Source organism: Lagenorhynchus albirostris, chromosome 14 (genome assembly GCF_949774975.1).
Source record: "Lagenorhynchus albirostris chromosome 14, mLagAlb1.1, whole genome shotgun sequence".
NCBI lineage: Eukaryota > Metazoa > Chordata > Mammalia > Artiodactyla > Delphinidae > Lagenorhynchus > Lagenorhynchus albirostris.
The window spans coordinates 27,171,163-27,293,058 of record NC_083108.1 but is presented as its reverse complement, the minus strand read 5'-3'; the positions used below and the strand labels follow the sequence as shown (position 1 = coordinate 27,293,058).

General features: G+C 40.4%; 3 protein-coding genes across 3 annotated transcripts; 1 reads left to right on the top strand and 2 right to left on the bottom strand.

Annotated features, from left to right (window-relative positions):
* Positions 1-515: 515 nt before the first annotated feature.
* On the bottom strand, positions 516-80,490 carry PSTPIP2 (proline-serine-threonine phosphatase interacting protein 2). The gene is made up of 15 exons (XM_060121077.1): positions 80,389-80,490; positions 33,749-33,849; positions 28,605-28,682; positions 24,263-24,297; positions 22,739-22,845; positions 17,965-18,027; positions 11,064-11,162; positions 10,437-10,482; positions 9,553-9,632; positions 7,185-7,283; positions 6,134-6,230; positions 5,933-6,014; positions 4,662-4,696; positions 3,553-3,610; positions 516-2,131 (listed from the first exon to the last, which is right to left on the bottom strand). Exons 1-14 carry the CDS (start codon positions 80,419-80,421, stop codon positions 3,561-3,563), a joined length of 1,005 nt encoding a protein of 334 aa, XP_059977060.1. The 5' UTR covers positions 80,422-80,490; the 3' UTR covers positions 516-2,131; positions 3,553-3,560.
* An 11,582-nt stretch (positions 80,491-92,072) lies between these two features.
* On the bottom strand, positions 92,073-100,760 carry ATP5F1A (ATP synthase F1 subunit alpha). Its single transcript, XM_060120706.1, has 12 exons — positions 100,621-100,760; positions 99,037-99,115; positions 97,592-97,761; positions 95,589-95,762; positions 95,335-95,501; positions 94,981-95,129; positions 94,507-94,658; positions 94,174-94,398; positions 93,560-93,667; positions 93,307-93,451; positions 92,421-92,571; positions 92,073-92,281 (listed from the first exon to the last, which is right to left on the bottom strand). Exons 1-12 carry the CDS (start codon positions 100,678-100,680, stop codon positions 92,200-92,202), a joined length of 1,662 nt encoding a protein of 553 aa, XP_059976689.1. The 5' UTR covers positions 100,681-100,760; the 3' UTR covers positions 92,073-92,199.
* Positions 100,761-103,515: 2,755 nt separating this feature from the next.
* On the top strand, positions 103,516-119,131 carry HAUS1 (HAUS augmin like complex subunit 1). Its single transcript, XM_060170735.1, has 9 exons — positions 103,516-103,584; positions 104,373-104,547; positions 113,604-113,739; positions 115,118-115,252; positions 116,093-116,216; positions 116,612-116,677; positions 117,468-117,539; positions 117,994-118,041; positions 119,041-119,131. Exons 1-9 carry the CDS (start codon positions 103,555-103,557, stop codon positions 119,089-119,091), a joined length of 837 nt encoding a protein of 278 aa, XP_060026718.1. The 5' UTR covers positions 103,516-103,554; the 3' UTR covers positions 119,092-119,131.
* Positions 119,132-121,896: the final 2,765 nt, after the last annotated feature.

Genomic DNA, 121,896 nt, shown 5'->3' with positions numbered 1-121,896 from the left:
TCTGCAGAACAGCTCATACTTACTAAATTCATCATGTAAACTTATTTGACTGGCTTCCCTTTACACTCCTACTTCTCTCTCAACTGGTTGTTTCTCTAGCTACGTTATCTTCTTCTAGGCCACTAGTTCTTTCATATTTACTACTATGTGTCAAGTTCTGGGGATGTAGCAGGAAAAACGATAAGAGGGACCCTGCTCTCATGGAGATTACAGTCTAGGAGGGAAGCCAGACTTTGAACAATTAATTTCAAGAGTGAATCCTGTAATAACAAGGAAAATGTGAGAGTGGGAAAGGAGACAGCAGCGGGATCCCACCAAGCCTGGAGGCAGGGAACATGCTTCCCCGAGGAAGGGACCCTGCATCTGGCACCTGAAGAGTTAGTAGGAAGTGGCTTGGTGCCATTCTCCTCCTGGCTTCCCTGACCGGCAGTTTGTCCTTCTATGGTGGTCTAATGATAGCAAATGTGACAAGGGGTCAAATAGAGCTTGGAAGAGAGATACAATTAACACAAAAATGCAAAATAAATCCCAAATCACCAGGAACCTTTATTTTACTTCATATTGAACTGGAAGAGCAATAAAATAAAGATATTTTCAATTCTTAAGACATTATTTTTACATCAGTTACACTGACCAGTAAAGAGAAAATTGAAATCTCTATGGAATTGCTAACAATAAATAAAATACTTAAAAATAGAATGTTCTGAGTTCAAAGGAAAATTTCCTGAGCCTGTTCAATCTGGGGAAGTCAATGACCCTTTGCAAACTCCAGTTTTTCAAAAGGCTATCCAACTGATGCAAGCTTCTGGTTATGACAAGAAGCTGCCACCTTCAGCAGCACCTTATATGAAAAGGGGAAACAATCGATCTTCCTTCAATCACTTTGTCCATAGTTCTGGGGAAGCTATGCACAGAGCAGAAAAGGAAGGTATCTGCTCTTTGTGGTACCAGAATTTCACAACATCCCAAATAAATGCCAGTGCTATTTTAACTTGTCATTAACTAAAATGTACCATTTGCTCAGTGTGCAAATATTAGACCAATCTCCCTGCTGTTTGTGGGTGACCAAAGGAAGACCCAAATATTTGTGAAAGGGTAAGATTGACACTTTAAAAATTCCAGGATCTAGCAAGGGAAAGATTCTCTGTGAAGACCAAAGATTGAGAAGTGGCTTTGTAGGTCTAAAATTCTCTTCAGGGATAAAGTCAAAATACCATGTTTCATTGATTCTAGCATATACTTTTTCCCCCACACTTTAGCATCTCAGATTCCAATGGGCTTGGCCATTAATTGTCACAAGTGTCAACTCCCCCACTGACTTTCTTAGTGGTATATAAAGTAAGGGGATGTTTTACAACGAATGGTTTCTTAGATTAGAGTAAATATGGTGCTCTGTAGTTCAGTACACACAGTGAGCCATATAAAAATAAATCTGACATTTTAACCCTGGTAACTTTCCCAAGTGAAAAGATGCTGGCAAAAACACTTGGCGTCTTAAATTTCAACATGCGCATCACGGTCTCAGGAAGGGTTAGAAGGATGGTGATGTGGGATGAGCTTGTACTCTCCCTCTGCGTCTGTCCCTAGTCAGCTGAGAGAACTATAAGGAAATCGATTTCACACTTCTGGGACTCAATTCCTCATCTGTAAAATGAGAAAGTGTTATCAGATGGCCTCTAAATCTTCCAACCAGAAAGGAAGGTGATTTTAAATCTTACACCACTGAGTATGTGCCACGCTGCCTCCAAAAGGCAAAGGAGCTTCTTGAGTTGCTGAGTTGCTGGCTCAGACTTCTCTGCAGCCATCCCTGCCCCAACTCCCAAGAGTCAAGGCTTCAAATCCACAGACTTTCTTGAATCAAGCAGAAAACACAATTCATTCACAACTTTAGTAACTTGATTGGAAAAGGATAATTCTTCAGTGTTGGGCAATTTGCAAACTTCTTTTAAAAACTGGAGAACTCTACTAGGTTAAGTTGAACTAAATGTCTACCATAAATTTTAAAATATCAAAAAATTATAGCAAGGGTTCACTTCAAAGTCTTCATGATTGACATAATTTCTACAGATTCTGCTGCTTTAAGTGCCTCCTTCCATGCCACAGAAGCGCCAACCACAAAAAGCTTTGTTTTCTGAAAGAAAATAATAAAGAAATTTCATTTGAATTAACTATTCATATCAGCACCCTGCTCCTACATTGAGATTTTATTCAACAAGAACAATGTGCTTGGCCAAGGAAAACGAACAGTGAGAAATGGGTATTCCAACTGATGAAAAATGGAATAAAAATGTTGCTTTATGATAAATAACACGTACATTTATATTTTTATATACATATTTTTAATTCAAAAGTCATAATCTATCTTTACCTAAACATGTTAGAATTAAAAACAAGAATAGCAGCTAAAATCAACAATTGCAGAACAAATCACAAATTCCTAAAGATTCCTATTTAAATGTCAATTCCAAAGGTTCAAACTATTTTAGGTGTTGTGATGTCGCTTAACAAAGTTACTAATAAAGGTAGACTCCCTCTTTAAAATTCTCTTAAATTCAGTCAATTATACATGCTCGATTCCTACTCCTTGAGCTGGCACAGACACTAATGAGGCCCAATGAAATGACCAAACTTCAGTAAGTGTGTTGGTATTGGCATCTTACATTCAAACAGCAGATTCTTGGGCTCTGAGGAACTACAGTTGCTGGCTCAAATGCTATTATTAAGCAACTAGAATATATGCTTTACCCAAATGGGTGAGGGAAAGAAAGGAAGGGAAAGAGAAACGAAAAGAAGAGAAGAGAAGGAAGAAAGTGGGGAGGGAAGAAGGGAAAAGAGAGGAGGAACAGGTGGGGAGGAATGAGAGAGAGAGAAAGGAAGGGAGGAAGAAAGGAAGGGAGGGAAAGGGAGGGAGGGAGGGAGGGAAGGAAGAAGAGAGAGAGGAAAAAAGGAAGGTAAAAAATAAAAATAAACTCTTGGAGCTGCTGATGCCCCACCACATAGCCATCACTGCATGGTGTTCTGGAGAGCAGGTTCTACCTTTGAACACCACGTCACTTGATTTCCCACGTTCTTGCTCTACCTCCAAAATGAGCCGGGCCTCTTTCCATGAGAAAGAGAGAGGCTTATGAAATGAAGCAGACGTGATGACTGGCTGTAAAGACTACAATTTGTTTGTTGGTCAGAAAGGTATATATAGTTAGAGGATGAGGTTTTTTATGTCTTCAATATCCACTATCTTTTGCAGCAAAGCTCCTTAAATATTATAAACACACTTCTTAAGCAATTTGAAGACTTACATGTAAATGTAAATCATACTTTCTGATTATTTCTGTCTAATCAAGAAAACCATGGCTTCTGTCCTAACAGCTAATTGGCCGTAAGTCACAAAGTGGGTGGTTTTAGAGGAGTGCAGGCAAGTAATGTTTGATGTGCCCACTTCCAAGCACTGGCATTGTTTGCCTGCAGTGATGTTATAAAGAAGCTTCAAAGACTTCAAAAATACAATCACCAGTCTAAACACAACTTGATTCTGTGAAGATGAAAGGTTCTTACCATTGATGTTACTGATAGATCAAACTGTAGTTATCAGGCAAAGAATAATCAGGGTCATCTGCAAAGGGCAAAACACAGAGCAACATTAAGTTAACATTTTTTCATGATAATATATTAGCCCTTTTCAAATCAAGGCATCCCACTCAGAGTCTGGTGACTGCCATTTTGTAAGAAGAAAATATATCTGGCAACAAAACCTACAAATAATAGTCATAACTACAAGTCAGAAAACATATTGGAAATCCCTATTATGATTTCTTTGCCATTTTTCAACCATGCCCAGATAGCAGTCCCCACAGTAAAATCACCTTCAAAAATGGACAAAAGTAAGTCCCACAGTACCAAGTGGTAATTATAAGGTAATAAGAAATCAATTAACTTAAATCCTTATCTAGTTCAAAGATGTAATTTCAGCCACTAAATTGTTCAGTCACTAAATTTTTGCCAAGATGCTAAATGCAGCCCAAGATATCTCTTCCCTCTTCCTTTGAACATAGATAGGCATATCTTTCTTTTATTCAAATAATAGGTATTTGTTGAGCACCTACTATGTGCCCAATACTGTGTTATGTTTTGTGACTGATTCAGGAGAAAACAAAGTGCCTGCCCTCAAGGATCTTGTAATTATCCAGGGAATACAAATTAACAAAAAGCACTAAGTGTGTGGTTCTCCCAGAGGTATCATAGGAGTTCAGAGAGAAAAAGAGACCAGGGTGCTCAGTGAAAGATCCAATTATAGGCAGTGTACAAAATACATAATATTAGGTTACATGTTTCCAGACATCTTCTATAAATTACATTTCTGTGTAATCCAAAGGAAACTGTATCCCAGTTTTGCTGTTCTCATGGTCCAAGTTGAAATAATCTCTTAGTAAGAATGCCTTATAAGTTTCTTTTGGTACTTGAGTAGCTGAAATCTCTTAGATAAGCTATAAAATAGACCACGAATTACCAAATTCCACTCTGTGACAAACAGTATTATAGTTTCTAATAATACGTTCATTCTCTTGGAAATTTGATTCTATTTATTCCCTTCTTTCCTTTTATTTCAAAATTCTAGCTACTCAACCTTAAATAAAAGCTGACCTAAGATTTCAAACAGTCTTTACCTGGTAAACTTTTAGGAATTGGGAGAGGTCTTCTCCTGTAAGAAATGAAAACCAAAATCTTTCAGATAAGTTCTTGTTATTTTTCTAATTTTCTACTTCACTCTACAAACACTGCATGCTAATCAGATCGGGTTTCTGCTCTGGAGGGTTAAGAGAAGTTCAGAGGAAGCAAAAGCTCTGCAGCGCTGACCTCCTGGATCCAGGCTGCAGATGTTACATTATTCTGGGGAGCAGGACGCACAGAGCCCTGCCCCGCAGCCCAGAGATCTCAGTCATGTGGGCAAGAGTTCCTGATCGCCTTGATAAAAAAATGGGAAGTCAAACAGTTCCTACCTTGCTGTCAGGGTTAAAGGAACTAACTCAAAGTTACTGCTTTGAGCAGCGCTTGGCATTCTTAAACAGTGGTGATGAACTTGCACTTCCCCATCAAACACTCCCTTATCTTTTTAAAAACTGGACTGAAAATTCAACAGCTTAGACTCCGAGGTGACTGTATGTGAAACAGAAGTTTCTCTTCCCTCAGGATCCTTTATATCAAGGCAGCAAACTTTTTCTGTAAAGGGCCAGATAGCAAACGATTTAGGCTTTTCTGGCCACACAGCATTTCTATCTCATCACTACTCAGCTCCAATGAGAAAGCAGCCGTAGACAGAATGGAAACAGATGAGTGCAGTCATCTTCTAACAAAGCTCTACATATGAACCCTGATGTTTGCATTTCATGTAATTTTCACATGTCACAAAATAGTATCCTTTCAATTCTTTTCAACCATTTAAAAACATGAAAACTATTCTTAACGTGCAGGCCCTACCAAAACAGGTAGGTCAGATTTGACTCACAGGGGGCCAGAGTTTTCCAACTCTTGCTTTCTACAAGAAAGGTATAGGATTCATGCATGAGTAATAATAATTACACTCAAGCATGATACAATCCCCCTCGAACTATGACTAGTACAACCCATTTAACATTTGTCCTAAAAATGCTATTGCCAAAAACCTAGCACTCACTAAGCAAATGCAATGGTAGAGATATGTTCTGATTCTAATACGTCCATATTAGAATTGGAACACTAAAAATAAAAATGTTCTTTAGAAGTACTTTTCTTTTCTTTCCTTTTTTTTTTGGCCACACTGTGGCATGTGGGATCTTAGTTCCCTGACCAGGGATCGAACCCGCGCCCCCTGCAGTGGAAGAACAAAGTCTTAACCACTGGTCCGCCAGGGAAGTCCCCAGAAGTACTTTTCTACATGTGAAAGAAAGCTGGATATTACCTTGCCAAGTCAGACCCCGTAGCCTTTCCTGGTGGGGCAGCATTCTTCTGGGGGCAGTAGAAATTCTCGTACATGATGGGTGCTAGGGAATCATCAAGACGTAAAACATTAAGAGGCTGATGACTTCCATTCTCAATGACCTGTGACAAGGAAGACTAATAGAATTGCTTAATTAACCCCCCACCCTACAGCTCCATTCACCTGGTGGAGTCTGTCCAGTTTTGCGTTGATTCACAAAGTACTCAATGTCCTTCTCAATGCTGCACATTTCTAAACTCTTACGGACTTCTTCATACATCTAACAAAAAGAAGATAAATCAAGGTAGAGGTATATGTCCATAAAAATGGTGACACAGCTTATTAAAATAGGAGGTTTGATGAATGGCTGTTTTCCAAATTTTGCTTTGAAAAGAAAAAAGAAGACATCCCCAAGTCCTGGACTCAAATAAAGGGATTTCTCTGATGCATAGCTGCATTTAAATTTTTTTTAAAGATGACAAAAAAATATAGATTTTTTTTTTTTTGTAGCAGCACAGAAACCTTGGTGGAAAGATTTTTTTTAAAAAAACTACTGATGGGACAAAGAAAATAGATACCAAGTCCCATGACCAATTCTACACACAAATGCAAAGACAATTGGAGAAAAGTTCTTCCAGTCAATCCTACTTGTTTTCTGGGTGTTTAATTATTCTTCTAAAGTGAATGTCCCATCTAAGCGAGGGTGGCTATTTCTTAGGAAAGAAAGTGGTGATAATTTGATTCATGTCCCCCTGAGACCTGGGAACCCATGACAATTGCTGTGTACAAGTTAAATCTGGATCACTAATGGCCCTGGAACACTGCTGAAGTAAATCCTGAGCCCTGGAGTGACCGTTAGCCTGGGCATGGCTCAGTCTGCTAGTCCTTGGTGCTGTCCTGGAGTGACCTCATTTCAGACCGGAGCAGTCTCTGGGACTCACATTCATTTTGTGACATCTCTGTTTTCCATAAATTAAACTGCATTTGGGTCTCCCTTCTCTGCTCTCCTGCTCTGACCCTTTATTTCTTAGAGAGAAAGTCATAGTGGTAAAGTGAAACAAGAGTCAGGCAGGTTAGGTGTTTATCTGGGTCCATACTCACCGTGTGGCCTTGGGCCAGTCACTGTACCTACCTGGGCCTCAAATGAGGGGGGTGAACTAATAAATGTTTATGGTTCCTTCCACTCTAATGAATCTAATATGCAAAGCATCCTCCGTGGATGCCTCTGACTTACGTTATCGCTTGTGACACATTGTTGTGACAGCTGATTCATGTGTAACCACAGTGCATTCCGAAAGAAGTTTATTCGTTCACATTCTTGAGTCTCAAACACCTATAGAAACAAAACTACATGTACATATGCAGAGAAAGGGGCCATTTGTCTAGACTGGCTATGACTTAAGAAACAATTTCAACCTTGAATTATCTGTAAGCTTATTGTCCCATTTAGCGTACTCCCACCCACCACCGAGGAAGCTCATAAACTCTTACTCAGGCAAAGAATGCAAATGGATTCTAATAACATATTAACACAAATAGGACTGGATATAGTTCTGAACGTAAGAGGTGATGATGAACCTAAACGTCAATGTTCTAACCTGAATTCCAGCTCACATTTCCAACTGCCTAATGGGCATCTGTACCTGGGCAGCCTGCCAGAGCCTCCAATTCAGAGTTGCCCTCCTTCTCATCCCTTCCCAGAATGAGTGAATTCAACTGGCAAGACGGTCACAATTGTTGAAGCTAGTTGATGAGTACATGGGGGCCCTTGCACTTGTCTTTTATCCTTGTGTATGTTTGAAATTTCCTTAATAAAAAAGTTGTTTAAAAAGTCACTGCCTGAACAATAGTTTTTGGATATAAGCAAATACAACTTATGGAAAATCAAACTATTCTATAAAGTGGATGCTATAGTATTCAACAGTGGATGTTATATATTAATGTATTTTTTAAAGGTTGACTACAAAACTATTATATTTTAAAGCTTCTTACAATGTAAAACTGTATACATATACAAGAGGAGAGAGAATAGCATAATGAATCCCCATGTACCCATCACCAGCTGAAACACTTATCCACTCACAACTGACTGTTTTACCTATTTCCCTACCAATGCACCTACTCCCTGGAGTATTTTGAAGCAAATACACTATTTCATCTATAAATATTTTATTATTCATATACAGTATATAAGTACTACATACGAATATTACATTATTTTTATTATAGACTATTTCACGTAGATAGAATCATAGAGAGTGATATTAGGAAGACCCACATACCAACCACCCAGCTTTGTCAAAACTTTTGGCCATATTTGCTTCAGATTCTGTTAAAGCCTCTGTGTGCTTTCTTCAATCTCTACTATGTTCCTCCTCCCCCAGAGATAACCATTATCCTAAATTTTATCATTCTTATGCAGATTTTGACAATATATATGTATCCATAAGATGTATATGATATTGCTTTGCATGTTTTAAAACCATATAAAAATGCTCTTATTTCAGGCTTTTCCATTAGATTGTGGAATTAAGGAAGTAAAGCAGAAAAGAGTGTTTTAGGAGGGACCCACAGTTTCAGGTGCTAAAGACCGGTCAAATAAAATTAGAAACTGCAAAGGCATGCTGGACCTCACACCAAGGGGACCACTGGTTCCTCTGGGAGAACAGCTGCAGGGGAGCAGACCCCAGACACAGCCACTGGGACAGGCAGGACAATGAGGATGTGCAGGCAATTCCCCCAGGAAGCCTGGCTGTGAAGAGAAGGGAGAAGCAGCAGTGGCAGGCTTGAAAGCTGGAAGGAGCTGAGGTGTGAATGATAATAAAAGTCCACTGTGAAAGGGAGCTGTGTGCAAGGGGGTGGGGAAAGCCAGCTGGAGGATCCTGAGCCCAGTGGTGGCAGAGCAGCCCTTTACCACTATCACAGGAGAAGGGAGGGTGGTGAAGATCAGTAGTTCTCGTGCTTGAATTCACAGCAGAGTCACCTGCAGGACTTATTAACATGGAGACTGCTGCGCCCATGCCCAGGGTTTCTGATTCCAGAGGCCTGGAGTTGGTCTGAGAACCTGCATCTCTGCATCTCTAACAAGATCTGCATCTAACAAGGCAATGATGTTTGTACAGGTCCTGGGACCTCCCTTTGAGAACCACTGGTAAGGAAAATGTGTAGACAGGGTGACAGAAACTTGAGGAAGTTTCCAGGTTGTGTCTTTATTTTCTCTGGGTCATTGTGAGGCATGTGCTGAAAATGAGGGGGGCAATGGTGAAACAAAAGGTGTGAGAATAAAAAACTCTAGGTCAGCTCTCCTGCCATCTGCATTCCTCTGTCACAGAGCAAGTACAGGTGAGGCTCTCGATAGGAAATCAATGAATTAACTGTTAATTGATTCAGCTGCTTCATACCCGTGCAAATCAAACATCAGAGCAAGGCCATGAACAGAGTGGGACAGCATGGTCAGGATCGGGAAGAAGCAGAAAGACAAGGTTTGGGGGAAAGCATTCCAATTCCTTCCACTCTCCACTTAAATTCCAGATTTCTAATTTGCCCTCAAGTAATTCTACAGAAGTAGAGGAAGGAAGACCCGCCCTTCGGGTTCCAGGTACCTCGCAGGCCTTGATGTGTTCGCTCTGCCACTCTTCACGGACCTTATCCAGAGTGTTGATGTGCAGCATGTACGCCTTGTCTGCAATGGAGGGGAGGGGCCTGGGTCTGGAAACTGGATGGGAGGGGGCTCGCAGACCCATGAAAAGTAAGCAAAGGTGGGCATCACGTTCTTTATAAAGAAAAACCAAGCAATTAGCCAGAAATGCTCCAAGGAAGGAAAAGTGAAAGCTGACAAGGAACCTCAGCCAGGGTTTCCTTCCACCTCTTACCATTTTCAGGAAAATTAAACAAACAATGAGGGGTGCAGAAAAGTGAACTACCAAGTTACTTCAGTTTTGGATTCAGAAACTTAAGCAACCACGGTTGTGAGAGGCTTGTCTCCGGCAAGAAACTGTGGCTGGGAATTAGAAGCCTTTGCAAACACTTGGTTTGGATTTTAGACTTCAGTGATGACAAGGCCTCACAACTTGGTTGTTTCTTTCACAGCAGAGAAGAGTTATCAGGGCTGAAAAGGGGTTTTAAGATAGATGTTCCCAATAAATCGGAGTGAGCACCTGGTCCAAAGCAGCTGCCCCTTGACCCCCCCTCTCCCCCCCACCCCCACCATTCAGTCACCTGTCAGGCGGCAAGACCTAAGGCAGCAATGGCCAGAAACCGCTGCCTCACTTGCTTCCTCCCACTCTCCCAGGTTCCCATATACTCTCCCTTCCCCTCTCTCTTCCTTCCCTGTTTCCCCCTCCGTCCCTTCTCATACCTTGTTAATCCTACTGTATATGTATACATTCACTATTGTATGGTATATAAAACTGCCTTTCTCAGACAGATTTAGGATAACATAAGCCCCACCACAATCCTCCCCCATCCTTGGGAGCAGACCCGTCACCTGAGTCTTCTACTGCAGTCTTTGAAGTTGCCAGTTTCACAAAAAGCTGTGAGGACAAAACAGAAACAAAAACAAACAAACAAAAAAAGAGGTCAGGAATGCTGGGCTAGGCTTCTAAAGGCAAAACAGATTTTAAAGCAATGACTGAGAAGAGACAAGTTGTAGTTCAAGTCTAACCTATATTTCTCTCATGAGTTAGTCATTCAACTTGCCCTCTAATCTTAACACCAGTGGAAAATAGCCATCGAGCATCTTGCCCTACATCTTCCTAAAAACATATCCCTCCCTACCTTCTGATTGCTGACGATCTTATATCCAGATTTTATAAAATTAAATTTATAAAACACCCAAGCGGGAGGCAGCCTAGCTATAAAGAATACATGAGCTGAGTTTTGAAAAAAAGATGAAAACATCAGAACCCCCTCCCCTGTGGCTATGCTCCTCTAGCTCTTCCCCGACCCCCAAAATAGGACAAGGGTTTTTCTGGCTCCGAGGACTCTAATTGCCTGAAGGAGGGTATTGCCAGGAGCTCAGAGTGCAAGTCCATTTTTTATTAAGACTATTAATTGGCTTTAGCTTGATATATGTAAATCTTGGACTTTTCAGGCTGTCTGCTCTCCCAGGTACCTTTTCTTGTTGCTTCGGGTTCGCCACATTGGCACTCCGGTGGACAGCCTGCTCTGCTTCATCTTTGTCTCGGCATTTCTGCTCGTAGTTCTTCTTTGCCTTTGTAGTTATGAGCCAAAAGAGGATCAAAACAGATAAGCAGACGGTGACCCTAGCCCCCCACGCCCAGGAGAGAAGAGGGCTCACTGATTAGGGCTCTGATCACCACTAGACTGGGGGCACTCAGAGGACATGCTCTTTCTTGTCTATCTTTGGAAGGTCTCTCCAGCCCTTTTCCAAATCATGTATGTAGTGGCAACCTGATCAAGGAAGTAACGACTCCTATTTGGCAAAAACAAAGTACATGAGCTTTAAAAATTTACTGAAACAAAAGATGGAATTTGAAATAGGCAAAATCAAACACTTATGTAACTATAGGACGTGAATATGTAATATTCACAACACTCAGAACTTAGATGCAATCACTTGGTCCTGGTAACTATAACTATGTTTCAGTATTCTAACGTGCCTCCTCATAGCATGTGGACAGTGGGGAGGGCATCAATCCCATCATTTCTGTAGCTCAAGGGTAGTCATGTTCCTTCTTGATTTATAGAATTCTGTTGTAGCCAGTTTAAAAGTAGGCCGTGGTCTCTCCTGTGCTACCATTACTATCAGCAGTATGAAAATAGTTCACAAACTACAGTTAGTGAATCAAATAATTTTCTGTTTCAACTCTTGAAGCAAAGACTTAACTTGTTCAAACAAAGCAAAGCTGTGAATCAGTTGGCTAATAAATAAAAATGATACTCCCCCCAAAAAATGCTTGGCTAAGAATCAAGACACCTTTGCAGAGATGGTTTGTGCTCATCAAATATCTCACGTGCTTTCCTACATTTCTCAGCATCCCTTGCAGTTCAGTTGGGGTTAACCTTTCAGTAAACAACCTTATAATTCTCTCTGCTACACACACGTAGAAACAAAAGTTCATAACTTTTCTTAATTACAAGCACATAAGATATTCATGCAACAATTCTTTTCTTATGCAACAATATCTTATAGACACTTCTCTGTATCAAGCATGAAGCCTGCAGCTGAACACTTTTTTAAAAAATTTTTATTGGAGTATTGTTGATTTACAATGTTGTGTTAGTTTCTGCTGTACAGCAAAGTGAATCAGTTATAAATATACATGTATATCCACTATTTTTTAGATTCTTTTCCCATATAGGTCATTACAGAGTATTGAGTAGAGTTCCCCGTGCCATACAGTAGGTCCTTATTAGTTATCTATTTTATATATAGTAGTGTGTGTATGTCAATCCCAATCTTCCAATTTATCCCTCCCCTCCTCTCCCTGTTGGTAATCATAAGTTTGTTTTCAATATCTGTTAAGTCTGTTTCTGTTTTGTAAATAAGTTCATTTGTGCCCTTTTTTTAGATTCCACATATAAGCAATATCATATATTCGTCTTTCTGTGTCTGACTTACTTCACTCAGTATGACAATCTCTAGGTCCATCCATGTTGCTGCAAATGGCATTATTTAGTTCTTTTTTATGGCTGAGTAATATTCCATTGTATATATGTACCACATCTTTTTTATCCATTCCTCTACTGATGGACATTTGGTTGTTTCCATGTCCTGGCTATTGTAAATAGTGCTACAATGAGCATTGGGGTGCATGTATCTTTTCAAATTATGGTTTTCTCCAGATATATGCCCAGGAATGGGATTGCTGGGTGATATGGTAGTTCTATTTTTAGTTTTTTAAGGAACCTCCAAACATACATTCCCACCAACAGTGTAGGAGGATTCCTTTTTTTCTCCACATCTTCTCCAGCAATTTTTTTTTCTTTTTTTTTTTTGGTGGGGGGGTACACGGGCCTCTCACTGTCGTGGCCTCTCCCATTGTGGAGCACAGGCTCCGGACGTGCAGGCTCAGCGGCCATGGCTCACAGGCCCAGCTTCTCCGCGGCATGTGGGATCTTCCCAGACCGGAGCACGAACTCGTGTCCCCTGCATCGGCAGGCGGACCCTCAACCACTGCGCCACCAGGGAAGCCCTCTCGAGCATTTATTGTTTGTAGATTTTTTGATGATGGCCATTCTGACTGGTGTGAAGTGATACCTCATTGTAGTTTTGGTTTGCATTTCTCTAATAATTAGTGATGTTGAGCATCTTTTCATGAGCTTTCTGGCCACCTGTATGTCTTCTTCTATTTAGATCTTCTGCCCATTTTATGACTGGGTTGTTTGTTTTTTTTGTTATTGAGCTGTATGAGCTGTTTGAATATTTTGGAGATTAATCCCTTGTTGGTCACTTCATTCGCAAGTATTTTCTCCCATTCTATGGGTTATCTTTTCTTTTTGTTTCTGGTTTCCTTTGCTTTGCTGTAGCTGAACACTTTTAATGGTTGTAAATACACACACATACATATATAAATGCCATAATTTTCTTAACCAACTCTCTACTGGTGGACATTTACCTTATCTCCCATTTTGTATAACATAAAAATACTCTGATTTTTATTTTGGGTAGTGTGAATTTACAGGTCAGATTCCTAGAAGTGTAATTGTTTTCACTAATTCATACTCCTATAAACACGTACGTGAGGGTATATGGCCTCATGCTCTTACCAACACCAAAATAAGACAATGTTTTTAACCTTTTCTAATACTAGAGTTGAGAATGTTGGCATATGCCTTGTTTTATTTGTATTTATTTCATTACTAAGGTGATATGTCATTTCTACTTCATGTCTTTTACCTACATTTTTTTTGGAGCATTCTTCATTTTAATTGATTTTTAAGAGTTCAGTCTATACTAGGAACACTAACTGGTTATAAATTATATGTTACTAATATTTTTTCCCATTTGTTATCACGTATAAGATGATATTTTTTTCTTTTGCTCTAAAGAAGTCTTAAATTTTTTTATACTTTTTTTTTTGACTGCACTGGGTCTTAGTTGCCGCACACATGATTTTTTAGTTGCAGCTTGCGAACTCTTAATTGTGGCCTGAGAACTCTTAGTTGTGGCACGTGGGATCTAGTTCCCTGACCAGGGATCAAACCTGGGCCCCCCTGCACTGGGAGTGCTCAGTCTTAGCCACGGGACCACCAGGGAAGTCCCAAAAAGTCTTAAATTTTAATGTCAGTTATCAATCTTTCTCTTTCGTGCATTGTTTTTTTAATATGACATATTAAGCACTTTTTCTCTGTTGTTACATAGTCCTCATAATAATATTTTTAAAGGTTACACAATTTAACCTTTCTCCATTTTTGTCACTAAATCATGTACATTGTAGTTTTCATTATAGGTAGTGAACACGGTAGTGCATTTTGTTTTTCTTATTTTGGATGATTTCCTAAAGATAGAGTCTTAGATTCTTAGCGTAAGATTGATGGGCTATGATCATATTTATGGCTCTAAAAGCATATCGTAAAATATCGTTTTAAAAGGTTATATGGGCTCCAGAGAAAATGGAGCAGATGTACTCTACCTTATTCCTCCACACAAGTATAACTAAAACCCCTGGACATTCTACATAAAATAAACATAAGATTCTGAAAGGTGGAGAGAAGAAGGCAGATTAGCTGATGTCCTTGATCTCAGAGAGAAACCTAGAAGTGAGTGCCCTGGGTTTTCTTTGGGCCTCTTATATCACAGAATGAATGCCAAAGCAGCAGACAACCAAGAAATGCCAGTGGGCATAAACAAATTAAAAAAGCCCCAATGAAAACCTCCCCTCTCTAGCCAAAAGACCAGAAAAGGGGCAGCACAGCAGGACAGAAGCCTCCACATTGTACAGCAGCCAAACACCACATAAAGAAACCATGCCTCCCTCCCGCCCACCACACATCCAGCAAAGGCCAAGTGGGGAGTCTAGACTTCCACCCTCACCAGGCTATAATGCGGTTCCCAACTCCCCTGCTGAGGTGGTATCAGAGAAGGACCAATAGGGGACTGGGACCTTCATCCCCACCAGGAGGTAACAAAGCCCCACAAGCCCCACACACAGAGCTAGTGGAGACTCTGTGGGGAGCCTGGACTTCCACTACCCCCAGCTGGCAGTAATGAGGTACACCCCCTCCCTGCTGCAGTGGTGTCAGAGGAAGTCTAATGGGGATTCAGAACTTTAATCAACCCCCAGTAGTAACAAGGCCACACTGACCCTATGGTGTCAGTGGAGGCCAAGGTGGGGAACCTGGCCTGGAACCCCTCATAGCAGTTATGTGGTGGCACTTCACCTCAGTTGCTCGAGTGGTGTCAGAGGAAGCCAGCTAAAATAGAAGGTTTAAATAAGATCCAGAGTCTTGCAACAGAATACTTAAAATGTCCAAAATCAATTGAGTATCACTTATCATACCAAGAACCAGGAGGATCTCAAACTGCATGAATAAAGACCATCAATAGATGTCAACACCAAGAAGACAGAGATGTTACAATTATCTGACAAAGATTTTAAGGCAGCCATCATAAAAATATTCAATAAACATTTGCAAACACACTTGAAACATGAAAAAATAGATAGTCTTAGCAAAGAAAAAGAAAATCTCAGCAAAGAAACAGAAGATATAAACAAGAACCAAATGGAAATTTTAGAACTGAAAAATATACTAAATGAAAGGATGGATGTATGAATGGAAGAGATAGAAGAAAGAATTGGTGAACTGGAAGATAGTACAATAGAATTTACCTGGTCTGAAAAACAGAGAGCAAATAGGCTGAAAAAAAAATGAACAGGACCTCATGAACCTTTGGCACCATAACAAAAGATCTAACATTCATGTCCTTGGAATCCTAGGAGAGAAAGGTGGGCTGAAAAAGTACTTGAAGAAATAATGACTGATGAAAAGAATGAAATAATGCCATTTGCAGCAACATGGATGGACCTAGAGATTGTCATACTAAGTGAAGTAAGTCAGACAGAGAAAGAGAAATATTATATGATATCCCTTACATGCGGAATCTAAAAAGAAATGATACAAATGAACTTATTTACAAAACAGAAACAGACTCACAGACTTAGAGAATGAACTTATGGTTACCGGGGGGAAGGATAGTTAGGGAGTTTGGGATCAACATGAACACACTGCTATATTTAAAATGGATAACTGGGACTTCCCTGGTGGTCCAGGGGGTAAGACTCCTCGCTCCCAATGCAGGGGGCCTGGGTTCAATCCCTGGTTGGGGAACTAGATCCCACATGCATGCTGCAACTAAGAGTCCACATGCCACAACTAAAGATCCTGCATGCTGCAATGAAGATTCCACGTGCTGCAACCAAGACCTGGCGCAGCCTAAATAAATAAATTTTTTTAAGAAAATAAAATGGATAACCAACAAGGACCTACTGTATAGCACAGGGAACTCTGCTCAATGTTATGTGGCAGCCTGGATGGGAGGGGAGCTTGGGGAAGAATGGATACATGTATATGTATGGCTGAGTCCCTTTGCTGTGCACCTGAAACTATCCCAACATTGTTAATTGGCTATACTCCAATATAAAATAAAAAGTTTAAAAAAAAGAAAGAAAGAATAGCTGAAAACTTTCCAAATTTGGCAAAAGATATAAACCTACAGATTCCAGAAGCTGATCAAACCCCTAACAAGATAAAGCCAAAGAAATCCATGACAAGACACAGAGGTGAACTTCTGAGAACTAAAAAAAGAAAATATCATATCTTAAAGCAGAAATGACACCTTATCCATAAGAGAAAATCAGTTTGAATTACAGCAGCTTTCTTATCAGAAACTATGGAGGCCACGAGGAAGTGGCACAACATTTTTCAAGTACTGAAAGAAAAGAACTGTCAACACACAATCCTATACCCAGTGAAGATATCCTTTAAGAATGAAGAGGAAATCACTAAAGGAAAACTAAGAGTAGTTATCACTAGCAGACCTACCCTGAAGAATGGCTAAAGAAGTTCTCCAAGCAAAAGAAAATTATAAAAGAAGAAACCTTAGAACAGCACAAGAAAAAACACACACCAAGCAAAAAATCAGTAAATACAATAGTCTTCCTTTCTCTTCTGAGTTTTCTAAATTACTTTTGACAGTTGAAGCAAAAATTTTAACACTGTTATGGCTCTAAATGTAGGTAGAGGAAATAGGAAAATTATATTTCAATAAGGCTTTCTCTTTAATTGTGAGAGAGCTTTCCCCAGATTGCTCAAAACATAAAAGTTCTGGGAGTAATCATATATCAACCAACACCATTTCTGCATTACACTGACATCATTCCCTATTTATCAATCGCTTTTCAGATGCTCTGCATCAAAGAATAAAAAATGCAGAACAGACTGCATACGCCATCAACATTGGTGACATTTTCTTTTTTGACCAAGTTACCAGATATGATGTCATAGTCATAGAATATCATGATGATACTTCTGTACAAAGATGGAGTCACAGATGTTCCAGTAACAAAGTTTCATTTTTAAGAGATTCATGAAAAGCTAGAGTAAGGTCCCCAGCAACTTCTCTTAGTTCTATCTTGTTAAGCATTTTTAAAATAAATTACTTAAAGTAAAGGAGGCTTTTACTATTTGCAGATATCTTAAAACTCAATAAAAATAGGTAAGAAATCAAGATTCAAAACAGTCTTAACAGGGAAGAAGCTCAAACCCAACAAGATAAAAGACATCATAAAGTATACATGTCCTGGTCTGAAATATTTAAGTTGACTTGCTATACCTTCCCAGGTTGCCAGAAAGATAACATCATTGTATTTCTTCTGTCTGATTTCATCCTCAACCTTTCCAAGGCCTTAAATAGAAAGTCAAACCACCAAAGCCTGTTTTCCCTAAAACACTGCACTAATGTTATTTTCAGGAATATGTTGATACATAGCACGGGATATCAGAAAATATCACCATTACAAAAAAAAAAAAGGCAACATAGTGAGACTCACATCCATGGTTTTCTTGAATTGTAAGCTCTTTTGTTTATGGGCAGCATCCATTATAAGCTCCGTCTGTGCAGAGAGAACAGGCACTATTAATAATCAAAACCAATTGTTAACACCAGCTTATCTTGAGGGCTCAGTGTTCAACGTGGCTTATCTCAATTAGTCCTCACACAACCCAGAGGGCAGATGTGCTATTTATTATTACTCCCATTTCACAAGTAAGGAGACTGCAGCACAGAAAAGCTGAACAATTTGCCCACCTTTGAGCCTGGGTGGCCACTAGCCACTATTGAGAATCACTGATCATCTTAGAGTATCCTCATCAGTAAATCTGGAATCAAGGAACTTAGATTTTAAAACTTTGTTAAAGCACCATTTATATTTTAAAAGGGGTCTTTATTCTGTAAGCCTATGTCAGCACAGTTAAAGACTCAGAAACATTCCCTTCTGTGGCATCTGTCAATGGCACGTCCTTCACCAGCAAGGAGCCCAAGCAGTATGAAGGGAAGAAATGCTTGTGGGACAGCTAAAAGAAGCTGTTCCCCTACTCTTTACCCCATCTAATCCAGGAAAGGTAAGCTACTCTTCAAGTTCACTTGGGAGCAACTTCTTTGTTGTGGCTGTGATGTTAATACTTTTATTAGTCAAAATAATGGAGCTAATAATAAAAATGTAGCTCTCAGACATAACAGTAGCTCCCATTTATTAAGCACTATTATGTGCTAAGCAACCTTCATGCATCACAACAACTGTGAGTACTCATCCCCATTTTCTTGACAGTAAACTGAGATGGATTAGCTCAGCCAAGGTAATACTCTCAACAAGTAGCAGAGTTGGGATTTGGGCACAGCCAGACTCCTGTGCCCTTGTTCCTAATCATCATCCAAAACTATCATTATCCTTATGATAGCTCTTTAAAACCAAAAGGCCAAGAAATGCAATAATTCCAAATGAGCTACGGCATTGCTCTTATACAAAATTATATAATCCAAAATAATGTTGAAAATGATATTAAAAGATTTCTCTTTCTTCTGGAAAACTAAGATTTTGTCTGTTACCATAGCACACAAACATGGATAGATTTTCAAGATATCTGGATGGAAGGTTTGGGATGGTCTCACTTCAAATATGAACTTTGTGGAATACACGAAACTCCCTTGGGGGAGCCCCAAGGGCCCCTCAGGGAACAGAACAGCCATCTTCCAGCCCAGATGAAATTGAGGGACCAGGAGGTAGCTAATGGTCCCAAGGAGGCTCCAAGGACATGGAGAAGAGACAGGGCTCCAACGTGACCCGACAGGGAAAGACTCATGGGCAGCTCCCTGCCATCAAAGACAGGGAGCTGTGTGGCTCACGTGAGCATCTATGTGCCTCTGCCAGGAGGGGCAGGGTTTATTCATAATAATAAACCCTGATTTTCCCAGGCTCCACAGAGCAGATCAATTAGCAATGTCGGTCCATCCGTGGTCCTTTCTACTCCGAATATACACACTGCCATTCTTCCTGTTTGGGAGCTGCTATTAATTTATAGTTTATGGCCCAAGCCAGGCCTCCTTATCTCCAAGTTCTACGTAACACCTGCTTCAAGCACCTCTCGCGTGTCTACAAAGTTCTACTTCATACCATTCTTCTCTCTGCCTTCAAAGATTCCTGGCACTTGTATGTCGGCAGGATCTTAGAAAGCAGCAGTCCAGCTCTCATCTGACAGGTATGATCCCCAGGGCCCAGGAGGTGATATTGCTCAAGGCCACTCAGTGACACCCAGTCCAGCTCTGTCTGCTATACCACCTTGATTTAATTCTCCTCATGTCCATACTCACTTGTAGGGTGGCCTATTCATGGTGACCCCAGAAAGTCACGAGTTCTCTTTCAGGACTCCTTTTTTTTTTGACCGCACCATGCAGTACGTGGGATCTTAGTTTCCCAACCAGGGATCAAACCCGTGTCCCCTGCAGTGGAAGTGCAGAGTCTTAACTGCCAGGGAAGTCCCCTCTTTCAGGACTCCTTGGGGAAGTTTTTCTTCTAGGACTCATTCTTTCTGCTTAGACCAACTCCAGTAGAAATTTGATTATGTTTTGTTATCAATAACACAAAATAGTGCAAAAACACAATCCTCTATGCTATCAAGTGGGGAGAAGCAAGAGGGAGGGGAAAAGGAAGAAGAGATTTATAAATGACCCAAGTGACCCTGCAGTAAATTACTGACAGAGCTGCTGAGTGGTCTGTTTGTCTACATACATTCAGACTGTACTCTGAAAACTGGAAGTGAAAACCTGCATGACCAAAGAGGTTCCCTTTGGAGACTGCTCTCGACACAGGCAGAACATTCAGCTGTGATCGTCCCTATCTTAATATGGGCACCAAAGGAGAGGATGACTGACCACATGCTGCCTTTGTCAGGCTTAGGACGTTCTGGGCTGGGAAGGAACTCCAGCACCTAAAATGTCAAGCCTCCTGAGAGTGGCTCCGAAGATCCCTCTCTGCCTGCCAACCTCCAGGGGTGAGAGACTCCTCTCTCTCTGCCCTCACCCACACTGCCTTTCACTCTGCTGGCTTTAGCTTCAAGGTCGCTGCCTCCAGAAGGCCTCCCAGACCTATAAATTAGGTTAAGTGTCCCCACTTCATGTTCAGCTGGCACCTTCACTTCCCTACCTTTTAAGGCTCATCACACTTTGTCATGATTATTGTCACGTCAGTCTCTCTAGCCATGCTCTATGCTGTGCGGGAGAGATGGCCATGGCCGCTTTGGTTACCACCCTCAGAAAACAGTAGTTCTGTAAGTGAGTTCACCAAAACTTCTACCAGCCATTCCATCTGCACCTCCCCCGTCCCAGTTTGCTAAAAGAAACTAACTGATGGATTTCCTGGAAATGGCTTAATTTCCAAGAAGTGAGAGACCAGCGCATGCAGGGTTCGACCAGTGAAAATGAGAAGTTAACACTAACACATTTTCTCCGAAAGTTTGCTTTTTTTAAAAAAAAGGTATCAATACAGAAGTGGAACAACCCAGAGTTCATTGCGACACAAGTAATTACAAATTTATTAATGAACTTCGGACTCTGCAAAGAAAGCTCAGAAGGTGTTTTCCTGCTCTTGAGAGCACACAATATAGGGAATTTGGGTGACAGTGGCGGAAGGAGCCCAGGCGCCTCTGTTGCTTAAGAGAATTCAGAACAGTTCTTCTAGCTGTGAGAACTTGGTCTTTGTAACCTGCTAGGAAGGGAAGTTTCAGAAGCCTTGCAAAATTAACAAAACTCTCCTGAAATAACTAAGGCAACCGAGGGCACTTAAGAATGTGAGGAAATGACCCTCTTCTCCTCTTAGGGGAAATCATGTGTGCAGAGACTCTGGTTGTCTAAGGCATTTTGCTTCTGAAAAATTGTAAATCCTTTGGAGAGGCAGGCAGGGCTGGCAATGTCAGCCAAAAAGAGTTTGACCGTCCAGTAGATGGGTGTAATATACATATTATTTTTGCTCTGAAAAGTACTTTAGGTCAGATGCACCCCCTCAAACCTCATACATGAAGCTTGAGTTTGTGTGAAAACACCTGACATGATGTTCCTTAACTGTTGGTTTCTACCCTTCCTTCCTATAAGAGGTATAGCAGTTAAGAGCGGCTCATGAAATGACAATATATGTAAGGCAGTCAGGCTCTTAAGATAGTGCCACCCACTCTGAATGCCAAGTGGCCACCAAGGAAGCTGGAATTAGACTCTGATTTAGAACCACAGGCAAAGTTGCTGAGATTGAGGTAGGGGTAGAGCCAGCTGTTTACTGAATACACACTGCAGACTTCCAGACACTAAAGGGCCAAGATGAAGAAAGATGTCCAAAAAGTCCATGCAGAGCTGTATGGAGAGACCTGGGTGGGAACGTTTGGATGCCAAATAGGGAAGAGCTTATCCCCCACGTGAAGTTCATTCCAACCCTGGAGACCAGTCCAGAAGTTGGCAGTCCAGAGGTTAAGACTCTGTGCTTCTGGTGTGGCCAACAAATTTAAATAATTAATTAATTAAATGTAAAAGTTCTGGAAGGGCCCTATCTGGCTGCCAGGCCAACCTGAATGTACAAGTCTTTAAGGAACAAAACAGAAGGAAGTCAGAACCGTGGTCTAGTCTAAGGAACACTTTAATATAAATCTGGACTTCTTTTCTTGATGCCTATAACTTCCCAAATGTTTACCAGTTTTATTAACTCTTGTTCACTCCCATCTCCTTCCATATAATTGGCCAGAATAAACCCTATAAATGAAAAAGAGCCTGTAAACATCTGCTTTGAGGCCAAAAAGACTTGAATTTCCCAGGGCCTCAGTTTCCCTATTTGTAAAATAGGGTGGTTGGACGACATTATGGTCTCCAGGGAGAACATGGGTCCCCTCCACTTCTTATCCTCCCCTTACTGCCTTGTCCAGGAGGAGGAGTGTGGTCTGAGAACCTACCACCTTGGTAGCACATGCTAGACCCTTATGAAGACAGAGGGGTTCCCCTTTCCAGTCATAGTTTAAACAGTGGCAGCAGATATAAAAAGAAGAGGAAAGCAGGCTGGATCCCTGACTCTTACAGCAATTAAAAAAGAACTGCCCTAACGTGCAAATGGGCACAGAGGCATCACCATCTAGACTGAGTGCCCGTATGGTTCCCAGTAAATAATCTCATAGGTTAAAAGAAGAGTGTGGGTGCTTGAGGGTAGGAAATGGGTCAAGGAGTTTAATGAACAAACAAGCCTGGAATTTTCTGCTGGAAGAACGGCAACATCTTAACACATACGAAAACCCAACCTTTTTTCGCTGTAACTTTTGCTTTTCCCTGAATTCTTCCATCTTCCTGGCCTCTTCTCTTAGAGTCTGTGCAAGCTGAATGTGACTTTGTGCCACACTGTCTATTTCTGCAAAAAGAATTAAAAAAAAAAAAAGATCTACACATGTCTGAATTCAAACCAAAGAAACTATACAAAAAGTTTAAATACATACAAAATGCTAGCGCAAGTGGTAAAGTTAACCTGCTTCACTTGGTCACCAACATTTATTGAGCCCCTCCATGTGCCCAGCATTGCCCTGGCCACCAAGACCGAGCTGGCAAACCTTTAGCTTAGCTTCCTACCACTAACTGCTACTAACCTAGTGCATGCCCAGGGCCAGGGAGAAGCTCATGGAGCTTGCATGCTAGCACACATTACTAAACCCATTACAATTTCAAATTCGATCCTATTTCTCATTACATGACTCTAAGGTTCTTTCCATCTCTAAAATCTCATGAGCCCGTAAGAAATTTATCTCTGGATAGAAAGATTATTGGTGTTTTTCCCTTTATTTTCTTTGTAATAAGCATGGCTTACTTTTTTAATAGAAAAACCGAAATGCTTACCTTTCTTGTTCTAAGAAAACAAACTGAAGATGGCATTAAAGCTAGAAAGACTGACAGATCTGACCTAAGAAAAAATTTTAAACTTGCGTGTGTGTCAAATAACCTTGAACAAGGTTAGAAGGTACATGACAAACTGGAAAAAACATTTGCAATTTATGTAACAAAGGGCTTTCACAAATCAAAATAAATATATATACTCCAGTATTTTTTAAATGGTTAAAAAACATGAAATTTTTAAAAAGATTGGCCAAATAGCCAGTAAACATTTGAAAATGTATTCAGCCTTAAAACTACTGAAAAAACACAAAACTTTAATACCCTGAAAACTATCACTTTTTACCTTTCAGTTTGGCAAAATTTTTAAAGTGTAAAAATTCTTGGTATTGGCAAGCATGGGGAAAAACAGCATTGTTGGTGGGGAAAAAATCAGTAACACCTTTCTGGAGGAAATGTGGTATTTTGTAGAATAAAAATATTTTAAATGTAAGAGTGAGACAGATCTGCATAAACTGAAACGGAAAGATGTCTAGAACCACTCAACTAGCTACAGAAACATGTTAAGCACATACTGTGCCACATTAAAGTCCTTAGCTTGGAAGCATGAAGAACAGAAGGACTTGAAGTCTTAAATTCGGAGTAACAGGCCCAGGGAATACTAGAACTGGACAGGACCCCTGGAAGATCAGTGCCAGGGCCTCACCCTGAGTTTGCAGTGTGAGAACCATTGCCCTAAGTAAGACAAATGTACATCATAACGTGCAAGTGTGGACCGTTCTCCAGCTCATTTCAACTCTGAGGGGCTATTCCTCACCTTAGGAGTTGCTCTGATTTTTTTTTTTTCACCCAGTATGAGATTGCTGTTCAAATTAAAACCCACCTTTGACGACAGACACAGAGCTTGCCAAAGACAGCAAATACATTTTTAAAGAATCACTTACGTAGCTTGAAGACGTCAAGGGCCCGCTTCAGGGTGCTTAAAAAAAAAGCACATATATAATTTCGGTTCTGGAAATTGGCTGTATAACCTTATTATAATGCCATTGTGTGTTTCTCCCAGCCCACATCTTAACTGATAGCCTATGGTCTGATCTTTGCCTGGGAGCTTGAGAAGACACCAAAAGATCAAGACTTCTTCAGTCCAGTTTCCTCTCTCTTACCCTTTCAGTCCCAGGCACAAGCATCATAAATGCTTCACTGTCTACCTGGGTGGAGCCAGATGCCAAAATTCTTTATGCTTCATTTCTCCCAACAATAATATGGGAGTTATGGTCCCTTTCTCATAAGAATACCAGTCATTCTTTAAAGTATGGTAATTAGAAATATGAATACATAAAGGAAGGATTCAAACTGTGGCTCCTGATCACCTCCTTTTTCATCCATTCTTCAATCAACACATACTTACTGCACATAAACTATGGGCCAAGGCATTGCATTAGATGTTGGTGATTCAACAGTACAAGACAGATATTGTCCCAGACTTAAGAGTCTTAACAGAGGAGACAGACATTAAACACATTGATTTAGTGTTCCACCGCTGATGAACAAACTACCACAAATTTAGCAGCTTAAAACAAGACACATTTCTTACCTCACAGTTTCTGTGGAGAAGACCAAACTCATTTTTCATACCTTCTCTCCATCTCCCCGCTCCTTTCCCTCATAACCCATGGCTCCTCCTCCCTTATAGCTCGCCCTTGCCCATGGTTTTAGTTCACCCCCATCCTACACTTCCTTAATAAGCCTCCTTTCAGGGCTTCCTTGGTGGTGCAGTGGTTGAGAGTCCGCCTGCCAATGCAGGGGACACAGGTTCGTGCCCCGGTCCAGGAAGATCCCACATGCCGCGGAGTGGCTGGGCCCGTAAGCCATGGCCGCTGAGCCTGCGCGTCTGGAGCCTGTGCTCCGCAAGGGGATAGGCCACAACAGTGAGAGGCTCACGTATCACAAAAAAAAATAAAATTAAAAAAAAATAAGCCTCCTTTTAAGGTGAAGTGGCCCTGGGGATTTTCTTGCTCACTGCCACCTTCATGGAGGCATATCTCACTGGGCTCACTCCAGCCACTCAAGAAGGAATGGGACTTAGTGAAGTCATGGTCCCCCAGCCCCTAGCCACAACAGCATGGGATCATGGATCATATTCTATATGCATATATGTAGGTGGAAAGTTCTGCTATTTTGCAAACTAATAACCCTTGTATCTTCCAGCTGGCCCCTTCTTTTAGCTACACCTCATTTTTCTCACTCTGTTTATTTGTCCCAAAACAAAGCGTTCTTATTTCTCCCTGCCTTTTCTCACATAAACATTCCCAGTTATTATAAACACACTAAGCAGAAAAACATAACTGCACAGTCTCCATACACTTTATCCATCTTATGATACAATTTTTCAAGGAATGCAATGCACTAGAAAAGTGTCCATATCCAAACAAATGCACAAGTGGCCCAGAAGGATGAATGAGCCCCACTGGAGAGCAGACTTATGACTGGAATTAGTGAGGGAGAAAGATGGCTATGGCTGCAGATACAACTAGAAGTCTTCCCCATAGTGAGTTGTGGAGTTGGAAAGTGACTTAGAGATAAAGTCTGTTCAGGGTCTAAAATTTTTCTCCTACCCTAAGTGACTGCCTAAAACGCCACTAAAATAGAAGCCCCAAACTCCCTTTAGTTTGTCATCAGCTTTGTTGTCCCACACCATCACTTTATTGCTGTTTCCCATGTCCAAAACTGACGACCATCTGAGGATAGAATCTGAACCTTGGGGATGGTGTTCTCTCAACGTCCATGCCCTCTTCTCCCTGGTGTTCTCCTTAACTGTGGGAAAAGAAAATATTCTGCCACCTTTTAATAAGCACTTTGGCCTTAAACCCTAACAGGGCCCATCAGAAAGCTGAAGTCTCTCAAAGTGGTCGATGCGGTGAAAAAATCCTATTTAGTCCCTGGACAAACAAAGTCGTGCACTCTCATCTAGGGCACCTTCCTAAAGGTCATCCTGGAGGTGACAAAAACAGAAGTACCTGAATGGCCTTTCACTTCCACCTTGGAAACACAGTCCCCAGGTCTCATATCCTGTTGCACCTTCCTCTCTGAGGAATTCTTAGAAGGAAAACTGACAGGCTTTCGTCACAGAAGAGAATGGCGCTATAGTCTCTTAATGAATTTACCAAGTTTAAGTCAAATGTGCAAGAAATATCGCTTTGGATCAGACTCATTCTGCCAAATATATTTTTCAAGAAGTACTATGTGAGAGAATATGGCTATTTTCCAACACATCACCTAAAATTTTTTTGGATATCTTCCCAAATGGCTTATGCTTCTTTATGAATAAACAAGTTTTTGGATCAAGTGACCCACTAATCTTCCTTGAAAGTATCTAAACCCTCCTTGAATAACAGTGAAACCTACCTAATACTATGCAATTCTGACCTCAAACATAGAAATGTTTTACATATTCAAAAAAGAAACTAAACCAAGCAGGAAAAGAAAATAATCCTTAAAATTTAAAACAAACAAACTTAACTATATATAAAACTGTTTACATAATCACACAGAAAATAGTATTTTATATGACCTTAGAACACAGTGTTCTTAGTGGGATATAAGGTCAAGAAGAACTGCAAAAAGAACTGCAAAGAAATGTTAAGTTTCATTCAGAAGTTTTATTGTTAGTAGCAGTTTAATATTATTATTTTGAAACATTTTACTAAATATTGTCATATAAAGCAAATAATTCTGCTAATATTGTCAGGAACCAAGATTTTTCAGTGCAAGAGGAAATAAATATAAAATGAAAGAAGTTAAGTGAACTGTAAAGTTAATTAGAATTGGAAATATCAATATGAACTCAGGCTTTTAAAATCTGTCCCCTGAAACAGCCTAGAAACAGTGACACCTCTGTGACAATGACCAACTCTAGAACTCAGAGTTTCATCTCTAAATATGATTAATCATGAAAGGAAAACCTGCAGAAATATGTGGAAAAATAGCTGACTCCAGGTTTAAATTCACCAAAAAACTACATTAAGAAAATATGACAAGTATGAATAATTGTTAAATCTGGGTGATGGATTCACAGCCATTCATTACGTTTGTCTTTTTACTTTTCAGTGTGTTTTAAATGTTTTCATTTAAAACATCAAAAATATATAGAATATAATCAACAAACAAATTCTCCTTGTACTAATGTCCTATGTCTGAGGGTAACAAGTTTTTAAGGTTTATGTAACTGTTAATATTTTAAATATCTCCCAATGTTTTCCTCCTCCTCAATAATCCAGTACTTTGTAGTCTGGGATAAGTGAGTGAGTGTGTGTGTGTGTGTGTGTGTGTGTGTGTGTGTGTGTGTGTGTGTGTGTGTGTGTGTGTGTGTGTGTGTGTGTGTGTGTGTGTGTGTGTGTGTGTGTGTGTGTGTGTGTGGACACAGACCTCAGGGTGTCTCTGCAGCTGTCTACAGCACAGCCAAAGCAGTGTGCATGTCAGCATGAGGTGTGATTACATCTGCAGAGATCTTCAAAGGTCTGCCTAAACAATTTCCCCCTAGTCTCCCTCCATATGCTATGTTAGAGAAGGAATTTAGAAATTTCCATGTGAGTAGGACTGGCTACATAATTTATGAGGCCCACTGCAAAATGAAAATGTAGGACCCCTTGTTTATAAATCACTAAGAATTTCAAACAGTGACAGCAAAGAGCATTAAACCAATTATGAAGCCTATCTATGTGTGAGATCCTATACGACTGCCCATGAAGCCAGCCCTGTATACGAGGGAGTGCGTTCCTAAAGTAGGCACCATGTCTGGCCACCTCTGTATCCTCAGAGTATTCAATGAATGATGGAAGAATAAATAATTGTGGTAAAGAAATCTCACACTGGTGGTGAGAACTATGAAATAGTGCAAAGAGAGTCTCTTGTAGCTATCACAAACTATGGGTGTGTTTTATACACACACACACATACATATATATATACATATAAATAAAACAAGAATACCCTCTCTATTAAACTTCTAGCATAAAATTATGTATAATTCTACCTATAAAAAGTATACATAGGAAAGGTCTTCAAGGAAAATTTAGAAAATATTAATGGGTTATGGCTTCATAATTCATTTCAGCTTTCTTTCTATTTTTCTATATTTTTTTCACAACTGGAAATAAAAAAAAAAAATTAAAATTTTTTTTTCACCCAACACACTTCACCCTACTGGCCAGCTCTGCCTGCTGAAGTGATGGGGGCTCCTGAGTGGTATCAGCCACCCTAGAAACCAGAAAGAAATGTGGCACCTACTTGGTCTCAGACTGTCCACATGGCTTCTTCCTAGAGAGGCCGAGCAGATCTTTGCCGTATTTCTCTTCAATTGATGCCCTAAAAGGAACATAAAAGAGGGTTATGAGTCCTTCTCAGGGCTGATTCTTATTTCAGACACATGGCACTTCCCTTGAAGGCAAAACTGTACCCTTGACAGTAGAAGCTCAGATATGACACAATTCTCTAAAATGTGAAACTCCCCTCTACAGAACCAGGAGGAACTGTAAAAGAACAGTGGCCTTCATCTCTAAGGTGTTCTTCTCCAGCAAAAAGTCTCTAGCTTGAATATTAAAGCCAGACCAAGCATGGCCCCTTGACCAATACTGGCTGGCACATTACAGAATAATTTTCAAAACTATGATCCATAATTTATATAAATAATCTATATAAATCTATATAGATATAAAATATACCTTTTTTTAAGTGGAGTAAAAGATATTTCCACGAAATGCTGCAATCCTAAGGCCCACCCCTCCCATCTTCTCTAAGAGCATCCTTTAACCAACCTATAGAGTTCCTCATTCATAGTCAATTCAAATACACAGCTAAACCATACCAAAGAGAGGGGAATTTCAGAATATAAACCCTGAAGCTGGCATGTCTCACAAGAACATCTGCTTGTTACTCGGTGTGGCACAGGTCTGTGTAAAGCACAAAACATCCCTCACTTCCCCCCTTCCCCTAGCCTCATGGCCCTCTGTCACCATCTCCACTTTGTGTCCCAGCCCCAGCCTTATCTAAACCCTTTAAGCTCATCTACCCCACTTTCTTCAAATTAAAAAAAAAAAGTATATTATGAATACATTCTCACTGCAAAAGACTCACACAACACAAAGTCATATGGAATAAAACACAAAAAGTCCCCCTTCACGCTATCCCCCAATCCCACTCCTCTCCCCAGAGGGAGCCACTGCTAAGCTTGGTATGTACCTTTCCAGTCCTTTTTCTGCATTTACATAACTATATCTCACAAATACACAACTTTTTATGGTTACATAATTGAGATCATTCTATTATTTGCTGTTCTGTTTTTCACCTAGTAATAAATACACCATTTAGATCTTTCCTTATCAGTACATGCTAACCACCATGTTCATAATATGGAGTTTTCCACAGTTCAGGGTCACCCTATTTGTTTTTTCATTACTGCCAAAAAAAAGCTAAATGAACATCCTCAGACAGATATTCATGGGCATCTCTGAGAATGTTTCTCTAGGCTAGGACTTCTGAGAAAGTGGATTTACTAGATCAGAGGAATATGTGTTTTAAATTTTGGAAAACAGTGCCAAATCGCCCTCCAAAAAAGCCTTCTCAATTTATATTCCCACCAAAAGTGTGTAAGAGTCCCATTCCCAGAAACCCTCCCCCACACTGGATATTATAATTCCTTTTTAATTATTACCAGTCTTTAGTGACAGAGGTTAAAAAAAACTCTCATTTTAATTTGCTTTTCCTTGAGTTCTAGCGTGATTATGCATTTTATATATTTATTGGACATTTGTATATATTCTTCTATGAGTTACCTACTCATATCATCCCAATTTTTTTTTTTTTTTTTTTTTTTTTTTCTGTATGCGGGCCTCTCACTGTTGTGGCCTCTCCCGTTGTGGAGCACAGGCTCTGGACGCGCAGGCTCAGTGGCCATGGCTCACGGGCCCAGCCGCTCTGCAGCATGTGGGATCCTCCTGGACAGGGGCACGAACCCGCGTCCCCTGCATCGGCAGGTGGACTCTCAACCACTGCGCCACCAGGGAAGCCCTATCGCAATTTTTTAACTGAGTGTTTTGCCTTTTTCCTATTATTTTGTAGAAGTTCTTTATTATGAATATCAATACTTATTCTTACATGTTATAAAGTTTCTCCCACTCTCATCTGTCCTTTCTAAATAATGACCTTATCCATTTTATTAAAATGATACATGCTCATTATTCAAAAATAAGGAAAAAGAAAAATACATAGAAGAAAGCAACAAACTGTCCAAAATTCCACCAACTAAAAATAATTAGTATTAACACCGGGTGATGATTGTAATGGACATTTCTTTATGCAGATATGCAGGCAGGAAGGATGGACAGACAGGCATGAGTAATTTTAAAAGAATGAGACTATATTCTACATGCTATTTAAAAATAAAGTATTAAGCCTGATTTTATTTAAATTTCACAGAAGAAAAGAAAACTGAAAGGAAGCTGAAGGAATTGCTGAATTTCAAATAACTGTTTCTTTGCCACAGGAAAAATTAATTCCTAAAATATCCTTCTAAAGCTAAAAAGGAGTTTATGAAAATAATTAAGGGGATTGAGACATTAAAATATTTTAATGACCTATTTCAGTTTTTGACAGTTTCAGATGTTTGAGAGCCCGCCCGTGAAAGGATGAGATGATTAGCACTATCGTACCTCCACCTCCTCCTTGATAATGTTTACATTATTTTTACTTCATTTGTGTCTATAACACACGCTGTTCTCCAATCATAATTCCCCCAGTTGTGTAGTCTTAACTATTTATTAAAATGGATGTGATGCTCACCACCAGTCCTATTACCATAGCTTTTCCATCCCTAAGATTTGTATTTTGGTTCATTTCTTCACTTTGTGATCTTTTGGCTGAATTTCATCACTTTGTGACCTTTTGCCAAAATGGCTCAGAAGGAAGGGCATCAGTATTTCCTGAGTTCTTTCATATTTGAAACCATTTACCTGTGGCCTTCACATTTGAAATTATTATTTTTTACTTTTTATTGAAGTATAGTTGATTTACCAGGTTGTGTTACTTTCAGGCGTACAGCAAAGTGATTCAGTTATACATATACATATATCTATATATGTTATTTTTCAGTTTCTTTTCCATTACAGGTTATTACAAGATATCGAATATAGTTCCCAGTGCTATACAGTAGGTACTTGTTGTTTATCTATTTTATATATAGTAGTGTGTATCTGTTAACCTCACACACCTAATTTATCCTCCCCCCACCTTTCTCCTTTGGTAACCATAAGTTTGTTTTCTATGTCTGTGAGTCTGTTTCTGTTTTGTAAATAAGTTTATTTTTATCTTTTCTAGATTCCACCTGTAAGTGTTATCATAGGATATTTGTCTTTCTCTGTCTTACTTCACTTAGTGTGATAATCTCTAGGTTGATCCATGTTGCCGCAAATGGCATTATTTTATTCTTTTCTACGACTGAGTAGTGTTCCATTGTATATATGTACCACAGGTTCTTTATCCATTCATCTGTTGATGGACATTTAGGTTGCTTCCATGTCTTGGCTCTTGTAAATAGTGCTGCAATGAACCCTGGGGTGCATGTATCTTTTCAAATTAGAGTCTTCGTCTCTTCCAGATATATGCTCCAGAATGGGACTGCTGGATCATACGGTAACTCAATTTTTAGTTTTTTGAGGAACCCCTATACTGTTCTCCACAGTGGCTGCACCAATTTACATCCTTACCAACAGTGTAGGAGGGTTCCCTTTTCTCCACACCCTCTCCAACATTTATTATTTGTAGACTTTTTGATGATGGTGTGGCCTTTATATCTGAATGACAACCTCGCTGGTGTAATGAATGTTCTTAAACTTTCCCTCAGAACTCTGCTGAACTTGTTCCATTGGCTTCCATCATTGAAGAGAAACCCAAGGCCATCCAGATTCCCTGCTGCTCATTCCTATTTCAAAAACTGGTTCATTTCTTTCCTAGATACTTGAAGTATTCTTTCTTTAACTAAATAACTTAACCAGGATGAATGTTAATGTTGACTCTTAAATAATCATAATCAATATTGATTACTGTGTATCAATGTTTCCTGGTTTATAGTGTGTGCCCTTGAGATCTATTTAGTTCTTCTACATTCCATGAAATTTTTCCTGGATTCTCTCTCTGAATACTTTTATTATTCCCTTTTGGTAAATTTTCTACTTGGGATCAGTTACCCAGATTTTGGAGTGGCTTTGTCTATCTGTTCTTGAGTTTGGGGCCCTGGTTTTTTTGCTCTTTTTGACTTCATATCTTCCTTCCTCCCTCTCTCCCTTCTTCTCTCCCTCCTTTTTTTTGGCCGAGGTAATTTGCACGGCTGTTGCGTCATTTGGGTTTACCTTGCTCCTGGTACTGTGGGCAACCCTATCTACTTGCTCTGAAACCATGCGCGCGAATTCTCTTTTCTGCCCTTCTGATCTTATACATTACCTTCCCCTCACTACCACAGCTTGAGCAAGAATCCTGTGTTTTCTTGGGCCTCTACTCTTGGATTCTAGTTCTAAATTTTTTGCCCACTCCTGATAATGTAGAGTGAAACACACCTGAAACTGACTCTAGTTGTAAAAAAGGATGCATTTTGGGCTTCCCTGGTGGCGCAGTGGTTGAGAGTCCGCCTGCCGATGCAGGGGACACGGGTTCGTGTCCCGGTCTGGGAGGATCCCACGTGCCGCGGAGCGGCAGGGACCGTGAGCCATGGCTGCTGAGCCTGCACGTCCGGAGCCTGTGCTCCGCAACGGGAGAGGCCACAACAGTGAGAGGCCTGCGTACTGCAAAAAAAAGAAAAGGAAAGGAAGGGAAGAGAAGGGGAGCGGAGGGAATCCTCTAAAGCATGCCAGATCCCCCAGGCCACCAAGCCCACCACCCTGCGGAGCACCACTACTGGCCCCTGCACCTTTCCCACCACCGCAGCTCAGTGGTCTCTGAGCCAGGCTCTGCCTCCCTGTCACTGCACAGGCCCTGCTCACCGCCCTCCCATAGACACCTGGGTGTTCCTCCACAGACCAAAGCCATCTCTTCCTCGAGTTAAGGGACACTTCAAGATCTCCTCCTCCATGACGCTGGCCCTCCGTTTTTGCCAGTCGTCCCAAGCTCTCCTCTCCCGTGAGGTCTCTCAGTATCATACGTATCACAAAACTTAGTATTTTATTATATTTTGTTTGCCGTTTCATTCATAAATCTTATCTCTTGAACAGCTTCCTAAAAGCTTTAGGACAAAGATATCATTTACTTCTTGGGGATCGATCGTTCCATAACTTTACAGCAGAGGGTTTTGTGGACCATTAAAAACAAACAAAACCAGTAAACTGTCCTTGTCTGTGTGGGAGTGTTTTGTCCACCCTCTGTCTTCAGAGAGAAACAACATGTACCTTTCTTTTAAAAAGTCTTCAAACTCTTTGCAGTTCTTGCGGCCATTGTTCAGATGCTGGATGATGGTCTCATAGCCAATGCTGCTGAGGATGTCTGAACTCTGGTGAGAAAAACAACACTGTGTGAGACGGGGAGTGTGGTGACGGCAGCCCCGAGGCCTGAAGCGTGGACAGGGCAGGGCACAGGGAAGCTGGCCATGGGGAGTTGCTGAAACACTTACCTCCAAGGCACATGTGACCAAAAAGGACAAAATAGAAGAAGTTCAGAGTGCATGTAGCTATGGAAAAGTTTTTAAAATTATGAAACCATAGGGCCACGAAACAGGAAGGAAGTGACAGAGGACTGAGAGGCACATGGACGAGGGAGCTGGCTGGGCTTGGGGCCCCTCCCTGGGTCCCCACATGCCCTGATCAGGCCAGGCAGGGAGCAGGAACTGAGCCCCCTTCCAGCCTTCTGCTGAGTGACCCTCTATCCCACGGGGGGAAACTCAGTTACACCACAGGTCCATTTTAACCAGGGATACACAGTGTTCACTGTGTCCTCACACCTGTCACAGAGCTTGACCCTGACATCTCTTCCCAAAGCCAAGAAGCCTGGTGTGAGGGTTGAGGGCACTGTTGAGCCACGCCCCAGCATTGCGAGAGGGAGGCCGGCTTCCCACTGTAGCAGGAAGCTAAGCCCAGCAGCCAGCAGGCCCCGATGGGCTGGCCCCAGTTTGGGGGAAAGGAATTTTTTAAAATTTTAAGCAGCCATTTATTCCTATTTTATTCTACTACGTGCTCTGGAGTTGGAGGAAGCTGCCTGAGTCTCCCAAAGCAGTAGTCCCGGATGCAGTATATTTTAAAAATCAAAGTCCCCTCAGCTCCCCAAACCAACAAATCAGGAGCTTTAAAGAATATCCCTAAAGTGTCCCCTAATGCGGCTGGTTTCCTGGTTTCTACCCTCCAAATGCATATAATAGGTGGTCTGATCCAGACTCCAGTCCCTTAGGGAGGTTGGTTAGGCTGCCACTGGGTGTGCCCTGGAGAGCTTTGAACTGACCCAGCCCCAGCCTAGCCTCCCTACACTCCATCTGCTGAAGAAGGTTCTTCTGTGCCATTGGGTGGGGGTGGGACCCCCTGAAGATACCTCTCTGCCCAGCCCTGGACACTAGAGAAGCAGAATTTCTCTCTTCCATTTGCTGCCACTCCTCATGGCCTGGCTGAGCAGACAGGGGTCCCAGAGAGACCCAGCAGGACCAAGGCCTGAGGCTGATTTCAACCTCAGAAACTTAACTAGCCATAACTCACACTGCATTTTAAAAAGTGGATTATTATAAGTATAATAAATTTTACACATGGGCATACAAATAAATCTTAGTTAGAAATACATTTAATTCTACGGGTTCTGGCTACTGTTTGAGGATAGATTTCGGCCTTGGGAAGCCTAGAGAAATAGCCTGCACCAAAGCTTCATTTCTCCACCCACCCCCTCCACACACGTCCTTCTGTCTCAGCGGGGTAGGCTTCTAACTGCCCCCCTGAAATGCAGTGCTCAGTGGCAACTCTAAGACGATGCCTACATTATCCCCTCCTGAATCTAAATTCAGTCCCTCCACCCCCGAGGTTTCTGGAAGCCTTTCCTGAGTAGCCCTAATGCTCCCTCTTCTGGACTCTCAGACTGCCCAGCTTCTGAATTTGCTGTTTGCTACCCACCTTGTGAGTAGCCTTGTTGGCCCAACACTACTGCAAGTGCCTGCAGCTTCTCCCAAGTCTCAGACCAGTCCTGCACACACACACACACACACACACATCCAAAACATTTAGTTTAAGATTATGCAAACCAAAGGTCTACAGTAAAATTCTGTGGGATGTAAATGTCTATTGTGTTCCCAGCCAGATGCATTAGAAGAGAACGATGAAAACAAAGGCTCCTGAGTGAATGAATGGGTACAAAGGGTCAATGTCAATATTGGTTTGTGGACGGAAGTGCTTTGATCTTCCCAGAGAAGTACACTTAGGTTCTCTGTTTTTTGATATGCATTTGGAAAAGGTGGTTTCCTTTTTCTTAATTAAGGGTGTGGACACTCTTTGAACTGGGCAGGGAGGGTGGAGCTAGAACAAGATTTCCTGGAAACAAACCAAGTCACCAGGCCTCCTCCTGGCCACCAGCCTTGAAAAACCACAACTGCTGCTTCAGAGGAGTGACTGGACTCCAGAAGCAACCAAGAAAGAAAATCTCCAAGAGAAAACAAAGAGTGCCTAAGTCCAAGTACCAAGAGGCAGGGGATTTGGCCTGGAAACTCCTTCCCATGCTACTCAGAAAGCACTGCTGAGAAGCTCTGACTGGCAGATGCAGAATAAGAGGGCCAAGCAGGAAAGAAAACTGCGTGAGCACCAAGGTGGCACAGCAGGTTTGCCACCAAAAATGAGTATGCCAGGGCTTCCCTGGTGGCGCAGTGGTGGAGAGTCCGCCTGCCGATGTAGGGGACACGGGTTCGTGCCCCGGTCCGGGAGGATCCCACATGCCGCGGGGCGGCTGGGCCCGTGAGCCATAGCCGCTGAGCCTGCGTGTCCGGAGCCTGTGCTCCGCAACGGGAGAGGCCACAACAGTGAGAGGCCTGCGTACCGCAAAAAAAAAAAAAGAAGAGTATGCCAAACACATAACTCCATATCCTGCTTCACAGTAGCCCTGACTTCTGTCCCCTAGTTTTCCCATGGTGGTCTCTCCCCATCCTCCAAATGGGCAGTGTACATTTATACCTCAGGACCATTGCACATGATTTTCCCACAGTGGGAATGGCATTTCCTCCATCTTCACTTAAATCCCACCTCTGTTTCAGGGCCACTTCAAATCCCAAGTCCTCTCTGAAATCCTCCTCAAATAATTTGTCCTACAGTCTCCTCTTCCTCTTCAGAGTACCTGGAGTGTTTAATGACATCTCCTCTCATTTGGCTTTTATTATATATTATTTTGTGTCGTTAGTTAATATCTTTTAAAAATTAGTTAAAGCGTATCTGGATTTTACCCAACCTTTATCATCCACAATAGCTCCTACATTAATGGTGCTTAAGAAATGTCTGTTAATTGTATGCCAACTACAGACAAGGTACTAAAAAGTTTACAGAGTCAGCATACGATGGAGTTCCTGTAATCAAAGAGACTATCATTCATTTTGGGAGTCAGTAAAAGACACACACATAAAACAAATGTGTATGCATAAAAAAAAATGAGAGACTAAAACAGAGTATAAAAGTATACAGAGAAAATATATAATGAATGAGGTGGAAAAGAGGAAAATAGGCTAGAGTCATCAGAAAAGAGAAGACGTAAGATTTAAATTGAATCTTTTAAAGTGACTGGAATTCACACGAGAAATCAGAAGACATTTCAAACCAACTGACAGTGAAGAAAACAACACATCAAAATTTATGAGATGCAGAAAAACAGTGCTTTTTCTACAGGGAATTTTCCTCTAGGGAAAATCTTTGTATAGGGAAACTTGTAGCTCCAAATGCTAATATTAGACAAGAAAAAAAGTTTTTTAAAATTAACGACCTAAGCTTTCACTTTATGGAACTACAAAAAGAAGAACAAATTTAAATTTGCAGTAACTAGAAGAAAGGAAATAAAAACAGTAGAACACAATGAAATACAATAGAAATGGCCAAACAGGGACTTCCCTGGTGGTCCAGTGGCTAAGGCTTCATGCTTCCAATGCAGGGGGCCTGGGTTCGATCCCTGGTCAGGGAACTAGATCCCACATGACACAACCAAGAGCTCGCATGACACAGCTAAAGATTCCGCATGCCACAACTAAAGATTCCACATACCACAACTAAAGATCTCACATGCTGCAACAAAGATCCCACGTGCCACAACCAAGACCCAGCGCAGCCAAATAAATAAAAATAAATTAATTTTTTTAAAAAAGATAAATGGACAAACAATAAAGAAAATTAATGAAACCAAAAGTTAGTCCCTTGAAAAGCTTAATAAAATCGGAAAACCTATAGCTGGGTTGATCAAAAAACAAGAGAGACAGAAAGAAAAAACACAAATTATCAATGTCCTCAATCTGACAAAGGACATCTACAGAAACCTAGAGCTAACAACTTAATGGTGAAAAGACTGAATACTTTCCTCCTAACAAGGAGGAAATAAAGCAAGAAAAAGATAAAGAACATACTTGTTGGAGAGGAAATAGTAAAACTGCCTTTATTTTCAGACAACATGATTGTGTTCACAGAAATTTACTCCCCAAAATGACTAGAACTAATAAATGTAACAGCATTGCAGGGCACAAAGTCAATACACAGAAATCAATTATATTTCTATATACCAGTAGCAAAATCATTTAAATGGCATTAAGGATATAAAATATTCAGGAATATTAAATATTCAGGATATAAATATTTATTCAGGAATAAAATATTCAGGAATAAATGCTTAAATAAATTCAGGAATAAATGCTTAAAAGGTTATACAATACAAGATTTCTTCACTGAAAATTACAATGTTTTGCTGAAAGAAATGAAAATAAAGGTAGACCATGTTTGTCGATTGAAAGAGTAAATATTGTTAAAACATCAATTTTCTCCAAATTGATCTACAGATTCAACACAATCCCATGAAAATCCCAAAAGTCTTTTCTGTAGAAATTTGCCAGTTAGCCTAAAATTTATATGGAATTAAAGGACCTAGAACAAACAGTTTTTTTACATACCACCTGACTTCAAAACTTGCAGGGAAGTTATAGTAATCAAAACAGTACAGTACTGATCTGAGGACAGACAAGTAGATCAATGGAACAGAATACAACCTAGGAATAGACTCACATGTCAATTGACTTTCCAAAAGGTGTCAAAGCCACTCAGTGGGAGAAATGACAGTCTTTTCCACAAGTGGTCCTGGGACAACTGCATAAAGCTGGGGAGAGAAGAGTCTTTGCTCACTGCCCCCACTGCTCCCACTGCACACAATGCACACACAATTAATGTGCGATGGGTCACAGACTCAGATGCAAAACCAAAATATAAAGTTTTGGTTTATTAGTATAGGCAAATACCTTTGAGGCCTTGAGGCAGGAAAAGATTTCCTAGAGAGGACACAAAAAATACGAACTGCTAAAGAAAAAACTGAAAAACTGGACTTCATCAAAATTAAAAACCTCTGCTCATCAAAGGAGATTATTAAGAAAATTAAATGGCAAGCCACATGCTGGGAGAAGATATTCACAATACATATGTCTGTCAAAGGACTTGTAACCAGAACATATAAATAACTTCAAATTAATAAAAATATAAGCAACCCAATAAAAACTGGGCATAATACTTGAACTTCATAAACACTTCATAAAAGATATTCCTTTGGCCAAAAAACTCATGAAAAGTTGCTTAACATGACAGGGAAATTCAAATTAAAGTCACAATGATATCTACTTCATGCCCACTAGAACAGCTGAAATTAAAAAGTCAACATTGAATGTAGGCAAGGATGTTGAACTATCAGAACTCTTATTCTGGGAGTGTGAAAATGGTACAATCATTTTGAAAAAAATGGGAATTTCTCAAAAAGCTAAACATGCACATATCATATGACCCAAAGTTCTACTCCAAAGCATTTACCCAAGTGAAAGAAAAACATATGTCCACAAAAAGACCTCTACAAGAAGGTTCATAGGACTTTTATTCACAATAGCCCCAAACCGGAAACAACCCAATGCCTAACAGTCGATGGATGATAAACAATGTGTGGTATATTCATACAATGGAATACTACACAGCAATAAAAAGGAAAGAACTACTGACACTGAAACAACATGGATGAATCTCAAAAACATTATGCTAATGAAAGATGCTAGATGCAAAAAGTATTTACTGCATGAGCCCGTTTATATGAAGTTCTAGGACAGGAAAGCAGTTCTAGGACTTACTTCTGTGGTAAAAGAAGTAAGAACAGTGACTGCCTGAGTCAGGGGAGAAATTGAGGGTGGACTGGGAAGAGCCATGAGGGAACTTCCTGGAATGATGGAAACACATCCAATCAAGATCTTTCCATAGAGGTGTGAGTTGTACAGGAATATGCAGTTTTCAATACTTGATCTGTGTGCTTCATCTTATGTAAATTACACCTCAAAAAATTAAAAGCCCAAAAAAAATTGATTAGGAGTCAGAAGAATAATGGGAGGGAGGCAGTCACTAGAAGGAACAGAGGTAGATAAGCCTTGAAAATTGATCCGGTCTTGGAGTCCCGGGTGAGGCAGGGAGATGAAAAAGAAGGAGGGGCAGATCCAACCACCCAGCAACCTCCCAAAGACCCAGAATGCAAGGTTTAATAATGCTCAAATTATAAAGAGGTAAATAGCATTCAAGTTTTTTGTTTGTTTGATTGGTTGGGTTTTTTTTGCATTCAAGTTTTAATCAGTGGATTAGTATTTTAATCATAAAGCCACTTAAGGGACTTCCCTGGTGGTCCAGTGGTTAAGAATCCGCCTTTCAATGCAAGGGACGCAGGTTCAATCCCTGGTCCGGGAACTAAGATCCCACATGCCGTGGGGCAACTAAGCCCATGTGCCGCAACTACTGAGCCCGCGCACCACAACTACTGAGCCCACGCACTCTGGAGCCCGCATGCCCGCAGCTAGAGAGAAGCCTGCATGCTGCAACGAAGATCCTGGGTGCCGCAACTAAGACCCAATGCAGCCAAATAAATAAATTAATTGAAAAAAAAAATAAAGCCACTTAAATTTCTTTAAGACAAAAATTTTGCCAGGTCCAGCAATGAGCACATGTGTGCCGCGTCCAGGAGATGTGTGATCCAAAGAATAATAAAAACAGTCTTGCTGTGATGCCAGCGGCCAGTCCAGACCAGGTGGTGGTGTGGGTTCAGAGAAGGAAATCTCCGTGGGCTGCCTGGTGGAGGATAACTCCACTGCCGCCAGCTCCCCCAACCCACCCCTAACACTCAGGTCTGGTCTCCCTCAATCCAGGCACATGTACTCCTCCTTCCTGCCCAGCCCTGAGGCTCATGTTGCAGGGGCCTCTGAGAACTTGTTTCCAGAGACCTTTTCTACCATGTGGCCACTAGGCAGAAGGGGAAGGCAGAGGGGAAGCAAAAGATACCTGCAGCCTCCAAAGCCACCATCAGAATTATGGTGCTACCACCAGAGCGTCCCCACATCCAGTTCTGTGCTGCACCTCACGTCCATCCTATCATGGCATCTGCTACACGGTTTCAGTTTCTCTAGATGTGGGCTCCAAGGACCACCGGTGCCAGAATCACCCAAGCAGCTCGGTAAACGGGCAGTCCCCCAGTTCTCACCCCAGACCTGCTGATTCTGAACCTTGGGTGGGGGAGTCGCCACTTCTTACACTCTTCCAAGGACTGTAATGCCGTTTGAGAACTGCTGCCATAGAAATTACAAAAGACGATAGAACAATCATGGCTCCTGCCTTGAGGAAAGCAGGATACTTGCATGTGAAACTAGAGAACACAGCAGAATGGGGCAGGAAAGAATGACTGTTAGTAAATGCAAAGGAGAAGAGGCCAGGGAAGACTCTCCATGGTTTGCATTTTATTTTATAACCTCCAATTTTGAGTAAAAAATGCAAATTGGCATTGGTGCCCTTTGGAAGCCGAGAGAGCCCCATTAGAATGGGGAGAAGGCACTGACTTTGCATTACACACAAAGGTTGAGTTTGTTTGAAGACTGGCCATGGGATGTGTTAATGTACTATACTTTGCATTAAAGGACCACAGTATGCTCCATATAAACACAGTGAGACAGGAGCTATTTCCACGTTTACAGCTGGAGAAAATAAGACACAAGGAAAAGGAGTTCTCCTTATCACTTCCTCCAACCACAATGAAAGATCTGAACTCTCAACCAACAATATTATTCAAATCTCCATTATTTATTAAAAGCTATATGGCAACAGAAGACTTGGGATAAAGACCAAGGACTTCATTTTACCTCCCTCTGTTCTCAACCTTGATCTTTCTTTCCTATCTCTTTTACTAGAAGAGGTAAAACTAAATGGATCAAACTCACCTTATCTGCAAATATGGACTGATTATTGTTAATTAATATTAATAATTTGGGCCAATATACAGTGAATGTTTGCTGTGTTCCAAATAGCATACCAAGTATTTTGCATGGGACATTTTGTTTAATTCTTGTAACAATCCTATGACATAAGTATAATTATTATCTTCATTTTACAGGACAAGAAACTGTGGCTCTGTACTCTGAAACCACTCAACCACACAGCTTCTCTTGTTTGAGGATAAGAACCAAATCTAACTTTTTGCCAGTCAGCCTACTTCCCTACAGTTCTAAATGGGACATACGCAGGCTTTAACGCCACACTTGGGTTTGAGCCCTGGTTCTACCACACACAAGCTATGTGACTTGGAGCTAAGTAGCTCAATCCCTCCTTACTAGACTATAAAATGGGGATATTGGAAGGACCAAATGAGATAATGTACTTTGAGTTTATCAAGTGCTTCACAAACTAAAGGAATTAAGGCAGACACATCAAGATTATTCAAGACCAGGCCACATAAACAAAAAAGCATATGTGTTTGAACAATACAATTTTTTTTTTCACTGAAAGCAGACAACAGTGAAATAAATGTAGCTGTTAGCTATTCAAAAGTAAGTATGTCGCCATCTGAGGAAGCAGCTGGAAAGGTGTCAGGGATACCTCAGCAAAGGATATGGAAACTGCCATTTTCAGGCATGAAAAACCTAAAGTCAAAGTCATTACAGTGGTTGTGCCCTTAAGCCTTCTCTTAAGCAATAATAATGGATTGTGAAGGCGAGAATAAGACCCCACCCAGTTCCCACGCCAGCCTTGTTCTACGAGCCCACAGCCCCAGCTCTGTCTAGACTGGATCCACACTTGACATTTTCACATGTCTAAGTGTCCCTGCTGTCAAGTCAGCAGGTCAATTACAAAGGCAACTCTACTCAACTGAAAATACTTTAAGTGAAAGATAAACCGGAGAAAGTGTGCAATGCAAAAACTCCACATAAGGAAAAAAAATGACTAGAAGGATGTGCACCCAAATGTTGAAAGCAATTCTCTTCTTAGCATGCTTCCATATTTTCTACATTTTCTATAATATCCTTACATTGCTTTTATAACCTGAAGTCTTTCTCCCTACGTCCATCCCTTAAAGATGGCAAATTGAAGTCTTGTTTCTCTCTCATCTGTTCCCAGGCCCCACTAAAATAACAAATGATCCACAGCAACAGCAGAAAATAGGAAAGGGCCCAATGAGGAAGGTGCACATTTGTAGGAATTTCTGTAATATAAAAAACAGATAGGACTAGATGGGCAGGGGTCAGAAGCCAGTATTCCAAACTACACAAAACAGAAGAAAGTCCACAAACATTCCCAGCAAAGCCCTAGAAAATCCCAAGCTCAAATCAGCAGGGGCTGAAACTGGAGCAGCCATGGAAATACCGGGAGGGTGTCTGTAGGACACCGGGAACCCAGCCAGTGCCCTGCCCCAGAGCAGCTAACTCTGAATTTTGTACCAGAGCCACAGCTGGTGAGGACTCCACCCTGCAGCAGGCTGCTCGCAAGGGCACAAAGACCAGAACGGCAATGGGGCACTGTCCCTAGGCACCATCAAAGCTTGCACACTAAAAATTGAAGGAAAAAAAGGTTCTGCACCATTATCAAGTCCTGTAGATACCCTTCACTTCCAGGGTAACACCTTTCCCACTTTCTTACTCCAGACAGAGGCAAAAATATCAGAAATTGTCATTATTTTTAGATTATATAATTATCTACTTGGAAACCAGAGATTGTCAAGTGAAAAGCTAGGAACTGAATTAAATATTTTTTTAAAAATCAACAGTTTTCTTATATATCAATAATAACCACTTAAAATGTAGTTTAAAATACAAAATCCTATTCATGATGCCAATAAAACCTATAAAATACCTAGGAATAAGCCTTTTTGAAGGAAAACTATAAAACATTACTAAAAAAATACAAAGATCTCAAAACATTTAGAAATATATCCTAGTCCAAGATGGGAAAGTCCAATATTGGAAAGATTCAATTCTCCCCACATAACCTATCAAGTTAAAATAATTTCAATCAAGGAACTTCCCTGGTGGCGCAGTGGTTAAGAATCCGCCTGCCAATGCAGAGGACACAGGTTTGAGCCCTGGTCCAGGAAGATCCCACATGTCACGGAGCAACTAAGCCCGTGCGCCACAACTACTGAGCCCACGTGCCACGACTACTGAAGCCCGCGCCCCTAGAGCCTGTGCTCCTCAACAGGAGAAGCCACCACAGTGAGAAGACTGTACACCACAATGAAGTGTAGCCCCCACTCACTGCATCTAGAGAAAGCCCACACACAGCAACGAAGACCCAATGCAGTCGAAAATAAATAAATACATTTCTAAATAATGATAATTTCAGTCAAAATCTTAATGGAATTTCTTTTTAAATTTAAGTTCATTCTAAAACCAACCTAATATGACCCAGCAATCCCACTACTGGGCATATACCCTGAGAAAACCATAATTCAAAGAGTCAAGTACCACAATGTTCATTGCAGCTCTATTTACAATAGCCAGGACATGGAAGCAACCTAAGTGTCCATCAACAGATGAATGGATAAAGAAGATGTGGCACATATATACAATGGAATATTACTCAGCCATAAAAAGAAATGAAATTGAGTTATTTGTAGTGAGGTGGATGGACCTAGAGTCTGTCATACAGAGTGAAGTAAGTCAGAAAGAGAAAAACAAATAACATATGCTAACACATATATGTGGAATCTAAAAGTAAAAAAAAAAAAAGGTTCTGAAGAACCTAGGGGCAGGACAGGTATAAATACTCAGATGTAGAGAATGGACTTGAGGACACAGGGAGGGGAAAGGGTAAGCTGGGACGAAGTGAGAGAGTGGCATGGACATATATACACTACCAAATGCAAAATAGCTAGTAGTGGGAAGCAGCCACATAGTACAGGGAGATCAGCTTGGTGCTTTGTGACCACCTAGAGGGGTGGGATAGGGAGGGTGGGAGGGAGACGCAAGAGGGAGGAGATATGGGGATATACGTATACATATAGCTGACTTACTCTGTCATACAGCAGAAACTAACACAACATTGTAAAACAATTATACTCCAATAAAGATGTTAAAAAAATAAATAAAGCAAAGAAGAATTTTCTGGGGAAAAAATTTAAAAACCACCTAAAAAGAATAAGTGAATGAAAATAGACCCTAAAATGTTGAAAAGATGAATAAGTGAAGACTTAGCCTACCATGCAAAAATGAGTATAAGTAATCAAAAATTTTCAAAGTACTATGTTATGACATTGAGAACTGATAATCAGGTAAATAAAATACAAACAACAGTCCAGGAATGGCCTTATGTATGTATGGGAATTTAATATATGATAAAGGAAGCATTTACAACCAGAAAGAAAATGATGCCTTGTTCAATAAATATTATTGTAACAATGACTGTTCATTTTGCCAAAAACTAAATATAGAGCCCTTTCTAACACAGCACTCTAAAATAAATATCTGATGAATTAAAGATCTAGACATGGAAATCACAAACATGTAAAAAGAAAATACAGAATGTATATATTTTTAAAATATTGAGGTAAGAGATTTTTTTCTAAGTATGACTCCAAACTTAGAAGAAAAGACTAACAGATTAGCCTATTCTGAAAATAGGGTTTACCAAAATTGACACCATTTGAGATAGAAAGCTGAGAAAGGCCAATTTCCTTAGAAGAAACAGAGAAAGTAATCAAGGAGCAGAAAAAAGCAACAGAACTGGATGTTTTTACAGGAGAATGGAACTCTACCGAAACTTCAGGAAAAAAAACATATTCCTAAGGTCCATAAATTGATCGGGAATGAAAGACAATGTATTAGTTCACTTTATAAAGCAAGTATAAAACAATACTTAAGCTCGATAGAGTATAAAAAAGAAACTTACTAATATCATTTATGAATATTAATCAAAAAGTACTAAATAAAATATTAGCAAAAATAATCCATTACCACGTTAAGAAGAGACTATACCATGACTGAGTGGGACTTATTCCAAGAATGAAAAGTTGGTTGAATATGAGGAAATTTATTAACCTAATAAGTCATTTTAATAAATCAAAAAGAAAAATCATCTGGATAGCTACATGTAAAAGAATAAAATTAGAACATTCTCTAACACCAGATACAAAAATAAACTTAAGATGGATTGAAGACCTAAATGTAAGACTGGAAACTATAAAACTCTTAGAGGAGGGTGGGAGGGAGGGAGACACAAGAGGAAGAGATATGGGGATATATGTATATGTATAGCTGATTCACTTTGTTATAAAGCAGAACTAACACACCACTGGAAAGCAATCATACTCCAATAAAGATGTTAAAAAAAAAGAAAATAAGAAAAAAAGAAATACAAGGAAGACAGCAAATGCCAACTCCACAATTCTTCCTTAGGAATTTGTCATCTTGTCTGTCATCTTAAAGGGTGCCCTATTATACTGTTCACACGCTGTATATTTGTTAGTCCTACTTTACAGAACATCACAATGGTTCTTTTGTTCTTTTATTATCTTATATATATATTTGGCATTAAATTTGATATCATGAAAAATATAAAAATAAACAAATGGGACCTAACTTTCCTTTGCATGGCAAAGGAAACCATCAACAAAACCAAAAGACAACCTACTGAATGGGAGAAATATTTGTAAATGATATGACCAATAAGGGGTCAATATCCAACATATATGAACAGTTCATACAACTCAACATCAAAAAAAAAAAACCCGATTAAAAAATGGGCAGAAGAACTGAATAGACATTTTTCCAAAGAGGAAATGCAGATGGCCTACATGAAAAGATGCTCAACATTGCTAATCATCAGGGAAATGCAAATCAAAACCACAATGAGATATCACCTCACACCTGTCAGAATGGCCATCATCAAAAAGAACACAAATAACAAATGTTGGCAAGGATGTGGAGAAAAGGGAACACTTGTACACTGTTGGTGGGAACACAAATTGGTGCAGCTACTGTGGAAAACAGTATGGAGATTTCTCAAGAAACCAAAAATTGACCCAGCAATTCCACTCCTAGATATATATATGAAAAAAAACCAAAAACACTAAGTCGAAAAGATACACGCACCCCACTGTTTCTAGCAGCATTATTTACAATTGCCAAGATATGGATGCAATCTAAGTGTCCATCAACAGATGAATGGATAAAGATGATGTGATACACACACACACACACACACACACACACACACACACACACCCCAAAATATTACTCAGCCATAAAAAAGAATGAAAATTTTCCATGTGCAGCAATGTGGATGGACTTGGAGGGCATTATGCTAAGTGAAATAAGTCAGAGAAAGACAAATACTGTATGATATCACTTATACACTTATATGTGGAATCTAAAAAATACAGTAAACTAGTTAATATAACAAAAAAGCAGACTCACAGATACAGAGAACAAACTAGTAGTTACCAGTGCAGAGCAGGAACAGGAGAGTGGCAATATGGAGATGGGGGTTGGGAGGTACAAATTATTAGGTATAGAATGGGTTGCAGGGATGTGCTGTGCAGCCCGGGGAATATAGCCAATATATATATTTTTTCTTTTGCAGTACGTGGGTCTCTCACTGTTGTGGCCTCTCCCCTTGCGGGGCCCAGGCTCCGGACACGCAGGCTCAGCGGCCATGGCTCACGGGCCCAGCCGCTCCATGGCATGTGGGATCTTCCCAGACCGGGGCACAAACCTGTGTCCCCTGCATCGGCAGGCGGACTCTCAACCACTGCGCCACCAGGGAAGCCCTACAGCCAATATTTTGCAATGGCTATAGATGCAATGTAACCTTTGGGAATTGTGGATAACTATGTTGTGCATCTGTAAATTGTATGGCATTATGCAACATCTATACTTCAATAAAAAATAACATTAAAAAAAAGAAAATCATGACTTTCTCCATAGATGTAGACTGAATAATGGACCCCAAAGATACCTAGGTCTTAATCCCTGGACTCCATGAATTTTATCTTTTATGGAAAAAGAGTCTTTGCAGATATGATTAAGTTAAGGATATTGAAATAGGGAGATTATCCTGGATTAGCTGGGTGGGCCCTAAATGCAATCACAAATGTTCTTCTAAGAGACAAGCAGAGGGAGATTTGACACAGAGAAGGAAAAAGCACGTGACCATGGAGGCAAGATTGAGTAATGTGACCACAAGCCAAGAAACCCCAACAGCCACCAGAAGCTGGAAAAGATGAGGAATTGATTCTCTCCTAGAACTTCCAGAGGGAGTGTGGCCCTGCTGACACTTTGATTCCATCTCAGTGAAACTGATTTGGGACTTCTGAACTCCAGGACTGTAAGAGAATACACTTCTGTTGTTTTAAGCCACCAAGTTTGTGGTGATTTGTTACAGCAGTCGCAGGAAAGTAATGTAAGGCCAGAAAAGATTTTGACAGCATTCAACACCCATTTCTGATTTTAAAAGAAAGTCGAGAAAATAGGAATTGATGGTACTCTCTTAAGATGAATATACTGAATATATATATTCATGCCCATATCTCCACTACTTTATACTGGAGGTATTAACCAATACAGTTTGAGAAGATAAATCAATTAGAAGCATAAGAGTAGGAAAAGAAATAAAACCATCTTTACTTGCAGATAATATAATACAAATAGAAAGATTCTGTCATTAAAATGTCAGTTCTTAGTTAATTTTAAAACGCAATGCTGGGGAATTTCCTGGTGGTCCAGCGGTTAGCACTCGGCACTTTCATTGCAGGGGCCCTGGTCCGGGAACTAAGAACCCTCGAGCCACGCATTGCAGCCAAAGAAACACAACATAATATTATCCCAATAAAAATACCAACAAGTAATTTTTTTTTTTTTTTTTTTTTTGCAGTACATGGGCCTCTCACTGTTGTGGCCTCTCCCGTTGCAGAACACAGGCTCCGGACGCACAGGCTCAGCGGCCATGGCTCACAGGCCTAGCCTCTCCACGGCATGTGGGATCTTCCCAGACCGGGGCACAAACCAGTGTCCCCTGCATCGGCAGGCAGACTCTCAACCACTGCGCCACCAGAGAAGCCCCAACAAGTAATTTTTTACATAGTAAACAAAGTTCACATGGAAAACATAAAAATACAAAAATAGCAAGGAAAAAACTGACAAAAGTTATGAGGGAAGCCAGCCCTACCAGACATTTAAACATATTATAAATGCTATATAATTAAAACAGTGTGGTATTGGTGCATAAATAGCCACACAGACCAGTGGAATGGAATATAAAATCCAGAAATAGACCCAAGTACACAGAGAAATTTAATATATGCTAAAGGTAGCTTCTCACATCACTGGGGCAAAAATGGAATTTTTCATAAGTGGTTCTGGGACAACTGTTAGCCACTTAGAAAATGATAAAAATAGATCCAAACCCCAAACTATATACAAGAAATTCAAAATAGATCAGAGATCTTAATGGAAAAACATGAAACCACACAAGTACTAGAAGTAAACATTCAAAAAGGTTTTCTAATCATAACAAAATCCAACTGCAATAAAAGTTTCATAAATTTTATCACCTACGGAATTCCCTGGCAGTCCAGTGGTTAGGACTACACACGTCCACTGCAGGGGGCATGGGTTTGATCTCTGGACGGGAAACAAAGATCCCGCATGCTGCAGCATGGACAAAAAAAAAAAAAAACTTGATCACCTAAAAAGAAAAACTTTTCATAGTAAAAATAACAATTAAGACACACCTCTTAGATAGCCTCATCCACCAGAGGGCAGACAGCAGAAGCAAGAAGAACTACAATCCTGCAGCCTGTGGAACTAAAACCACATACACAGAAAGATAAACAAGATGAAAAGGCAGAGGGCTATGTACCAGATGAAGGAACAAGATAAAACCCCAGATACACAACTAAATGAAGCAGAGATAGGCAACCTTCCAGAAAAAGAATTCAGAATAATGATAGTGAAGATGATCCAGGATCTCAGAAAAAGAATGGAGGCAAAGATCGAGAGGATGCAAGAAATGTTTAACAAAGTCCTAGAAGAATGAAAGAACAAACAAACAGAGATGAACAATACAATATCTGAAATGAAACTACACTACAAGGAATCAATAGCAATATAACTGAGGCAGAAGAATGGATAAGTGACCTGGAAGACAGAATGGTGGAATTCACTGCCATGGAACAGAAAAAAAAAAAAAAATGAAAAGAAATGAAGACAGGGCTTCCCTGGTGGCGCAGTCGTTGAGAGTCTGCCTGCCAATGCAGGGGACGTGGGTTCGTGCCCCGGTCCGGGAAGATGCCACATGCTACGGAGCAGCTGGGCCTGCGAGCCATGACCACCGAGCCTGCGTGTCCAGAGCCTGTGGTCTGCAACGGGAGAGGCCACAACAGTGAAAGGCCCGTGCAAAAAAAAAAAAAAAGAAATGAAGACAGCCTGAGAGACCTCTGGGACAACATTAAACGCAACAACATTCGCATTATAGAGGTCCCAGAAGGAGAAGAGAGAGAGAAAGGACTAGAGAAAATATTTGAAGAGATTATAGTCGAAAACTTCCCTAACATGGGAAACGAAATAGCCACCCAAGTCCAGGAAGCACAGCAAGTCCCATACAGGATAAACCCAAGGAGAAACACGCTGAGACACATATTAATCAAATTGGCAAAAATGAAAGACAAAGAAAAATTATTGAAAGCAGCAATGGAAAAATGACAAATAACATACAAGGGAACTCCCATAAGGTTAACAGCTGATTTCTCAGCAGAAACTCTACAAGCCAGAAGGGAGTGGAATGATATACTTAAAGTGATGAAAGGGAAGAACCTACAACCAAGATTACTCTACCCGGCAAGGATCTCATTCACATTTGATAGAGAAATCAAAAGCTTTACAGACAAAAGCAAAAGCTAAGAAAATTCAGCACCACCAAACCAGCTCTACAACAAATGCTAAAGGAACTTCTCTAAGTGGGAAACACAAGAGAAGAAAAGGACCTACAAAAACAAACCCAAAACAATTAAGAAAATGGTCATAGGAACATATACATCAATAATTACCTTAAATGTGAATGGATTAAATGCTCCAACCAAAAGACATAGGCTTGCTGAATGGATACAGAAACAAGACCCATATATATGCTGTCTACAAGGACCCACTTCAGACCTAGGGACACATACAGACTGAAAGTGAGGGGATGGAAAAAGATATTCCATGCAAATGGAAATCAAAAGAAAGCTGGAGTAGCAATACTCATATCAGATAAAATAGACTTTAAAATAAAGAACGTTACAAGAGGCAAGGAAGGACACTACATAATGATCAAGGGATCAATCCAAGAAGAAGATATAACAATTATAAATATATATGCACCCAACATAGGAACACCTCAATACATAAGGCAACTGCTAACAGCTATACAAGAGGAAATTGACAGTAACACAATAATAGTGGGGGATTTTAACACCTCACTTACACCAATGGACAGATCAACCAAAATGAAAATATATAAGGAAACAGAAGCTTTAAATGACACAACAGACCAGATAGATTTAATTGATATTTATAGGACATTCCATCCAAAAACAGATTACACTTTCTTCTCAAGTGCACATGGAACATTCTCCAGGATAGATCATATCTTGGGTCACAAATCAAGCCTCAGTAAATTTAAGAAAATTGAAATCATATCAAGCATCTTTTCTGACCACAACACTATGAGATTAGAAATGAATTACAAGGAAAAAAACATAAAAAACACAAACACATGGAGGCTAAACAATACGTTACTAAATAACCAAGAGACCAATGAAGAAATCAAAGAGGAAATCAAAAATTACCTAGAGACAAATGACAATGAAAACACGATGATCCAAAACCTATGGGATGCAGCAAAAGCAGCTCTAAGAGGGAAGTTTATAGCTATACAAGTCTACGTCAAGAAACAAGAAAAATCTCAAATAAACAATCTAACCTTACACTTAAAGGGACTAGAGAAAGAAGAACAAACGAAACCCAAAGTTCGTAGAAGAAAAGAACTCATAGAGATCAGGCAGAAATAAATGAAATAGAAACAAAGAAAACAATACCAAAGATCAATAAAACTAAAAGCTGGTTCTTTGAGAAGATAAACAAAATTGATAAACCATTAGCCAGACTCATCAAGAAAAAGAGGGAGAGGACTCAAATCAATAAAATTAGAAATGAAAAAGGAGAAGTTACAACAGACACTACAGAAATACAAAGCATACTAAGAGATGACTACAAGCAACTCTATGGCAATAAATTGGACAACCTAGAAGAAATGGACAAATTCTTAAGAAAGGTATAACCTTCCAAGACTGAACCAGGAAGAAATAGAAAATATGAACAGACCAATCACAGAAGAGGAAATTGAAACTGTGATTAAAAATCTTCCAACAAACAAAAGTCCATGACCACATGGCTTCACAGGTGAATTCTATCAAACATTTAGAGAAGAGCTAACACCCATCCTCTCAAACTCTTCCAAAAAATTGCAGAGGAAGGAACACTCCCAAACTCATTCTATGAGGCCACCATCACCCTGATACCAAAACCAGACAAAGATACTACAAAAAAAGAAAATTACAGACCAATATCACTGATGAATATAGATGCAAAAATCCTCAACAAAATACTAGCAAACAGAATCCAACAACACATTAAAAGGATCATACACCATGATCAAGTGGGGTTTATCCCAGGGATTCTTCAATATGTGCAAATCAATCAATGTGATACCCCATATTAACAAATTGAAGAATAAAATCCATATGATCATCTCAATAGATGCAGAAAAAGCTGTTGACAAAATTCAACACCCATCTATGATAAAAGCTCTACAGAAAGTGGGCATAGAGGGAACCTACCTCAACATAATAAAGGCCATATATGACAAACCCACAGCCAACATCATTCTCAATGGTGAAAAACTGAAAGCATTTCCTCTAAGATCAGGAACAAGACAAGGATGTCCACTCTCACCACTAGTATTCAACATAGTTTTGGAAGTCCTAGCCACGGCAATCAGAGAAGAAAAAGACATAAAAGGAATACAAATTGGAAAAGAAGAAGTAAAACTGTCACTGTTTGCAGATGACATGATACTATACATAGAGAATCCTAAAAATGCCACCAGGAAACTACTAGAGCTAATCAATGATTTGGTAAAGTTGCAGGATACAAAATTAATGCACAGAAATCTCTTGCATTCCTATACACTAATGATGAAAAATCTGACAGAGAAATTAAGGAAACACTCCCATTTACCATTGCAACAAAAAGAATAAAATACCTAGGAATAAACCTACCTAGGGAAACAAAAGGCCTGTATGCAGAAAACTATAAGACACTGATGAACGAAATTAAAGATGATACCAACAGATGGAGAGATATACCATGTTCTTGGATTGGAAGAATCAATATTGTGATAATGACTATACTATCCAAAGCAATCTACAGATTCAATGCAATCCGTATCAAATTACCAATGGCATTTTTTACGGAAGTAGAACAAAAATCTTAAAATTTGTATGGAGACACAAAAGACCCCAAATAGCCAAAGCAGTCTTGAGGGAAAAAAATGGGGCTGGAGGAATCAGACTCCCTGACTTCAGACTATACTACAAAGCTACAGTAATCAAGACAATATGGTACTGGCACAAAAACAGAAACACAGATCAATGGAACAAGATAGAAAGCCCAGAGATAAATCCACACACCTATATGGTCAACTAATCTACGACAAAGGAGGCAAAGATATACAATGGAGAAAAGACAGTCTCTTCAATAAGTGGTGCTGGGAAAACTGGACAGCTACATGGAAAAGAATGAAATTAGAACACCCCCTAACACCATACACAAAAATAAACTCAAAATGGATTCAATACCTAAATATAAGACCAGACACTATAAAGCTCTTAGAGGAAAACATAGGAAGAACACTCTTTGACATAATCACAGCAAGATCTTTTTTGATCCACCTCCTAGAGTAATGGAAATAAAAACAAAAATAAACAAATGGGACCTAATGAAACTTAAAAGCTTTTGCACAGCAAAGGAAACCATAAACAAGATGAAAAGACAACCCTCAGAATGGGAGAAAATAGTTGCAAACGAATCAACGGACAATGGATTAATCTCCAAAATATATAAACAGCTCATGCAGCTCAATATTAAAGAAACAAACAACCCAATGCAAAAATGGGCAGAAGACCTAAATAGGCATTTCTCCAAAGAAGACATACAGATGGCCAAGAAGCACATGAAAAGCTGCTCAACATCACTAATTACTAGAGAAATGTAAATCAAAACTACAATGAGGTATCACCTCACACCAGTTAGAATGGGCATCATCAGAAAATCTACAAACAACAAATGCTGGAGAGGGTGTGGAGAAAAGGGAACCCTCTTGCACTGTTAGTGGGAATATAAGTTGATACAGCCACTATGGAGAACAGTATGGAGGTTCCTTAAAAAACTAAAAACAGAATTACCATATGATCCAGCAATCCCACTACTAGGCAAATACCCAGAGAAAACCATAATTCAAAAGGACGCATATACCCCAATGTTCATTGCAGCACTATTTACAATAGCCAGGTCATGGAAGCAACCTAAATGTCCATCGACAGATGAATGGATAAAGAAGTTGTGGTACATATATACAATGGAATATTACTCAGCCATAAAAAAGAACGAAATTGGGTCATTTGTTGAGCCGTGGATGGATCTAGAGACTGTCATACAGAGTGAAGTAAGTCAGAAAGAGAAAAACAAATATCGTATATTAACGCATGTTTGTGGAACCTAGAAAAATGGTACAGATGAACCAGTTTGCAGGGCACAAGGTGAGACACAGATGTAGAGAACAAACATATGGACACCAAGGGGGGCAAGCCGCGGGGGGATGGGGATGGTGGTGTGTTGAATGGGTGATTTGGATTGACATGGATACACTGATGTGTATAAAATTGATGACTAATAAGAACCTGCTCTATAAAAAAATAAATAAAATAAAATTCAAAAATTAAAAAGAAAAAAAAAGTAAGTTGAACTATATGCAGCATGATCCTATAAAAAAAGAATAAAATTAACAACATAAACATAATTGAAAAAGTTAGAGAATATAAAATGTAGCAGAACAACAGTTAAAGTACTAATATATAAATAATTCTTTGAAACTGATTGAAAAGAACCCAAAAATGGGCAAGAAATATGAACAGATGATTTACTTTGGGTGTATGTGTACCTTAAATATATAGAAAAATATACAAGCTCACCCATAAAAAAGAGAAGTGTAAATGAAAACAACTGAAATACCATTTCTCATCCATCAGAATGACAAAATTAACAAGTGTGACAACACATTGTGTTGACAAGACTGTGGGAAACAGCCACTCTCATATATTGCTGGTGAGAATGAAAATTGGTTCAAACTTTAGGAGAGGAAGTTCAACAATATCTAACCAAACCACGTATGTATTTATCTTTTTTTTAAGATTTTTTTTTGATGTGGACAATTTTTAAAGTCTTTCTTGAATTTGTTACAGTATTGCCTCTGTTCTGTGTCTCAGTTTTTTGGCCTCGGCGCACGTGGGATCCTAGCTCTCGACTAGGGATGGAGCCCACACCCCCTGCATTGGAAGGCAAGGTCTTAACCACTGGATCACCAGGGAAGTCCCTGTGTTTACCTTTTGATCCAGCTATCCCACTTCTAGGAATGTACCCCTAAAGATACACCTCCAGCAAAACCAAAATACATATGCACAGGTTATTCACTGCAGTACTGTTTGTAACTGGGAAATTTTGGAAACAACCTAAGTGCTCATATATAGGAGAGTGCTTGATAAAATATGGTACATCCACACAATGAAGTTTTATGCACCTATGAAAAAGAATGAGGAATATCTCTAAGAACAGATATAGCATGATTTCCAGTCTATATTTTAAAGTGAAAAAAGCAAAGGGCAAGTTTTTATACCATAGAAATTGGCAAAGGTTGCAAATCCCAGTTTTTATCCACTGGAGACCCAGTTGTTAACCATTTAGCAGCACACCACCTGAAGGGATTGGGAAATATAGCAAGCAGGGTAAGGCTAGAATAATCTTGTGACATTGGAATGGAATTGGAGGTATCATTATGCATACATACATATATTTCCTTACTCTGTCTGCTGAGAGAGCCTAGAAATATGACATGTAGGGTCAATGAGCATAACTAGAGCACAAATCCTGGTTTCTAAATACTATTCTCTATGAAAAGGAACCTGGGCTCTTTGGAGAAATGGAAGATTCCAGGACTGGGGCAAAAAAATGTCACACTAAGCCTGTAACATCTTGTGCCAGAAAGCATGGAAGTGCTCAAAGAATGATGGGGATATTTCAAAAGGACACAGGATCCAGGATAAGAGGATCCAGTTTAAAGGGGATCCCCACTGTCCAAATCTAGGACAATCTGAGCATCAAGATAAATTATTGTATAATAGTAACATAATCCATTGAACAAAATAAGAATCCATAAATCCATACTAACAGAGAAAGAGAGAGACAGAGAGGGACAGAGAGAGACAGAAAGAGAGAGAGATGCTCTTCCTTCCAGTAGAATGCCAACTTTATTATGTAGATGGAATTAGAAAATCACCACACAAGGACTTGTACATGAATGTTCACAGTAGCTTTATTTGTAATAGCCAAAAACTGGAAATAACCCAAAAGTCCCTTAAAGGTCAATGAATATACACACTGTGATATGTCCATAAAATGGAATACTACTCAGTAATAAAAAAAACAGACTATTTACACACGGCAACATGGACGAATCTCAAAATAATTATGATAAACGAAGGCAAAAAAAGAGTACTTGTTGTGTTCCAATTACATAAATAACAGAAAATACAACTAACCTACAGTGACAGAAAGCAGATCAGTGGTTGCCTGGAAGAGGACTGATGAGGTAGGAGGGATTTCAAAGGGGCAAAGGAAAGTTTGGGGGTGATGGATATGTTTACTATCCACTATCTTAACTGTGGTGACAGTTTCATGGGTGGAACACACATGTCAAAACTTATTAAAGTGTATACTTTAAACATTAGCAGTTTATTATATGTAAATTATTCTTCCATAAAATTGCTAATATTCGAAAATCACTATTTAGGAACCATCCTAAATAGTTGATTAAGAGTAATAATTGGGGCTTCCCTGGCGGCGCAGAGGTTGAGAGTCCACCTGCCAATGCAGGGGACACGGGTTCGTGCCCCGGTCTGGGAAGATCCCACATGCCGCGGAGCGGCTGGGCCCGTGAGCCATGGCCACTGGGCCTGCACGTCCGGAGCCTGTGCTCCGCAATGGGAGAGGCCACAACAGTGAGAGGACCACGTACCGCAAAAAAAAAAAAAAAAAAAAAAAAAAAAAAGAATAATCAATGGATGTTAAAACTAATGGATGAAAGTTTGAGCAAAGTGGTATGTTTACGTATTTTCAAGTATTTTCCTGTAATTACAAAGAGGAAAGCAGTAATTTTACAGTGGAGAAACCTAGAAAACACCACTGGAGTAGGCTGAATAATGACCCCCTAAAGACGTTTACAGCCTAATCCCCAAACCTGTGAGTACGTTTCCCTACGTGACAAAAAGGACTTTACAGGTGTGATTAAATTAAGGATCTTGAGATGTGGAGATTATCCTAGATTATCCAGGTGGGCCCAGTGTAATCACAGGGCTCATCATAAGAAGGAGGCAGGAGAGTCAGTCAGAAATGTGAAGAAAGGTGCAGAGGTCAGAGAGAGAGATTTGAAGCTGCTGTGCTGCTGGCTTAGAGGAAGGGACCACAAGCCAGTGAGTGCAGGCAGCCTCAAGAAGCTGCACAAGGCAGAGGCTCTAGAGCCTCCAGAGGGAACCAGCCTTGCTGACACGTTGATTTTAGCCAAGTGAAACTCATTTCAGACTTCTGACCTCCAGAACTATAAGATCATAAATTTGTGCTGTTTCAAGCCTCTAAACTTGTGGTAATTTGCTACAGCAGCAACAGGAAACTAACACAACAACCTTAACCAAAGGGTCAAAGTTAACACAACCAGTAACAGGACACATAAATATCACATGCCCCTGATATTGAGAATAACACAGCATCACTTCCGTGTAGCTCATGCCAAAAACAGCTTGAATCTAATCATAAGGAAACAGGCAAACTCAAATTGAAGGACATTCTACAAAATAACTGTCCTATGCTCTTCAAAAATGTCAGTCATAAAGAACAAAGACTGAGGAACTGTTCCAGATTAAAGACTGAAGAGACCGGACTAAATGCAACACAGAGTCCTGGATCAAACGAAATGTTTTCTTCTTTAGTTATAAGGACATTACTGGGACAATTTAAATAGGGTCTATATGCTAGCTAATAGTATTATATTATCATCATACTGTGATTAAGCAGGAAAATATCCTTATATTAGGAAATATACAATGAAGTATTTGTGGATAAAGGGAGATCATGCCTGCAACTTTACTTTTAAGTGGTTCAGAAAAAATAAATGTGTGTGTATATATTTTATGTGTGGATAGATACACAAACATCTATATGTATGTGTGTGTACATATATATGTATATGTATGTGTGTGTGTTTTATATATATATATATATAGAGAGAGAGAGAGAGTGAGAGAGAGAGAGAGAGAGAGAGAGAGAGAGAGAGAGAGAGAGAGAGAAAGAGAGAAAACAAAGTATTAACATTTGAGGAATCCAAGTGAAAAGTAAATAGAAATTCCCTGTACAATTTTACAACTTTTCTGTAAATCTAAAATTCTCTTTCAAAGTTAAAAACTTCCCATAACAAAAGACACTCTAAACAAAGTAAAATGACAAATTGAGAAGAACATAAATATTTATTTATTAATTTTTTTTTTATTTTTATGGCTGCGTCGGGTCTTAGTTGTGGCACGTGGGATCTTTCGTTGTGGTGTATGGGCTCTTCGTTGCGGTGCGCGAGCTTCTCTCTAGTTGTGGCATGCGGGTTTTCTCTTCTCTAGTTGTGGCGCACAGGCTCCAGAGCTCGTGGGCTCTGTAGTTTGTCGCATGTGAGCTCTCTAGCTGAGGCGAGTGAGCTCAGTAGTTGTGGCACACGGGATTAGTTGCCCTGCGGCGCATAGGATCTTAGTTCCCTGACCAGGGATCGAACCCACGTCCCCTGCATTGGAAGGTGGATTCTTTACCACTGGACCACCAAGGAAGTTGCAGAGTAGAGCAGAAATATTTAATCAAGGATTAATGTATACAATGAGCACCTAAAGTCAATCATATAAAGATGAACAACCAATTTTTTTCAAATAGCTAAGAGATATAAACAGACAGTGCTCTTAAAAAGAAAAACAGGGACTTCCCTGGTGGTCCAGTGTCTAAGACTCTGCGCTCCCAATGCAGGGAGCCCGTGTTCAATCCCTGGTCGGGGAACTAGATCCCACATGCATGCCACAACTAAGAAGTCTGCATGCTGCAACTAAAGATTCCGCATGATGCAACGAAGATCTCACACGCGGCAAGCAAGATCCTGTGTGCTGCAACTAAGACCCAGAGCAGCCAAATAAATAAATGGATAGATATTAGAATAAAGCAGAATTACACATAGAAACATAAGAAGATATTCACAATATATTGTTACAAGAAAACTGAAAGTTGCATATATGAGCCCATAATAGGTGAACTTATATATGTTAAGAAAAATGTATAACTTCATTATATATAACAGCAAAGAGAAAAGTCTAGAAGCAGACATACCTCATATTTACTAGTGGCAACCTCTATTTCTGAACTGATTGGATTCCTATAACAAAATTGGACATAAAACTACGAAAAGTTCATATTTTACTAAATACAGATTAATTCATATTATGCATGGTGAGATCATGGCTTTTTGAAAGACGATTATCCCTGTAAATTTAACAAAGAAGGCATAAGATTTAGAAGATGTCAATGTTCAGAAAGTTGGCTGTCTGACATTACTCATCTAACCTTTAACATGATCCAAATCTCACACACGTGTGTGTGCACACACAGACACACACACACACAACCCTCAGGGCCACGAGACATTTGACTTACAAATCCCCTGGGAGAGAAAATATGAGAATTGAAGATAGGTGTTTTAATTCATAGGGAACACCAGACCACCCCCAAGAGCACTGCTAATGTTAGTGCTACGGCTTTTCTAGTTAATAAAAATAAGTTAAAGGTTTGTAGTTTACCCTGAGAGGTGCATGACTATACACATCACAGGGTAAAAACCAGTGATGTGTCAGTGCCCAGAAATACAGACCCCAAAGTCCTCTTCCTGGTCCACGGCATTCCAGAGAATTCCCAGACATGCCCAGGACACCGTCCAGGCCTGGGAGGCAAGCAAGTACCAGGAAGAGGTTGCACCTGAAACTGAAAGTAGGTCCTCAAATATGGGACCAACAAAATCCAAGGGAATGACAAACTCTAGCAGTCCCGCCAGGAAAGGCAAGAAAGCAAGCCAGTTCAAAAACCAAATGTACTGCCAATCCTGCCCAAAGCAAATACAGCTAGGAATCCAAAGTAGGTCAAACCCAGGGGAATGGCCACAGTGACTGCACCAGCTGACTCGTAGCCCCTCCTACTCCCGGTGGGAAGTTTGGGCCCAATCCAAAAACATTCCCAACAGCCTCTGACACGCTTCATATCACACCCCCACTGCGATACAATTTTAAAGGGCTTTAATCTCTATCTACTACCCTTCTGGTTGACCCACCAGGCAAACTGGGTACTCAAAGGACAGTAAGTTTTGAAGTCTTAAGACAATACATAACTGTGAAGATTCTCAAGTGGTCTCATCCCTGCAGAATTCACAGCTAGGATGCATTTCACAGTGGCTAACTGGCACACCTCAACTTAACTCCTTATCCTGTACTCAAGTAATCCAGATATTCAACTGCCTGGATCTTTTCCTGAGACAATTTATCTGAAGTAAAGGAACTGCAAGTTAATAGAAAATATTTACTGTTAATAACTTCCTTAAGGTAAAACCTGGCCTCAGTGCATTCATTCCTGTTCAGTTTCCTCCATCTTATCTATCTCCATCTCTGAAACCCCAATGCTTAATCACAAAAGTCCTCAAGAAAAATTCCCTTATATTCTCTGGACTTCGATTATCCAAAGCAAAATTAGACTTATAATTTCTAACAAATTTTGAACCAAAAATGAATCAGGGTCAATTATCAATTGATCAGAAAGTATTGCTAATCAGAATATCCCATTTCCTAAACAGTCTAGGTAATCGAAGAGTCTGTTTACTCTCCCACAGTGTTTCAGCCTTGGCATGCTGGTATATCAGAAGACATCTTAGAGCTCAAGTAATCTCTGTCCTTTAACCAATGAAGAAACTGAGGCCCAGTCATAACATTCTTTTCTTTTTTTAAAAAAATAAATTTATTTTCAGCTGCGTTGGGTCTTTGTTGCTGCACGCGGGCTTTCTCTAGTTGCCGCGAGCGGGGGCTACTCTTCGTTGCGGTGCGCGGGCTTCTCATTGCAGTGGCTTGTCTTGTTGCGGAGCACAGGCCCTAGGCACACGGGCTTCAGTAGCTGTGGTGCGCGGGTTCTAGAGCACAGGCTCAGTAGTTGTGGCTCATGGACTTAGTTCCTCCACGGCACGTGGGATCTTCCCGGACCAGGGCTCGAATCCATGTCCCCTGCACTGGCAGGCGAATTCTTAACAATTGCGCCACCAGGGAAGCCCCCAACATTTTTAACTCAAGTAGAAATACATAAGTGCAAAAAGTGTTACTCAACCAGCAACATGCAAATAAATGCAATAATCTCTAAATTTGCACATCAGGCTGATTAACTTTGATCCTGAGGAATAACATTTTTTTCATTCCAGAAATCACTCATCCTCTGTCTCAGTGATTCAGCTTTCCCTGACCCCTGAAATATGTGACTCTTGGTTCTACTTGTTCCTACTGACTATAAAATAGACAATTTGGGTTGACCTTGAGGCTTTTTCAAAGTTTTAATTTAAATTTAGTTAAGTTGTAGGTTTAGTTTATTTTTAGTTTCATCACTGCCATTTCACTGAGGCCAGCCCAAGTTCAGTATATTTAGGGTTTTCTGTACTTCCTGTCCATGAAATTTGGGAATGAGAATGTTTTCATATTCAAATTTCAGACTTATGTGTGAATTAAATATCAGGATTTTAGAAGCGAATAAAAAGTAGTTCTTCCAGTACATGTTCATCTGAGTCCACTGCCTTTTCTCCTTTTCTAACTCACTGATTTCTCATCCAGCTTGATCCAGTGAACATCTTGCATGAATTTGGAGCACAGAGGATATTCAGGCATATTAGATGTGAAACACATGTTACAATGACATTCAACTGAGCTGGATCTGACTCACTGAAACTAAATCTCAACTAAATCAAGTTTAAAACTTATGTCCATGCAAACCTACACACAGATGTTGATAGCAGTTTTACTCATAATTGCACAAAATTGGAAGCAACCAAGATGTCCTGCAATAATAGGTGAATGATAAACAAACTGTAGTACATGCATACTATGGAATATTATTTAGCAATAAGAAGAAATGAGCTATCCAGCCACAAAAAGACATAGGAGAATCTTAAATGCATATTGCTAAATGAAAGAAGTCAGTCTGAAAAACCTACATACCGTACGATTCCAACTATATGACATCCTGGAAAAAGCAAAACTATGGAGACAATAAAAAGGTTGGCAGTTACCTGGGGTTCAGGGGAGGCAAGGAAGGATGAACAGAGGATTTTTCAAGTTAGTGAAACTATTCTGTATAATACTGTAATGGTGGATACATGGCATCACACATTTGTCAAAACCCATAGAAAACGCAAAGTGAACCTTAATGTAAAGTACGGACTTTAGCTAATAATACTGGTGCAGCAATTGCACACACTAATGCAAGATATTCAGGTGGACCCAACGTTAATCACAAGAGTCCTTAAAAGAGAGAAGCAGAGTGATGTGATTGCTGGCTTTAACAATAAAAGAGGGCCAGTAGCCAAGAAATGAGGGCAGTCTCTAGACACAGGAAAAGGCAAGGAACAGATTTTCCTCTTGAGCCCCCAGAGGGAATGCAGCTCTGCAGACACCTCAACTTTAGCCCAGTGAGATTCCTGCCATCCAGAACTGTAAGATGATAAATTTGTGTTGTTTTAAGTCACTGAGTTTGTGGTAATTAGTTGTAGCAGCAATAGGAAACTCATACACTCTATTTCCTTCACTGCTGTCACCAAGATCCTTAACTGTATGATACGTGTATTTGGCCACCATGGGATTCACAGACTAGAATATAAACTCCTAAAATCTCGTGTCATGTCTAGCACAGAGTAGGTGCTCAGCAAACACTCATTAAAGGCAAGATTTCTCACCCCAACCCTAACAGGTATCATCATCCAGATGTTTCAGATGCAGACACAGAGACTCAGAGAGGTAACATCACTAGCCCAAAGTCACACAGCAATAGCATACATAGCCGAACAGAGATTCAAAGCCACATTCACCCAGTGCCAAAACCTGTGCCACTGGGCCCTGAGGATAATACTGTGGAATTAGCCTCATGAGAGAAGTACAGAGATCCCTGTGGGGGCACAGAGGAGAAGCACTGTCAGGGCTGGTAAGACCAGGCCTCACAGAAGGGGAGACATTCTGGAAGCCTTGAGGAGGAATTTTCTAGGTGGAAAAGCAGGGATGGAGGTGGTTATTTTTGTTTAGGTAATTTGAAATTTTTTTGTCCATTAAGTAAAATTTAGGACCCATGGGAATGGGAGAATAAGGAAAGAGGAAGTTTAAAATGTAGAAACCATTAACAGAAGCTCGTTTGGGGCAAAAGGTCCCTAAAACAAGCTCCCTCTGGGTGTAGGGCCTTGGGGCATATGGGTCTTTGAAGCAGACTTTCTTTCCCTTTCTTCCTCTGAACCTTGCAGGATGGGATGCCTAAACCTGTGCTGTCAGCTGACTACCCTGTCATAAGATAAAATCAGACTATTCCAAACTTTTGCTGCAATGTACACCTTTCTGCGTCAGCACTTTTTTCATATTTGGAGTATTTCCTTAGGCTTGATTGTCAGGAGAGGAATTACGGTGCCAAAGTCTATGATTGTTAAGACTAATGACACATGCAGCCAAATTCTTTCCAAAAAACTCTACAGTGTTCCCTGTCACCAGCAATGACTAGGAGTGCTCACCTCCCTGCATCTTCCCCAGAGGAAGGCACTGCACTTAACACATATTTTTTTTTAACTTGCTAAATGTGATAGGTGAAAAATGTAATCTCAGTACTGTTTTAATTTGGATATTTTATTATTAGTGAGATTGAACATTTTCCATATTTTTACAATATTTTCACTTTTAGGTCTTCACTTATGAATTGGAAAGATCACTATTAAAACAGTACAAGGCCAAAAGGTGGAGAAAGCACACAGATAAACAAGTTTCTACTGCAAGGGAAAACCTGATCTTTTTTGGCTACATCTTTCTTGTTGGATAAGTACCTAACTGAGCCTTAGGTGGGCTTCCTCCCAAGCCTGGCTTCTCCAGGAGCCCCCTCTCCCACACCTTCCCCTCCTCCTTCTCTCTCTGCAGCAGAGATGTGCTCCACGCTCAGGAGACCTTCTGTGAACCCACAGCTCCAGCAGCCATGAGGGAGCTGAGAGAACAGAGAATCCCGAGGCTGTGCTGGGTCCACTTTCTATCTCCTCACCAACATGAAGCTTGTAGCTGGTCAGGGAATTCCCATGGAGCCCCACATATGTTCTCCCAGCTTCCCTCTCCCATCACTCCCAGCCCACCCCGAGCCAGGGCCTCCCTTCTGCTGTGAACTGCCCTTTCCCAAAGTGCTTACCATTTCCAAAGGATCCCTTCTGCCAGGGAGGACCCATTCCAACTAGGGTGAGGCAAATAATGACAGGACCATGCAAATACAAGATTTTCTTTAAAATTTTGTTCATTGTGGGGTTTTTTGCATTAATTTTGATTTTTAAAAATACTGCTTTAAACTATTATTTATCTTGATTCCTGAGGTTTTAGGGTTTTTTGGCATCCCCTTAAATGTTATGCCCAAGGCAAGTGCCTCACTAATCCTGGTCCTGCCTTCCTCCCACCAGCAGGGATGCCTCTGTCCAACCAGGACCTCCTTCAGTCACATTAAGGTGCAAAGAACTCAGCCACTACATTTCTTGGGTGGGGAGACTTAAAACTGTTGTAAATTTACAGAATATCTGATTATCCTACAGTGAACACACTAGGAAAAAAGAACATCAAAATCACCCATAATCTTGAAAACCAGAGATAACTTCCATTTACGTGCCTTTAAAAAACACAAAAATGCTGAGTTGAGGGGAGGAGCAGCTTTATAATCTGCTGTTCCTTACAAGGATCATAAATATGCTTCTTCAACAGCCATGTGGACAAGCTATACAAGCGTATGTCTACTGCAAAAACCTCCAGAAACTTACTCTATAACTTACCCCTGGAGGTTGGGATTTGAGGTGCTGAGGGAAGGACTCTGATGTTTTAAGTTTTCTTTTTTTTTTTTTACTATATATGCACCTGTATTGTTTTGCTATTTTACAATGAGCATGTGTCACATGCCTACTTTTAAGAATCCCAATAGGGACTTTCCTGGTGGTCCAGTTTTTAGGACTCCATGCTTCCAACGCAGGGGGTGTGGGTTTGATTCCTGGTTGGGGAACTAAGATCCCACATGCCATGCGGCAAGGCAAAAAAAATTTTTTTTTAATTTTAAAAAATACCAACAGAGGGCTTCCCTGGTGGCGCAGTGGTTGAGAGACCGCCTGCCGATGCAGGGGACACGGGTTCGTGCCCCGGTCCGGGAAGATCCCACATGCTGTGGAGCGGCTGGGCCCGTGAGCCATGGCCGCTGAGCCTGCGCGTCCGGAGCCTGTACTCCACAACGGGAGAGGCCACAACAGTGAGAGGCCCGTGTATCGCAAAAAAAAAAAAAGTAAGGAAATTCTGACATATGCTGCAACACAGGTGAACCTTGAGGACATTACACTAAGCGAAATAAGCCAGTCATAAAAAGACAAAAACTCTATGATTCCACTCACATGAGGTACTCAGAGTAGTCAAAATCACAGAGACAGAAATGTAATGGTGGTTACCAGGGGCTGGGGGAAGGGAAAATGGGGAGTTACTGTTTAATGGGTATAGACTTTCAGTTTTACAAGATGAAAAGAGTTTAGGGGATGGATGGTGGTAATGGTTGCACAAGAATGGGAATGTATTTAATACCACTGAACTGTACACTCAAAAAAGGCTAAGGTGGTAAATTTTATGTTATGTGTATTTTATCACAACTTTTAAAAAATGTGGTAGCAGACTAAAAAAGGCAACAAAAATTAAATATGTGGAATTCAGTTGCTTGGCCCCTGAATATTATGTATTGTACAGGGGGTGGAGGGTGGGGTGGTGACTCTTTAAACATCAAGTAGGTGAGACTTCAGTGTTCATTTATTCACTTGTTAAACATTTATTGAGCACATACTCTGTTCTCGGAACTGTGTCAAGCTCTAGGGACACAGAGGTAAATAAGAGAGAAGTTGACCGTAGTCCACCAAGGAAGGCAAACAAGGAAAGATGGTTAAACATAGAGTGATAAGTATATTGTTAGAAATGTGCAACAGACTTGCAGAGAAAGTCTCCTCCCCAAGACCTGGAGGCTGGAGTAGAGGTCAGTGCAAAGGCTTGGGAAGGGAGCCAAGCAACACCTCCCACCAACCTCCCTGACCCCCAATCCCCCTGGGGTGCAGCAAGCAGTCTTGTGTGGCTGCACCTCACAGAGTGAATGCCGAGGGTGTGAGGCAAGGGTCAGCCATCCTCTGTCACTACAACTTTTCTTATTTTTTATTCTGTGTGTGTGTATCTCCCTCTGCTAAAATATAGTTGTAAAAACAGTGATGTCACTGAGGTATGTGGCACTTACTACCATTCTTGGGGATTTATAAAAGCACTTGAAACTGGAAACTACCCCTATAAACAAACAGTAATATGTTTAAAGAATGAACAGTGATCTATGAAAAAATATTTAAGATCATTGCAGCCTTTAAAAAAAGAAGAAAAAAACAGTAAGGAAATATAGCATTTAAACACCTAAGAATACCCTTTTGCTTTAATTTCACAAATATTTAGCTGTGATCATTTCTGTTAGAAAAGAAAGTCTTCACTTGGTTTCTAATCCCCTAATGCAGTCCAGTGTGACTTGGTTAGTGCTAATGCAACAGCCATATCTGACCGGTAAGCTGGGAGGCTATGTAACAGTTCCCAAAGATAGATTCTCATGAATGTTACGGGTTCATGCACTGGGGTTTAAGTTGCTCTGTGCTGCCCTGAGCCTCCTTACACATACAAATAGTGTAAAGCATTTAAGGCAAGAGCATTAGGGTCGACCGGGGAAAAGCTTTCCCCTTCTCATGAAGAACAAACCCCTATCACACGTGTTAAAATCCGCTGCTTAACCTTTGTCTAACCTTCAGCCCAAAACTCACAAAGTAATACAGCTAGTCCCAGAAAGCAAGTTTAAACAAACAAGCCAACAGTCTACTGTGTCTTTTAAAAGCCTACTCTGCCTACTTTCCTCACACACATGCTGTTTGAGAAGCAAGAAGCCCCTGATTCTGAGGGAGGTTCCGAAGCCCTTGTTGGAGGCTGTGAGACTCACAGCAGCTATTTGAACAGTGGTGTCCAAAGTATCTGGTTTCCTGCTGCCTGCCTTTTCTGGAGTGAGATCACATAGCTCTGCAGTCTTCATGGATTTTCACAACATATAAGAGTTTTAAAATTCCTGGCAACCATATCTTAATTATTCTCATTTATCTAGATGGAAAATTCTAATAGTTCTATATTTTTAAAAATTACAATGGCTGTCATTCTATGAAGCTAACCAACAGTTCCTACTCTTACTTAAAGCTCCTTTTTTGTCAAAGCTGGAGATTTCTAGCATAGGCGAGGAAAGAAAAATGTCAGCCACGTCTTACTCAGTTGACCTTTTCATTAACACTGAAACTTAGATGATATTGATGCTGTAACAAAACATGTACCAAAATGGACAATCTGATTACATTTAGGAGATAGTAAATGAGAATTACAAATATTAATTTCAAAATTACCTATTAGCTGTACAAATAGAGGTACTTTGGATATTGTATATATTTGGAAGTAACAATATTTTGCTTTCACTGGCTGATGACACCTATAGTTGCCTTTACCAGAAAAATCCATAAATTAACATGCAACCATTTACACTTATACCAAGTTTGCACAAACCAAGTCTTCCTGACTTTAGAATTAACTTTAACTATGTGTATTTATCTGTGCATGTGTTCCCATAATGGGTATCTGAGACACCAAACTCAGAATTCTACATTCACTGTGTAAGTCCAATCTGAATAAACTGTTTGTGGGGAAAAAAAAAAAACTTGATATAGTGGAGCATTAAAAAAAAGCCTCTGATAAAGATGAATAATGTCCCCTCAAAAACAGGAATTAGAAAGACCAGGAAGAGTACTTCTGCTGTCAGTGTCCTTGTTCCCACAGTGAGCCAAAGCCATCCCCCGCCTCTACAGGAGACCCTCCAACACTAGCAGACAGCAGAAGCAAGAAGAACTACAATCCTGCAGCCAGTGGAACAAAAACCACATTCACAGAAAGACAGACAAGATGAAAAGGCAGAGGGATATGTACCAGATGAAGGAACAAGATAAAACCCCAGAAAAACAACTAAATGAAGCAGAGATAGGCACCTTCCAGAAAAAGAAGTCAGAATAATGATAGTGAAGATGATCCAGGACCTCGGAAAAAGAATGGAGGCAAAGATCAAGAAGATGCAAGAAATGTTTAACAAAGACCTAGAAGAATGAAAGAACAAACAGAGATGAACAATATAATAACTGAAATGAAAACTACACTAGAAGGAATCAATAGCAGAATAACTGAGGCAGAAGAACCGACAAGTGACCTGAAAGACAGAATTGTGGAATTCACTGCCACGGAACAGAATAAAGAAAAAAGAATGAAAAGAAATGAAGACAGCCTAAGAGACCTCTGGAACAACACTGAACGCAACAACATTTGCATTATAGGGGTCCCAGAAGGAGAAGAGAGAGAGAAAGGACCAGAGAAAATATTTGAAGAGATTATAGTCGAAAACTTCCCTAACATGGGAAACGAAATAGCCACCCAAGTCCAGGAAGCACAGCGAGTCCCATACAGGATAAACCCAAGGAGAAACACGCCGAGACACATATTAATCAAACTGGCAAAAATGAAAGACAAAGAAAAATTACTGAAAGCAGCAAGGGAAAAATAACAAATAACATACAAGGGAACTCCCATAAGGTTAACAGCTGATTTCTCAGCAGAAACTCTATAAGCCAGAGGGAGTGGCATGATATACTTAAAGTGATGAAAGGGAAAAACCTACAACCAAGATTACTCTACCCGGCAAGAATCTCATTCAGATTCGACAGAGAAATCAAAAGCTTTACAGACAAGCAAAAGCTAAGATAAATCAGCACCACCAAACCAGCTCTACAACAAATGCTAAAGGAACTTCTCTAAGTGGGAAACACAAGAGAAGAAAAGAACCTACAAAAACAAACCCAAAACAATTAAGAAAATGGTCATAGGCACATACATAGCGATAATTACCTTAAACGTGAATGGATTAAATGCTCCAACCAGAAGACATAGGCTCACTGAATAGATACAGAAACAAGACCCATACATATGCTGTCTCCAAGAGACCCACTTCAGACCTAGGGACATATACAGACTGAAAGTGAGGGGATGGAAAAAGATATTCCATGCAAACGGAAATCAAAAGGAAGCTGGAGTAGTAATACTCATATCAGATAAAATAGACTTTAAAATAAAGAACAAAACAAGGAAGGACACTACATAATGATCAAGGGATCAATTCAAGAAGAAGATATAACAATTATAAATATATATGCACCCAAAATAGGAACACTTCAATACATAAGGCAACTGCTAACAACTATACAAGAGGAAATCGACAGTAACACAATAATAATGGGGGATTTTAACACCTCACTTACACCAATGGACAGATCAACCAAAATGAAAATATATAAGGAAACAGCAGCTTTAAATGACACAACAGACCAGATAGATTTAATTGATATTTATAAGACATTCCATCCAAAAACAGCAGATTACACTTTCTTCTCAAGTGCACATGGAACATTCTCCAGGATAGATCACACCTTGGGTCACAAATCAAGCCTCAGTAAATTTAAGAAAATTGAAATCATATCAAGCATCTTTTCTGACCACAACACTATGAGATTAGAAATGAATTACAAGGAAAACAATGTAAAAAACACAAACACATGGAGGCTAAACAATACGTTACTAAATAACCAAGAGATCACTGAAATCAAAGGGGAAATCAAAAAATACCTAGAGACAAATGACAATGAAAACACGATAATCCAAAACCTATGGGATGCAGCAAAAGCAGCTGTAAGAGGGAAGTTTATAGCTATACAAGCCTACCTCAAGAAACAAGAAAAATCTCAAATAAACAATCTAACCTTACACTTAAAGGGACTAGAGAAAGAAGAACAAACAAAACCCAAAGTTAGTAGAAGGAAAGAAATCATAAAGATCAGAGCAGAAATAAATGAAATAGAAACAAAGAAAACAATAGCAAAGATCAATAAAAATAAAAGTTCGTTCTTTGAGAAGATAAAATTGATAAACCATTAGCCAGATTCATCAAGAAAGAGGGAGAGAACTCAAATCAATAAAATTAGAAATGAAAAAGGAGAAGTTACAACAGACACTGCAGAAATGCAAAGCATCCTAAGACACTACTACAATCAACTCTATGGCAATAAATTGGACAACCTAGAAGAAATGGACAAATTCTTAAGAAAGGTATAACCTTCCAAGACTGAACCAGGAAGAAATAGAAAATATGAACAGACCAATCACAGAAAAGGAAATTGAAACTGTGATTAAAAATCTTCCAACAAACAAAAGTCCATGACCACATGGCTTCACAGGTGAATTCTATCAAACATTTAGAGAAGAGCTAATACCCATCCTTCTCAAACTCTTCCAAAAAATTGCAGAGGAAGGAACACTCCCAAATTCATTCTATGAGGCCACCATCACCCTGATACCAAAACCAGACAAAGATACTACAAAAAAAGAAAATTACAGACCAATATCACTGATGAATATAGATGCAAAAATCCTCAACAAAATACTAGCAAACAGAATCCAACAACACATTAAAAGGATCATACACCATGATCAAGTGGGGTTTATCCCAGGGATTCTTCAATATGTGCAAATCAATCAATGTGATACCCCATATTAACAAATTGAAGAATAAAATCCATATGATCATCTCAATAGATGCAGAAAAAGCTGTTGACAAAATTCAACACCCATCTATGATAAAAGCTCTACAGAAAGTGGGCATAGAGGGAACCTACCTCAACATAATAAAGGCCATATACGACAAACCCACAGCAAAAATCATTCTCAATGGTGAAAAACTGAAAGCATTTCCTCTAAGATCAGGAACAAGACAAGGATGTCCACTCTCACCACTAGTATTCAACATAGTTTTGGAAGTCCTAGCCACAGCAATCAGAGAAGAAAAAGACATAAAAGGAATACAAATTGGAAAAGAAGAAGTAAAACTGTCACTGTTTGCAGATGACATGATACTATACATAGAGAATCCTAAAAATGCCACCAGGAAACTACTAGAGCTAATCAATGATTTGGTAAAGTTGCAGGATACAAAATTAATGCACAGAAATCTCTTGCATTCCTATACACTAATGATGAAAAATCTGACAGAGAAATTAAGGAAACACTCCCATTTACCATTGCAACAAAAAGAATAAAATACCTAGGAATAAACCTACCTAGGGAAACAAAAGGCCTGTATGCAGAAAACTATAAGACACTGATGAACGAAATTAAAGATGATACCAACAGATGGAGAGATATACCATGTTCTTGGATTGGAAGAATCAATATTGTGATAATGACTATACTACCCAAAGCAATCTACAGATTCAATGCAATCCCTATCAAATTACCAATGGCATTTTTTACGGAAGTAGAACAAAAAATCTTAAAATTTGTATGGAGACACAAAAGACCCCGAATAGCCAAAGCAGTCTTGAGGGAAAAAAACGTAGCTGGAGGAATCAGACTCCCTGGCTTCAGACTATACTACAAAGCTACAGTAATCAAGACAATATGGTACTGGCACAAAAACAGAAGGATAGATCAATGGAACAAGATAGAAAGCCCAGAGATAAACCCACTTACCTATGGTCAACTAATCTATGACAAAGGAGGCAAGGATATACAGTGGAGAAAAGACAGTCTCTTCAATAAGTGGTGCTGGGAAAACTGGACAGCTACATGGAAAAGAATGAAATTAGAACACTCCCTAACACCATACACAAAAATAAACTCAAAATGGATTCGAGACCTAAATGTAAGATTGGACACTATAAAACTCTTAGAGGAAAACATAGGAAGAACACTCTTTGACATAAATCACAGCAAGATCTTTTATGATCCACCTCCTAGAGTAATGGAAATAAAAACAAAAATAAACAAATGGGACCTAATGAAACTTAAAAGCTTTTGCACAGCAAAGGAAACCATAAACAAGATGAAAAGACAACCCTCAGAATGGGAGAAAATAGTTGCAAATGAATCAATGGACAACGGATTAATCTCCAAAATATATAAACAGCTCATGCAGCTCAATATTAAAGAAACAAACAACCCAATGCAAAAATGGGCAGAAGACCTAAATAGGCATTTCTCCAAAGAAGACATACAGATGGCCAAGAAGCACATGAAAAGCTGCTCAACATCACTAATTACTAGAGAAATGCAAATCAAACCTACAATGAGGTATCACCTCACACCAGTTAGAATGGGTATCATCAGAAAATCGACAAACAACAAATGCTGGAGAGGGTGTGGAGAAAAGGGAACCCTCTTGCACTGCTGGTGGGAATATAAATTGATACAGTCACTATGGAGAGCAGTACGGAGGTTCCTTAAAAAACTAAAAATGGAATTACCATATGATCCAGCAATCCCACTACTGGGCATATACCCAGAGAAAACCATAATATAAAAAGACGCATGCACCCCAATGTTCATTGCAGCACTATTTACAACAGCCAGGTCATGGAAGCAACCTAAATGTCCATCGACAGATGAATGGATAAAGAAGTTGTGGTACATATATACAATGGAATATTACTCAGCCATAAAAAGGATGAAATTGAGTCATTTGTTGAGACATGGATGGATCTAGAGACTGTCATAGACAGTGAAGGAAGTCAGAAAGAGAAAAACAAATATCATATATTAACGCATGTATGTGGAACCTAGAACAATGGTACAGATGAACCGGTTTACAGGGCAGAAGCTGAGACACAGATGTAGAAAACAAACGTATGGACACCAAGTGGGGAAAGCTGCGGGTGGGTGGGGATGGTGGTGTGCTGAACTGGGCGATTGGGATTGACATGTATACACTGATGTCTATAAAATTGATGACTAATAAGAACCTGCTCTATAAAAAAATAAATTAAATTAAATTAAAAAAAAAGAAAGTCCAGGAAGGATAAGAATGGAGGTCTAATCATAATATACTACTTAGCTTTAAACTAAACAATCTTTACATGCTGTGGGAATTCCCTCGTGGTCCAGTGGTTAGGACTCCATGCTTTCACTGCTGTGGGTCAGGGTTCAATCCCTGGTGGGGGGAACTAAGATCCCACAAGCCATGCGGCCAAAAAACAAACAAACAAAATAAAGCAATCTTTACATGCTGTGATAACATAAATAATGTTTATATTGTTTTTCATTATAAGCCTTTTGGAAATATTTGGATATTTAAAGAATGTGCTTGCATCATCTAGATTTTTTTAAGGCTTGTTAACAAACTTTTGTTTCCTCTTTACTTGTTCAGATTTTGTTTTATATATTTCAATAAGAATTTCGTATTTTCCTTAGAAGGTAGGTCCCATGCCTCTTATTAAATCTTAAAGAAGCTAAAACAAGAAAAAAGGATTTTGATAATTATTTTAAAGATAGACCCCAGTGGCTGCTCTAGGAAGAATGAACTGGAGGGGGCAATCGTCAATGACTTTGCCTTGCATTTTGCCACCAGGCAGGACAATAGCCCTCCTGTTGTGTTTCTAGGGACTGGTTTCCAAGGGAGAGGATTAAAAAAGAAAAGCAACAGCCTATACATTGTATGAAATAGCACATGGGAAAAAAAAAAAAGAAAAGCATATGGGGGGCTTCCCTGGTGGCGCAGTGGTTGAGAGTCCGCCTGCCGATGCTGGGGACATGGGTTCGTGTCCCAGTCTGGGAAGATCCCACATGCCGCGGAGCGGCTGGGCCCGTGAGCCATGGCCGCTGAGCCTGCGCGTCTGGAGCCTGTGCTCCGCAATGGGAGAGGCCACAACAGTGAGAGGCCCGCGTACAGCAAAAAAAAAAAAAAAAAAAAAAAAACCACATGGTGTGATAACCTGTTTTCTTCTTTGTTTATTTAAGAAAAAAAGCACCCTCCCATACTGTATAGAGAAAAGTCAAGGAGCAAAGCCAAATGCAGCACCAGCTCAAGCTCTGGTAATACCCAGAATGACCAGATTCCAAAGTGGCCAGAGGTTTGAAGCAGAGGGACAGCCCTGGGTGGCCAGGGGCAATGAGCAAGCTCCTTCCCCTGGTCACTCACCAGGCAGAGCAGAGAGGCCACACCCACTGCAGGTGTTGGGGTGGGAAGAGTGCAGGACAGACAGTAGGAAGCTAGTCTGGGCCAAGAGCCGTAAGAATCAGGAAGACCAGGTCAAAATATAAGGGTCTAGAGGACAAACAGGGTCAGGCTGGGCCTCACACCCTTGTGAGGAATGTGGGGCTCTCCTGTGGCAGGACATTTTGCTCTTCTGGAGCAGGTTGTACAGTCACCTGTGCACGGCTACATGGATCACAGGCCAAAGGCTGGGACTTTCCCTCTGCGGCCTCCTTCCCTGGAGCCCTGGAAACCACATCCATGGTCCCCGTCTTATTCTGACAAGGTACCACCAACATTAACCAGAATAAATAACAGCACCACTTAGCCACATGACTGCTGGGAGGGAAACAGCACACAGGCGTTGTGTCCGAGTCAGGCAAACTTGGTTGGGGACGATCCCAGTTTTAAAGAACACTTGAGTATTCTCTTTTCAAACAAATCCACCTAAAGGTTCCTTTAACTAAACTCTCCATGGGGCATTTGAATAAGATTATTTGTAAAGTATGCGCGGACTTATACCTTTTCAGGAACATCTACGTAACCATGGGTCTCTCAACTTTCATGGAACATTCCTCTCCTGGCCCTGTGATGGCTCCTGTGAGGGTTGAATCCCTACATCTCTGCCTCTCTTTCTCTGACCCCTCTCTCTTCCTGCCAAAATACAGGTAGTCACCAAGAGTGCTTCTCTGGGGACCTCTTATCTCTTGATTCTTTCTCCTCGAGTAACTGTCACCCATTTCCTTTGTCACCTCTGTGCTGATAATAGTCGACAATCACAAGTGCTCACTATGCGCCAGGCACGTACTAAACTCTGATTTAATCCTCACAACAGTCCTAGAGCGTAGACAATGGTATTGTCCTCATTTTTCTACATGGAAAAACTGAGTATGGGAGTTGAAGTAATCTGCCCAAGGTCACCCAGCTACAAGGGGCAGACCCGGGATTCAAACCTGGCCAGGCCACCTCATAGTCTCTGCTTCTGCGCGTTATGCTGTTCCGTGCACTCTCTTGCTTGGACACCCTTTCCAAGGTACTGGGGCCATCTCCACCAGCCCCTCAAACCCAGAATGTTGACATCAGAGCACACTCACTGACGTGTTTGTACTGGTTGTTAAAATATTAAAATACCCCCAAACCTTGCTGTCTGGCACCCTGTTCCTTCCCCAAGACCTCCCCATATCCAGCAACCCTGGCATGGTCCTGGGGGGTGGGGGCCGGGTGGGGGGGTTCAGGATGCTCCTGGCCTGCCTATTGTCAATACCGCTTCTGCTTCCTCTTCCTTCCCTCCCCACAAACCAGTTCCTCATCTGACTTCCTTATTTCTGGGGTCCGCAACTCATTTTCCTGTTCACCTTACACACAGCTTCCTTCAAGCTCTCCTTTCCTCTCTCCTACTGCCCAGCTTCAATTGGTGACCCTGTCCTGTGGCTCTGACTTCTTCTACCCTCTGCCATTCCTCTCATCTGTCTCCTCCTGTCCCTTCCCTATGATTTCCATCCTGGAACAGACCCTTTCTACCCCTGGCCCAGTTTTCTTCACTCCTGCTAGACTCTCCCATCCCCTGACCCCTTTGCCCTCTACATCCCTGAGGACACGCATTCAAGACCAAAGCCCGCCCTCCCTGCCGGCTTCCTAATGAGGAATCTACCTTCAACCCAAGTGTATGGTCTTAACCGCTGCAAATGCCACCTCTATACAGAGAAGGTATTTTCTTAAATATTTATTAAATTCACTCAACTGATACCCACCTTGTTTCCAAAGTTTTCTACCTTATGTAATCACAACCTTCTTGTCCTTGAAGCATGAAAGTTATTGCCATCTCCTCAGTGATAACAACAGCCTTGCTCCCCACCCCCACCCCTGAGAGTGTGAGAGCATCGCAGGCAGCCCCTGAGGTCTCCAACAGTTTCCCTTCTGCCCCTTGTCTCCCAAATCCAGGCTGACTGTCCCATCTCCCTGATTCCTAAGCCCACATGCAAAGCACCATCGCAGTTCTGGGGGCTCAGTGGATGGTGGGAGCCAATGCAAACCTCCCAGGAGCTCATGGTTGGAGCTGAAGGAGAGCAGGTCTATGCAGAGTCCTGCTCCACTATTTAATAGCTCTACAAACTTGGGGAATGTTGCTTAACCTGTCTGCCTCTCAGTTTCCTCATCTGTAAAATGGGATACTCAGTAAGGGTAGTTGTGAGACTTAATGAGTGGTATGTGTAAAGTGTTTAGAACAGTGCTTGCCACAGACTCTATACACAGTAATATTAGCTATTACTGTTTTTATTATTTGACATAAAGTATAGGAAATTAGAGATGGAAGATATCTTTGCAAACTATCTCTCAGGATCTCATATCTTCTGAAAGTAAAAGCTCAGAGGGGAAAAAAAGAAAGTAAAAACCCAGAAATTTCTCTGCCTTGGACCTTCACCCTACCTCTAACTCCCAACACAGATCTCACGTCTCCCCCCTCCCCTAACCACTCCTGCAAGTCTGCACTGGGAGCGGCTGGGGGGCTGCCTTCCTATGGCCTGGGAGACCTCTGAGGATGGAGGCCGCAGCTCTCACCCCACTACATACCCTGTCAGCCTTACAGATCCACTGTACTCATTCAACCACTATTTGCTGAGAACCTACTGGCATCAGCCTGTGCAAGGGGCAGTGGCATTGAAAGCCAGCACAATAGCTGTCCACAAGGTGCTCACATGCTTGTAGGCCCCAAACTCAAAACCATAAACTGACAAATGCTATGAAGGAACAGAACATGTGCTATTGGGTGCAGTCAGGAAAGGCTTCCCTGAAGAGAAGACACTGAGCAGAGATCTGAAAACTGCATGTTACATTATTATTTTTTTTAATTTTCAATTTTTTATTTTTTCTTACATCTTTATTGGAATATAATTGCTTTACAATGGTGAGTTAGTTTCTACTTTATAACAAAGTGAATCAGTTTTACATATACATATGTACCCATATCTCTTCCCTCTTGCATCTCCCTCCCTCCCACCCTCCCTATCCCACCCCTCCAGGCGGTCACAAAGCACTGAGCTGATCTCCCTGTGCTATGCGGCTGCTTCCCACTAGCTATCTACCTTACGTTTGGTAGTGTATATATGTCCATGCCTCTCTCTCACTTTGTCACAGCTTACCCTTCCCCCTCCCCATATCCTCATGTCCATTCTCTAGTAGGTCTGTGTCTTTATTCCTGTCTTACCCCTAGGTTCTTCATGACACTTCTTTTTTCTTAAATTCCATATATATGTGTTAGCATACAGTATTTGTCTTTCTCTTTCTGACTTACTTCACTCTGTATGACAGACTCTAGGTCTATCCACCTCATTACAAATAGCTCAATTTCGTTTCTTTTTATGGCTGAGTAATATTCCATTGCATATATGTGCCACATCTTCTTTATCCATTCATCCGATGATGGACACTTAGGTTGTTTCCATCTCCGGGCTATTGTAAATAGAGCTGCAATGAACATTTTGGTACATGACTCTTTTTGAATTATGGTTTTCTCAGGGTATATGTCCAGTAGTGGGATTGCTGGGTCATATGGTAGTTCTGTTAGTAGTTTTTTAAGGAACCTCCATACTGTTCTCCATAGTGGCTGTACCAATTCACATTCCCACCAGCAGTGCAAGAGTGTTCCCGTTTCTCCACACCCTCTCCAGCATTTATTGTTTCTAGATTTTTTGATGATGGCCATTCTGACTGGTGTGAGATTATATCTCATTGTAGTTTTGATTTGCATTTCTCTAATGATTAATGATGTTGAGCATTCTTTCATGTGTTTGTTGGCAGTCTGTATATCTTCTTTGGAGAAATGTCTATTTAGGTCTTCTGCCCATTTTTGGATTGGGTTGTTTGTTTTTTTGTAAGAGCTAACACCTATCCTTCTCAAACTCTTCCAAAATATAGCAGAGGGAGGAACACTCCCAAACTCATTCTACGAGGCCACCATCACCTTGCTACCAAAACCAGACAAGGATGTCACAAAGAAAGAAAACTACAGGCCAATATCACTGATGAACATAGATGCAAAAATCCTCAACAAAATACTAGCAAACAGAATCCAACAGCACATTAAAAGGATCATACACCATGATCAAGTGGGGTTTATTCCAGGAATGCAAGGATTCTTCAATATATGCAAATCAATCAATGTGATAAACCATATTAACAAATTGAAGGAGAAAAACCATATGATCATCTCAATAGATGCAGAGAAAGCTTTCAACAAAATTCAACACCCATTTATGATAAAAACCCTGCAGAAAGTAAGCATAGAGGGAACTTTCCTCTATATAATAAAGGCCATATATGACAAACCCACAGCCAACATCATCCTCAATGGTGAAAAACTGAAAGCATTTCCACTAAGATCAGGAACAAGACAAGGTTACCCACTCTCACCACTCTTATTCAACATAGTTTTGGAAGTTTTAGCCACAGCAATCAGAGAAGAAAAGGAAATAAAAGGAATCCAAATCGGGAGAGTGTTACACTTTGAGGGGAAGAAAGGCAGGTCTCTGTACCCTGCTTTTTCCCACAATGCCTGTCATGGGACCCAGAAGTCCTTTATTCTACCCAAAGAACTCCCAGGCCTCTTCAAGGGGACAGCTGCGAGGTTGTTCACCTTCTCTGTGAAGCTGAGGGGGGTGGGGGTTGGGGGCGGTGAGCTGCACCCTACAGGTGGGCAGTGTCCCAGGAGAACCTCAAAATCTCCAGGAAAAGGGACTTCACAAAGCAGGGTCTAAACTGTGTCCCGAAGGTTACAGGGCCAGGTTTCTCTACCCAGCAGCTCTAGATAGGGGCCAGGAACCTGCTAAGCAGCTATGAGGCTGAATGGGGGACAATCAGGGTCTCAAGTAAGGAGCTGGGGCGGCTTGGCAGCAGTGGGTCAGTCTGGAGACGTGCTGACTTTCTGCTCCTGCCTTAAAGGGATGAGGGCGGTTCCTCCGAATGAGGGGGTACAGACCCTTGAGGGGCACCTGCGCAGTCAGATGACGGGGGGAAGACGACTGGACAGAGGGAGAGGGGCAGGCAGAACTGCTGCCTCCTGGTTGGGCCCGTCCTCGGGCTCAGATGTCCCCACCACCTCGCAGGGTCTCACACACGCACCAACCTCCCCCTGGGCGGGGGCAAAGACAGGGAGAGGCTCAGGAAGCGGAGCTGCAGAACCCGGCAAAGCTTCTGCTAGATAACACCTCTAGGGTTGTCTGCCGGGGCGAGCCGGGAGCTAATGGGGCTCGGACAGGCTGTACGTTTCCGCGGACCTGGAAAAGCCGATCAGCCTGGCGAAGTTCACCCCACGTTCTGCGCCCACGTCCCCCCCAAATCCGCTCACAGCGCAGCCTCAGGGGCCACCGGCGACTCTCCCCGGACGGGTGACTCCTCCTTTTGGGTCTCGGTTTCCCCATGAGATGAGGGGGTAATGTCCCGACTCTAAGGCTACACCCGTCAGCAGTGTCCCGGGGCGCGGGCGGCCGAGGGGGAGCCTAGGAACCGGATCCCGGGGACCCGCGGGCGCGCGGTGGGCTGGGGGAAGCGCAGAGAGGGGCCGGCGGCGGTGCCTCCCCTCGCGTTCTGCCCCGGAGCACTGGGCAGGCGCCCACGTCTCCCCTCGGAGCCCCCGTTCCCGAGCCCGGCGATGGGTCGCTTACCCCGCCGACTTACCCAAAAGTTCCCCTTGAACAGTGAGCCCGTCATGGCCGGCGCGCGAGGAGAGGAGAAAGCCAGAGCAGGCGCGCTGCGACGCGGACTGTCAGGGCCGGCGGCGCGTCCCGCCCCCGAGTCCCGCCCCCGCGCCTGCCCCGCGCAGCCCCGCCCCGCGCCGCTAGCACCCGGCACGCCGCACTCGTCCCGCGCGTAACGGAGGGACTGCCCGCGGGTTAGAGCCCTGCGGCGTCAGCCTTCAGTTAGTCAGCCCTACATTCCCCCTCCTTCGGGAGGCCTTTAGGATTGGAAGGAACCGGTCCTGTCGCCTCCCCAAATTCGGCTCCGTTCCTGCCCACAAGCCCCCTCCTCCCTCGACCCAATTCCTCACGGAGAAATCCAGGCTTGCGCGGTGGTGGAAGGAGCCCCCGCCGGATCGGAGGTGGTCGCGGGGACAGCGCGTCGGCTCTGTGAAGCCTGAGCACTGACAATGCTAGCGGCCGCGTCAGGTGTGGACGCTTCATCTAGTCAAGTGCAGGACCCCAGAGGCGCCCGCCACAGACAGACAAGCACGGTTTAGTCTCAAAGTCATGGAAACATCACTGATACTGTTTCCGCTTGACTCTAGGTCCCTCAGTGGGGTCCTTACAAGGCATCCGGGAACTCAGCTCCTCGCGACCCTTCCGCATCTTAGGACCCAGACCCAATACCCTTTTCCACCAATCCCATTCCAGAAGTAGGAGCCCGAACTTCCTTCCTCTCCCTCCACTTTCGTAACATCACACACTCACAAACATAACCCAGGGCAAGTCAGACCCATCCGGGCTTTGTAGTAATGCGGCACTCTGGGACAAAGTACTGCCCTGTGCTACATGCCCTGAACCAAAACTGAAGCCCAGAGGCTGATTGACTTGACCAAGATCAATCACAGCGTATTTAAGGTATGAAGAGCTCGGTTACAGCTCTTCCAAACAGAATCAGAGCCCAGGATAGAGGCCATTTCTGGGACAGATCCATTCAAGGAGGGAAGGATGAAGGTCAAGGGTGCCAGCCCAGAACCTCATGCCTGGAGAGGCAAGCTTTGCCTCTGAGCAGGTTCTAGCTTGGTCCAGAGCGAAAGGACAATTGCTGGGGTGATATGAAGGACAGCTGGAAGATTCTGCCTCGTAATACCTAGCCCCCTCCCCTGTGATGAAATCCCACCAGTAGAGTCATCGCAACAACAAGGATAGAGGGGTGGCCTCCAACCCTGGGTCACTCCGAGGACATGCATTCATTCATCTTGTTGTTCATCTCTTTGTAAAGCAGTTAGGTTAGAAGGAAGAAAGGGAAGCCTGACAGCATCATAAAGGGCAGCAGAGGCCACAGAGGGCACCAGGGGGACAGGCTAAACAGCAGGAGGGGTAAGAAATAGTGACAACTAGGGAAATGAAAGACGCTGCAGTGCCACAGGCAGCATCAAAGCTTTTTCCTGGGAGTTTTGAATATTTTGCAACAAATATTTTAAATACAATTCTAATTGTCTAAGTTTTCATTTTTAACATTTTTTTAACATCTCACGGAACATTGTACTTGATTTTCGTGGCTCAAGCCCAGTCCCCTGGATTTTAACTCTCTTCCACCACCCGGTGGCAAGATTGCAAAGTGCAAATGGTTGTCCGCGCTGCCAGAAAATATTCCTCATTCATTCATTTATTAATAACCTCATCACCTGGACAGGTGTTGGGAGTAAAAAGACAAGTAATATCTGTACTATATCCAAGGGTCTATAACAACTTGGGGACATTTTACTAATGAAATTAAATAACGCTACTACAGCAACAATGGAATGATGAAGTTTAATGATCAATACATTTAAGATAAACCACTATTAATGTTTTGGCATCTCTTCCAATAACATACATTTGCATGATTGAGCTCTTACTGTACATAAAATTTTGGGTTTTGCTTTTGTAACTTAACAACATTTCATTAGTATTTTCTAAAGTCCTTTAACACACTTTTCCTAACAAAGTTTGATAGCACCTGGTGCGGGCCAAACAAGACAGATACTCTTTGATGTAAAAATTGAAAGTCTCTGTGAAGAGAAATTTGGCCATGTCATCAAATTTTTGTATGTATGTATGTATGTATGTATGATTTATTTATTTGTTTGTTTGTTTGTTTGCCGCGAGGCTTGCAGGATCTTGCAGGATTGTTCCTGACCAGGAATTGAACCTACACCCTCAGCAGTGAAAGCAGAGTCCTAACCACTGCAGTGCCAGGGAATTCCCTAAATGCTCCTGTGTTTTGACCCAACAATTCCATGTTGAAGAATTTACCCTCCAAATATCCTTATGTGTGCCAAGTGAAGTATGTACAGTTATTTATAACAGCATGGTTATTCTGCCAAAGATTTTAAAGAACTAAATGTCATCAGTGGAGAACTAGCTCAATAGATTGTGATACTGCTATACAATGAAATCATATTCAAGCATTAAAAAAGCGAGGAAGCTGTGTTTTGATATGGGACAATCAACAGCTATTAAGTGGGAAAAAAAAGCAAAACAAACTGCCATTGGGTGAGGAGGAAAAAGAATAGACACACGTTTTAAATGGGTTTCTTTGATAGGGGGATGGGGCAGAGGGGCATAGGCGGGAAGACCTACTTTTCTTCATGCCCTCTGGACCTCTGAATTTATACAAGGTGAGTTTATTTCAAATCCCCCCAAAATTAAAAAGAAAAATCTTCAGTGTCATTTTTTAACTTTTGCGTAATTTCCTATCAAGTGGATATATCAATACTTCCTTAGCATTTTCTTAATGCTTTTAGAAATATTACTGTGATAAATATCTTTCATATAAATTTTTGTTAAAATTCTTCATAATGGAATGTTCATAGCAGCACTGTTCACAATAGCCAAGATATGGAAACAACCTAAATGTCCATGGACAGATGAATGGATAAAGAAGATGTGGTACATATATACAATGGAATATGACTCAGCCATAAAAAAGAATGAAATAAATGCCATTTTCAGCAACGTGGATCTAACTAGAGATTATCATACTAAGTGAAATACGTCAGAAAAAGACAAATATATGATATCACTTATATGTGGAATCTAAATGACACAAATGAACCTATCTATGAAACAGAAACAGACTCATGGACATAGAGAACAGACTTGTGGTTGCCAAGGGGGAGGGGTTTGGGGGAGGGATGGAGTGGGAGGCTGGGGCTAGTGGATGTAAGCTGTTATATATGGAATGGATAAACAACAAGGTCCTACTGTGTAGCACAGGGAACTATATTCAATATCCTATGATAAACCATAATGGAAAAGAATATTTTAAAAAAGAATGTATATATACGTATAACTGAATCACTTTGCTGTACAGCAGAAATGAGCACTGAAAATCAACTATACCTCAAAAAAAATTCCTCATAGTTGCATTACAGGTTAAATAATATAAACATTTTTAAGGTTTTGAAATAAAACTGTCAAATTGTTTTCCAGAAGTTATGGAGAAAAAGGAGGCTTCCCCAGAAGGAAATAGGGATCTTTTCCCGGAAATAGGATAAATGGATGATGAGCGGCAAAAATAACAAATGCCCACTAAAATCACCAATTTTCCTTCACACTTTAAAAAAACCGGTCTGCATTCCTCTTCCTCCCCTCCACCAATTCCTCTTAGCTGTTCCTTCTTGAAACACTGCTTTCTTCTCGTCTCTGCTCTCCTCACAAAGCCACATTTCCCTATCACAATTAAGTCCCAAATGCCCCTGTGTGGTCAAGACCCTCCCTACCCTGACCTTTCCCACTTCACTCCCCGGCTTCCTCCCCTCTCCTCACCCCAGGCCAGTCAGGCTTTTCTGCCATCCCAACTTTGCTCCTCTTTTGCACGCTGCCTGGGTGCTGCTCTTCTTTCTGCTCAAGTTCCATCTCACTTCCCCACCTTCTCCAGCCCTCAGTGTCTTCTCACTTCTTGCATTTCTAGAAATTGTCATCCTTGTCACACAAACTAGCCCTTAATGAAATATAATTTATATCCTATGTTCTTCTCTAATTTCTGTTCCTCTTGGATAGCTTACCTCCCCAAGAACACTGAAAAGCACCTCAAGATAAGGATATTTTCTCAAGTACTCTCATGGATTAGACAATGATGGAGCCAGCCAGGGAATTCAATAAGCTCTTTCTGATCATCAACAGCAGAACCAATTTTTACTTCAGTTCCCATAGTCCGATCCCTTCCTTCCAGGAGACGGGAGCAAACCTGGCCAAGGAGGTAAAGCCAGGATCTGAGGACCAGGACCTGGCCAAGCAGAGGCCATGGTACAAAAGCAACAGAGGGCAGGAGTAAGCTGTGTTATTAGGTCTGCCAAGTCAATGTCAAAAGCAGAGAGGATGGATTTCGTCACCAGGATTAGAAGCTGAGTAGATTGAGGAATGGAACAGAGGGTCAGAACAGGACAGGAATAGAATACAAAGGGAAAACTTCCAGGAGGAGGCTTCAGTGCCCAAGGGCTACTAGCTGCATGGATCAAAGCAAGGGTTAGGGTGAATACCATTGTTGGGGCCCAAGGCAGACCACCCGCAAAGTATGCCTCAGTGGCATACTGATTTTGAGTTAAAGTTATTTAAATTGCAAATGCAAGAGGGACACTTGACCATCCTGTCTCCCTGAAAGCAGGAAATAAATCTCCCATTTGAAAGGTGCCCTCCCAGTACTAGGAGGTTGAAATACATCCTTATCACCAGAGATATGGAATTCAGGGCCAAGAAGCCTGTATAAACAAAACTTGTTACTGTAATTCTTTCATCTACTACCCCAAGCCCAAACTCTGTTTAGACTCACTTATTAAGCACCCAAAGCCTAAGTTTCTTTGTCCTGACAATTCCTATCAAATTTATTCTTTGTCTAAAAATTATAGACACCACCCCTGGTGGTGCAGTGGTTAAGAATCCACCTGCCAATGCGGGGACACGGGTTTGAGCCCTGGTCGAGGAAGATCCCACATGCCGTAAAGCAACTAAGCCCGTGTGCCACAAATACCGAGCCTGCGCTCTAGAGCCCATGAGCCACAACTGTTGTGCCTGTTTGCCACAACTACTGAAGCCCGCATGCCTAGAGCCCGTGATCCGCAACAGGAGAAGCTACTACAAGAAGTCCGCATACTGCAATGAAGAGTAGCCCCCACTCACTGCAGCTAGAGAAAGCCCACGCGCAGCGACAAAGACCCAATGCAGCCAAATATAAAAATAAATATATTTAAAAATAAAAAGTATAAAAGTTGCCTGCTTTAGCCACTTCTTATATCCCATTTCTGAGACTTCCATGTGCAAGAATTAAAATTTGTTACTTTTTCTCTTGTTAATCTGTCAGGTGTCAATTTTATTAGTAGGCCAGTCAAAGTGGGGGAGGGGAAAATTCCCCCTACTCAACACCTTTTAAGATTGGAATTTTCATAAGTGAAAGTGAGTGAGGTAAGGAACTCAGAGGATCTGTTCCTGGTCCAAGTAAAGATGGAAAAACTTTGATATTCACTGTCACAAAAGACAACCTACTGCATGTGGGGCTTTTTCATCAAAAGCCACCATTTAAGAGTGAAAAGCAAGCTAAAGAATAGGAGATGAAATTTCTAATACATTTATCCTACAATGAACTCATATCCAGTATGTGTATATATACATGTATATGTGTGTGTGCTTTTTTATATATATATATATAAAACTTGTAAAACTAAAACCAAAATACCAGGACTGTTTCTAGGGCTGGGGCAGGAAATATACAATATAAGGTAAGCATGGAGCATTTTGCAGTACCAGAAAGCCCACACGTACACATACACAATCGAGGGCATTACAAAGGGGCACCGGAGCCAACTGAAAGAGGCCACAATGGCCAAAGCTGGAACAATTTGAACAAAAGTAATGTAATACTGCATTATAACCCAAAGTATAAAATAATTAACCAGGAATTCGTACTGATATAAATAGGTGACTGAATACATAAAGGATATATAAATCTTCTGTGCATAATTCCAAATAATTTATGTTGATGCTCCACCTTCAAGGAGGTGAGTAAAACTTCCCATCCCTTCAGTGGAAGCTATGAATAGTCACTTCCTCCCAAAGAATACAATATGGAAGGAGGTGAGGGGAGAGTAACCTTACAGTGGAGAAGCCTGATAAACAAAACCTCAGGCAGGTGATCAAGATTAACATGAACAGTCATAACTCACATTGACAGTATGTACCCTTGACATCAGGTGATAAGACTGGTAATCTACCTCTGTGGTCTTTCACCTAAAAACCTATAACCCTAGTCTAATCATGAGGAAAATATCAAAGTGAAAGACATTCTATAAAATACCTAATTACTATCCCTCAAAACTTTCAAGGTCATTACAAACAAGGAAATCTAAGAAACTCACAGCCCAGAGGAATCTAAGGAGGCATGACGACCAATGTAGTATCCTGGATGTGAAACTGGAACAGAAAAAGGACATTAAGTAAAAACTAAAGAAATTCATGGTGGGGGGGGAGTAAAAAACAGAACACCTAAGGAAATCTGAATAAAGGATGAACTTTAGTCAATTATGATGTATCAATATTGGTTCATTAGTTGTGACAATATACCATACTCCTGTACTATCATGATGCTGCCTCAGCTCAGAAAGGCATTCAGGTCAGCTCCAGTTCAGGGGCCAGAGCTGTGCTGGGCTCGAGTTGATACCTTGGCCAAATAAAATAGGTTCAGACAGAAACTTGTATAAACCACCTTTCTAAAATACATCTTTATGGTTAATAGGATTTGTTTTAACTGGCTAAATGCAGGACCCCTGGAGAGCACAAGTGAGGTCAATATTGCAGGTTGGTCTTGCTGATAATTATTGTTTTAAAGATGCCTGTGCAGAAGAGGCAGGCCTGGGACTGCTGCTATCCTGAGAAAAGCCTGCTTACAAGATTAGCCCTTGACTAGCATCTAGGAACCTGACTGGTATTCAGTTCCAGCACAGATATAAAAATTTTGTGCCTAAACTGTCTGTACAATGTGACTTATGCTGAATACCTGTTTCCTTCCAGGAGTCTGGAATTTTAGTACATGCTAGGCAGAAGGTACCCATGTGACTAGCCCCAATAAAACCCTTGGACTGGGAGAGGACTAGAAAGCCTACAACTGGTTTCCTCCATACATTACTCCAGGAGCATCTTCCCATTGCTGATTTTGCAATCTCTGGTTCATACTGATATGAGATGGAATGCTTTCCTTGAGAAAATGCCAGCTAGTCAATGTAGAAAAGAATTATAAAACCGCCACTTTACAACTCCCAATGTTGTAACTATTTCAGGCAAGAATCAACAGATCCCAAAACCATTCAGTGAAAGATGCTGGGGAGATAATTAGGGAAATTTTATTAAGGACTGCATATTAGTGAATCAATGTTTGTTTTCTTAGGTGTAATAGTGGTATTGTGGTTATAAAGATGAATATCTTTATTCTTAGGATATAGATGCTGAAATGTTTTAGCTCAAGTGTCCAAACTGTCAGGATGCCTGCAACTTACTCTCAAATGGTTCACCAGAAAAATGAATAAACGAAGTAATGAATGAATAAAGCAAATGCATCAAAATATTAACAACTGGTGTATATGGATAAAGAGTAAATGGGTGTTAATTGTACTATTTTTTCAACTTTTCTTAGGTCTTCATAATTTAAAAAGAAAGTAAAGAGGGGACTTCCCTGGTGGCGCAGTGGTTAAGAATCCACCTGCCAATCAGGGGACACAGGTTCAAGCCCTGGTCCAGGAAGATCCCACATGCCGAGGAACAACTAAGCCCGTGCACCACCAACTACTGAGCCTGCACTCTAGAGCCCGTGAGCCACAACTATTGTGCCTGCGTGCTGCTACTGAAGCCCAGGCACCTAGAGCCCCTGCTCCACAACGAGAAGTCACTGCAATGAGAAGCCCGTGCACCACCACAGAGTAGCCCCCACTCGCCGCAACTAGAGAAAGCCTGCGCGCAGCAACAAAGACCCAACGCAGCCAAAAATAAAAAATAAAATAAATTTTAAAAAAATACTAAGTCAGAGAAAGACAAATATTATATGATTATCACTTATATGTGGAATCTAAAAAATAACACAAATTAACTTATTTACAAAACAGATTCACAGAACAAACTTATGGCTACCAAAGGGGAAAGGGAGGAGAATTAATTAGGAGTATGGGATTAACAAATATATACTACTGTATATAAACAAGGATTTACTGTATAGCATATACTACTGTATATAAACAAGGATTTACTGTATAGCATAGGAAACTATATTCAGTAGCTTTTAAAAACCTATAATGGAAAAATCTGAAAAAAAAAAACTGAATCACTCTGCTGTATACCTGAAACTAACACAATATTGTATCAACTATACTTCAACCAACTAAAAAACGTGGGCTCCCCTGGTGGCATAGTGGTTAAGAATCCACCTGCCAATGCAGGGGACACGGGTTGGATCCCTGGTCTGGGAAGATCCCACATGTCGTGGAGCAACTGGGCCCATGCACCACAACTACTGAGCCTACACTCTAGGCCCACAAACCACACTTGCTGTGCCCGCATGCCTACAGCCCGTGCTCCACAACAGAAGCCACCGCAAGAAGTCCATGCACCACAACGAAGAGTAGCCCCCACTCACAACTAGAGAAAGCCCGCACACAGCAACGAAGACCCAATGCAGCCAAAAATAAATAAATAAAATTTAAAAGTCTTCCTCTGGCCAAATGCCAATACGAGCTCTTTTCCAGCTCTACCAGTAGGTAGTCATTTTTAATTCAAATGGCATTTTGTACTGGTTACTTACTGCATCTTATTTGTATTTCTAGGTAGTAGCTGCAGTATTTACAAAGTCATCATTATATTAAATGTCTTTTGTCCCACTCCCTAACCCTAGATAGGTTGCTGAAAGGATCCTTCTGCCTTGCTCACTTTGTACCTTTCTTTAGTGTTCATCTCATAGTTGATGCTCAATAAACTAAGCACTATTTAAAATATGCCTATCTTGGGCTTCCCTGGTGGCGCAGCAGTTATCCGCCTGCCAATGCAGATGACGTGGGTTTGAGCCCTGGTCCAGGAAGATCCCACATGCCACAGAGCAACTAAGCACCCCTGTACCACAACTACTGAGCCTGCGCTCTAAAGCCCGCAAGTCTCAGCTACTGAGCCCATGCACCAACTACTGAAGTCCATGCACCTAGAGCCCCTGCTCCACAAGAGAAGCCACCACAATGAGAAGCCTGCGCACCACAACGAAGACCCAACGCAACCAAAAACAGAATTTTAAAATTTATAAAAAATATGCCTATCTTAATATTTCTAGAATTACAGACTTTATTATCAAGAGACCTTAAAATACATATCTGAAAGCCATAAAACCTCAAATTTCAAAGCTCAAGTACCTTTTCAGACGTTCACCATTCCTCTATAAGCTGTACAAAAACCATTTTATGATAGGCCATTTGGCTGCCGCACAAGAAGGCCATTAATCAGAGTATTCAGGCCTGCCTGTTCAGAACAGCCAGGTGAAGTGTCCCATCACATTAGTCTCTGAGTGGTTAAAAAAAAATACATTTGAATCTTAGAATTTGTTGCTCCTGGTTCACTGCTGCAATAGAATGGGCTGGGCTTTAGCTCAGTAAAATCAGGGAAAGGGCCATACAGCTTAGAATTCTTGACATGTTCTAGCACAACTCTTTATTTACATGAACAAAAACTTAAATGACTTACCAAATTCATACAGCTTATTGACAGTAGAAACTAAAATCTAAATGACCAGACTCACCAAACTTTTCATAGGGCACATCTGCTCTTTTAGTATCAGTATCATCTGTCTATCATTAGACAAATTAAACTAGTACTTCTATTTATACAGAGAGCCTACCAAGACTGAGAACAACGTAAACATTTTGGCTTTCATCAGCTCATAAATAAGTCACATAAGCAAAATTTCTTTATCTCAAATCATAATCTGTTTATATTGTAATGACAGAGGATTACGGTAGGGTGGGTAATGTGAGTGTCCACATGAAAAATTCTTATCTATTTGGTGAGATCAATAGATCACATGTATAATATAAAAGCGGCATAATAAAAACTGCAATATGGAGGTAACTGACAAAAGAAATAAATGAAGTTAGTTGCTTTAAGAGAGCAGAAAGTTGGGGGTAGACAAGCAAGAGATTGCCATTTTTCAACAACAGCCCTGTCTTGAGTTTTTGATTCATTAAATTATATACCTGTGTTAATTTAAAAATGAATAGAGCCCAGAAAGTCACAGGCATGGGTGAAATTTAAATACAACACACATATGGCAGTTTAAGTGGGGAAGAACCATTTAATAAATGGAGCTGAAAAAACTGGATATACATATGGAAAAGAAAAAAAAAACGACTTCTGACCTCTACACAAAAATACAACTCCAAATGGATGATGATGGTCAATCTTTTATGTCAACTCGGCTGGGCTATGGTATCCAGGTTTTGGTCAAACACCAGTTTAGACATTGCCGTGAAGGTTTTCGTTTTTGGCCACGTGCCACTCAGCACATGGGATCTCAGTCCCCCCCCCACAACCAGGGATCTAACCTGCTCCTCCTGCATTGGAAGCACAGAATCTTAACCACTGGACCGCCAGAGAAGTCCCATGTGAAGGTATTTTTTTAGATGATTAACACTTAAAAAGCAGTAGACTTTGAGTAAAGCAGATTACTCTCCACGTGGGTGGGTCTCATCCAGTTGAAAAACGTGAGGTCCATCATGGAAGAAGGAATTCTACCCCCAGATGCAACTGTTCCCTGAGTCTTCAACCTGCCCATCTACCCTTTCAAACTTGCCAATCCCATAATCTCTCTATACAGCTATGTTTGTGTTTTATTTCTCTGGAGAACTCTAATACTGAATTAAGCTCAGATGACAAAGCAAATCTTTAGAACTCTTAGTAGAAAATATAGTTATCTTTCTGACTGTAAAAATTTCCTAAATAAGACCAAAAATACTAACCCATGAAAACTTGATCACTTAAGAACTGCAGCTTATTAAAGGTACGTTAAAGCACACAATGAGAAAATATTGACATGTTCACAATTTTATTGATACCTCCTTTCTCAATTTTTGTCCTAATCTTTCACTCTTCACTTAGCTTTTATTTCCGTGACAATTTTAGTTGCCCTGTTCTTTTCCTGCCTACAGTACCTCTTTATGCAAATTAGTCTTCTGGGAAGAGAAGTCAATCAGACTTTTCAACATTATCAAATATGAACTTTGCCACATATATCCAGTTAGTGAATTTCTCTTTAATCAATCACAAAGCACTCTAGAATCTTACAAAGAACTCAGTCTCGAATATTATGTGGGCCTGCTAACTTTATAATAATCAAGTAAAAAAAGCTAAGAAACAGTTTACCAATTCCTCAAAGTATAATCTCCATTCTTTTTAAAGAATCTATAGGGCTTCCCTGGTGGCACAGTGGTTGAGTCCGCCTGCCGATGCAGGGGACATGGGTTCGTGCCCCGGTCCGGGAGGATCCCACATGCTGCGGAGTGGCTGGGCCCGTGAGCCATGGCCGCTAGGCCTGCGCGTCCGGAGCGTGTGCTCCACAACGGGAGAGGCCACAGCAGTGAGAGGCCCGCGTACTGCAAAAAGAATCTATAGAAAGCCACCAAGCAATATGGAACCTTTATTTTAATGTGATTACTGTACATCTGAAGTATTGGAATAATCCTTTTATAAATGGAACAAGAAGAAACAATGACAAAACCAAATCTGGCATTTGATGTGAATCCACAGGAGTTTAAGCTTCAAACCCAGCCAAGAAGTTTGTTACAACCTCTTTCATCTTTGCATCTGACTCTTCTGAGATCTTTCCATCAGCCCTATTTTGAAAACAAAAGCAGATCAGTTCTGACCTGGATAAAAATTCAATGACTAGCTTAATTACAGAATTCAAAAGAATTTTAACAAGACTTTACATTTTAACGCTTACAAAAAAGAAGACATCAGTTGTGTTCATACCTGATTTTGCCCAACAGGGTTTGATGTTGGCTGATAACATGAGACAAGAAAGCATTCTCAAACTTTGTGATCTTGCTGGGCTCCAGCTTATCAAGATACCCCCTGACACCAGCATAGATAACAGCCACTTGCTCTTCAATAGCCATGGGAGCTGAAAAGAAATAAGTGAGTTGCTCAACAAATAAATGCCATGTTTCCAAAGTCAGAGAAACTTACTTTTTCCACAAATTATTAACACGTGTCTACAGATTGCCTACTTTCACAAGTGGAAACTCCACATCAGTACTCCTTCCCACCTCCCCGCCCTGAATCAGTTTTTTCCTCATAATGGCAAGCCTTGAAGTGTAACCTCTGAGCATATTCCATGAGCACTGTATATCATCCAGCAGCATTTATATTCTTTTGGGTATAAATAACTTGCTGAAATTTTATAGCAAGGTAGTACACACTAACATTCTTTTTTTTTTTTTAATTTTTTTTTTTAGGCCACACCCGCACAGCTTGCAGGACCTTAGTTCCCTGACCAGGGATCGAACCCAGGCCCTTGGCAGAGTCCTAACCACTGGACTGCCAGGGAATTCCCGACACTAACATTCTTTTAAATCTGCCAAATTCCACAATCATATAGCCAAGAGGACGATGGTGGGGAGGAATGGAATCTACTATGTCTTAACTCCCAAAAGAAGGGTATTAGTACACCTTTCCTCACATTTACATTCAAATGATAAGGACTGTACTTTAATTAAGTAACACAGGTATCAATCACATTCAAAAGACAATATCTCTGATCAAAGATTAACAGCACATATTCTTATAAGGAGCTATGTGATATTCCCAGGTCCTAACACACAGTAGGAACTTGATCAAATGGAAAAGTACAACTCACAATACTGTCCTTGCTTCAGCAACTCAGTCAAACGCACACCACGACTCAAGAGTTGTTGAGTGGCAGCATCGAGGTCAGAACCAAATTGGGCAAAAGCAGCAACCTCACGATACTGAGCCAATTCCAGTTTCATGGTACCTGCCACCTAAAATACAGGAATGGTTAATTCACACGATACAAAAATACTAACCTCAATGACACAGACCACCATACACTTTGATTTTTAACCTAATGACAAAGTGATGCAAATTACCTGTTTCATGGCCCTGGTTTGGGCAGCAGATCCAACACGGGATACAGACAAACCAACGTTAATGGCAGGACGGATACCTTTGTAGAACAATTCTGTTTCCAAGAAAATCTACAATGTAAGGAAAATACTCACGCTTATTAGCAGGCCTAAAGAAATCAACTATTTTCAAAATTAAGTCATTGTAGCAAATGCTGAAGCCAGGGAGAATGCTAAATGTCTTATGGTAAAGAGCTCCTCAAATCTTTCACAACCCAATCAACCTGCATATTCTATTGCTGAGATTAGGAAATGTGAGTGAGATGAGAAAAGAACAGGTATCGTATTTATATTGAATCTTATACACGTGAAGTGGTGTGATTTCTCCAGGATTTGCTTCAAAATTATACAGGGAAGAGAATAGTGGGTAAAAAGAAAGCAAGAATGAAGTACACTATACCACGAATTGATAAATGGGTGGGATATGTGGGGTTTCATTATACTATTCTCTTTACGTTTGAGATTTTCCATAATGAAAACTAAAAAGCATTTAACAAGTTAGTTCAAAACTACTAATCTCAACCAATGCCTTCAAATCATCCGAAGCTTTCACACTTATTTAATCATAAAATCAATACCTGTCCGTCAGTGATGGAAATGACATTCGTTGGAATGTAAGCAGACACATCACCAGCTTGTGTTTCTATGACTGGTAAAGCAGTCAAGGAGCCACCACCAAAAGCATCGTTCATTTTGGCTGCTCTCTCTAGCAGACGGGAGTGTAGGTAGAACACATCACCAGGATAGGCCTCACGACCAGGGGGTCGGCGGAGCAGCAGAGACATCTGACGGTAAGCAACAGCCTATGGTATAGAAAAGGGTTGTGAAGTTCACCTATTAGACAGAAGCTACATTTGTCAACTACCACTGGGGCACCAACATACAGAGTCTAAAAATACATTTCATTTGACCTGTTTGGATAAGTCGTCATAAATGATCAAAGCATGTTTGCCATTATCCCTAAAATATTCTCCCATAGAACATCCAGAATAAGGAGCCAGGTACTGAAGTGGGGCAGCATCCGAAGCAGTAGCTGAAACCACAATGGTGTACTTCATGGCATCTGAGAAGAAAATAAATTTTAAGTTTTATATGGTTATCAATACTGTGATTTTAGATTAGAGACTAGAATAAAAATTATCTAACTGCTTTACTACTGTGACTTACTATTAAAATTATCCAAATGGCTTCTACTTTAAAGAAACTGACAGAACCTTAAAAGTTAGCTGCTGTTTTATACTAGTTTTTTACATATTACTTTTGTATTGATTTATATTAGAAACTTCAGCTCATTAAGGAGTAATTAAAATCAGCCTACATTAAGCATAAGCTATCCTAAGATTAGCAGCATCCCAGATAGCAACGAGACTACAGTTCCTTAATACCTGCATCTGTAAGTCTCTTCACCAACTGGGCAACAGTGGATCTCTTTTGACCAATAGCAACGTAGATACAGTATAGCTTCTTCTTTTCATCAGTTCCATCATTGAATCGTTTCTGGTTAATGATTGTGTCAATAGCAATTGACGTTTTGCTTTAAAAAGAGAAAATAAACATAAATATTACTAAATACTTCAAAGGATCCCCCAACTTAAATTTCACTCCTCTTCCTCTTCCTCCTCACATCACATTCTACTCTCTCCTGGATATCCAAAGTATTTACCATTCCAAGCCTAAAAGTAATCTTTCCACAGAGCAAATTTTAGTTAGAACTTTTCAACAAGCTATCAAGTCTTTACCCAGTCTGTCGGTCACCAATAATCAGCTCACGTTGACCACGACCAATCGGCACTAAGCTGTCCACAGCCTTAATGCCAGTCTGCATTGGTTCCCGCACAGAGATTCGAGGAATGATCCCAGGGGCTTTCAGACCAACTCGCCTTCGGGTCTTGGAACCAATTGGACCCTGTTAAACGATAAAAAGAAACCCCAGACCAATCAGTTTGGCTCTTTGTTAGAAGCTACAACCACATCTAATAAATGTTAAACCTACCTTTCCATCAATGGCATTACCAAGGGCATCTACTACACGACCCAACAGCTCCTCGCCGACTGGAACATCCACAATAGCCCCAGTTCTCTTCACAATATCTCCTTCCTTAATTAGTTTATCATTTCCAAACACAACAACACCAACATTGTCAGGTTCCAAGTTCAGAGACATACCCTATACAAAAGACACAATTGAATACCCATGAAGCTTGAGTGGCACTTCTTCCCATATACCTACACTACATATGAAAATAGAGGGAAAGAGTAATATTGACTTTTCAGATCTGGTTTACTCGTGAGTATTTTTCCAACGAAAAATCTTCCTTAGTTAAGACTTCTAAAACAGCAACATGTTCCCTTGAATAATTATAGGTTAGAATTATAAGCCTAAGAAGCACCTTATCACATCCTCTAAGAACTAAAAGAAGCAAAGAAATCGAACAGTTTAAGCTTTTTCTACTGCATTTCCTTTGACTATGGTTTTTGAACTGGGTGCCAGTATGAAATAAATGAAGGTCAACTGGGAATTTTAAGACATGCTTGATTCACATCTGTGAGAACTCCATGAACAATTTTAAAAAACTATCTAGGCAGAACCTGTACCCATCAGGTTAGTAAAAAGTTAAATTAAAAGCTACTTAATCAAGAACAAATCTATATAATATGACAGTACTGAGTCATCTCTCATCATTACAATCATGTTTCAAAATGGTAAGACTTTAGGTCCCTAAATCACAACCAAAGCAAAAAGGCTAGTCCAGGAACTGACTCTGGTCAATAAATGAAGCTCTGGAGAATTACTTACACTAAATACAGAGGAATATCATGGAATATCATCACAGGTACAAAATCTTTAGTCTGAATATCTGATGTTCAACAGAGTAGTCACTAATCACATGTGACTATTTAAAATTTAAATTAATAATTGCCCTGTTGGGACTTCCCTGGTGGTGCAGTGGTTAGGAATCCGTCTGCCAGTGCAGGGGACACGGGTTTGAGCCCTGGTCTGGGAAGATCCCACATGCCGCGGAGCAACTAAGCCTGTGCGCCATAACTACTCAGCCTGCGAGTCACAACTACTGAGCCCACGCAGCTAGAGCCTGTGCTCTGCAACAAGAGAAGCCACTGCAATAAGAAGCCAGTGCACCGCAATGAAGAGCAGCCCCTGCTCGCCACAACTAGAGAAAGCCCATGTGATGTGCAGCAACGAAGACCCAACACAGCCAAAAAAAAAGCTAAAAGGAAATTCAGTTCATCTATTTCAGCCTAACCTCTCAAAGATATATACACTATAGATGAGAGGTTAAATTCTTAGCCAAGGTCTGAGAGCTACTGATAAAACTTTCGGCTCCATAATTAGTCTTCCACACCAACAGGCTCTTTTTCCACACTGGACACTACCAAGCAGACCAAGAAGATCTTTCCCCCTGTGTGATTAGTGGATAATTCTACTGCCCCTGGTCCACCTGGATATCATGCTCTGCTTCCATCAGAGAACCCGTGACTCCTACAACTTTTCTCACCTTACTGCCCAACTAGGCTCAATCTAATAGAAAAAAGTAGACTTGTATCATTAGAGAGCTTGATAGCTACATCACTAGCTCACTTTTCAACAATAGATCCACTCTTACTAGAAATACAAAGTCAGTGGCTTTCAACTTTTCACCGGAAATGAATTTAATTAAAATTATCAAATGCTTTCGTATAGGATGATCTTAACAGCTACAAACAGACTTGAACTTTTCAAAATCTGGGTGAAGATTTACTCAGTTTTATATTTCAATACTAATGTTTACAACTTATGTGTAAATCAGTCCCCAGGGTAAAAAGTTTGATTAACAAAAAATTTATTTTTTTCACAATCTATAATAATGACAAACACAAACAGTGAAGCAGATTCAGATTCAAAGTTAAAAAAAAAATCTTACACAATCTCTGAATTACTAAATGAATAACTGAAGGGACACCAATGTTAAAACATCAAAATCTCATTTTATAATTCACCTTTAAACCTGAAGAAAACTCTACCATTTCTTCTGCTTGAACATTTCTCAGCCCATGTACACGGGCAATACCATCACCAATACTTAAAACACGCCCAGTCTCTTCAAGGTCAACAGAGGTATCAGCTCCAAGAATACGCTCTTCAAGAATAGAGGACACCTCAGCAGTGCCTATTAAGAGAGAACAATTCCATTACAAAAAGAGCCTGGGCCAAAGACCTTTTCAAAACTCATTTCCCTAACAATATATAAACTAGAGTTGTGATCATAATAATCAAATTGCATTCTAAAACATAATGTCCAACATTCTATTCAAAGAAGCTTGATACCTACCACTATGAAAATGAATCCAAGTGACTGAGAGAAAACTTCAGGAGACAAATGTAAACCAGATAAGGAGCTAATCAAATTAAGCAATACCCTTAAAATAAACACTTCCTATCTTGTAATTCTTTGGTTTAATCTCTAGGAAATCTGTATTTATGTTAAAATTTGAATATAACTCAAACTAAACTCTATAAAAAGCGTATTTTTAAAATGCAGTGTATTTTAAAAAGCAACTCTTTGGGAGTTCTCTGGTGATCCAGTGGTTAGGACTCTGTGCTTTCACTGCTGAAGGCGCAGGCTCAATCCCTGGTCTTGGAACTAAGTTCCCGCCTTGCAGCCAAAAAAAAAAAGGCAACTGTTTAACAAAGTGTAAGTACAGGTATCCCCCTCTTTTTGAAAGTTCCATTTATGCCATTTCACTTTTACAAAAAAGAGTAATCGCTTCTTCACACTTTAGCCATTTCAGCTAAGGAAAGGTTTCATTAGAATGTTCCACTTTCAAATAGTGGGGAAAACCTGTAACTTTTCCTTTAAAAGGATGCAGGTACTATTCTTCATCTCAGCATGTGGGAGATACCTAACTTTATTTCAAAAGCCCTAATGCACATCTCAAAAGAAAGTCCCCAACCTACATCATCTTCCTAAGCTTACCTCCTCACCTCTCTATTGCATTTACAATGTGCAAATTCAGACTGCCAGGTATAGCTTACCAATTATTGTCTTTGAAAAACATAGAGGTAAAAATTACCTGGTTTTTTTCAGTGTTTTTTAGGAGAGGAAAAGATTCATAGATCAGAAACAGTGCCCACCACCTGACATATACTTTGTTTCCACCAAAGGAGCATTCATTATGAGAAAAAAAAGAACCTGTACTAACATCAAAAGAGAAATACATAATGATAGTTCATTTCACTAGAACAAGAGAACCTACCAAGACAGGGCTAAATGGCTCATTATGGGTTAAGAATCTGAGATTCCATAGTAACTAAAATTGAAAGAAAACACTAACTAATGGAAAAAACCCAAAACATCCACAATAGGTATGTAACCTACGTAACTTCATTTTTCACTTAATCGCAAGGTAGTAAGTGTGGTGTAGACACAGAATTAACAACTTACCAGTCTTCTGAAGACGACAGTTAGAGGCATGGAGGTTCCTTACAGCAATGAAGGATGACCCCAAAGCATTTTTGGAGACCTAGTGCAAGGATTTTTTTTTTAATTTAATTTTTAAAAAAGCCTTTATAAAACTAGCAAGCTTAAACAAACGCAGGCTTGGCCTGATCAAATTATCAGCGTAAATATTAACCACCTGAGAAAGCACTTTTGATCCATGTGAAAATTTATTATGCAGCTCCTGGTACACAATAAATATGCTAAAAAAAGCAGAGCATATTTTAAAAAGCAACAGCTAACAAAATATCTTTCTTTTTAAAGGCATCAGATAATATTATTTTGACTTTAGATATATTTCAATTGAGTTGTGTAAATTCTCAATTTGATAAACTGCTTCCTAAAAGGGGCAAATCTCAATAGATTTTCTATTTCAACCTTAAAAGTAAAAAGCCTGTAAGTGTTAGAGTTTGATTAGAAACTAAGAGATATGGCACATGCACTTTTTAAAAAAAAATGCCAACAAATGTCAACAAAGCTTGCAGTAATCTGGACCCCTCCTCCTTCAGGTTGAAACACTGTGGTTGGTCAATGTCAATTCTGAAGACACTCCCTTCTATAGAACCTGGATGAAAATCATTAAAAATGCTTTTTTTTTTTTTGCTAACAGAAATCCAAAACGGTACCAAAGGTGGTTAGGGTAGTAAAATGACCAATATATTTCACCTCCCAAACTGAGATTACTCTTAAAATGAAACAACAAGTAAAAGTGTTTACACAAGACCTAAAAGTTATTTCCGTAACTCCAAGTGATATTAGTAATGAAGGGCACTGACCTCCACAAGTTTTTTCCAACCTATGTTCTATTTTATTTTACTTGATTTCTCAAACACTAACGATTCCTCAAGGAATCTTAAAACACGTCAAAGCACCACAAAGGAAAATCTGCCTGACTAGGACAATTTAGAAGCCAGCTCCTCTGCTGTCAAGGTATCGGCCGCAGTGAAATGCATATTTGCACCTGTACGGTGTTTTCATGATCGTTTCACTATTCAGCACTAAGAGACCGCCTACTGAAGCATTCAGAAAGCCACCTTCATTTACTGATGTCCTCTGAACCGACCTCGGGGAAGAGGTGGAAGCCTGGGGCCTGCTGACCTTCAATACAATGTCAGGCTCCCCAAGCTCGCTTCAACCAGGCCTGACAACAGTGCTCTGACCTTCAACGAGGAAGTCCCGGAGAACCAGCGGGACCAAACCTCGCCGTTTCGCAGCAGGCCTCGGAAAACTAGCGCCCCAGTCCTGACCTTCACTCAAGGCCTCTCTCAGACAAAGACTGGAATCCTCCGGAGGCGCCATCTCTGGATAACACGAAGGTCACTGCCTCCCCTGCAGCACTCGGCACCCTCCCGCACGGGGCGACCAAAGGGCCCTTCCGCCGCCAGCCCAGGACAGCCCGAGTGGCCAGCGGAGCAAGATGGCGAGGGCCGCCACAGACCCTCACCCTCCGCGCAGAAAGAGCGGCCGAGCCCGTGCATCACCACCTACTGCCGCCGAGCCCCCTCCCTGCCGCCGGGACCCCGCGCTCACCAGCCCGGCCCGCCGAGGGAGGGCGCGGGCCACGGCCGCGGCGACGCGCACGGATAGCATCTTCGCTGCTCTTCCTCAGGTGTTGCCTCCGCAGCCGCAGCCTCTGGACTGACTGGGACAAAATGGCCGAGCTGCGAGGAAGGTCAAGGCGGCAGCACACGTGACCCGGAAGTACCTCCCCTCCCCCGGACGCGAATCTGCCGGTAATTACTTTTTTTAAGTATCGTTTTCAGATTTGAACCTCCAAATGATTAATTAGACCTTTGCCAGCCTCGGCCCAGGCATTGGTTACCCATTTACTTTGATCTTTCGCGTCGACCTTATGGTTGCCCTGGGCGACCACATGGGTAGCGGAACCGGCCAAGAAGCAGTTACCAGACCGCATCCCGGCAGGGAAATGATGCTGGCGTCACCCCGTCCTGGGGCGCGGCTAGCTTGACCGTCAGGGGGGTTGATTGTGGCGGGTCCGAAGCTACAGCTATTAAACCTTGGTGATGTAGGTGCAGTAAACAGTAATTTCAACTGGGCGGTTTGGCAGCAGAGCGTTTCCTGCTGGGAGAATTAACGCGGATTAATCCGCAGATCGCTGGCTGACACTCCAGACCCTCTGAGTCAAAAACTGGGGGCAGCAGCCGCATAGCACAGGGAGATCAGCTCGGTGCTTTGTGACCGCCTGGAGGGGTGGGATAGGCAGGGTGGGAGGGAGGGAGACGCAAGCGGGAAGAGATATGGGAATATATGTATATATATAACTGATTCATTTTGTTGTGAAGCTGAAACTAACATACCATTGTAAAGCAATTATACTCCAATAAAGATGTTAAAAAAAAAACTGGGGGCAATCTGAATCTTTGAAAAGCATCCACACCATGCTAGATGATCTGATAAGCACTCAAACTGGAGAATCACAGTTCTTTTAGATTCGATCTAAAAGAATCCTGTTTGCGAATTAGAGCAAATTGTTTAAAAAAAAAAGTATAACGAGCATGGGGACCTCCCTTGTGGCGCAGTGGTTAAGAATCTGCCTGCCAATGCAGGAGACATGGATTCCAGCCCTGGTCTGGGAAGATCCCACATGCCACGGAACAACTAAGCCCCTGCACCATGACTACCGAGCCTGCGCTGTAGCGCCCACAAGCCACAACTACTGAGCCGGCGTGCTGCAAATACTGAAGCCCACGTGCCTAGAGCCCGTGCTCCGCAACAACAGAAACTACTGCAGTGAGAAACCCGCGCACGACAATAAAGAGTAGCCCCCACTCACCTCAACCAAAGAAAGCCCGCCTGCAGCAACGATGATCCAACGCAGCCAAAAATTAATTAATATAAATAAATAAAAGGAAATAGGTTTAAAAAAAAAAGTATAACAAGCACAAATTCGAATAGAGTGGTTGCCAATCCTGAGAAGAATGGTCCAGAATCAAAAGTCTCATTCGAGAGTGGGCTAGGGCTCAATTTTTCCTCTACAAGCAACTAGTTTCATGACAGTAGGGACTTTACTTTTTCATTTGAAGTAAAAGGGAAATGATGAAAATAACTTTCTATACCAACCCAATGAAATCAGGGCGGGACTTTTGTTCCTCCTACAGATTTTTTGGTGATATTGAGATTTTTGTGATATGTAGAGAATTTGGCGTGGGTGGGGGGATGTTGGGTATTTTGTGATAGTGGAGACTATTAACGTTGCCTTCACTTGCGGCTGTACTAAGAAGGATCTTTCAGCTTCATCCACCAAATCCTGGTTTACACAAAACCTTAATTTGGGTGGGGCATATGAATATGGGTTATAACAGTCATCTCCTAAAACAGCTTGCAAATACTATATGGCCATCAATCCCTTTCTCTAATATTCTACTTTATTTTCAAGATGAGCCATGGATACATACGACAGTCCTCCTGGAAATTAGGTGTAGGAACAGGCAAAATTTTGGTTTGTAAAAACAAAGTTCAGGAATATTTTGTAAAACTTGTAGTGATGAAAGTGGACAAAGGGCAAAAAGATAACTTTCCCCACCACTTATCTGGAATTTAGTTAATGAGCAGATACATATTTAACCAAAACAAACAAAAAAAGAATAAGAAAGCCATACATTATGGTGCTGGCTAGTTAGTTGAATTTCGTTGAAAAGTTTAATCATTTAAAATAGGCATATGACTTAGGAAAAAGATATTTGGTGCTAAGTTATCCACAATTTGATGTTAAACCACATATCACAGAAAGTTAAGTACATGGTCTACGTTTCCTAATGTAACAGTATACTACAGGAGGCTGTGGACAGCAGCATGGTATAACCTGAGGAGACTGAAACACCCAATAGGAGTCAGAACACTGTGGTCAGATTCCAGCTCTACCACCTCATCTTGGTCAAGTCATATACTCCGAGTGTGTGGTTTTAATGTGAAAATAGGTAAAATAATGTGTGTCCATCTATTTTACAGGATTCCTGTGAGAATGAAACAAATATAGGAAAACACAGAAAACTATACATTCCCGTAGAAATATAAAGAACCTCTCATGGCGTTAACTACAGAGTGATGGAAGGAGAGAACTTTAGGAAACGCAAGAAATGAATGCAAGAATGGCTGAGTGGCAGTGCCAGTGCCAGCAGCTGTATGCCGTTTTAAAACAGTCTCCAGCACATTTAGAAAGAAAAAACAGCCTGGCTCTAGGCAGCTTTAGTTCTCGTTCTGGAGGAGATACCATGGAGAGCGCAGAGAGCTGCGAGGTGGTAACGGAGGAGAGCGTTGCAGTGCTGAAGCCTTGGACCAGCCTAGTCCAAGGGCTCAGCGCCTGGAGTCCTAGTAAAAACTACAACTCCCAGAAATCCCGAGCCCCAAAGGGGGCGTGCCCAACGGTGTGCGGGCGGGGTCGTCAGAGCAAGCGGGGCGCTTGTCCCGCGAGAAGCTGCTCGAGAAGTGGCGGGAGTGGCGGCTATGGAAGCGCTGGAGGAGAAAGAGGCGCAGGTGATGGGGCGGGAGCGGGGCTTTGCGGCATCCCGGAAACCGCGTCTTTCATACACCCACCCTGCCAGCGGATCTCCTGGGCACGCCACTTTTACTTTGTTTTTCTGCTGGTCCATATCTAGCCCCGCCTTCAAGATCTGAGAGCCTCCCCGCCCCACCCTCCTTAGACCATCGCCCCCCACCCCCACCCTTGGAAAGGGAGTTTCCCTTCCTTCCCGGCCTTCCCTGCCAGGATTCGAGCTTGGAGAGGGGTTGAGGAGAGCCCCCTGGTACGAAACCTACCCCTGGAGACTGGAGGGGGACTTCTGAACCCAAAGTCAACTTCCAGCCAAGCCTAGCCGTTCACTGCTGCTTCCTACCAGAATTTTCACACCAGACCTGCTTCAGTGTCTCGCATCCCAGCTCTAGGAGTTTCCGGGCATTGCGAGTCTTGTGGTGTGTTGAGGACAACGCTTTTTTCAGACTTTGCAACTGTAATAATGCCTTAGCACGTGCATATTGATCTTTAAAGTTATTCGAGTGATGTAAATATTAGCCTATACTGCTTTCGTAGCTTTGGGAAAGGATAGATTGTTTTCTGGTAGTTTTATCTATTGTGCTTGCTCACTTTTTATTTCCTGACATCTGGTATCTCTCTCCCTAAAGACAAATTAGGATGTGAAGTAAGTAGGATGCCAGAATATTCATGGAAAGCATTTCCTTTGCTACTCATCACTTCTTGGCCATATTTTCTTCGTGCTATTGCAAAAAACAAGGCTTACAAAATTTGTATCCCTTGTAATGGTTAGGTTGCTGCCTGGTTGAAAAAAATATTTGGAGATCATCCCATTCCACAATATGAGGTGAATCCGCGGACAACGCAGATTTTGCATCACCTTTCAGAACGCAACAGGGTCCGGGACAGGGATGTCTACCTGGTAATAGAGGACTTGAAACAAAAAGCAAGGGAATATGAATCAGAAGGTGAGATTAATTCCAGAGTGTTGAATGAGATAATAACTAGAGGTAACCAAATTGTTTAACACTGAAGTATACAAGATTGATTTAGTGTAGACTACTTGCCAGTTTTGCTTCTTTATTTTACCGAGATTTGTCTTACACTGTGTTGTTATAGTAACTATCATAAATTTCATTATAGTATATATTTTATTGATACTCTGATGGTGAAACAGTAACCCCTAAAAGATAAGAGTCTAAACTTATTAGCCTGACATATACGATACCTGTGGTTTTTCACTTACATATCTTTTGGTCTCTTTCCAGTCTCCATGCTTTAGTTATAATGAGCCATCATGACACCTGAGGTGGCAGCCATGAACTGTGACTTGAACAAATCACTCTGTTGCCATGTATTCATGGGACTGCATGAGAATTTTCTGCTGTGCATATGTAGTTTAAAAAAGTGTATTCAACACATCCATTGTCTTTATAACACAAACCACAAAAATAAAGATTGGGAATATACAAAAGGAAAGAAGTGAGATCTACGTTTGCCTACACTTAAGCAGGTGTATGGCATACGTTACATATGTTGTTTTGAATGTAGAGCAATTTATATTGTAAATCTATTGCATATGTGCTTTTTTCCACTTTTCTTCTAAAACATTAATATGCAGTAAAGTGACTTTTTGTTTGGTGTACTGTTTTAACACACATGGATTCTGAGAACCACCCCCACAGCTAAGATGCAGAACAGTTCTGTCACCCCCAAACACCTCCCCTGTGATGTTCCTTTGTAGTCATACTCTCCCGTATGCCTTTAAACTTGTTTAAATTTTAAATGATTTTGTTTTAGTAGTTATTAAAATAAAGTATGGAGAAAGGGGCTTTGAGTCCAGAAAAATCTTATTTTGCAAGAGCTTTCTTTTTGTCTATACTATTATGTAATGAAAATTTGAATGATTTTAAAAGTAAGATTATTCATGGCTGTCCTTGAGTACTTTTTAGGGTGGCATATATTAAGTAGCAAATGTTTCTAGTAATACATACAAAATTTTGACTATTTTCTGTACTAAAGTATCCAGAAGAGCCCTGCCACCATTGATATCTTAACTCTACACTTCATGTGCTTTATTTTTTTCTTAAAATATTTATTTATTTAGGTTGCGATGGGTCTTAGTTGTGGCATGTGGGCTCTTAGTTGCGGAATGCGGACTTCTTAGTTGCGACATACTCTTAGTTGTCGCACGCATGTGGGATCTAGTTCCTTGACCAGGGATTGAACCTGGGCCCCCTGCATTGGGAGCGCAGATTCTTACCCACTGGACCACTAGAGAAGTCCCCATGTACTTTATTTTTTTTTTAATTTATTTATTTATTTATTTTTGGCTGCGTTGGGTCTTCGTTGCTGCGGGTAGGCTTTCTCTAGTTGCGTTGAGCGGGGGCTATTCTTCGTTGCAGTGTGTGGGCTTCTCATTGCTGTGGCTTCTCTTATTGCGGAGCAACAAGCGGCTCCGAGCGCAGGCTCAGTAGTTGTGGCACACGGGCTTAGTTGCTCCGCGGTATGTTGATCTTCCTGGGCCAGGGCTCAAACCTGTGTCCCCTGCATTGGTGGGAGGATTCTTAACCACTGTGCCACCAGGGAAGTCCAACCCCCCATGTACTTTATTTTTTCTTTTTTTTTAAGATATTAAGATTATTTTTTATTATTTAAAAAAAAATTTTTATTTTTGGCTGCATTGGGTCTTTGTTGCTGAGTGCTGGCTTTCTCTAGTTGCGGCGAGCGGGGGCTACTCTTCGTTGCGGTGTGTGGGCCTCTCATTGCGGTGGCTTCTCTTGTTGAGGAGCACGGCCTCTAGGCACGCGGGCTTCAGTAGTTGTGGCATGCAGGCTTCAGTAGTTGTGGCTCACGGAGCACAGACTCAGTAGTTGTGGCGCACGGGCTTAGTTGCTCTGAGGCATGTGGGACCTTCCTGGACCAGGGATTGAACCCATGTCCCCTGCATTGGCAGGCGGATTCTTAACCACTGCGCCACCAGGGAAGTATCCCCCACCACGTCCTTTAATTGTTACTCCTCTTTTCTAAGTTTTTCCTCCTTTTAAACAGCAAAGCTGTCAAGCAGAGAACAGAAAATTTATGGAACCTTGTAACAAATATAGATTCATATACACTGTTAAGGAACTCCTGCTTCCAGAGTTTCTAAATTTTGAGTAGTGATACTCTATAGCCCCCAGGACTTGAATGACTTTTGAGCAAAAAATCATTTCTTTGATTTAGTTTTTATTTCTGCACAGTACAGTTCTTTGCAGCACGTAAGATTGGAACATTTTGGAAATATTTTCAGGAATTGGGAAAGGATGTAAAAGTTTTGTATGAATCCTTTTTTTTTTTTTTTTTCCGTTACGCGGGCCTCTCACTGTTGTGGCCTCTCCCGTTGCGGAGCACAGGCTCTGGACGCACAGGCTCAGCGGCCATGGCTCATGGGCCCAGCCGCTCCGCGGCATGTGGGATCTTCCCGGACCAGGGCACGAACCCGTGTCCCCTGCATCGGCAGGCGGACTCTCAACCACTGCGCCACCAGGGAAGCCCTGTATGAAGACTTTTTAATCGTGACAAATACAGATGAAACTATTGAAAACATTCATTCTTTATACTGCCAATTCTTCAGTTGAGGAGGAAAATTAAAAGAAATTTCCCTAGCTAGAACCTCCAATAAAATGTTGAATAGATGTAGACATCTATTAGAGTAGACATCCTTATCTTGTTCCTCATCTTAGAGGGAAAGCATCTAGTCTTTACTGTTGAGCACAATGTGAGTTGTGGGTTTTTTGTAGATGCCCTTTTTCCGGTTGAGGAAGTTTCTTTCTATTCCTACTTTGTTGAGTGTCCATATCACGAAAGGGTGCTGGATTTTGTCAGATGCTTTTTCTGTCTATTGAGATGATCATATGACTTTAGTTTTTTATTCTGTCGATATGATGTGTTACATGAATTGGCTTTCAGACGTTAATCCAACATTTATCCATAAGATAAATCCACGTCCTCATGGTGTATAATTTTTTAATAGGTTGCTGGATTCAATTGCTAGTATTTTGTTGAGAATTTTTGCATCCATATTTATAACAGATAGTGGTCCGTAGTTTTCTTTCCTTTTAATATGTCTTTTTCTGGTTTTAGTGTCAGGATAATATTGGCCTCACAGAAACAGTTGAGAATTATTCCCTCCTTCCTATTTTTTGGAATAGTTGATGAAGAATTGGTATTAATTCTTTATGTAATCTATAGAACTCAATGGTAAAACCATCTGGACCTGAGCTTTTTTTGTGGGTAGATTTTGATTACTAATTCAGTCTCTTTGCTTACTGTAGGTCTATTAGATTATCTACTTGTTCTTGAATTAGATTCAGTAGTTAGTGTCCTTTTTGGAATTTGTCCATTTCATCTAAGTTATCTAAATTTCTGGGTACAATTGTTCATAGTATTCCTTTGTAATCCTTTTTATTAAGTAGGTAGATCAGTGGAATGTACTGTCTTCTGATGCTAGTAATTTGAGTCTTTTTTCTTCTTAGTCAATCTAGGTGAAGGTTATAGCACAGGAAAGTCTGCTCTCTCTCTCTATATATATATATTTAAGGAAATGACAGTCACCTGATATTCATAGTGGTGTGCTTTATAGTTTATTTTATTGCCATTGTTTTAATTTTTTTAATATTTATTTATTTGGTCATGTTGAGTCTTAGTTGCAGCAGGCAGGCTCCTTAGTTGCGGCTTGTGGGCTCCTTAGTTGCGACTTGCCGGCTCCTTAGTTGTGGCATGCAAACTCTTAGTTGCAGCATGCATGTAGGATCTAGTTCCCCAGTCAGGGATCGAACCCAGGCCCCCTCATTGGGAGCATGGAGTCTTAACCACTGTGCCATCAGGAAAGTCCCTCTGCTCAATATTCTGTAATAACCTAAATGGGAAAAGAATTTGAAAAAGAATAGGTACTCTACATGTATAACTGAATCACTTTGCTGTACATCTGAAACTAACACAACATTGTTAATCAACTATATTCCAATACAAAAAAAATTTTTGTTTTTAAATCTAGGTGAAGGTTTTTGAAGTATGTTGAGCTTTTCAAAGAACTAGCCTTTGGTTTTAATGATTTTTTTCTTCTTTTTTAATCTATTTTATTAACTTTCACTCTGTTCTTTATTATTTCTTTCATTTGGCTTGCTTTAGGTTTAGTCTGCTCTTCTTTTTTAAATGTTTTAAGCTTAGGCTATTGATTTGAGATCTTTCTTCTTTTTTAACCTAGGAATTTACAAGTATAAATTTCCCTCTAAGCACTGGTTTAGGTGCATCCCCTAAGTTTTGGTATGTTATGTCTTCATTTTCATTCACCTCAAAGGATTTGATTTCTTTTTGACGCATTGGTTATTGGGAGTATGTTGTTTAATTCCACATGTTTATGAGTTTCCCAAATTTCTTTCTAATTTCTAATTTCATTCCATTGTAATGGGGGAATACTTTGTATCATATGACGGTATTATCATTATAAAATGTCCCTGTTTATCTCTAGTAACATTTTTTGTTAAAAAGTCTATTTTATCTGATATTAGTATAGCCACTTCAGCTTTCTTGTGGTTGCTGTTCGCATTATATATCTTTTTCCATCCTTTATTTTCATTGCACGTTGCTCTATTGCACTTCACAGATATTGAGGGGTCTTTTTTTACAAATTGAAGTTTTGTGGCAACCCTGTGTTGAGCAAATCTATCATTTTTCCAATAGCATTTGCTCACTTCGTATCTCTTACATTTTGGTAATTCTCACAATATTTCAGACTTTTCCATTTCTCTCTCCGTCTCCTTGGGCCTCCATATTCCCTGAAACATAACAAATTGAAAATAGTCCTATTAATAACCCTACAGTGGCCTCTAAGTGTTCAGGTAAAAGGAAGTCACATGCCTCTCACTTTAAATCAAAAGCTAGAAATGATGAAGCTTAGTGAGGAAGGCATGTTGGAAACCAAGACAGGCTGAAAGCTAGGGCTCTTATGCCAGACAGTTAGCCAAGTTGTGAATGCAAAAGAAAAGTTCTTGAAGGATATTAAAAGTGCTACTCCAGTGAGTCATTTCCACTTTCAAGTCATTCTTTAATAAATACATTTCATAAGGCTATAGCTGGCATAGATAGTGATTCCTCTAATGGATCTGGGCAAAGTAAATTGAAAACCTCTGGAAAGAATTCACCATTCTAGATGCCACTGAAAACATTCGTGATTCGTGAGAAGAGGTAAAAATATCAGCATTAGCAGGAGTTTGGAAGAAGTTGATTCCAGCCCTCATGGATGACTTTGAGGGGTTCAAGACTCCAGTGGAGGAAGTAACTGCAGGTGTGGTGGCAATAGCAAGAGAACTAGACTTAGAAGTGCAGCCTAAAGATGTGACTGAATTGCTGCCATCTCATGATAAGACTTTCATGGATGAGGAGTTGCTTCTGATGGATGAGCGAAGAAAGTGGTTTCTTGAGAAGGAATCTACTCTGGTGAAGATGCTGTGACGATCGTTGAAATGACAACAAAAGATTTAGTATATTACATAACTTACTTGATTAAAGCAGTGGCAGGGTTTCAGAGGATTGAGTCCAGTTTTGAAAGAAGTTCTTGGGTAGACTGCTGTCAAACAGCATTGCATGCTACAGGGAAATCATCTGTGAAAGGAAAAGTCAAATCAATGTGGCGAACTCTGTTGTCCTATTTTAAGAAATTGCCACAGAATTGCCCAGCCTTCAGCAACCATCACCTTGATCAGTCAGCAGCCATCAACATCGAGGCAAGACCCTCCACCAGCAAAAAGATTATAACTCACTGAAGACTCAGATGTGGTTATCATTTTTTAGCAATAAGGTATTTTTAAATTAAGGTATGTACATTGTTTTTTAGGCATAATGCTATTGCACACTTAATAGACTACAGTATAATATAAACATAACTTTTATATGTCCTGGGAAACCAAAAAATTCACATGACTCTTTATTGCAATATTTGCTTTATTGCAGTGTTCTGGAACCCCAGTATCTCTGAGTTATGCCTGAATTTGTATCTCTGAGTGTGAAGTGTGTCTCCTATAGACAGCATGTAGTGGGATCCTGTTGTTTTTTTCAGTCTTATAATCTCTGCCTTTGGGTTGGATTGTTTAATGCATTCCCATTTAATGTTATTATTGATATAGTTGTATTTATATCTGCCAATTTACTTTTCATTTTCTATATATTACATCTTTTTTTGTTTCGCTATTTTTCCCTTATCGCTTTCTTTTGCATTAGGTAAATATTTTCTAACGTAACATTTAAATTTCTAAAGTGATTTTTTACTTCTTTTTTTTCAGTTCTTTTTAGTGTTGCTCTGAGGTTTGCAAATAAATCTTACCAGCTCAGCTTCATATTTGTACTAGCTTAATTCCAGTGAGATAGAGAAATGTTGCTCCTATGTAGCTCTGTTCCTCTTTTCCCCGCTTTTGTGGTATTATTGTTACACATATTACATCTAATAATATTATGGACTCAACAGTATACTGTTATATTATTACTTAACCATCTGTAGTCATTTCCTTAGCCCTTTACACCTTTACTACCACCACATCCTTTGTGCTGATACATTTCTATAACCCAACAATACCTTATATAAGTATTATTTTATCCAATTGCTTTTTAAGTCAGTTAAGAGAAAAATGAAGGAAAAAATGCATTTATGCTCTTTATAATTCTGCATTTACCTTTAAGGTCTGGTGACAATGAAATTCTCTCAGTTTTTGTCTATCTGGGAGTCTTCATTTTGCATTTATTTTTGAAAGAAAGCTTTGCTACGTGTAGGATTCTTGCTTGACAGTTTGCTCTTTGAGCACTTTGAATATGTTATCCTGTTGCCGTTTGGTCTCCATTGTTTCTGTCAAGAAGTTGACTGTTAATCTTACTGAGGTTTCCTAGTATATGTCATTTTTCTTTTGCTGTTTTCAAGATTTTCTCCTTGTCTTTTTTTTTTTTAAATAAATTTATTTATTTATTTATTTTTGGCTGTGTTGGCTCTTTGTTGCTGCGCACGGGCTTTCTCTAGTTGCGGTGAGCAGGGGCTAGTCTTCGTTGCAGTGCACGGGCTTCTTATTGCGGTGGCTTCTCTTGTTGCGGAGCATGGGCACTACGCGTGCAGGCTTCAGTAGTTGTGGCACACGGGCTCAGTAGTTGTGGCTCGCAGGCTCTAGAGTGCAGGCTCAGTAGTTGTGGCACACGAGCTTAGTTGCTCCGTGACATGTGGGATCTTCCCGGACCAGGGCTCGAACCCGTGTCCGCTGCATTTGCAGGCAGATTCTTAACCACTATGCCACCAGGGAAGCCCCCTCACTGAATTTTAATAGATTTTCTTGAACAGATGTTTCTTCATTTGCTGTTTGTCCTTAGGAGCATTTCCAGAAGCTTTAAATGGTTGTGTTTTGTTTTGGGGGGTATATCTTTGTTTTGCTTTTTGGTTTTTTTTTTTACAATTTTCACCAGTTTCACTGGAGTGTAGGTGAGCAGAGCTCCTCACACTGTTATGTTGGAAGTCAGACTCCTGGTGGATTGATTTTTGGCAAAGATGACAAGACAATTTAATGGAGGAAAGAATAGCCTTTTCAGTGAACAGTGCTGGGATAGGTGGATATCCACATGTACAAGAATGAAATTGGACCCTGCCTCATAACATATATAAGAATTAACTCAAAATGAATGAAAAACCTAAAAGTAAGAGCTGAATCTAAAGCTCAGAAGACAGCATATGTGTATATCTTCATAACTTTGGATTTGGCAATGGTTTCTTAGCTATGATACCAAAAACACAAGCAACAAAAGAAAAGTAGGTAAATTGGACATCATCAGAATTAAAAGCTTTTGTCCTCAAAGGATACCATCAAGTAGATGAAAAGACAGCCCACAGAGTGGGAGAAAATATTTGCAAATTGTATATCTGATAAGGGACTTATATCTACAATAAATGAAGAATTCTTACAACTGAATAATAAAGAGACAACCCAGTTAAAAATGGATAAGGGAGAGAATTCCCTGGCAGTCCAGTGGTTAGGACCCCACGCTTCCACTGCAGGGGCCCAGGTTCTATCCCTGGTCAAGGAACTAGGATCCCATAAGCTGCGGCCAAAAAGAAAGGTTAAGGGATATGAATATACATTTCTCCCAAGAAGATATACAAATGGCCAGCAAGCACAGCATCATTAGCCATCAGGGAAATGCAAATCAAAACCACATTGCACTTCACACCTACAAGGATGGCTATAATCAAAAAGACAAGGTCTTGGATTATCATTTTACCGATCATTATTCAGTTCTATGAATGATCACTGTGCAAAAAAAATAAATAATACAGCTGTTGGTGAAGATGACACTGTGGAGAAATTGGAACCTTCATACGTTTCTGACAGGAATGTAAAAATCAGTAGCTTTGGAAAACAGTCTAGCAGTTCTTCAAATAGTTAAACATAGAGTTACCATATGACCAGCAGTTCCACTCCTAGTTATATACCCAAGAGAAATGGAAACATATGTTTATGTAAAAACCCATATGTGAGTGTTTATAGCAGCATTATTCATAATAGCCAAAATGTGGGAGCAATCCAAATGTTCATCAATGGATGAATGGATAAATAAAATATGGTAAATCTATACAATGGAATATTATTCTTCCATAAAAAAGGATGAAGTACTGACTGATACCTGATACAGAACGGATGAACCTTGAAGCCGTTATGCTAAGTGAGAGAAACCAGTCACAGAGGATCACATATTATATGATAACATTTATATGAAATGTCCAAATTAGGCAAATGAATAGAGACAGAATGTAGGTTAGTGGTTGCTAGGGCTTCATGGGTTGGGTAGCTGGAAAATAATGACTGAGGAGTGTGGGATTTCTTTTTGGGGTGATGAAAATGTTCTAAAATACTTTAGGTGAGTGGATTATATGTTATGTGAAAGATTACAATAAAGCTGTTAAAAATTAAAGCAAAACAAAGATCTTAGTCACCATAAAACTCTTACATCTTTTCAGCTAAGCATCTTCAAGACCTTCTCCTGGAGAGTGTGAATTTTTCCCCTGCCAATCTCTCTAGCACTGGTTCCAGGTATCTGGATGCTTTGGTTGACAGTGCTGTGGCCCTTGAAACAAAGGATACCTCACTAGCTAGGTAATTCTTGTGACAATTTTAATTTCTGCAGTCATATACGCTGTAAGGTCTTGACCTAAGGAGCTTTTGTTTCTCAGGGTAATTCTGTATAGGAAATTAGCAGTGTATGCAGAAATACTGAATTTAGTTAACTCCTTATCATTGCTAGTGAGTATGTATAATTACTTCAGATAAACTTGGTATTGGTTAAATTTTAGTGTTTCCTTCTTTCAGGATTAGGTTTGTGAAGGCTGGTTCTCATGTATATTTGAAAAGGGATTAGGTATCACATCACTCCCTGTAAACAGTAAAAAGAGCAGTAGGCTAAATCATCTGTTGAGCATAGAGTAGTGATTTTTGGTTATGTCCCTACCCTATTGGATAGAGTAGGTTAAAGACCTTCAGTTCTTTGTGACAGGCATTTCACCTATATAATGACATTATCCTTCTAACAACCTTAAGAGGAAACTGAAGCTCAGGAGAGGTGAGTTAAATAATTTCTCTGAGCTAGTAAATGGCAGGGTTGGGATTCAAACCCGGTCTGACTCAAAAGTCCATAGGACTATCACTGTTGGCTGCATCTTAGCTAGGACTACTGCTACAACTTCTAATCAGAGAATTATATGGCCATTCTGCTTAACTGCTAATATAAGAGCTTGGAATATATACAAATATATATATATAAATATATATATAAATATATATATATAAATATATATATACACACACTTAAATAGTAGAGTTTTAGATATAAGATCATGTGGGCCGTATGGCAGCAGAAATCTAGACTTGAATTAAGTCAATTCAGCAGTCAATTAAGTCAATTCACCAAATACTAATTATATCCTAGGCATATAATCTATATAACTCTTTATGTAACTACCTGTCTCCCTCTCCCTTCCTCCCTCCCTATATATATGTGTGTGTGTGTGTGTATATATATATATATATATATATGTTTGTGTGTGTGTGTATATATATATATATGTATAGCTATACATATAGGCACTGGGGAAGCAGAAATGAATAGAATAATGAGTGCCAGCAAGTACAGTCTCTGCTCATGGTAAATTAATGGAGATGGACATGTAAAATTATAACAGAGTATGACAGCTGCAATACTACAGTAATGTACAAGCTGTAGCTAGGAAGCACAGAGGAAGGAGTAGTAAATTCCAGAATGGGAGTAAATCTTATTTGAGTTTTGAAGGACAAATGGAAATTTGCCAGCTGAAGAAGGTTATTCCAGACAGTGAGAACAGCGTGTAAAATAGTATAGAGGTATGAAACAGCATGGTTAAAGAAGAATCCACACAGAAATAAAATCAGTTTTAGAAATGAGGAATAATTGTAATTATTGTCCTTAATGTCCATTTACGTGACTAGATTCTTCTTTTAGTTTTATCCCTGCAGTGAATGATTTGACGTCTGATCTTTTTTGCACCAAATCCAAAAACGAAGAAATCAAGCTTGAATTGGCAAAACTTGAGAAAAATCTAACTGCAACTTTAGTATTAGAAAAATGTCTACAAGAGTAAGTAATTGAGTTGGAAGTGGTGACAATTTTTATTATAAAGGCAGTAACAGGACATTAGTTTGGGCCATAGATATGATTTAAAACAACACATTAGGAAATGGGAAGATAAAATGTTTTTTTAAGTAGAAAATGACTTGGGTGAAGGTAGGAGTGGTTGAGTACATATTTTTACCTTTTACTTTATACAGTTTCTTTTTTCTCTCTGTTTTACAAATAACCTGTTTATAATTTTCAAAATGTATGTGAATTTTTTTTTTTTACTTATAAACTATGGTGCAACTTAAAGTCATGTTATATTTTGTTGCCCTTTCCTACTAGAGCTCTGGTATCCCTCTTGATGCTTTGGACCTTCTTTAGGTCCCTGTAGCCCCAGAGATTAGATGCTGGGGATCAGGAGTATGTGTATGCACAAGTAATTTACTGGTGTGTAAATTTATCCAACAAATATTGACTATGTATATGCAAAGCACTGTGTCATGTCACACTTAGGAGAGAGGCCTTTGGGACCTCCATAATTCAAATTGACTTTAGGATCTGTTAAGTCACTTTTTTGTGCAGCAGATCTACTTTCTCCAAGAATAATTGGCATAAATTAATCTTAAAATTATTTAGTATTCCTTGAGGAAAATCCCAGATGGCAACATGGAGGGAAAGATGACCTAGAAGGGTGCTTGGTAGCCAGTCTGGGATATAAAATTTATGGTAGAAAATCCAGCAAGTGTGTTATCTCCTCTTGATACTCTTGACTAATCCAGAGTTGAATCGAAAAAGTGGTAGAGCTTCCTCTTTATAATAATTTCACTGAGAAGAAAATGTTCTCAACTTCATTTTTTAAAGGGATCTCAAGAAGGCAGAGTTGCATCTGTCTATGGAAAGGACCAAAGTTGACAATCGTCTTCAGAACATGGACTTCCTAAAAGCCAAGTCAGAGGAGTTCAGGTCTGGAATTAGAGCTGCAGAGGTTTGTATGAAGGACTGAATATATTTAGCTCGCTTCAGACTTATTTTCAACTTTCATCCTCAGAAATAGGCAGTATTGTTATTCCCTTTTTACGACCAGGGAACTGCGTTGAAGGCGGGTAACTTGCTCAAGGTTACACAGCTACTTAACAGCAGATCCCAATTCAAATGCAGGCTGCCAGGCCCGGAAGCTCAGGCTCTTAAGCACTGCCCCCATCTTGTCACAAATCTCTGTCTGAAATGACTCGCATGCAACATAAAAGTGCTTAGGAGCAGGTGTAGTCCTTCATCTATGATTTATAGCTTCTCTTTACTGTGTTATATACTGAAAATATTTCATGAGGGTCACTTGCAAAATAATTTTTTAAACTGAACTCCCTGTTTTTGTAATTGTAGGAGCAACTTTCAGCCAGAGGAATGGATGCTTCTCTGTCTCATCAGTCACTGGTAGCACTTTCAGAGGTACGCTTACTTTAACCCAATTTAACTTTCTTTAAAATGTTCGTGCACAATCTACTTTTCCATTTGTTTCTTTTTATAGAGCTTTATTCACTATTGACCTGATTTATTTTCCTTTACCGCTGTACTTTATGTTCACCAGTATTTATATCTTTATTACTTGTTTATCTATATATCTTCTTCCATTTGTTTGGTTTCCTTTATTTATTACTATATGCTAGAAACTCTTTGCTGGAGTCAGTTATATGTTATTGATTTATTTATTGAATGAATGTATCGAGGGACTATGTGCTAACCACCTAGGTCCTCCTCTTTATTCTCTTTCAGTAAAACACAGGTCCCATACTCCTGTAGAATGCAATTCTGGGGTTTTAGATTGTATAAGGGTTTTATCTTTCATGGGAAGAGGGAGAAATGAAAGGTTTTGTTTTACTTTTTTTTCTTAAGATTTTTTTGTAGTTTGATTTTTGGAATTTAAAATTGGCAATTCATAAGTATGTATTTGAGACTCTTAATTATTCCCTGATGTTCTGATTCCTCTTAATTACATTGTTTTGTATTCCTAGGCAGCATACTTAAATCTTATTCTTCATAAATGGGAGTATAACTTTCCTATTTTAGCATCTTCTAAGGATTGTTTCCATTTGTTATCCATTTATCTTTGAAACTCTTTATTTGATACATTATTTAAACTATCCTAATGTTAATGCTTTGTCATGTTTTATTTCAGAAATAGACAGTGTTTAGTTGCATTGTGAATATCGCTATTACTCTGTGTTTTTTTCACCCCCAGAAATTGGCAGAACTAAAACGACAGACTATACCTTTGAAGAAAAAATTGGAGTCCTATTTAGATTTAATGCCGGTAATTATTTTTATGAAACAAACAAACAAAAATGTTCCTCTTTTCCACCTTTCCCCAAGGGCACTAAATGATCATGAAAATACTGGGTCCATGTTTAAGGATTTAAAATCTATGCTGAGGGACTTCCCTGGTGGTCCAGTGGCTAAGACTCCATGCTCCCAATGCAGGGGGCCCGGGTTCGATCCCTGGTCAGAGAACTAGATCCCACAAGCCTCAACTAAGAGTTCGCATTCTGCAACTAAAGATCCCACATGCCACAACTAAGACCCGGTGCAGCCAAATAAATATTTAAAAAATAAATAAATAAAGTCTGTGCTGAATTTTAGTATTGTATGTACATTGGATATACTTTCTACAACATTTTTTGCCTTTTGAAAAGGATTGTTACATTCTTTTTCCCCTTGCATCCTAGCTGAGACAATATAACCTTCCTTATTTTATTTTCCTTTAAAAGAATCCATCTCTTGCTCAGGTGAAAATTGAAGAAGCAAAGCGAGAATTAGTAAGTAGTTCCATTTTTTCCTTCCAATTTTTAAAAAATAAATGCTGACATAGCTAAAGCTCCCTTTCTCCTCCTTCTTTCCTTTCTACTCAGAGGTGAGCCACAGTCCCAGACTTGCTGTGTATCATTACCATGCATCTTTTAATACTCTTATGGCATATACGTATCTTTTTTTTCATAAAAAATACATAGTGGTCTTTTAAAATTTTGTACAGATTTTCCTGGATGGAAAAGGAGGGTTGAGAGACATAGAATATTCTAGGCAGAAGGAATTAACAAAAGCATAAGAGCTGAAAAATGGAGGACTTTTTCAAGCTTCAGCAAGTGAAGCAGTCCAGCTGCTTAGGAGTATGCAGGGGAAGATAGGGCTGAAGAAGGTCAATTGGTTTATGAGATGAAGGACCTTAAATATAAAGAAGGTTGTTCTTGGAGGCTGTAGGGGACCACTGAAAGTTGTTCTGTGTTACCTTGTTTTTTAAGCTAAAGAAAATGTGATAAAGGTTATGCTTTTTGATCAGGCCAGTTGTTTAAGGAGATTTTTCTGGAATCAGTGTATAGGGTGGATTGGAGGAGGGAAAAAGAAAATTGCAGAAACTAGTTGGCCTGTTTAGGCCAGATGAGAAGTAATGAGAACAATGGCAATGAGATTGGAAAAGAGTGATGTGAGAGACATTGCAGAAGTATGTTGTTTAAGGAGTAAAAGTCAGAAAAATCTATTCAAGTATCACTGCAGTCATTCACCTCTCTAAAGGTTCCCCCCCACCTTTTAATGTTTAATAGCATCAGGAGTCTGAAAACTTTTGGGGTGTGGGAAGTGGGGAGATATAAAAGCAAGGGGAATATCTCAAAGAATATTTAATATTTTGTAATGGTATTTTAAAAAATTTCTGTTTCAATGTTTTTCCTTTTTGCTTCCCGTATTTTAAATAACATTAGAAGTTAGAGCACCTTCTTTATGTCCTTATTTATAATATTTATGCTGTTTCTTTCTTCCTTTAGGATACTGTTGAAGCTGAACTTACAAAGAAAGTAAACATGATGGAACTGTGACCAGAGCCAAATAAATTTCATCTTAACAAAGTAAACTGAATAGGACTTTAAAGCATTATTTCCTCATGGCATTCCTTACACCTTAATTTCTGTGTTCTTAGATGAGATAATAATGTCATTATTGATAGAATAGTGGTTTCTGATTGTGTATTAAATTTTTATGCTCAAATACAGTTTCGTATGAAAAAACATCGGTTTTCTATGCTGTTGGTGGTTAAATGTCCTTCAGTAGTTCTCTTAGGTGAACTGTGACTGTTGTCCTGCAGTCGCTCACTAGGTCAGCTAAGTGAAAGGGAAAGGTTCTGCAACTTCAGTTATGTTTCTCCCACACCCCCGATCAGCTTACCTGCCTACCTCCAAATGTTCATATATGCAGGAATTTGGTTTATGAAAAAGATGACCTTTTAAATCGGTCGTAGAGAGATAGGTAATTCAACACATGGTGCTAGATCTGTACTTCACCCCTTGTATCAGGGTAATTTCAAGGGATCAAAGATTTAAATTTTTTTTTAAAAAGTTAGTAAAAGAAATGGAGGAGTTTCAATGTTTTGATTTTTAAATAATCACAGAGTCAGAAACTTATGACAAATCCAGGAGCCATAAAAAAACGATTGAAATGTTTGAAAATTTTGAAATACCAAAACTTCCTGTATGGCAAAATCTTTCATAAATAAAATCAAACCATGACAAATGTAGTGTAGAGAAGAAGAGAGATTTTTCACTATGTAGCTTTTTGGACTTCAAAAAATTTTGTACCAGGGAATCAAGAAGCAATTAGTTTTTTAAAGATTATCTAATTGACCTTAAAAATTTCCCTCCTCTCCTTTTCCACAAATATATGGCTAAAGACATTTGTATTTCCTTTTTTGGAGACTGTCCATTTCCTTTAGCCATTTAGGTATGGTAGTTTGATCTTTTTCTTAACAGTTTAAGACAGCTCCTGATGTGTTAGCTATATTTGAATTGTAAATATTTTCCAAGTTTGTCGTTTAACTTAATTGCAGTGCTTTTGGTAAGGTAACTTGGTAGGTTGACTGTGGAAATAACCACCATAATTCTTCCCATGGCTGTGCACTCACCCTTTGTATTGTGACCTTGCTACTTTTCCGTTGAGAGGTGGAGTCTATATCTAGCAAATATTAGAAAAACAGAGGATTAAAAACTGGTTGTGTGGGACTTCCCTGGTAGTCCAGTGTTTAAGAACCACCTTCCAAATTAGGGGATGCGGATTTGGACCCTGGTCGGGGAACTAAGATCCCACATGCCATAGGGCAATTAAGCCTGTGCACCACAACTAGAGAGGAGCCCACACACCACAACAAAGAGCCTGTGCACCACAACTAAGACCCGATGCAGCCAAATAAATAAAATAAAAAACAAAACAAAACTGGTTTTGCATTGGATCTTGCCCTCTCTTACTGCTCTAGAATTCTGAGACTATCATGTGAAGAAGCCTGGACTATTGGAGGATGAGCTGAGACAAGTAATTCCAGCTGAGCCCTGTTCCCACCCCAAGACCAAACAGGCTGCCAACTGCCAAATATGGGAATGAGTCCTTCTTACACTGTCCAGCCCCACTTGAGCCACTAGCAGACTGCAGAGATCAACCACACTGATGCAGGCTAGAAGCCAACAGAGTCAACCCTTAGAATCATGAGAAATAAGAAATGATTGTTGTTTGAAGCTTATTTTAAGTTTGGGGCTGGTTGTTAGCTGCAGTAGCTAGTTGATAAAATAGCTTTTGAAACTTATGTTCAAAGAAAAAGGAGAGCAAAAAATGTACAATATAAGAATCAAAAAAGAGGGACTTCTCTGGTGGTCCAATAGGTAAGGCTCCATGCCAGTGCAGGGGGTCTGGGTTTGATCCTTGGTTGGCGAACTAGATCCTGCATGCGTGCCACAACTAAGAGTCTGCTTGCCACAAGTAAAGTCTACATGCCGCAACTAAGACCCGGCACAGCTTAAATAAATAATGAAAGACAGAGGCAAGCCAGGTTTGGCTCACAGACTGTATTTGTCAACTCCTGCCCTACAACAGTAGCTATAAAATGAAAACAAAGAGGTATAGCTAATACATCAGTTGTGGAGTTAGCATGGAATCATAAAAAATGCTCAGTCCAAAAGAAGTCAGGAAATGAAAAAAAAGGAAAAGATGAGACAAATAGAAAACAAGATAGTAGATTTACACACAACCATATCAATAATCGCAATAACTGCAAATGATTTAAGTACTCCAATTAAGAAGCAGAGATTGTCAGCTTGAATAAAAAAATCAAGACAGTTAAATGCTGTCCCCAAGCAACCCACTTTAAAGATACAGGTAGACTGGCCTTCCCTGGTGGCGCAGTGGTTGAGAGTCTGCCTGCCGATGCAGGGGACACGGGTTCGTGCCCTGGTCCGGGAAGATCCCACATGCCGCGAAGCGGCTGGGCCTGTGAGTCATGGCCGCTGAGCCTGCGCGTCCAGAGCCTGTGCTCTGCAACGGAAGAGGCCACAACAGTGAGAGGCCCGTGTACCACAAAAAAAAAAAAAAAAAAAAATACAGGTAGATTAAAAGTAAAATCGTGGAAAATATATACAATGTAAATAGTAACTAAAAGTTTACAGTAATATCAAAATAGATGTTAGAACAGGAGATAGAGTTGTACATTTCATAGTGATAAAGAAGCCAAAATCATCCAATGGGGAAAGAATAGTCTTATGGTGCTGGGACAATTAGATGTCCAAATGCAAAAAATAAAGTTGGACCCTTAGCTCACAGTGTATATAGAAACTAAAAATGAATCACAACCTTCAATATGAGCT

Coding starts and splice junctions, on each gene's coding strand:
- ATP5F1A (XM_060120706.1), bottom strand. CDS start 100,680: ATGCTATCCGTGCGCGTCGCCGCGGCCGTGGCCCGCGCCCTCCCTCGG. Junction 95,502..95,588: donor GTAATGCCATTGATGGAAAG/GTAGGTTTAACA, acceptor ATCGTTTAACAG/GGTCCAATTGGTTCCAAGAC. Junction 93,452..93,559: donor AAACCAGGGCCATGAAACAG/GTAATTTGCATC, acceptor CCTGTATTTTAG/GTGGCAGGTACCATGAAACT.
- HAUS1 (XM_060170735.1), top strand. CDS start 103,555: ATGGAAGCGCTGGAGGAGAAAGAGGCGCAG. Junction 113,740..115,117: donor AAGGATACCTCACTAGCTAG/GTAATTCTTGTG, acceptor TTCTTCTTTTAG/TTTTATCCCTGCAGTGAATG. Junction 117,540..117,993: donor CCTATTTAGATTTAATGCCG/GTAATTATTTTT, acceptor TTCCTTTAAAAG/AATCCATCTCTTGCTCAGGT.
- PSTPIP2 (XM_060121077.1), bottom strand. CDS start 80,421: ATGACGGGCTCACTGTTCAAGGGGAACTTTTGG. Junction 4,697..5,932: donor ACGGGGTCTGACTTGGCAAG/GTAATATCCAGC, acceptor CATTTCTTACAG/GAGAAGACCTCTCCCAATTC. Junction 3,611..4,661: donor AATTCCTAAAAGTTTACCAG/GTAAAGACTGTT, acceptor TGCCCTTTGCAG/ATGACCCTGATTATTCTTTG.